Raw genomic sequence first — 143,018 nt, 5'->3', positions numbered from 1 at the left:
TGGGGAAAGGTGGGTGTGGTTATGTGGGTGGGTGTGAGGTTTGTAGAGGGCTGTGGGGTGTGTGGAGGGTGAGGGTGTGCAGGTGTGGGGTATGTAGAGGCATGGGGAGAGGGTTTGAGTGTATGTGCACATTTGGTGGGGTGTGCAGGCACCCCCTACCATTGCATACAGCTTCTGCCTGCTGCTCTGATGGGAGTGGGCAGAGCTTGGCCCCATGTGGAACACAGCAGGGGCAACCATGGGCCTGGCTGAATACAATTAATTAGTAAGCGCCTGCAAGCGGGCTGGATGAAATTGCCTGGTGGGCCGGATCCAACCTATGGACTATGTTTTGCCAACCCCTTGTGTACGCTCTTTTCATAAAGGCAGGTTCAAAGTCTTTTTCCCAGAAACTGTGACACCTGTGATGACCTAACTTCTGGACTCATGTGATATATAAGAATCTTCCCCTTTGTTTCAACAAAAAATATAATCTTTATGGCTTCACAGAAGAAACATGCTAGCTTACTCCTTAAAAGGATTTCATGACATCCCCGGGTGCTGTAGCACGGTGGTTGAGAACCACTACTTTAAACCTTGGAAAGTAGTAGATAAATAGAAAGAATCCAAAACTTGTTATGCAAAATGTGTTGACTTTAAACCACTCTCATGAATTTGAGGGGTGAAGAAGAATGAATTGGGCCAATCTCATGATGTTTCCAATGACTGAAGTTGCCAGTGAGGTGTCTGTGTAAATTTGGGGTGACTCTTCCAAGGTCAGGGAACCAGACCACCTGTTTCCATCCTAGAACTTTGCTTTGTCCACTCAAAATCTGGAAAGTTGCACTGATTATTATTATTATTATTTTTTTTTTTAAGCTAAGACTTTTGGGGAAGGATAGAAATCTTGGCCACACCTTCCATACCCCACTTAGTGCCAGCACTCCTGATGGATAGAAGCCATTATTGCCAGCTTTGCCTTCTCAAAGGATTTCTGTTGAAAGGGGTAACCAAACCATGTTCTCTTAACCAGCTTTAGGGCTGCTTGCCACACTGCAGAGATGAATCTGTGCCTGAACTGAGGAGTCTGACATCTAAAATCTTCTGGCCAATACGATTGTCTGCATCTCTTTATAGCCCATACTATTTTGTGCCACAGAGGCTATAAGCAGACCAAATGGCCAAACGAAATGAATAAGCTGTAGCACGACTGATTTTCTTCACTGGACAAAACAGATGTTGCTTGTGCTGTCCCAGAATTGGTCACCTGCCACTCCCAGGTGCAACGAACTTCAATAATACTTCAAAATTATTGATGCAACAAACTTCAATAATATTGACTTTTTTTGTGAAGTATCATTTTTGAACAGGGGCTGTTTATCAGAGATTTTCATATACAAATAATCTACTAGCTCAAATGATGAGTAAAATACATATGGATATGTGATGACCCTTTTAACCATCCCTAATGTGTAGAATGATAGAATCATAGGAAAACAGGGGTAAAGGGAACTCAAGAGATCATCTAGTCCAATCTCCAGATCAAGAGGGATTATTCCTGTCTAACCAATTCCAGCTAAGTGCCTGTCTAACTTGTTCTTAAAAACTTGCAAGGCTGGAGATTCCACAACCTTTTGAAGTAATCTATTCCAACATTTGACCACCCCATAATGAGGTGCAGGGCTTAAGGGCTGGAACCCAATTGCTGAGGGTAAGAGGATAATAGCCTACCTGCTAAAGAACACTGGCTCAGCTGACAGAGATGAAGGGCTGGGCTCAGAGGAAGTTAAAAGCTTCCAGGAAGAGAAAGTGGGAGAGGGGAGGAGGAGCCTGGTGCTTAGAGATAAGCACAGGGACTGTGTTGTTTCTCCAGGTCTGAAGGAAGACCAGTGGTTTGATTTTGTGTTTGTTCTTTGTACCTGCACTTGTTCTATTTGCTGGGGCAAGAAGCTTTCTGTATGGGTTATAAAAGGACTAGGAGTAAGAACTCACTGGTTTTATGAAGAAACTAGCTCTCCAGTCTGCCTAAGTAAGTGTCAACTTGCTCTATACCTTCATAGTGAGAAAGGTCTGCATGATACCCACTCTAAGTTTCCCTTGGTACAATTCCAAAATCATAACTTGTTCACCCTCTGCAGCCAAAGGGAATTATTTATCCCCATCCTCTTTATCTCTATCCTCCAAACCCCTCTACTGCTTATGCGTTCCTGAAGCTATCTGGCCTGCCCAGACTAGGTATGAGTTGTTCTGGTCCATGGCTTGTAAAGGTTGCAGGCCCCTGGTCTATAGACTTCTTTCTATAAGGCATTAACTTAGTAAAGCAAATGAATGATATCCTGAAGCAATTTACCATTTAGCTCTAGGGGAGTTTTTCAGTATTTATCAAAGAGAAATTTAATGTATGATTAGAACATTTCCCAAATCAAGCCCTCTGTCTCCTGAAGTTTAAAAAAAAAAAAAGAGAGAGAGACCGAAGCAAAGAACTGAATTGCTTTTAGTTTATTGGAAGAAGTTTAAAGTGAATTCTCAGATTATTGTCCATATTAGACATAAAAGCAGGAATTACAGATGATAAACACTTGGTCAAAGAATCAAAAAAACTGGAATGTAGTTGTAGGGATTTGGCATGGACGGAAGATTATTTTGTGTTCTTCGGAGTTGCAGATTGCTAGATTTGTGTCCCTTAACACACTTTCAGGATATTTACCTGCAAAGAGACAGGGCAGTGAATGCAGAGGGCTGAAGTCTCCTAAAATTATAGCAGAAGCACATAGGCACATATTCAACTGTAGTGAATCCTAGGAATCTGGTACAACAAGTTTGGAGCATAAGAGCAGGCTTAAATCTGTGTGTTAACCTGAGAGACTTCACCTGTGCATCAATGGATTCCGCTCAGCCAATTTCTTTTTTAAATGAGTCTCATTCAATTTGCAAAAAAGCTCTGAAAAGACCTTTCAGGGTCAGCCCGCCAGGGGCTGTCTTTTTTCTGTTATAAGAGACCACCTTCCTCTCTCTTTTGGTATTTCAACAGAGGAATTCTTAGGACCTGAAGCTGTTCTCACTTAGGCCTGATCTCAGCCACACCAAAGGAAGGCTTCAATTTGCTTTGGACTGAGCCATTTACTCCAAGGTAACTACTTTGATCTCATTAGACTTTCTAGATCTTAAATGCTGGAGGCTACAGGTGAGAGGGGGACAGTGAGGTGGGGTAAAAAACCCTTGGTCATACTCACTTCACTCCTCCTTCCAGCATCGAGTCTCTGCCATTGTGTAACACAGGAGACTAGGGAAGATGGACCTATCGTCTGACCAGTAAATGGCAATTCTTAAGTTCTTAATTTAGTAATGCCCAGTTTACACTGATATGATTTATTTAAGAAAAGAAAAAAATGGAAGGATTAAGGTGGGGGGGAAGTTACCATCAGTTCTTTCAAAGCATCTGAATGATCCTTGGAAATAGCAAGTGCACATTCCTTCAGTTCAAGACCAGCCTTCTCCATAGTCGGGTCGGTGACAAAAGGAGCAATTGCCTCCAGTAACTGGTCACGAGAGGCAAAAAGGAACTTGCTAATAACATCCACGAGGACTGGACAAGTCTCAGCTGTAGCTGCAACACAGACGCATAAAAAAGAGTTTAGTTGGATTCTGGTTTCATCATTTCATAGTTGTTAGGGCCTGGAAGGGACCTTGCAGATCATCAAGTCCAGCTGATTATGGTGAAATAATTCAAACCATTAAGGAAATAGTACAGTTTCTCCATTTGATTCTAGTATCCTGATAGCAATACCATTGTTGAAGTGGGGATGAGTTTCCCATTCTCACTGCTCGTGGCTTTTTTTCTTTAAAAACTACGAGCACAAAAATATGGCTAATTTGTTTTTCATCTGTTCTCATGCAGTCACAGTGCTTGTGTAGTAATGTCTTGTTATGTATGAGGTGTTGTAATATGGCCAGGATCTAGCTGTGGGTAGCATGTTGCCTGGCGATAACCCCAAGTCAAACTAAATTTTGAAATTCAAACTGGTCTCAGGTTTACGTTTTCCTCCAGAGACTTGGCATTTCTGAAGAAACCCAGTTCAGTTCCTAATTGGCTGGAGACTGCACCCTGGGCACAGCCACTAAGTTACTGTTACTGATTTAAGTAAGGGTCTCTTAAGGTACCCAAATGGGATCCTCCCATGCCAGTGCCATGTAAACAGAGTAAAAGGACTTTGCCTAGCTGTTCAGCTTTAATCTATCTTGCTCCATACCTGGCTAGCTCCCACAGTTTACCTCACAATTTTCCAGTCTAGTTAACTCTCTAATCAGTTTGCTTTTGGGCTTTGTAAATGTTTGCACCTCAGAATGAATTATGCCTAGAGAGTCAATTACATCTGAAATAGACTGCGGTGGAGACTCCTTAGAAAGATGTCCAGATCTACCACCCCCGTTCACCATAAAGTGGCAGTAGGGAGCAGTCTTAAAACCCTTGCTTCTACCATGGCGGTGTTAAGAGCCCCTTTAGACCTTGCAAACTTTACTTTGGGCTATATAGCCATCCCATGAACATGTGGTTCACTCTAAAAAATTCACTGCATTCTGCTGTATTCAGCCAAAGAACAAACAAAATGTGTATGGAAAGAACAATATAAGGAAGATGTCTGAGCATCTGCCTTTGGAAGGAACTGAATATTCTTGCTTCCTAAAAGAAGAGTCCTAGTTAATTTGTCCCTCTCTGGGGATTGATGTTGATTCAGCAGTTGTGAGTTTGTTAGAGCAAGGAATTTTAATGCAAAACAAGTAATTAACAGAAAATTACAGGTGAAGATTTAGATGGAAAAACTCCATTCATGTTCATAAATTGTGATTCTCAAAATGTAAGTTAGGTTGGTCAGAATGGGGATAAATTCTGCTCCCATGCATGCCTCTTCAAATGCATTTTAAGGTCTGGGAAATGCTGCCATCTTCTGCTGGTGTTACTGAGAGACGATTATGGCACATTTATTCTTAAAGGGAGAAAATCTCGGCTTTGCAGAGAATGTATAAAAGAAAACAATTTCTTAGAGAATTTCAATATGTCCCATTTTGAGAGCTTAACTGAAACTTAAGGCATAAAGACTTTTTGCCACCTTCCAACAAAGGACTGAATTTCACCAGCTTAGCTGTCAAATCTACAATAAAAAGACCTATTATGTGCATGTGGAAAAGTTAACTTTTGAATTTTGTGACTTGGATAATTTTAGACTTTGTACATTTCATAGTTTCTATGGGATGAAACAGAAAATGCTCAGGAAGACCTTGCTTTCTAAAGGCACTTAAATCAATTAATTAACACCAACAGTGCTTAAACAAGTTCTTACAGTTAAGAATGTGATTTAAGTATGTTCCTGAATTTAAGCATAAGTCACTATTACTTTCATTACAAGAAAGGTCTTGAAACACTGGCAGTGCATATATGGAAGAAAGACAGCTTATGATTTCTTTAAAATCACTGATACTATATAATAAGCAACATGCTCGTGTTGGGTAAGCCTTCTGTCTCTTGGGACTAATCCAGAGTTCACAAATGTCTATGGTCTTTTTATCAATCTTAATCAATTAGCTTCTGCTTCTATATAGATAGCACAGGATTCCTTCTACCAAATCACCCTGCTGTTCAATATTTAAATAGTTAACCACCTTTTGGAGGGGGATCTTGGTTTTAATTTACAAAGATGAATGTTTTGCTTACTAAACCTAATCCTAGAAACTTCAAAGAAACAGGAACCTAATCTCATTTCATATTCTGAGTTGCTCCAGTGGCCTCATTGGATTCACTCTGGTGTACCTGGTGCATTTTGAGTCTCCAGGCTGAATTTAATCCAGTCTTTTCAATGTAGGAGCTCAACTGTTTCCTGGAATGTCTATTATATATGTATGTCTATAGTAGATATATGACTTATATGTCTAATAAACTCTAATAAAAAATAATACTGATTTAAAACGGCTTGATACTTTGCTTTAAGCATGGCTAGGGTTTTGAGGCTTAATGGTAGAATTCTACTTGTACTGCTCATCTCTTACTTACCTGAAGTGTCCCATTAGCTTCAGAGAGTAATGAGTTTCAAAGTCTGTCTTGCAAGTATTACTCACCAGAGTAGCAGCAAAGTGCCAGGGTGACCAGCAGGACAAAAGTCAGCTTCATGGTGAGGATGGGTGATGGTTGTCTCTCAGGTCTCACAATGGAAGGGCCGATGGAGTCGTTTCAGAACACTGCTTGCACAGCTCCAATATATGTACAAGGCAGCCACATCATCTCCTCCCCAAAAAAGTCTGTGCCAGACCACAGGGTGACATTAGCACTAGAATAGAATTTAGGCTGTTTGCTCATGGCGTACAAAAAAGAAGAAATGCAAACACTGATCCTCTTCATTGTTAATGTTATTGTAGTGAAATAGTCCAAAGAGCTGAGTTATTTGCATAATCATAGAGTGTGTACACAGGAAATCTGGAAAATGGGAGAACATTGGCACATTGTCTCCATGATGGCAGCAGTTCTGATGGACTAGCCAACTTCAAATAATTAGTCAATTCTCACCTCTAGAGCAGTGCCTAGGCCAGGAGTCTGCAGGAGAACTTCTAACATTTACTTTGTTACAAAGAAAAAACATCCCCTACCAACTGGTATCCCTCTCTCCCAGTGGAGTCTATTTGCAGGGAAAGTGCATCTGTACACTGAACATACCTTTTAAGTTTTCAAAGAGAAAAGTGGTCATGGCCCAGTTGCAGTCTGCCTGGATTCTCATGCTTGGGCCTTAATGATTAGCCTGAGATCAGCAGAAATCTCATCAATACTGAACAGTATTGCTCCAAGAGCACAGCAGTAGTTCGGTGCAAGCTCATCCTACCAGTCAGTTTGATTAGGTTGCCTAAATTCTGACACCTTAGCCTTCTCTTTCCTGTATGTGTTTGCAGCTCTTCAGAGCTTCCTTTTCCTTGCAACCTTGACTCCATCATAGAGCTCTGGCATTCACTCCTCCACTTCTCTTTTTTCTTCCTAGAGCACTGCTTTCTCATCTGCCTTTTTTGGTGTGCGTCTGTCTGTCTTGAGGCATTCCTGTTGTTTCATTCTACCTGAAATACTTACTGTCTTTCTGTTTCAGAGATGTCTGTGAAGGAGAAGGGATTCTGCTTAATGACTTCACATCATGTCTCTCTGGCAGAACTGTGTATCTGACAAAATGACTGCTTTGAGGGGTACACTTCTGAAGCAGAAGCCTGAGTTAGCATTGTCCACCTGGTGTTTGCTGCTGCTGCACACCCAGACCACCATCTTTCCTGGAAGACGAGCATGATGGCTGGAGGCCTAGGCCAGGGGTTTTCAACCTTTTTTTTTTTTTAATCTGAGTGCCCTGGTGGCCAGATGCTGAGATGGGGGCGTGGGGGGTAGGTAGCGTGCGGCCAGATGTTGAGTGTGTGGAAGGGTAGCACATGACCGAATGCCAAGTGGAGTTGGGGGAGGATAGCACATGGCTGAACGCCAAGTGGGGAGCAGGTGGTGGTTGCACGTGTCTGGATACAGAGCAGAGAGGCAGGGACGGTGCATAGGCAGACAGGGATGGAGCACTACCATCTTCCAGGAGTAGGGCCAGGGCAGGGAAGCTTACTGGGCTGGGGTGAGGACAGCAGTGCTCCTCTTTGGAGTAGGGAAGCTCACTGGGTTGGTTTGTGGCAGTGGCTGTGTGTGAGCTTCCCTGCCCTGCAGAGGGGTACCACTGCCCTTGCCCTCACCCCAGCCCTGCTCCTGGGAGGTGACAGCACTCCATCCCAGCCTGCCCATGCATACCCCCAAGGACTGGTCCAACCCCCAGGGGTACATATACCCCCAGTTGACAACCCCATGTCTAGTAATTCGCAACCCCCATGACACATCACCATATGAGGGAAGTTGAGTGGACTCCAGTGGAACTGGAATAAGGAATGAGAATAAACTTGTTTAAGAGGCAAAGATGAAGAAATATGGAAATGACTCCAATTAGGACTTGTGCAAGTGTCAGAATTGCCAGTGATCATGGTTGTTCTGATGGAAATGTAAATATTACATGGTTAAAATCTCCAACCCAGATTTACTTTCTTTATCTGATATGACATTTTAGCTTTTATCTGAAAACACCTTTTGTTATCTTTCAATGGTTGAAATAAAAATAATTATGAAGGGATTATGTTTGGATCTAACTGAAGATGACATCATTATCCTTGGCTTTTAACTCGTACATCTGAGCAAGACTGATCCAGTTGACTTCCTTTGTAAATCCATGGGATTAGTCTCACTTTGCTTATGCAGGCAAATGCCTGAATTAGGACTTCATGGTGAAGGTCAAATACTAAAGCATGGATTATGTTCATTATAGGTCCTTGAAACTCCAGGATCTACAGCACCTATTACCATTATTAATTGCATACCACACATACCTTTCCTTGAGAAATCAGTCCTCCAAAATTGGGGCTCTTGTCTTAAGCAGGGAAGCGGATTATCTTCTCCACAATAGAAACATGGAGAAATAGAAGCTTGGAGACACTGTGCTGGGAAGTGGCTGCTGCTTCTGTCTCAGTAAGCAAGCAGTGGGAGTAAAGTCCAGTGTTAACTCTTTCACAGCCATTACTGAATTGGTAGTAGCTTTTGGATAAGCAGCCAAAAACTACCACCAAAGTCACATTGCCTATGAAAAAACCAGCACTCTCCCTCTCCCACATTGGGGTAAGTGTTTTAAGTGCAGAAGCTGTTTTCTTTGATGGGAAAGAAGCACTCTTGCAAAAATCATGCATGCCATGTAGCTGCCAAGTTGGCTGCCACTTGTGTCTGCTTGGTGAACTAAAGGGATAGAGTCTTGCGTTAACACTGTCACAGCCATATCTATTGGCTGAGTACTGTAACTTGTGCCTGAAGCAGCAAGTGTGCTGGTGGCAGTATCTTAATGAGACTTGTAATGTGAAAACAACACTTTATTTATAGGAACTTGTATAAAGAACAATTTACAGTAAAGAACTGACAGTCTTTCTACTGCTCTTTGCAAGGACCCTGTGATATAAAGTCCTCCTGGAGGCATAACGTGTCCACGAAGTGTGGCACTGCACAAGACAACCTGTCACACCAGGAAGTTCCTGATGCCACAATTCCTGGACAGTCTGTTCCCTAGGAGGATGTGCTCTGTCACACTGTTGGCCACAACAGTGGAAAAATATTTTTTATACACTTGTTTTCCAAGTGAAAAAAACTATGCAGAACTGAACTTCACCCTAGTGGTCAAACAAAGCCCAGGGGGCTGAGAGCCTCCATTGGGAGTTGCTTGGTGATGCTAAGGAGTAATATGGAAGCACAGAATATTGTGTGGTTCTTGGTCACCTGGACATAGTGACAGTTATAATTTAGAGATGCTCTGTAACAGGGGAATGAAGGTGTTGGGAAGGTTTGAAGGTAATGGTCCCTCAGAGAGCTGAGATCCAGGCAGTTAGTTAGGTGGAAGGACTACAGAAGCTGCAGAGAAACCCAAGTCTTCATGCCTAGACAAATCCAAAAACAGGAGTCAGGCAATTTAACAATTGTAATATAATGGTCACCCTCTTTCTCCCTGTTTTGTTTGGACTCTAATCAGCCAACTATCAAGGAAAAATGCTTTGAAGCTATATATTTAAATAGTACAAGAACTAAGCAAATTTGCCAGCAAGGTGTGCACTCCAGGAAATGCAGAGAAAAATCACTGCAACATCGCACTCAGCTTAACCAGCAACAGATCCTGCTTGGTGAAAGCTGCTTCCTCTGCCTGCGGTTGTGAGAAAACACTACTGCAGCTAAATATGTACTAGGACTTTCTGGAGTAGCTCATTTTATTTTGGGATGGAGTCTTTTTCTGTCATTTAGTTGTATAGCTTGCTTGTGGTATTGTTCTTAAAGCCTTTCTTTAAATCGGATGTTGTGTCAATTCTTGAGGCACTAGGTTTAAAAACCCACTTTCTATGTGCAACAGGGCAAAATACATGCTTCCCATTTTCCCACCCATTGATACTGTGGGACAAGGGGTGTTATGTTTTCCCAGGGCTTGAAGGGCCTGGTTTGATGCACCCTGGGAATTCCCATGCAGGAGTGGGACCCTCAGGCCCTAGAAGCACCTGTGGACTTCCCCTGCTTACCAAGATACCTCCCTAGGATCAACTTTCCCTGCTTACCCAGATGCTCCCCAGAGATTTTGGGGCTGTGTCTCAGTGAATTGGGAAAACTGGGCAGGTGCTTCTAGGGCTTGAGGGGCCTGATCCTGCATGGTAATTCCTGGGGTGTATAAGATCAGCCCCTCAAGCCCCCAGATTCCTATCAAGAGCAACTAGAGAGCATGGGCAGCTCCAGGCTGCCTGCACTCTCCTGCCACTGAGCAAATAAATGTCTGCTGTAGTAAAGCAACACTATTTAACATTACCTTTTGTTGCTGTGGTGCAATAAAGGGTAGAAACATCTCTTTGCTTGCCATTTGTGCCACCATAAAACTTGTTATGATGGCACAAATGTAACATCAGGGATGTCTGTTTCTGTCTACAGGGAGAAAGCCGCAAGCCAACCCGTTAGCTAGTGAGGGAAACTGAATGCCTGAAGAAGCTTGCTTACTGTTCCACAAATAAAGCTTGCTTTCTAGTTCTTCTCATGCACATGTATTGAACCTGGGGATCACTGCAATGGACTCAGTGGGAGAAGACACTCTCTTTATTCCCCAGTTGGATCCCTACAGATTTTATGTTTGATTCAGGTTCCAACATCTTTTTTTACCCTGGTGTAAATATGAAGGACTGTTGATAGGGCCATTCCATGGCTGGTCTTAGACTAGTGTATTTGAATGGGAGGATTTATTTCATAGATAGTATTTTGGCTTTTTTCTAGCAGGTGATGGCCTCTGTGATCTTTGCCACCTTGAGGAGCATTGTGCTGTAGTTAGGTCTCCACAGCAAAACTGAAGTATACTTTGGACATAAATAAGCTTTCCTGAGGTTGGGGAAGAGTCTAGCTGCTTTCTGTTGGAGTAAACTATCCCACATTGACCTCTGTGCTCCTGCAGTTAACATACAGCAGTGGGGATGCCAACCTTTTTAGCAGGTGCTACAAAGTACCCCCACACCTTCTCTAAATGCCACTTCAATCCCCTTCCCCTTACTGATCTACCACTCTGCTTTTTGCTTCCTTCTCTGTGCTCCCTGTCTGATCTGCTGCTTTGCTTTCTGCTTCTTGCTCTATCTGCTGCTGTGCTGCCTGTCCTCTCCTCAATCTGCCACATGCCACACAGAGGTTACCTGGGCTACAGGTACCCATGGCATCTTGGATAGAGGCAACATTGGCTGGGGTGACGAGGAACAATGGTAATAAGCTGATGGAGAACAGGTTTAGGTTAGAGATCAGAAGGCAATTTTTTATAGTTAGGGTGGCCAAAATCTGGAATCAGCTTCCTGGGGAAGTGGTCCTTGCCCCTACCTTGAACAAATTCAAGAGGAGGTTGGATGATCACCTGTCTGGGGTCTTGTGAACCAGCATTCATTCCTGCCCATGGCAGGGGGTCAGGCTAGATGATCTGTTCAGGTCTCTCCTGACCCTAGCCACTGTGAAATTACCCCCAGGGAGAACTACACCTTGACCCACACCTGTAGGGATCAGATTAGAAAATCTAAGGCAGAAGCTGAATACAAACTGGCAACATAAATCAAAGACAATAAAAAGTCCTTCTTTAGATATGTAGGAATCAGGGAAAAAATAAGGGAAATGTAGGAGCCCTGCAGAACACAATGGAACAGCTGACAACCGACACTCAGGAGAAGATCGAACTTCTAAATGAATACTTTGTGTTGGTATTCCACCAGACAAAGGACATTAACTTGCCAGAGAAAAAGCTGGATGAACAAGGTGGGGCTGATCACCCACCTATGATCAGCAAAGATCCTGTAAGTGAATACCTAGAGAGCCTGGATATCCACAAGTCAGCAGGACTCAATGAACTACACCCTAGAGTGCTAAAAGAACTAGCTGACATCATCACACAACCAACAATGAAACTATTTGAAAACTCATGGTGCTTGGGTGAGGTCCCAGAAGACTGGAAGAGGGCCAATGTGGGGCTTATCTTCCAGAAAGGAATTATAGGCCAATCAGTCTGACCCCAAAAATCCCTGGAAAAATGTATCAAAGAATCCATTATTGATAGGCTAACAGAAGGCAGTATTCTAAATGACAGCCAACATGGTTTTGCTGTAGGCAGGTCATGCCTGATCAACCTCATCACCTAGGATCAAGTAACTCACCACCTGGCTGTTAGTCAGGGCAGGAGCCACATTCCCACCACATTCCTCAAATACAGCTCTTCTGAGTAAAGGTCAATATTACTCAGAAGCTCATTTTGAGGCTTAATTCTGTCTACAAAAGGCTTTGAAATCCTCTGTATTTTGCATTTCTGGAGTGCATGTCAATGCTTTCCTTTATTCATTGAATCAGACCAGAAAACAATAGATATGAATTATACAGATAGTTTGTATACTTTTCTGCCTTTCAGAATTTTAATTCCTCACACTGCATACTACACAAGACAGATATTAAGATAAAATTCCTTCATTAGGAGTGTTAACGCTTCTAGCAACCTACATCATTCTTACCCCTCCTTGCAGTGGTGACAGCCTGGTCTGGAGCTGGGGCAAAGCCATGATCCCCTGCTTGTGTGCCCCTGCCTAGAGCATGTAGGCTACAGGTAGTGGCTCTGTCCTGGCTCCAGAGCAAGCTGCCCCCATCCCAAGTTCCCAGAGGCTCTGGAGCAGCCCCCTGTGCTGCTCTGCCATGCACGCTGCCAGCACGGCTGAGGTCTTCATAGCAATCCCAGCACGAGCTTTCCAGTGCGGGTGCAGCTGGGGTCTCCATGGAGACTGGCACAAGCCATGCAGGCAGGGTTGGCTGGGAAATGGAGTCCCTAGGCAACCAGATCTGGCTCATGGACCACACTTTGCCTGTCCCTGTCCTAAACAATGCATTGCCCATCCCACTATTGTGTATGTCAAGCAGCTACTTTCAGTGTTGACAGATACCAGCTCCATCTCACACTCATGTCTGTGCCCTGCACTTAGCATGCCTGGTCTTAGTGCCCTCTCACACCCATGTCTGAGCCCTGTACTGAGTGTGTCTGGTCTCAGCACCTTCTCATATCCATTGTCTGAGCCATTATAGCTGCAGGACAGTCCAGGATCCCACTGCTGAAACCTCCTAGCTCAGGTGGCTACTTGAATTTTCAAGTTGGCAAATACCAAGGTTATAATTGAGTACTTTGCACTTCCAGGGAAAAAAAAATCCCGCTTTATCTATCTAACCTCGCCCACACCCACCCACAACAAGGATGCATGGAGATAAGAAATTAGAGACTCTGGAGCTACACCTGGTGGACAAACTAAGTAACTCTCAACGATGACAGACCCTAAATCACGTTTGTGTGATAGACGTTACAAAACTAGTCCTGGGTCAGCTACATCTGATTCATCTAAACTATGTCCACTGAGCTTTAGTTATCGCAGAATTATTGGGCCCCTAAACAAGATTTAACCCCATGCACGTGTTTCATGGTACGGGTCGTAACACACTATTGGGTTGTAAAATGTAACATCTATCATAGCGTATAGTCAGGCAGCGCCCTGAACTACCTTTTTCTCAGGGCCCCAAACGCTTTCCTCCTGCATGGGCAGAGAGCAGGATTTGCCTCAGGGGCTTACCCTGTCTGTAAAAAAAATTATCTATAAGTAAAATGCCTCATGAACAAAAAATATTCTTTAGTTTATTGAAATAAGTTTAAGTGACTTGAATATATCATCATCAGTGGTTTCCAGATGATATACTTTAATGAGCCTGAATTTATGCACAGAAAATTCAGGTGCATTAATTGCATGTGTGGATGTGTCCACTCTGCCCTTTAAAGGAAATTTACTTGGTTTCACAGCAGGAAGACTTTATTGTGATCTTAAAATAAACTCAACTTTACTTTTCATCTTAATTAAACCACATTTAACAGCCCATATCAATGCAGCCCTACATGCTGCAAATGTTATAATACTTAAATTTATTTTCTTTTATGAAGATGAAATAAAAGGTTCTCTTAATATTTAAGGCATAATATTTTTACTGTTTAGATGTAAAGCCTTGCTAGTGAGATAAGCCATACTTACCAGAGTAACAGCAAAATGCCAGCGCAAGCAGCAGGAAGACAACTGTCACTCTCATGGTGGCGGTAGGTGTTTAGGACTCTGGTATACCACCGTCTCACAATGCCCAACCAATCTGCTTTGGAATCTAAGATGCAAAGCTGAAATATACATGCAAGATGTGCTCTTCCCACAGTATTATGAAAAAGGACATGTGACTTCATTCACATTAGAATCTAAGGCATATTTACTTCTTGAGTGAGAGGACATGTGGAAATGCCACCATATTTTTTCCATACTCTGTTCTGTTCCATTCTGTCATACTGCAACATACAATAATGGAAGTAAGAAAGGCAAAGATCCATGTATTGGCATTAAATAATTTGGTATGAAAAGTAGGTATAATTGATAAAAGTTAAAAGTTATAAAAGTCACAGCTTTTTGGGTGAATCCCTGGCCTGATCCAAAGGCCTGGAAATCAATGGCAAGCTTTCTATCATCTCCTGGCAACTTTGAACGAGTTACTGACTTAAATTGTAACCATTATCTCTTTTTTCAGCTTTAAGGGCATTTATAGACGTGCTCTGGGAGGCTGGGGATGGATGGGGAGGGAGGAAGGAAGGGAGGGGGTGCTTTAATTAGAGTGGCTCTGAGAGAGACTCCAAGAGCAGCTCTAATTAAAGCTCCCGAAGAGTCACATATATCAACATCCACGTACTGAAAAATGGTGGTGTCGGCACTTTAATTAAAGCTTGTCAAATGAGCTTTAGTTAAAACACCCCTGCTGCTATTTTTCAGTGTGGGGATGCTGATACACATGACAGTGGAGTCTGCTGGAGCACAGTACTTACCATGTTCCAGCAGACTTGATTAACCTGCTGTAATTACAGCACATTAGAGCAGCCTTACTGCATGTGTATAGGTACCCTAAGTGCCCACATTTATCAAGTTCAAATAGATAACAGAGATAACATATCTTTACCTTTAGCTTCCAGTGCTCCCACAGACTGAGTCAACTCTACATATTATAATGTATTTATTTAAAATTTTGGCTTAAATTATGAACAACTACCAAATAAACTGAAACACTCTCTCTTTCATATACATTCCACATAGTTCCTCAGTTCTGATTCTCTCTTTCTCATACTAGACATGATTGTTGATATCCTTAAACAGCAGAAAAGATAAGGGAGTTCTGATGGGATGCAGAATCCTAAGCATAAGGAGAGTAGGAATAAGAATAAAAAGGAATTTCCACATTGCATTTCTAATAGGAAATGTGTTTGATATGTTTAGGTCTGAAAATGTATTATCTTAGATTGAAAAACAGTGTTTTGATGAATCCATAGTTCTGTTGTGCAAATCAAAAGTGAGCATGTTTGGCTGAGGGTTCTGCAAGTGGGGATTGCCTACATGTGACCACAACTATTTTGGGACTGCTTTGTATGCATAAATAAAGCAAATCAGTGCTTGATCCCAAAAACTGGAAATTAAAACTGTTGGATCCACACCCATAGTGTGGCTGGATAGATTCTGAAATAGTCCCAAAATGCCCACTCAAAGATGACAACTTTGAAGACTGAGCAGCAGCTGGACAGATATATAGGATGTGTGTAGATGAAACGAGGGGCATGTGTGCATGACACTTTGAAGTAGGTTAATGCTTGTGCACTGCTTCAACGATGTTGGTGTTTGTATGCATCGGCAGCATATTGGGCATTAATTCCAGCCGCTGTAGCACACTCGGCAGCATAATGCGCAATGACTTTGGGGCACAGCAAACGAAAACACCTTGAAGGAGTTTTAGTTTGCTGCCTTACAGCTGCAGAGCAAACCACTGGGCTCTGTGTGGCTCCGGGGCTGTGCAGGCAGCCTGTGAAGACAGGCTCCACCAAAGCAAAAAAAAAAAAAAGCAGCAAGCCTGATTTTTTTTTTTTTTAACCCCTCTGGAGCCTGCCTGCCTGCCTGAGCTGCACAGGGACCCAGTCCTTCCCTCCCTGGCTGCGGTGCCCTCCAAGACCACCTGAGCCAGGTGCCCACAGGTGGGTGCCACCTGGGGGAGCGGGGCAGGTGCTGCTGCCGTGGAGAGAAGCACCAACCCTGCCGCAGCCCTGGGACCACTCCACCTGCTAGCAGCTCACCCTCCCCTCCCCACTACTGGAGAGGCAGGTAAGACATGGGTGTACATAACACGGGCAGTTACTTTGCCCTAAATTGAAGCGGTGTTTTTAAAAACCTACCGCTTCAATTTAGGGCCCCCATTTCTTCTACACATGCCCATAGACTCAGAATTATACAGGAAATGGGAAAAGTCAGGAGGTGAAGGGAGCAGATATCATCTAGATACAGCACAATCATTGAAAAGGGAAGTGCTATGCCATGATTTGAAAACTGTTGGACATTTGGGTTTGTGGAAACCTTAACAAGAAGCAAAGAAGAAAAATTAGCTGTAGGATGTAGAAAACCATTCACAAAATAGAATGCTTACCTTGTGAATGAGGGTGCCTCTCAGGGAGAACTGTAATAAATCTACATTTTGCAAGGGTTTTTGCTATGATTGGATTTTGACCTGTGATGCAGTCTGGCAACAAATGATCTGAAGTGTACACAGTTAGAACAAGATGTTAATTTTTGGCACAAAGTGTTCTTGTTCCATCTGAGAAAGAAACGCAGACAGTCTAGCTTCATACAAAATTAATAAATGACTTTTGTTTAATTCTATTATGTAAATGTTAATGTTACCTTACTAAACAGTAAAAATCAAGGATTAATCACAGACAATGGTTTTATGGTTTAGTAGAATCTCCCTCCTATCTCTGCTAGTGTTAACCTCTCTGTACTTCATAGGTAACAACATCCTTCCCTTTTGAATGGTCTTATGCTTTTACATATACTAGGTCATCTATTTCAGTGGTTTCCAACCTGTGGTCCGCAGATCCCTGGGGGTCTGCAGACTATGTCTAAGGGGTCTGTGAAAGATGACTATGATCAATCAAAAGTATATGAATACCCACAGTTAAAATTCAAAGTGGGCCACACATCCATTCAATTTTTTAGGGGTCCAAAAATGAAAAAAGGTTGAAAACCATGGACCTAGTTCAGCTTCCCTCCACTTGTTTAGTAGCTACCTCTGATCATTCCTCTTTACTCCACACTTTTACAACTCTCTTCTACTTCTTTAAGGGATTATTTTCATATGCATAGTGGAATTAAACAGAAGTTACTGATTTATATCTTCTAGCTCTGTTTCTTCTCCAGACCTAAGAAAAGGCACCAAGCTTTGTGCCCAAATGCTTCTCTAACATCTCTCCCAAGTGCCCACTTGGTCCAATAAAACATATATTTATAAAAAACCCACTTCCTTCTTGCATATTTTATGGACTATCGTGGCTATAACAACACTCCAACTCTACCACTCTTAAAAAGAAAGGAAGGAAAAACTGTGACAAGTAGCCCAGGTTCTTCATCTGGGTTTAGGAGTTTTGGAGAAGTACACATGGATCAAGAGAGAGCCTTTGAATCTAGATTGTTTTGGTATCATAATTTTTGCAAAACCACAAAACCCACACTAGTCCAACCACCTGCAATCTGATTGGAACCATTCATTTCAGCCAGAGGCAGTCAGCTGCCTACCCTTTCAGAATAGCATCCTAGGACTAAACTCAGCATATATAGAGAAATTTAGAAACATAGTATGCAGGAGAAAGGAATGGTCACATGGAGTCTGAAGTCAATAGAAATTATTCATAGGCTTAAATTTTAAGGTTGATCAGGGTCTGACTCTTTACCGAGTGGCTCCAGACTAGAAATGTTACCCCTGGAGTTCCCTACTGAAGTCAATGGCATGTGGAAATATCAGTGCCTCCAACAGCTCCTACAGGATTTAGAAGTTGCAAATGAGTTTAAATTGGTGAAAATAGCTTTGAAGGAAAAAAATACGATTCTAGGACTGACAATAAACATTTAGAGACATGGGACTGGGGAAAAAATATGCCTGCCAAAAGATGTTAATCCCTGGATTTAGAATTGGGGGTATGGGGTTTGTAGAGGGCTGTGGAGGTGTAGGTATGTGTGTATATGGGGTGTCAGGAAGGGTGTGGGTGTATGAGGTGTGGGGCGTGTGGGGGACTGTGTTCATGGGGATGTGTGGATATGTATGTGGGTGGATATGGGGTTTGTGGCAGGCTGTGGGTGTGTGGGAGCGTTGTGGGATGTGTGGAGGGGAGGGTGGCTGGAACGATGTGCATTGTGGGGGTAGGTGCATGTATATGGTGAGGGCAGGGTGTGGGACCCTCCTACAAACATGCCGTCTTCATACACATACCTCCCACTGTGCACAGCCCCTGCCACCAGCAGCAGCAGTAGCAGCAGGCTCTTGGAGGTACTCATGGCCCATGCCAGGTGGAGCAGTGGTGCACAGTCCCAGTGAGCCCCAGGACTGTATGTGGCTGAGCCGCCAGCTAGATCATGCAGGGCTCACATGCCCTAGCTTCACATTGCTGAGGGGATCCCCGCAAAATGAAGCTGGCAATGCAGGTCATGGGGCTCAGCCGGGGTGGCAGGGAGAGGGGAGGAGCTGGCCCAGTTGCATAGCATGGAGCTCCCCAGTGTTTCCCATGAGCTGTGTGTAGTAATGAGCAGGACCGGGCCATTGACTTCATTGCACTGGGCTGCCCCCAGAGGCATATGGCTCAGGCAGAGGACCCGGGAACTGCATGCAAGCCCTGAGTGATGAAGCCAGGTGGACCCCATGCCTTTGCTGGCCCAGGCTCCATGCTTCTGCCACCCCATTCTGGGTTCCCACCGGCCCTGGCCCTGGGTCACTAGTGCAGGGCTCATGTTGCCACCCACCTGAAGCTTCGCTCTGCCCACCACTGCCACCACTTCCCCCACCCCTTCCCTACCTTCCCGCTTGGCCCACCACCACCACTTCCCCCACCCTGCCTGCTGCCACCACCACTTCCCCTTGGCCAGCACCACTACTCTTCCTCTGCCTATCTCTTCCCTACCTGTGGGGCAGGGGTCAGAGCTGCCCTGCAGCAGAGGGTGGAAGTGCAACACATGCTGCCCCCATGGAAGTGACAGAGGCTCAGCCCCATGCAAACACAGAAGGGGCAGCCCAGGGCTGGGCTGGATATAGTAAGCACCTGTCCATGGGCCGGATGAAATCACCTGGTGGGCCAGATCCAGTCCAGGGGCCAAATTTTGCCCACTCCTACTCTAGATCTTTCTAATGAGTGTGGAGGATCAGGACCCTAGGATCACTCCACAACCTGTTTGCGTTTTTCCATATGAGATGTTTCCTTGTCTTAGGTGCTACTTGTGACAGGAACTGCAGGACTGTTTATGTCTTGGATGGGTAGCATAGGGCTATAGCAGTAGTGTACAGTCTGGCTGAGGGAGCCGGCAAGCCTTCTGTTAATTTCCACTGCACCAAGTGCATTGGATGAGGCAAGGAATGCTTTCCTTTTCTTTATGCTCTGGTGCAAGTGAAGTTGTCTTTTCCTGTCTCCTGACACATTCTTTCCTCATGGGGGGTGGGCACCTTTTGGAGTGTTGTCAGTGCTTGTTCAAAGGCTTGATGTTTCTAATTGAATAGCAGGAGACACAATGTTACTCTTCCAGAGAAAATCAAGATGAATTGCCTCTCCTTGGGTCACCAGGACATTATTACATCTGCACCCTAGAAACCAGGGTCTGTGTCTAATCTGAATGTTGTTTCTGTGTCTAGCTCAGCCCAATGTGCAAGGAACACAACTGCCTGGTATGGAACATTAAAACCCCAGGGAAAGTGATATTGCAGAACAGAGGATCTAGTATGGGTTGTTTGACTTGGCCTAAAACAAATGTAGCAACCCCCCTTTTTTATTTACTCCAGCATATACCACGAATTACTCAATTGAGTTCCTCTGGTCTTGCACAGGTGTAACCAAAAAGTGGCTCCAAGGTTCTATTCTTGCTGTTTTTTCTAGGTCACGTTAGCCTTTCTGTGCTCTCTGTAGGCCTGACAAGCAGCACTGTTACCACTGAAAAGGTTACCCCCAGCAAAGCAGTAACTCTTTGCCTTCAATTCAAAGACATAGGCTGCTTGCAGACATTATAAAAAACCAAAACAGTACTTTACTTTAAACTCGGCACATTCCCACACCAAGCTTGTGCATACCCAGGAGGGCAATGCCTTAGTTGGATCTGGCTTGCCTGACATCTGTAAAGATCAGGTGTTTTAGTGGGGCTTTTTTGGTACTTTTATCTAATAGCTGATTGAATCAGCTTTAGCTTAAAGTGCTGAAGTGCAATCTTTACAGAGGCTGCAGAGCCGGGTTGAAGTAACATGCTGCTTCTGCTGGTTCTAGCATGGTTTTTTCTTTCTTTTTTTTTGAGGGGGAGGGAGTTGTTATCTGCAAGCAGCCATGATAATTCAGTGTTTGGGAGCTGTGATCTTCTCTTGCTTGTAGGCAAGGTCACTCCACCGAGTTTACTAAAACACCTGATTTGCATTGAGGAAATGAGATGAAAATCAGGCCATCTGACTTAATTATTCATTTATATTAGCAGCTTTCCAAGGCATTCTAGTCAGAAGCCCATTGTGAGAGGTGCCAAATACAGAACAATTTGTTCTTGCTCTCATTGTCTACTTGTTTCAGGAAGTTTAGAGTCATCAGCTTGTTATGGAGAAGGACAGCTCCTTGAACAGCTTGTGTGGATGGGAACCAGTCTTGAATATCACTTCCAGTGGGCTCTGCTACCCTAGGTCAGGCTTATCTCCAATCTCTGGAACAGAAACCAGTTAAGAACGAAGAGCAAGGAGTTGGAGTGGAATATAGGTGACATAGACAAAGTGATGTGGGAGCAGGTGCAAAGAGCTGACCTACTACCTACTTAAAATCAGTAGTTTAACTAGGGTGGGGCGAGTGGGGCAACAGCTCCAGGCACCAACTATTGAGGAGGCACCAGAGCCAGAGCTGTCTCGGCAGCCAATCAGAGTGCTCTAGATAGACAGGACAGATGGTGGAGCGCTGCCATGACAATGGGGACTGAAGGGCTGGGGGTGTGGAGGGGGCCAGTTCCCTTTCCCATAGGCGACTGGTAGGGGATGCATGGGAGTACACATGCCCACCCAGATGGGGCTGGTGCCCCCCCTGACGGCTGACACTGATGCTGTCGGTAGGGCTAGTGTCCCACCTGAGAGGGCCACTGCCATCAGTGGCTTCTATGGGTGCCCCCTCCCCCCGATTCAGGAGGCACCAGTCACTCATGCCCCTTCCCCCACCTGCGTTGTGGGCCCGGCCCCATTGCCCTCCCCCCTTTCACTGCAATGGGTCTCTCCCCCCACTCCGGGGCTGGGCCCTTGTCCACCCTGCCGCCCACCACTTTGGGTCCAGGCCTACTCCCCCCTGCAGCTGCCGCTGTGTCCATGCCACCTTTGCCATGCACCTGTGGGACCAGTGGTGGCCACTGGCCCAACAGCAGTGGCAGGGGCAGGCCCAGTGCTGGTGGAGGCGAGCCCGGGCCTGGTGGGGTGACTGTGGGTGTTGACCCAGTGCAGCAGCCAAAGGCATGGGGTGGTGGCCGTGGAGTGGCGGCCATGACTACTGATAACCACCCCCTTCCCTCCCCTCCTCACCACCCCTCCTGCCGGCTCTTCTTGGGAGGCGAGGGCATGTGCTCTGTCCCTTCCATCCCCCTCTGCCTCCAAGGAGCGGGGTCTCTTTGTTGAAGAAATATCTTTGAAAGAGAAAAGATTCATCTCGGTGATGCCATGCCATGAGAGAAATGGGAATGTTGTCTGGTTAAGAACTTCAAGCCATATTTAGTTTCTTTCTCAAATAAGACACTTTGGATTTTATTTGAAAACACCTTTTTTTCTCTCTCTCTGTGGTGGAAAGAAAAGTCAGTATGAAAGGGTAACACTGGGATTTGATAGAGGGTGTCATCACTATCATTAACTCTTAGCTCATACATGCAGGCAAGTTTTAGGCAGTTAACCTCCTTTTGAAATCCATGTGTTTAGTTTTGCTTTACTTATCCAGGCAAATGCCTCTTGGTGTTTTGTTTAAATTAAAAATGTTGCCCAATGGGAGCAATACTTTCCATCTTTGATCTCACAGAAGCCCAGCTGTCTGGTCCTGTGGACTGGGAGGTGGTTTCTGGTGCTGGACCTTGCTGTGGAGAAGACTGAGCGCTCATTTTATATTTCAGTCAGCAATCTAGTGGCAGAAGTCTACCAAGAGGAAAGGGCTCCATCTTCAGTATCCCTTCACCTCGGCTTTATCACACTGGTCCAGAAGGTACAGTTACGAGCCCAGTGTTTGCTCCAGGAGTCTGGATGGTGCTGTGATCCCTAACCTTCCCCAAACTACACAGAACTGAACTCCACCCTAGTGGTCAAAGGGAGCCCAGGGGGCTGAGGGCCTTCATTGGGAATTGTTCCCTGATGCTGAGGAATATGGGAGCACAGGAAATTGTGTGGTTCTTGGTCACATGGGCTCAGCAGAACAAGACACTCTCCTTACTCCCCAGTTGGACCCCAGCAGATTTTATGTTTGATTCAGATTCCAACATCCCTTTTTACTGCAGTGTAAATCTACAGTAACAGTTAATGTCCATGTAATTTCCCTAGTCTTAGACTGGTGTATCTCAGCTGGAGGATTTGTTTTGCTGATGGTATTTTGACTTTTTTCTAGCAGATAGTGGCCTCTGTGTGATCTTTGCCAGCTTGAGGAGCATCCTTCTGAAAGTAAGTCCGTACAAGAAACAGCAGCATAGTGTAGACACCACTGAGATCACTTTAAACAAGCTTGCAAGGTGTGGGAGAGTCTAGCCCATACTAATCTCTGTGCTGCTGCAGCTAGACAACATCCTACTGTCTATCTCACATAAAGCTAGTTCTGATGTTACTCCACTGTCCCCAATGTAGGGATAATAATGTCATCTTTAATTTGAGCTTGTGCCAGAGTGCCTCAGTCCATTGCTTGGAACATGAGTCTCCTGATGGTCACAGTGAGATATATCCAGTTAAGTTCAGTGCAATTCCTCCTGATTTACTGAGAGGCAAATGAAAGTAAAATTAGGTTCATTGAGTTTCTTCTTGTTTCTACTTCCTAGCTGCCTGTAGATAGCAGAGCCTGTTTCTCAGAGAGAACGGGACTCTGGGCAGCTTAGCATGGGTCAGGATCAGAATTTCCGCCAAGCTCAAGTGAGCTCTGCTGCCATAGGTCAGCCTCAATTCCGGCTTCCAGAACTCATTAAAAATAGAAAATGTGTGTAACATGAATAAAAAGATATGGGAACCACTTCCAAGGTACAGCATGTGGCCAAGTTATCCAACTGCAGAGCCCTGTCACAACCTGCACTGTTACAAATCCTAATCCATGGGTAGCATCTGGTCCTTCCTGAGAATGCTAATCCCACTCCACTGAGCTGGCAGTGAAGCACCTGCCTGGATGAACAATGTTGGTATAAAATGTCACATGTGACTTTCTTCTTATCTCACTAACAAAAATGACAGCACTAAGGGTGCTTTATCCATAGGCTTACTTGAAAGCCCACTTTAGCCATTATGCGCTTTTCTTCTGGACTTCCAGGAGGTTTGGAGCCCACTCTGTGTGCTCCTTGCCTTGATTTAGGAAAAGGGCAAGGGGAGCCTCTGTGCTAAACAGTGAACGTGGAAAACTTTCCTTGTCCTAGATTAACTTGGAGTTCATTTATAGAAAAGAACGTCAGATGTGGGTTTGCCTCTTGTTGAGTCATTGGGAGCGATGACAAGAAGATAGAACTTGGTAAATCACGTAAGCAGCCTGCTGTTGAATTTGCTTTGGATAAAGCCCTAATAAAACAAAAAGACAAAGCATGATCACAGTGCAAATTAATAGTTCTGGAGCTGGGGGAGGAAATTAGCTACCAGACAATGCAGGAAATAGTCTTTACCTGAAGCAGTAGGGATGTTTGGGGGCAAAGTATAGGAAAGCTGCTTGCAAGAGGAATCACACTGAGGCCCTAATCCAAAACCTGTTGAAGTCACAGATAGTTTCTCTCAGCTTCCCTGGACAGTGGATTAGGTCCCTTGTTTGGAGCCCACCTAGTGAATTGTCTTTACAGTACCTGTACTTGAAATGTTGAAGTTCCATGTTGCCTAAACAAACAGAAATGCTCTTTTTTATGGCTCAAGCAAGACCCATGTGTAATGATCAGTAAGTTCCTTGAAGTGTCTGTGGTGTCTGTAATGAAGTGTCTGCAATGCCACAGATAATCCTATCTCTAATCGGAAATTCTTTCAAGTTCCCATAGGCACAGTTCTTAATCCATCTCTTCAATTTAGTAACATACTGATCTATATTTTCTCCTGTTCTTTGCTTGCACATAAAACTTCTGTGTTTTACAAGGGTCTCATTCCTTTTTTGCATGCAGTACTCCTCAAATGTGGAGAGTGTTACACTTAACTGTATATTTTGACCTTCTGCAAAGATACAGGTGTTAGAAACAGTCAGGACTTCCTCCCCCACAATATACAAGAGAGATAATTTGATTTTGTCATTATTCTTTTCTGCCACCGTGGTCATTAGGTACTACTCAAACCTTCGTCTGAACACCCTCCAGTTCTCTGCTATAGTGCCTGGCATCAGGAGGGCAAGTTGAGGTTGCAAAACTTCCATGACCAACTGTCCATTTACTAAGACTATATCTGCGCAGGAAGATCACTTGGGCTAGAAACAATCATTGCCAAATGAAACAGATCAGCTATGCTGGGATGTGTCCCAGCACAGTTGATCTGCTTCACTGGGCAAAACACACAGTGCCTGTTGTCCCATCTGTTGATGCTGTGAGGCAACGGGTGATGTTCTCCCAGGGCTTGAGGGGCTCTGTTCTGTGCACTCTGTGAATTCCCATGTAGGATTGGGCTCCTCAAGCCCTGGGAATGCTCGCTTGGCTCTCCCTGCTTACCAGTATGCAGCCCTGGAATCTCTGGGGTGCATCTTAATAAGCAGGGAAAGTTGGGGAAAGATGTTTCCAGCACTTAATGGGCCCACTCCTGCTTGGATTCAGATATCTGCTGATAAATAGATGCACAAATTGATTCCGCCTTAATTGTGGCCACAAATGTTGGGCATTTTTGGCGTGACAAGCGGTATGGATGTCTGTGTTTTGGTCTCTGTGTTGACAACATAAAAAAAAATTATGGAAGGTGAAAGGTGAGGTCTGTTTCCACCCTTGTCCTTCCATGTGGCTGTGTTGCTCCACTTGCTCTCAGTTTCCCACTTCTTTTTGAGTTTGGAACTCTTTCCAGTTCTTTCTCATTCACCACTTCTCACACCATGTAGTATTCATCAGGTTCAATTAAGACAATCAGGCATATGTAGGAACAACTAAACAAGTTTTATTATGGACCACTAGCCAAGCCTCTACAGTCCTTTAACTTCTCTGACCAACTACTCTAACTAGGGACCACCTCTAAATTCCCAGCTTCTGTAGCTTTTTAAGTTAGAGAGGGTCTCTAAATTATAACTATTATTACTATGCTGTGGTTACAGCATGGGTCAGCAGGTGTGTTAAGGATGGGAGTTATGTGGATCAAGTCAAGGGCAGCACCTGCTCTTTAAAAGCTGAGTTCCACAAGCAATCACAAGGCCATTGAAAAAATCTATGTTACCCAAAAATTGACCAATCTTACTGCAAATCAGGAAGAGTTTAACTGATATCTGATGGCCAGATCCTCTGATGATATCAATTATCTTAATTTTATGGACACTGCCCAATTTACACCAGTTCAATGCCTTGCCCAGTGTTCTCTTATGTGTAAATATGACTGAATGAGAGAAAAATCAGGCCTAGTTATTCTGCTTCCATCATGACATTATTACAGACAAAGGTCATGTCCCAGTAACTTAGAGTGCCATAGTTTGTTCTGTGTTCTTCATAATAAATTGAATGAGCTGAGTATCATAAGGGCTCCTGAGATGGGCATCTGCCCCCCTTGAACAAGGCATCCTCCAACCTGCTCCTTCTCCTCCTTAACACTTAATGCACAAGGATTGATTTATCACATAGCAGGAGTGCCTGGGAGCCCCACTACTGATTTTGCCAAAGGCTATAAAGAGAACCAACAGTGGTCTGGCCCCTGACCTACATGACTTCTCTCCATTGGAGCTGTCTTTTTAACTCCTGTCATTTGTTCCACGTGTTAGGATGCATATCTCTGATTTTCTCTTTCCTCTGGATAAATCCTTTCTTGTTTTTTCTAGGCCTGGCCAAGCTAAAATTACTCTAGAAGGGCTGGAGAGTCTCACATCACTTATAGGCTGACCATTGACAATAGGGACTGCCTGCTTCAAATGGATGTGCCAAAGCCTGAGAGATGGAGAGCCCTTGCAGTTCCTACTGGTCTGACTCTGAAGGCCTCTGGGGAGCTGACACTGAAGTCAGTTCCTGAGGAAAATGACAACAAATGGTAACAGGCAGACAAGTACTTTGGATAGATGTGTTATCTTTTATTAGACCAACTGAGTTGGTCTAATAAAAGATAACACATCTATCCAAAGAACCTTGCCTGCCTATGTCCTTAGATCAGCACAGCTACAACCAAAAACCTTGCAACAAATGGTAATGACATGTTAATGAAGATATAATGGGTAAAATACATATATCAGAGAAACACAGAGAAGACCATTGGAAAAAATTAGCCAACATAAGCATATAGCTGGTGCGGGGGAGGAGAGGGGATGTGGAAGGAGAACCCAGCTATAGAATATGGGCAAAGACCTGGACCTGTGTAATTCATAGATTTCATAGACATCAGGGCTGGAAGGGACCTCGGGAGATCATTGAGTCCAGCCCCCTGCCCAAAGGGCAGGAAGTCAGCTGGGGTCATAGGATCCCAGCAAGATAAGCATCCAATTTACTCTTGAAGGTGTTCAATGTAGGTGCTTGAACCACCTCCGATGGCAGCCTGTTCCAGACCTTGGGGGCTCGGACAGTAAAGAATTCTTCCTTATGTCCAGCCTGAAACGATCTTTCAGGAGTTTGTGACCGTTCGACCTAGTCATCCCTTGGGGCGCTCTGGTGAACAAACGTTCCCCCAGATCCTGGTGGTCACCCCTGATAAACTTGTAGGTGGCCATCAGATCACCCCTGAGCCTGCGCCTTTCCAGGCTAAAGAGTCCCATGGCTCTCAGCCTATCATCGTAAGATCTGTTTTCCTGTCCTCTGATCATGCACGTGGCTGTCCTGTGGACTCTCTTCTGGACTTATTCATGAAGACCTTAGGGTTAACAGCATGCAGAAGAAAGCTGTAGAAGCCACAACTAGAGTCATCCTGGCAAGATGTATCAGGATTTGATTTGGCAGCCCATGAAGGCACATTGTTCATTTATTTGCTGTTCTAGCAGCTGATGCTTTACATACCCAAACAACTGGTTGGGATAATAGAGAATAATCCAGCCAGTTTGGAATGTGAATGGCCCTAAGTGGTGAGATGAAGAAATCACTTGGCATATGGAACTGAAAGGTTACAGCTAGAAGTCAGTTTTAATTAGATGTTTGGCATTTATCCATAGGGATCTTGTTACTATGTTAAACATTATGGGATAGATCATGCCTAGCTATGGACCAGCATGCAAATGGGGAGCAGGACATAAGAACATCCTTGTACCACTGTACCATGAACATGGTTCAACAAAGGACTATAGGCATTGGGACCAGACTATTTGCAATATTTTGTAGAAGTGCACCGATACATTGGTCCAATATTGGATTGGCACTGAAAGAAAGAAAATTGACTATATTGGAAATTGGCCTAATGTGACCGATAATTTGGCCAATAAATGCCCATGCATGCGTGCAGCTGCAGCGCAGCATGCAGACAGCAAGAAGCACAGCCTGGGCTGCTTGGAGAGCTGCATCCAGCTGGTAAGTCTGTTGTGGTGGAAGGGGAGGGGGGAGGAATGGGCATGGGGGGCGCAGATCAATGCCCCCAATGGTGATGGAGCGAGTGGGGCCGGGGCAGGTGCTGCCCAACTGGGGCAAAGGGCGGGGTGTGGGATAAAGCCACTGCTTATCTGGGGGGTGCAGGGAAGTTGCGGTGGGCTGCAGCTGCAGGCTGGGGCCAAGGGCCACGAGAGGCTCTTCCTGGTATGTGTGGGGGGGGGGGCTGGGCCAGGCTGCACTTGGGGTAGGCAGTGGCAGAACTGGAAGGAGGGCTATTGGGGGGGCTGCAGTCATCCCAAATTATGCCATAACTCCCCCAAAGCCTCCCTCTCAGTGTCACCACTGCCCACCCTAAGTGCAGTGTGACCCAGCCCACCCTTCCAGGAAGAGCCCAATGTTGCCTGAGGCCCCAGCCCACGGCTGCAGCCTGCCCTGCCCCACCCTGCACAGATCCAGGGGCACCCCCCCCATGTCTTCCCAGAGAGTGCGCAGCAGTGAGAGTCACTCCTGATTTCCACGCCACCCGGACGAGACGTAGCTCCATCCCACGTCCTGCCCTCCTTCCCTGGCTGGGCAGCACATGCCCCAGTCCCAGCCCCACTCCCTCCCTCACCCTTGGGGGCATTGATATGCGCCCTCATGCCCCTTCCTTCCCCTTCCACTGCAACAGACATACCAGCTTTACGCAGCTGTATCAGAAATCAGATCGGTATTGGCCAATATGCCTCCTTAAAAACTGGATATCTGTATTGGCTCCCAAAATCTCTATCAGTGCACCCCTTATATTTTGTCTTCCACAGGCCTCAGCTAGTCTCAACATTGTTCCTAGAATCCTACCATAGACTGTAGAGCAGTGGCTGAGTTAGATGATCTCCCAACTCCTATCACATCAAAGCAACTGACTAGGGTTCTCCGTTCTGTTTTAAGATAAACAGACAATTTCCCCATTCTTTAGTCCAGAATCCTGGGTCACACCAAAACTGAACACAGCACTGCCAGAAAGATGAGAGGCTCTTACATGTATTTATACTTTTAAAAGCTTCAGGATCCTGGCCTGCTGCCCAGGGCAATATAAAGCAGCCTCAGAGCTGCTCTAAATTCCTACCTGGCTGCAAACAGCCACAAGTGGCTGTTCTGGCACGATATTAGCCTGCAGTCTTTGGATACCACCTCCTTGACCTGAGAAAAGGAGAACCAAGAGAGAGATGGCAGAGAACCACAACTTCATTTTTACAATAGCTGGTCATCACTGGGCATGTCCACATGTGTACTTTAATGCACAGTAGCCTATTCTACTGTGCATTAAAGTGACACATAAAAACTCGTGTTAACATGCTAATGTGCAGTAGAATAGGCTACTGAGCACTAAGCATCACCTAAAAAGTATGCGCTTGTACTACTGCACATTGACACAGCCTAATGCACATTTATTTAGTACCTCACATTGAAGGTATTAAATTTAATGCACATTAGGAAAATAACATTGATGCATGTGTAGACATGTCCACTGTCACACAAATTGAGTTCCCAAGGGACAGATCCAGTAGGTTCACTAGCTTTCAAAGTGCAAGTTGGTTTGTGCCCTTCACTGGGAAAAGGAAGTGCAGAAATAAGTCATCATTAGAGGTGGGCAGACATGATGGAAGTTAGATGTAGATTAGGCTTTGGCTGGGGTTTCCATCCGATGCCCCAGGCCCAGGTTCAGCACAGACAAAAATCTAACAAGCTGGTCCTATGAAATTTTTTAAATCTAAATAGCACCAATCTAATCAGATTGGCTTTTCTTACCAGATTTCTGGCATATCTGAACAGACCTAGACAAGGGGCTCCTCCCAGTTTTGGGTCCAAGCTGGAAAAAAGAACTAGACAGATTTGTGTGACTTCAGGAGTTCTGTTACTCTTCCAAAAATGCAGAAGAGGATTTAATTGCAGTTTCTACTAACCATCATCAGGCTCATGAACAATACATATTTTCTACTCTTCAAGAATTTCAATATAGAATTTTCTTAATATGACTGTTTTTAACTATGTTCACAGCCACATTTACAAAGATGTCTTCTGAAACTGCATCATCAAATTCTGTATTTATGAACGGTTATCCAAGTGAAGCTTACTGTGACAAGATGAAATTAGACTGTGGGCTGTCCCGCAAGCCTACCCAGGATGACAACTGGTTCTTTGCAAATGAAAATGAAGAGTTATTATAGAATAAACTTGCCAGCAGATAATTTTGGATTCAAGGAGCCATATTTGACTGTACTAATTTCTACCAGCAAAGGATCTGAACTTTGATTGGCATTCAACATAGAACCATAGTCTTAATCATACATTTCATGGGGAAAGAACAAGATGGCTTGGAAATTAGTCATATATTTCAAGTCTTTCTTACAAACTTTTCTTTGAAAGAATAATGTATTACAAATATTAGAGCAGAGCTAGAGTTATTCTGTCAAAATACTAGATTGAGACGATATTATAGTTTTCTTGTTAAACACTCAGAACACAGAGATCCTATTTGTCATAAAATGAGAAGTTATATTTTACTGTTTTTTCTAAACCTTGCAGTTTGAATCTGGAAATAGTAGAAGCCTTGAACCAGACCGTTGGCTGATGAAAATAGGTGTACATAGCTCAGCGGAGCTGTGCTGATTTACTCTAGCTGAGTGTCTGGTGCTTTATTCCATGTACCTTTTAAGATAGGCAAGAAGAAGGCCTATTCTCTCCAGGAACATAACTGAAGCTGGCGGTTAAAGCCAAGGGGTGACCAGGGCAGGAGCCCTAGTCACTGTCTTTACAGGGGGATGCAAAAACAGCTACCGTGCAGTCAATAGTATGGCAGCCAGCACTACCCTGTGTGCTGTCACTGCTCAAGATGCAGAGCCTTCCTGTTACACCTTTGGCCTTACAAGATGTCTCCTGAGGTTCTGATCCAGCTTAACCTAATGCTAATGTAAATTTGGGGTATGCTTGAATTTTGTGTTTTAAAGCCAGTCAACAGGATCAAGCAGGGCCAGTCCTGGGGGGGGTGAGGCCTGGGGCAAATAAGCCCGTGTGGGGCCCCTTAACATCACATGGGTCCCGTGGGACCCCTGCAAATGTAGGGCATGAGCTGGAGTCTCCCCCACACTCGGGCGGGGGTGTTTCTGCACTTCTTCCGCAGCATGGGGCAAAGCTACCAGCACCCAGCAGGCCCCGCAGAAGAGGCTATGGCCACTCTGCCCGGAGCAAATCAACCTGTGTGGAGCCCCCTTACCACCATGTGGGGCCTGTGGGACCTCCACAAAGGCAGGGAATGGGTTGGGGTCTCCCTCACACCCAAGGGTGGGGTCTCTGTGCTTCTTCTGCAGTGTGGGGCAAAGCTGCCAGCACCAGGCAGGCCCTGCAGGAGGAACCGCAGCCATTCCATCTGGCTCCCCAAAGCCCAGGGAGGTTGCCCCGATTCGCACTACCCTAGGGATGGCCCTGACCATGAGTATTTCCCATAGGGCTGCACAAGTGCAGGGAAGAGCAGATTTTGTCTCATTATTTGCAAAAGTAAAAAAGGAAAAGTAATAATTAAGTGTAGTGTGCTCCATACTTATTTTGTAAATATAAATGCTTCTTAATGGATGGGTTTTTCTCTTGGCAGTCCTGGCTCTAATCTTTTGTTTCGGCTTCTTTGTTGAACTGTAAATATTGTTTTGTAAGTGTTTCTAATATTTACCTTTGTCAGTTAGCAAATAATGGAAATGGAATTGCCTTAGGCAGTGTTTTAAGCCTTTGTTAGTAATGCCATAATATTGGCCTGGGATCAGATACAGGGAAAAAATTTGACATTTCAAGTGTGTAAGTAAATTGGATGAACCCAAAAAGAATTGGACTGAGTACAAGGTTTGCCTATAAGCCTGAGCTCTCACAAAATCCAGGTGGGTTCACTTTTGTTCTGGGAACCTGTGAGGAGAGCTCTCCTTATAGGTAAGCTTGGCAGAATTTGATTTATTTTGTAATAATTTTGATGAATAATATCAATGTTTATTTTTAAGCCTTTTTTTATTTTTATCAATTTACATTTTTGTGACTGAGCAAAATTAGGGGTGCAGGGAGCAGACAATGTATTAATGGCAGTATACTGTTAAAAGCTTTATAAAATCATGTCAAAATATAAACAGTAAATATCCATAAATCAATAAATCATACCTGCTTTAAATCAGTCTGTTCATTTGGTAGTACATTCATAAAAGAAGTGAAAAAAATAAAAATAAATTTTAGAAAATCTCAGGTCTTTTGTTACAGTTACTGGAATGTATAATTTGCTAGAACTAGCACACTAATCCAGATTTTGAAATTTTTCCAAATTTGAGTTCCCGGCTCCAATCACCTGTAGCTCCCTCGCCTGCTTTGTCACATCCTATTCCTTTGTTCCCAGTCCCCTGGGGCTTCTGAGAGCTGCAATCCAAAGTATAGTTAATACAGTTTTGTAGGACTGCTCCCTCATCATCACACACTCCATCAGCCATCATTTTTCTTACATCCCATTTCTAAAAATGTTGATTATTAACAATAGAAATATTTTTCCATCAGTCTGTGAGTTAGATGTTAAATCAACATTTTCGGATAAAAATTGAATCCTGCCAAACCTCCTTACAGGCTGAAGTCTCTTGCCTCCCCTGAAAGTGAGCCCCTCAGTCAGCCTTCTTTGTAGATGTCTACAGCAGCCTGACTTCAGCTTCTGTTCCTTCCGGGTGCCTAGGTTTTTTGAGAGATACCAAATTATGTTTCCAACAACACAGCGTTCAGAGAGAGCTATGGTACGTCTCAAAGCTTTTCAAATCCATGCCTGAGTGTTTTCTTTTTAGAAGGGACAGGCAGCCCAAAAGGGATTTTTGTGGGAGTAGTGCATTAGCAACCTGTTCACACAGTTCCTTTGGTGCTGAGTTATCTGTTCTGTAGAACCAAGCCCGCAGAGGTTATTCACCCTTGCTGAAACCTAGAGGAACTGCAAAGGAGAAACAAAACTTTATCAACCCCCAACTTGCCCTTATTTCATAGCTAACACTCTTGAATTTGCTTAAGACATTTAGTTACATTTTACAGATATTTTCTAGCACATTTTCACCTTCTGCCATTGCAGTGCCACTTCCATCTGTCTTGCTTTTGCCTATTATGGCAAAGTCCTATGGCTCTTCCTGGCCAGTTGAATGCAAAGCAGCCATATCCTTGGCCCAGCTTACAACCTCTCTTAGCTTTACCCACCATAAGGTGCTAGGAGCTGCCTTGCTCTGGGGCAGCAAGGAGACTGCAACTCTGGTGAGCACAATGAGGCACCATGGAGAAAGGTTTCTTATGCACCTGGAACCGGGCAGAGGGCAGCACAGATTGCAAAACTGATTTCGGATGTGCAGACATCAAAGGGACAAGGTATACCGGTAAAGAGAGGTCTGGCATGGACTGGCAAGAGGTCCCTTTTTCTTGTTTTCTCCCTGGAATATGGGAACAGGCAGCCAGGGCCACCCTTGAGGCAGGCTGGGCAAAGAGAAATACACTTATCAATATAAATCAGGATGGATGCCAGGTTACAGGGGACCTGGTTTTGAGGAGGCTTTGGGCTAGGATTCAGGAGGCTGAAGTTCCTTTCCCAGTTCTGCCACAGATCTTCTCTGTGACCTTGGGAAAAGGGCTGAAAGCCAGATTTTTATCAATATTTTAGGCACTGAAGTGTGATGGAAACCAAGATGCTGCCAAAGAAAATTAGCCTTTCTGGTTTGCATAGACTGATGCCAACCTCAACTTTACACCTCAGAGACTACCTCCGGAGATGGTATATTAAAGAAATGGGGTTATGCAATTTACATTTTTGCCTGCAGTGAAACTTCTTTTCTTGATCACCAGTGCATAATGGAGTTTATATTTGTGTGATTTGAATACTGCAGAGTTGTAAGAAGGTGTAAATTAAAATGACTCCTGGCTTGCTTTCACTGACACTGCCTTCTGTTCCTGTAAGGGGTAAATTTCTCTCCCTTAATCTTCCATTGTCCACCAGTATCTATGTGAAAGTCAGTCTAAAGGGAATCTAAGTAACTGTAAAGTACTTCATCCATCCTGAAAAATATGTCATATTGGGTCAGACCACAGGTCCGTCTAGCACAGTATCTTATGTCATTAACCAATGCCAAGGAGAGAATTTTTATGTAAGGCCTATACAGACTTATAGCATATGTGCATATATGATCTTGGCGGGGCCTTATGGGTAGCACGGCCTGTTGGGTATGTAGCCCCTCCCCTCAACTTACCTGCCACAACTTTGATATTAAGCTATCAAGAGAGCGGGTTTAGTGGAGATCTTCCTGGGAGGGCTTCCCAACAATGGCAGTACTCACAATTATTCAGCACGATGTTCCACGAGGCTCCACCTCCCTACACCCCGTCCACTCGCCAATCAGATAGATGATGGTGCGATGGTGGTTTTGACCCCACGGGCTTGCTCTCCACCTCCTTCAGGTTGGGGGGAACCCACGTCCGAGTGGGCTCAGTTGGCTCTTGTCCTTCTGACTTTGATGCCTTACCTTTCTCTCTCTATCTCTTTGATTTTTTTCCCTTTCTTTTCTTTTGTTTTCTTTAGAAGAAATATTCTCCTGAGGAGGAGAGGGATGTGGAGCCACCTCTTTTTCCCCAGCCTTCTACAGGGGCTCAAACACTGCCCCTTCTCTACCTCCTACAGGGAGCTCGAATGCTTCCCCTGGTCTGTCTTCCGCAGGGGACCAAAGTGTTCCCCCTGCTCTGCCTCTGGCAGGGAGCTCAGAGATTTCCCCTGCCCTGCTCGCCAGTGCTGCTCCAGCTGTGCTGCTCCTCTTCCCCAACGAAGCCTCAGCACATCTGATGTGCTGCCCACCTTCTCTCTCTTCCTCTGGCTCCCCCACTCTGCAGGGTCTGTCGGGGATTTTAAACTTCCGCTCGGCAGCTGGTATGACCGCCGTGATTGGTCCAGCTGTACCCCGCACAGGGAACCGCTGATTAAATAGCCGGCATGAGGCTGGCTCATGCGGCTGCGGTCCTGGTTCCTGTGGGCCGGCAGGAGGTAACTTTTCCCAGTGGGAGGTCTGTTTCGGGATTTTGGGACCTGTGGAGCTCACCTCTGCCCCTTTAAAAACCTGTGGGGACATGTCGCTGCCACAGCGTGTAACTGCCAGAGATCCAATTTGTGTGTGTGTGTATGTCTGACTGGAAGGATTAGTGGCAACATGGTGGGGCCATTCATGGCGGGGTAGCTCCTACAAAATATCACAACATTGCAACCTCCAGAGTAAGGCAAATTTAGGGCACCTCAAAACCCTAGCCCCCACTGCCTTGTGGGTACTTTTTGATTGGAAAAAGATTGATCTGTCAGGACATCACCCTGACAGAAACACACCCTTGATGAGGTGTTAGGCCAGGGGTGGGCCATTATTTGGGTTGGCTGGTGACTTAATGAGTTTTAAGTGTTTTTCTATCATTTGTTTAAGCCCCATTAAGCTATATGTTGTTGCTAAGAGCCTAATTAAAATAAAAAATGTAGTAAAGCCTAGTAAATTTAGCAAAGCCTTATAGAAGTGATGGTAGGCCCTGTGGCGTAGTTAAAATTAACCTTATCAAAAGAATGCAAGGCTTGTACTGCTATTGGTCAGTCTAAGGGCAGTTGAAGTAAAAAGAATCTGAATGGCTGTAAGTTATCAGCATAGCTCAGAAGTTTAAATTGGCTGGCACATCTGGAAATCATTTAGAAGGAAGATACAGCTCTGTGAAAGGAACTACAGATTAGCTGTTGGCCTGGATTGAGTGGGCCCGTGGATCTTGAGGAGACCAAGAACTTAATACCAGGGTCCTTCCCGGTACCCCTCAGACAGCACTGATCGGGGACACCAGACTTTGCTGAGCTTTGTGGAAAGAGAAACTTGTTGTATATCAGGCATCAGAGGGGACTGCCGATAACTTGCCAACACAAATTATTATAGTCTGTCATTATTTGTCTTAGTATACTACGCATAGTCGTGTTTTTGTTAAGTCAATAAACCTTTCTACCCTCTGACCACACTCTCAATCCTGAACCCTCCGCTGGTGGCTGGGACACCAGAGTAAGGCAAATTTAGGGCACCTTAAAACCCTAGCCCCCTGTGCCTTGTGGGTACTTTTTGATTGGAAAAAGATTGATCTGTCAGGACATCACCCTGAAAGAAACCCTTGATGAGGTGTTAGGCCAGGGGTGGGCCATTATCTGGGTTGGTGGGTGACTTAATGAGCTTTGGTGACCTGTTGAGGGCCATACTCCTCTCCCACCCTCTTTCTCTGTCTCTCCCTTCCCTCTCCCCACACTGTGACCAGTGTAGAAGCCTGAACCTGCCTGCAGCTTTCCCACACTCCAACTCCCCCACAGCCAGAGTCCACCTACCCAAAGCTGTAGCATGCCCTGCCACCCTGTGTACTACAGCTGTAGGCTGCAACCAGCATGGAAGCCTGAAACCGCCCTTAGCTGTAGCATGCCTCCCCTTCCCAATGCCCAGAGCCCCAACCTGGAAGCTGCCAGCCACATTTGAGCAGCTGTGGACATGGCTGGCACCTGCTGGGTCCAGACTCAGGGCAGGGCATGCAACAGCTGCAGGTGGGTTCATGCTTCCATTTCCACACAGGTGGAAGCCCTGGCCTCCTGGCACTATGTGGCTGCCAGAGGCAGAACCACTGCCCTCCTGTGGGCCAGATCCATTCACTTGGCAAGCACCTGCCCACAGGTCAGATCCAATCAATTGTCAGGCCAATTTCAGCCCATAGGCTGTATTTTGCCAATGCCTGCATTAAGGAGTCAGTAATAGCTTTAATCTGTTACTCTCTGGCAGAAGCTACAACCATCGAGGAACTGAACATCTGGATTTAGTCTAGCCTTCAAACTCTGTCTCAGTGGCCTAAAAGGGGGGTGAAGGGGGTGTGGTAGATCTAAGGCAGCCTCCACTCCTCCACACTTTTGCCTAGGCATATGCACTGAAGGTCTTGGTATGAGCTATACTGACCAAAATGATAAAGAAACTCACATGCTGGAATGTTTGGATTCTGACCCTGGGTTCAATTCAGACTCTGCTTTATAGAAAACAACACTACTAAACTATGAATTGGTTAGACTCAGAATTGGCATTGCTGCATTATCAGAAACTTGCTTCTCAGATACAGGTTCTAAGAGAATAATTGTACCTATTTTGGCATGAGAAGCCAGCAGGAAAAAGGAGAGAGCTTTGCTATTATAAACAGCTTACTATCTTCCTGTGAAGGCCCCATTGCTGTATCTATTCAATAGATGATGCTCAGAGTGCATACACTGAATGGCATCACATTGTTTTCGTGTCTATGCACCTACCTTTCAAGCTGGCGATGAAGATAAACATGTTTTCTACCAAAAACTTGAAGAAAAGATTGAGAAAACTCACAGAAATGAGACCGTTATAATACTAGGCAACTTCAATGCATGAATTGGGTGCAATTTTAGGAATTGACCTGGTATTCTGGGCAAACATGTGTAACCTTTCTGCTGGACACTGGTCAGCAGCAACAAGGGCCGTGTTCAATTTTGGGGTCTAGATGTATTTTACCTTGACTCAAACCCCCACCCAGACCACCTGGAAAATACTAAATGAATTAGTAGGGTGTCCCACATAAACAAAAACCCCTCCTCGCAAGCAATGTAAAGATAGAGAACAAATTTGTTACTGAAAACAAAGGCAAAGGAAACAAAAAACCCACTAAATACAATTTAAAACACCACCAACTACAAGGCACAGTTCATAGATTGCACCCTCTAGAGGAGGCTTCACCCATGCCCAGGTAGTCTGGGACTTGGGGCTGACCCAAAAGGCAGTTCTTGGGGCATGCACCCCTATACTTGCCCGTCAGCGGTGGGCTGGAAGAAGAGGCTTCACTGGAGAGTCCTTTGAGCTGCTCCTGGCATTTGCTGTGTCACAGAAACTGCTAGAGAGCATGGGTCCTTCTGTGGTGCAAGGGGCCCCTTGTTGCTCCCTGCGATACTGTAGGGCAATCCCTACTTTCATGTGGTGGCCTTGAGGGGATAACTGTGGCTCCAGATAATATGCCACACCCCTGAATTCCTAGCTCCAATCCTAGCTCTGTGGGGCAGAAACTGAAAAAAGAAAACTTTGAAGGAGAAGTCAGACCTACCTCACTGGGCCTGAACTGGGCAGCAAAAGCCAGCCAGGACTATATTGCACTGAGGCCTGAACATATAGCTGGGGGTCAGCCATGCAGGAAGGCTGAAACACCGTAGCTATTGGCAACATGTAGGTGGTGCACGCAGGTGCATGTGCACCCCCAGAGCGTGGTGGTGCATCCCTTGCAAAACGTGCCGCCAATACTGCCAGTAGCACAGATGGTCGCTGCTTGCCACCTCCCCTTCCCCCTGCCACTGACACCACCGCAGCTGCCTGTAGGAGCTCCCCACTCATCATTGCTATGCCCCTGCTGCCAACAGTGCCACTGCCTGTGGACAGTTGCCGTGCCCCACCCCCCAGCCTCCAGGGGCATGCGGCGTTCATGACCATAGCTGTAGAAACAGCAGAAAAAAAGGCTGCAGCCTGGACATCCTAGGGACAGACATTTAAAAAACCTGACCTGAATTGATTCAAGCTTTGCAAGTCAATCTAACCTGCAGAGAGTGAATCAGTGTCCAAGTGGATAGACCCTCCCCTTCCATTCAGGAAACGCAGGCACATGCCTGCAGTGGCTCAAGCCATAAGTCCAGGGGTGCTAAAGCAGTCCCCCCTTCCAAAGGAAAACTTAGCTGGGGGGGTGGCCAGGCCCTGGTAGGCTTGTCCCAGCAGCTCCCTGACACACAGGTGACTGCCGGGGGGGGGGGGGACATTCAGCACTGCTCAGGATGGGGCAGTTTTTTTGCTGTGCAGGCTGGCAGTGTATTGGGTGGAGGGCCACTAAGCCGCAGCACAGAAGTATAGGAGTGGATATGGGGCTTTTTGCCTGCCCCCGAGCCCGCCCACAAATTGTGGCGCCCCAGATTCAGAAGGCACCAGTCACCCCTGTCCTGACAGCTGGAAGTGATCCTGGCACACAGAGCTGTCTGGCCTCAGAGGAGAACTCTTCCCCCTCCTCCTTATCCCCCACTGCTGCTGGGCTGGGAAAGGGGCCCTGTCCAGTGCTGGGGGGCTCTCCTCCCTTCCCCTCCCCCCACCCTCACCATGAGGTGTGGAGGGGGGGTCTGTGAGGCTGTTCAGCCCCGGAGGGGGACTCTTCCCCCTGCTTTGCTGGGGGTGGGGAGGGGGGCTGTATGGGATACTGCCCAGCCCCAGCAAGGGACTCTTCCCCTCACCCCTCCCCCCAGGGCAGGGGAAGGTTCTGTTCCATGCTGGGGGAACTCTTCCAACTCTTTTTCCTCCCCCCAGAGGGGCAGCAGGAGTGTAGAGCGCAGGCTGCACTGTGGGGCTTCCCCTGCTGCAAGCACTGGAGCTGCAGGTGCAGGGAGCAGAGCCCTGGTGATAGGGCAGGCTCTGCTCCACCCTCACAGTGCTGGCTGGAGATGCACCCCACCAGGCACCTGTGTGGGGCAGAAGCACCTTGTCCTCCCCATCTGCTGCTCCTGCCAGGCAGTGGGAGCTGCATGCCATGGGGGGAGTATGTAGGGGGTCCCTACACCACCACCTTCCTTCACACTCTACATACCCACACCCTGGTCAGCTGAGCTTTGTGCTCCCACAGCCCTGGGGCCAGGCAGCATCGCATGGACTCCCCACTTCCTAGCCCCATGGCAGTGGAGAGGAGGAGGAGGAGTCACCATCCAGCACCACACACGGTCCCCCTCTACACCCTGGGAGGAGGAGGAAAAGTCCCCCCCCCCAGCATGGAACAGAACCCCCCTCCCCACCTTGTGAGACAACTGACTTGTATGCCCCATTAAGGTAAAGGGGGCAGGGACAAGGGTTAATTCTTCTCTAAATCCCTTCCCTGCAGCCAGGGTCTGCCAGCCCCAGGGGCCACCACTGCAGCCCCCTCTCCTCTGCTCCCCAGCAGACAGGCTGACCCCAGCTGCAGTGGGGGAAGAGAGGAAGGAGGGAAGAATTAACACCTCCCTGCCCACTTTGCCTTAATGGGGCCAGCACGACTGGTGTCTCCACTAGGGCCAGTCCCTGCTCGGGCTAGAGAGCAGAGGGGCAGGGTCAGCCCTGTGGGCGGAGCAGAGAGCCCTGCCCAGCCCAGAGAGCATGCTGGGATGCTGGGGGAGTCTGGTTTAACTTAAACCAAGAAAGGGTCTGGCATGAATGACTGGTGCTTCCCTGGACTGGGGAGCACCATGGTGGCAAGCAGGGACTGCCCACAGCCACTAGCAGCATTGTCAGCAGCAGGAGGGGTGGGGGAGTGGTGAGCAGCAGGCGGTGAGTGGGGACCACCCACAGCCACTGTCCGCATTGGCATCCTCAGCAAAAGGCGAGTGGAGACTGCCCACAGCCTCCAGTGGCACATCGGTGGCAAGGAGAGGACGGCGACTGCCTGCAGAAGCCAGCAATGCACTGACTGTCTGTTCTTTTACAGCTTTAAACCAGTTTCTGATCACTTAAACTGGCTTATGTATACTGTCTGTCCTTAACCCCAGTCTCAGCTATATGCCATGCTGAGACAACCTAATTACAAAACAGAGGGGGCCAGGTCCATGTAGCCTGTAACTGCCAGGACCCATTCCTGGGCAGCTTGCTTCAGTGATTAAAGCCCCCATGGTATTAACCCACTTAAGAAAAGAAAGATGAAATAGGCATCTCAGACTCCAAAACAGAATTCCTCTACTTCTATCTCAGGCTTTCCCTTCAAAAAGCATGGACCCCTGTCGTCGTGCCTTGGGTTTTTAAAATGTGAGAAAATGTCCAGGTTTTTGCTTTGCCTCTGTTTTCCTGGGCTGGCTGCTTGGGGCTGGGAGCAGTGGGCAAGGTGATTGGCTGTTGGGGGTCACATGGTCTGTGTGTAGCCCCAGCAAGCTGCTCCCAGGTAAGAGATAAAGATTGTGTGTGCACACGCACATGTGTGTGCGTGTGTGCGTGCGCATGTGTGCACGTGTGTGCGTGCACACATACGCTGCGTAGACAGCAGGGCTGGGGGGGGAAGGGGCTGCAGGTCAGGAACAAGGGGTAGTGGCAGGGCTGGGGAGGGGCAGGGAGCTGTGGGTCAGGAGTGAGGGGCACTGGCAGGGCCAGGGGGCTGTGGGTCAGGCACTGGCAGGGCCGGGGGCAGGAGCTATGGGTCAGTAGTGAGGGCCACTGGCAGGGCTGGGGTGTCAGGGCAGAGGCAGGGCCCAGGTATATCACTGCCCCCCCTCATCATATACCCTACGCCCACAGGTGTCCTTCTTTTTGGTACTGGAAATATGGTAACCCTAGGTGGAGAGTACTGCACATGGAATTGGTAATATGAATAAAAACGGCCAGCAACTGTTAGAATATTGTGCAAGTCAAGATCTACGTGTTACCTACATCTACTTTGCTGGGGGGAAAAAAAGAAAAAAATCACACACACAAAAAAAAAGATATAGTGGAAACATCCAAGGTCGTGGCACTGGTGTCAATTAGTTCTAGTACTGACTAGGCATAACTACCTGAAAGAAATCCTGCATACAAGTCTTATCACAGTGCTGACTGTGACTGACCATGTCTTAGTCTGCTGCAAAGTCAGAATCAGTGTCAAAAAGATCCACCATAGCAAAACTACCAGTCATCCTTGGGTAGACATCAGTTAAACTAAAGACAGAAAAATGCAGAAGCGACTATTCAGTAAAGAAGTTGTGAAAGCAAGTTTACTTAACAAGGCTTGTGAAAGCTTAAAAACTAACAGGTACAATGTTGCTTTAATAGCAGTTGGCAAAAAAATGCAAGCAAAATGCAGACTGGGTTGAAGAACACTGTGAAACCCTTCTACCACTGGTTGAGAACAAAAGGACAGTGCTAACCAACTATAAGAAATCTTTCAACACCATAACCATAACCCAATTGGTCCAGCTGAGAAGCAAACAGCTACACTGAAAGACTCTAAATGGAAATGTCATTACTGATAAAAACAACTTGAGTGTTGGATTAAATACTATGGAATTCTGTGCTCCAGTAAGACTAAAATCAAACACAAATAGCTCAAAGGATTATAGCAGTTCCAAATTATGATAGATTTGGGCAATAAGCCTACATTAGAAAAATTGCAGAAAGGCATTAAAACAATTCCTGGGAACAAGGCATCTGGCAATGACTGTTTGATTGCTGAAATCTACAAATGTGTCAATGACAAATTACTTTGCAGGCTTCATGAAGTTATACTGCTCTGCTGGAAAGAAGCAGTGCCACAAGATTTAAGAGATGCCCAGTTTGTACAATGATATGAAAACAAAGGGGATAGAAGTGACTGTGACAGTGATAGAGGTATCTCCCTATTGAACATCCTCAGAAAAATTCACTCGCATCTTGATCCCTAGGTTGCAATCTCTAGGTTACAGAATCCATCCTATGCTGGAGTACTGCATCCAATTCTGGGCTCCGCAATTCAAGAAGGATGTGGAGAAGCTTGAGAGAGTCCAGAGGAGAACCATGCACATGATCAGAGGGCAAGAGAATAGGCCTTATGAAGAGAGGCTGAGAGCCATGGGACTTCCAGTCTGGAAAAGTACAGACTCAGGGGGGACCTAGTGGCTGCTTATAAGTACATAAGGGGTGTAGATTAGGATCTGGGAGAATGTCTGTTCACCAGAGTGCCCCAAGGAAAACCAAGGACCAATGGTCATAAACTCCTCCAAGACCATTTCAGGCTGGACATAAGAAAAAATGTCTTTACTGTCCGAGCCCACAAGACCGGGAACAGATTCCCTCCAGAAGTGGTCCAGGCACCTACTCTGGACTCATTCAAGAAACGCTTGGATGCTTATCTTGCTGGGATCCTTTGACCCTAGCTGACTTCCTGCCCCTGGGGCAGAGGACTGGACTTGATGATCTTCGAGGTCCCTTCCAGCCCTAATGTCTATGAATTCTATGAAATCTAAATGCCAACGCGTAGCCCTCATTTGTCTGACAAGGTCTCTCAATGCAGTCAGCAGGCAGGGCCTTTTTACTGCTCTGAAGAAACAAACTTCTGAACATCGTTCACTCATTACATCAAGCTATGAAGGCAACTGTAGCGTATGAAAACAATCAAGTCATTCTCCCCTTGTACTCGGCCTTAGTGAGGCCACAGCTGGAGTACTGCGTCCAGTTTTGGGCTCCACAATTCAAAAAGGATGTGGAGAAGCTTGAGAGAGTCCAGAGGAGAGCCACGTGCATGATCAGAGGTCAGGAAAACAGATCTTACGATGACAGGCTGAGAGCCATGGGACTCTTTAGCCTGGAAAAGTGCAGGCTCAGGGGTGATCTGATGGCCACCTATAAGTTTATCAGGGGTGACCACCAGGATCTGGGGGAACGTCTGTTCACCAGAGCGCCCCATGGGATGACGAGGTCGAACGGTCACAAACTCCTGCAAGACCATTTCAGGCTGGACATAAGGAAGAATTTCTTTACTGTCCGAGCCCCCAAGGTCTGGAACAGTCTGCCATCGGAGGTGGTTCAAGCGCCTACATTGAACACCTTCAAGAGTAAATTGGATGCTTATCTTGCTGGGATCCTATGACCCCAGCTGACTTCCTGCCCTTTGGGCAGGGGGCTGGACTCGATGATCTCCCGAGGTCCCTTCCAGCCCTAATGTCTATGAAAATCTATGAAATGCTGACATCAGCAACAGGGTGAAACAGAGGTATGTCTTAGATCCTGTGCTTTTTAACATCTGCTTTTCATTCCTGCTTCTTCATGCATTCAAGAACAGCAATGATGGCATTTCTCTTAAACCCAGACTAAATGGAGACTTGTCCAACATTGCAAGGTTTAGAACAAAAGCCAAGGTAAAAGAACCGGTTCTGAGAGATTTCCTGTTTGATGTGGCCTGAGTTGCCCACAGTGAATCGTCCCTGCAAAATCTCTTGGGCAGATTTTCTGAGTCAGGCAAAAGCTTCAGAATGGCAATTAGTCTGAAGACTGTGATCATGTACCAAGGGGTGGAAGAACCAATATCTGACATCACTCTAAAGGATAAATCTCTTGGTATTGTTGGCAGTTTTTGCTACTGAACTAACAGAATCAGAAGAGCAGCTAAGAATGTCGGGCTACTACAGAAATGGGCATTGATTGAATAACAGTAAACGATCAGTAGAATGACCAGGGAGCTGGGTGGCGAGCAGCAACCATCCCCAGGCACCGCCAACAGTGTCGGCAGCAGCTCATCTCAGGGGGTGCACGTGCACCCGCGTGGACCCCCAATGAGTTGCCAGTGCTTTCTTTTTTCTCACTTTGCTGCCACCCTCTGGATCAAAACCACTTCATGTTGAGCTGCACCCAGTGCCAGATGTTCCCTCCAGACTGGATGGCATTCTACTTGCCCCTCCCAGCTTTCTACATTGATGTTGAATGACTTCATATCACCATAGAGGTTGACTTCACTTTCCAGAGCCATTTCACTGTACAAAATATTCTTGGGGATATGGTCTTCTCCCGTTCTCCTGACATGGATGATATATCACAACCTCCTCTTCTTGATAGTGGTTTCTAAGTGCATCAGTCCTGTGCACTCTAATACCTCTGTGTTTGGGATTCTGTCTTCCCCCTTTATTTTTTGGATCTTACACAGACATCTCATGTGGAAGCTATTCAGTCTCTTGATGTGCATAGCATATGTAGTCCATGTTTCTGAACCATAAAGCAGGGATGACAGCACACAAGTCTCATAGATTCTCATCGTCACCATTGCTGACACTGCTGGCGGTGTCAGCGGCAGGCAGTTGTCAATTGTTGCTGGCTGTCACCACTGCTGCAGGTGGTGTCTGCGGGTGGTTGTCAACTGCTGGCTGGCGCTTGCCACCCTCCCCTCCACCTTGCTGTTGACACTGCTGTGTCTGCCTGCAGGAGCTTCCCGCTCAACCTGCTGCCGCCACTGCCGCTGCCACATGCAGGAGCCCCATGCACCCTGCTGCCATGCCTCTGCCACCTGAGGGATCTCACTGTGTCCCCCATCCCAGCCTCAGGAGGCAAACAACGTTCACGGAAAGCAGCATGCTGTAAACTTGGAGTCCAACTCTGAAAATACACAAATCTGTGCAACTTGTAACAAGCAGTGTCGCTCTTGAATCGGGTTTGTTAGCCACAAATGGATTCATGAAGCACCTGACTAGACCTCTCAGTGTATAGCAAGATCCAGAGGATCAATGGTTTCCGATATATCCAGACTGATATATCTGCTTCCCCTCTTCCTTTACAGATTCTGGGCACAAGTGTGAATTCCTTTGAAATCTAGTTCACAGGGCCTTTCCCCTCACCTCTAAGACTGACCCAGTGATTATTAAATTAGCCAGAATACAAAGCCTATACTTTCCCACAAACTGGACAAAAAGTTTTGAGAAATGCAAAGCCAAACCAAACAATAGATGTCAACACAGATGAATGCTAAGTGCACTTATTAGCTGGAGTCAGCACCTTGCTAAAGTTCAGAGTGCACCAAGGAAGACTTCATCCACATGGGCTCAGTTCATCAGAAGGCTGTGATTTATGTATAAATAAGGTATTCACTTGTGGGATATAAGGGAGAAGGGAGTATAGTATGCAACCTGCTGCAGTCCACTGCTCAAATGACTATGGTCTAAATCCCAGAAGTCACTGTGGAACGGTGGGCCCTGGATTATGCAATGAGGGGCACCCATCTATTTCTTTCCCCTGTTCCAATTGGTCTGGGTCATGCCATAGGGCTATAAGTCTGTGTAAATCCAGTTAATGCTGGTGTTCAACTCAAAGGAACACCTTGCACATATTTAGGTCTTGTAGGCTCAGCCTTCTGGACAGCACATGGTGAGCAGTGGCTAAGATACCCAGAGACGTGTTACACCATTCATTTCTCAAAAAGCATCATGAACACAGGATAGAATAACAGTTTCAGCTCTATCCAGATCTCACACCATTTTGCTTCCACTGATTCCACTGGCATCCATCCTGATTTATATTGGTGGAAGACATGGGAGAATCAGGCCTGGTGTGCTTCAAAAATCTTCTTGAAGGTAGTGGTTTCCTCCAAGCATCTGAATATACCCAGTAGCCTCCCAGCCCAGAATGGAAGTAAGGACAATTCCTGCAGGGCTGCCGCAGTATGACTGACAGTGCAAGCAATGTTGCTCCTTGGATTCTTCAACTTTTTGCTTCTTGAAACAACTAATGTGGTGGACTCGCCAACAGAGCCCAGCATGTCAGCCTCGAGTAATCTCCAAAGTGATTGGTGGAGCATTTCCACCAATCTGATGACGGATTGAAAACTCGTAGTGTGTTTGGTGGAGCATTTTCAACAATCGGGAAGGGATGGAGAGGAGCCTGCCTGAGAGTCCAGCCCCAGCGCTGTACAACGCAGCACAAAGGGCTCAGGCTCTGGGAGCCTCTTGAGGCAGCATGGGTCTGCAACCACGGCAGGCAGCTGAGAGTGTGGTGCATGGAGCCAGGACCCTGGGAGCCATTCGAGGCAGCTCTGGTCCCAAACCCTGGCTTGAGGCCAGGACCCTGGTGCATTGGGACCCTGGCAGCTCAGGTCCTTCATTCCCGGCAAGCAGCCAGGCTTTCTCAGTGCACAGATGGTGCATTATCCAGGTTCTTTTATACATCAATATTAAGCTTTTGGGGTCACCGATGGCAGAACGGTGTGACACCTAGGGTGGTTTTGTGCGCGTCATAAACTATGGAACCCTAATTAGGAGTTCATAAGCTTTGTAATGTTTGGTTTTTGTTTTTAGAGAATGCTACACCATTATTTTTTGTCCAAGTACTACAATTAAAACCACAACCCATCCCACAAAGAATATGGTGGCCTGAAGGGTTAATTCCATTCATCACCCCTAAGTTCCTTTAAAGGGAAGTGGTATCTTAAGGTTTCTATTTCAGAATTAACTGAAAATAAGGGAAGTTTTATGCCTGGGACAACTACTAGAATTTCCAGATGCCCCACATGGCTGCAGCCACCCCCGCCCCCAATCGTCCTCACCCTCTCACATTGCTGAGAGCTGGATTTTTATTGTAACCCCAGGAGACATGTCTAGGAAGCAAAGGAAAGTAACAGCCTGAAAAAAAATAATGGGAAAGAGCATAAGCTGAAATGTGAAAGAGGACAGTAGGTGATATATGAAACCTAGATGCCTTCTTATGAGAGGTCGATGAATGGATTAGTAATACCTCAAAACCATTGCCAAGATTAGGATTGTTTTGCTAGATCAAAATATAGATCTGAGGTTTCTCTGAACTGTTATAATTCAAAGGAAAGCAGGAAGCTGCATAAAACAAAGATGACTAAGACAGCATTAGTAAATTTTATAATAACGCTTAATACTTATTGAGAAGCTAAGATCAAATGACTGCAAATAAAAGATATTATCTTAATTACAAATCACACAGTAACTTTATCCTAAGTCTATTTTCTCAGTCACACAATTAAAAAGAAAAATAATTACGTTTTGGGCACTGACACTGTTTCCCACTGGAAATGTCAATTTAACTTAAAATGGCCTTTTTAAGCAAAGTCTCCTCTACTGCTTCCTTCTGCCTTCATGGAGTTGGTGCTGGGGTCATGAAAAAAATCCTTGTCCATCCCTCATAAAAATCTTCCTGAACACAACACAGCTGATTGGCAAAGCCTGCACTGCTGTCTCAGCAGGTCCTCAGCTATGGAGTTGGACTGTAAGATCCTTATTTTCTGGACTGTGTTATGCAGGAAATCAGAGGCAACTGCTGTTAGGATCCTTCTGTCATAAAATCAAGAAAAGTTTTAAATACTTCTTTACAATTTTGCTAATGCTGCTCTCTACTTACCCTGCAGAACTCCACATCTTAGGGAAGGACATGGAACTGATGTCTTTGAGAGGCTCCTTAAAGTAGTGGTCAGTGAGTTCAGGTTATGTCGGGATCAAGTGCTCCACAGGCTGGCACCATTACAGGTAAGATCTGATGGTGATGTGGTACTGTTCACAATCTCTCTCGACTCAAGTGACAAGTGGCTTTTCTCTAGCTGTGCTGAAGGGGCTAACTTGCATCCTGATGTGGCTGAGTTCAAGCTCTGTGGTGCAGCCTGACAAGAACAGAAATACAGCATGACTACTGAGCACTCAACAAAAGACCATGTCCTATGACCAGCAGAGTACATGCTTTGCCTTCTAAACAGGTTATCTCCACCTAAGGAAGTACGGGCTGGATGAACGAACTGTCAAGTGGATAGAGAACTGGCTGGAACATCAGGCTCAGAGGGTAGTAATCAGTGGCTTGATGTCTAGTTGGCAGCTAGTCTCAAGTGGAGTGACCCAGGGGTCAGTCCTGGGGCTGGTTTTGTTCAATGTCTTGACCTGGAAGATGGCATAGAGTGTACCCTCAGCAAGTTTGCAGGTGACACCAAGCTGGAGGGAGTAGTAGATAGGATTCAGAGTGACCTAGATAAATTGGAGGATTGGGCCAAAAGAAATCCCATGATGTTCAACAAGGACAAGTGCAAAGACCTGCACTTAGCACAGAACAATCCCATGCACCAGTACAGGCTGGGGGCAGACTGGCTGGGCAGCAGCTCTGCAGAAGAGGACCTGGGGGTTACAGTGAACAGTAAGCTTAATGAGCCAGCAGTGCACCCTTCTTGCAAAACCTAACGGCATACTGGGCTGCATTGGTGGAGTATTGCCAGCAGGTCAAGGGATGTGATTATTCCCATCTATTCAGCACTGCTGAGACCACAACTGGAGTACTGTGTTCAGTTTTGGGCCTCCCTCTACAGAAGGATATGAACAAACTGGAGAGTCTAGCAGAGGGCAACAAAAATGTGTGAGGGGCTGGGACACATGACTTATGAGGAGAGGCTTAGGGAACTGGGCTTATTTAGTCTAGAGAAAAGAAGGCTATGGGGGGATTTGATAGCAGCCTTCAACTACCCAAAGGGAGTTTCCAAAGAGGATGGAGCTGGACTGTTCTCAGTGGTGGCAGATGACGGGACAAGGAGCAATGGTCTCAAGTTGCAGCAAGGGAAATTTAGTTTGGATATTTAGGAAGAATTTTCTCACTGGGAGGTTAGTAAAACACTAGAACAGGTTACCCAGAGAGGTGATGGAACCTCCCTCCTTGGAGATATTTAAGACCTGGATAGACAAAGCTTTGGCTGGGATGATGTAGCTGGGGCTGGTCCTGCTTTGAGCAGGGATTGGACTAGATGACCTCCTGAGGTCCCTTCCAGCCCTCATTTTCTATGATTCTGTGACTCAGCAGTACTGATACCTGCTTGTCTAGGCCTGGACTTTTGGCTCCGTGTCTGGTTTCCTTGGTCCTGCTTATTTGTTTCTCGTTTCTTGCATCTTGGGACTTGCTTCTGACTTCATTCTGGTTCCTGCCTGCCTGCTCCTCCAGATTTCAGTCCAGAGCCCCTTGTGCTTCTAGATTGCCTTGCCAGCTCCTCTGACCCCTTGTAACTCCAGGATCTGGTCCAAACTCCGGTTCTCTGAGCTAGCTTCTGGCTCGTGGTTTAGGAAGGTGATTGTCCCATGTTCTGGTCTCATACATCTGCAGCTGCCTGCTCCAGAGCCCCCAGTCTGGATCCCTACCCCCTGTTCCTGACCCCCCTTGGCCAGTGGTTCAACCCATGGTGACCACCTATGCCTCAGCAGCCTGATGCACTGGCTCCTGATCCCCTGGATCAGAGTTGTACTTGGAACTCTTGTTACCCACCCTTACCTTTTTCTGATCCTCTAGGTTGTGCCCCCTAGAGACAAGTCCTCACTGCCTACGTTCCGGTTGTGCTCCTGATTAGAGTAAATACATATCTTATCAGAATAGTACCTGATCCTCTCATAGTAGAGCAGTCACTTCAAATAATAAAGATTAGTGAAGGTAGAGAGCTACTTGGCACATGTACATGTGCAATTAATGCACTGTAAGCTTAGCGCACAGTAAAATACTGTAAGCTTTCCCTGGCAGGGTGTCTACACGATAGGTGGATTAATGCCTGGGTGGGGTGGGGTGGGGTGGCTCCCCACCACTGCACACACCCCCAGGGGAGGTGTGTGGGGACAACTGCCCCCAATCTATGCACAGGGCAGAGGCAAGCTGCCTGCTGTGGGCTGCAGCTCTGCACCCTGCTGCCTTTGCCCTGGGAGCCGCACTCGGGCTGTGCCGCATGTCCTCTGACTGCCCAGCAGGCAGCAAGAGGCACACATGGTATCACACAGGTCCTGGGGCAAAGGCAGCAGAATCTGCCTTTCCTAAAGCAGTTATTTTGTTCAGTTTTGTGTGTGGCAAAATTGAGTAATTAATTTCGACAGCACATATTGTGCTTTATTTATTAGTGCACTGTGTAAACATTTAACAGATTTATTTATTAATGCTTTTTGATACAATCATGTTTATAATGGGTGTGGGGGACCTCCAATTTTGTGTTTGCCCAGGGCCCCAATAAATGGTAATCTGCCTACACATGCACCCATAGGGAGCAAATTTGCTCCAGAGGGGAGCTGTTCAGTGCACAGCCACTCCAGCTTACTCCCACCCTAGTGTCCCATCCCTGCCTGCTATAGCAGGCAGAGGGATCTCTAAACTCCCCTGGATGCCAGCCCCAGGCTGGCAGGGAGCACTGGACTCAGGCCGTGGTCTCTAGAGGGTGGGGGAAGCTGTCTACTAATAGATTGGACTACTGTGCAGTAAAGCATCTCATGTACACACACCCACTGAATCCTAATCACATTGTGTCTAAGAAGCCTTTGCACAAGTTTTCCCCACAGGATATTCTTTAATACATCTCCTAATCTAGATTAAAAGGTAAAGTGTCTACTAGCTCCCTTTTGGGACCAGTTCTTCATTGTCATTAGTAGGAAATATTTCTGTGACATTAATCCCAAATTGTCTTAATATCATACTGCTACTTTGAGTTATAGCTCTGCAAATTCATAATTTTTATCTTCCTTTTTACTGGTTAGGGTTTAGATTTCTTCAGACTGGCTCACAGCAATAAGCAAGTTGAAAGCATGTGGGTAGCAAAGTAATGTGGGGAATAGCCACTGTGTGCTGATTGGTGGAAACCTGTGGCATACCCATGCATGAAAGCTTGTCAATCACACAGGGAAAAAAAAACGTAAAAACTTAAAAATAGCCAAAGAAGCTTAACACTTGGGAAGCAGGAGAAGCAAACAAAACCCAACTACCGTGATTGCAATTCGCAGTGCCATGACAATGCCTGGCCAGCCGAGTCATCGTGCATCATTTGGAAGGGCTACGCAAGGATACGTTTACAGGCTGTTTGGAGTTTTGGTATTGCTTAAGGTTCTCAAACGCTGACAGACTGCAAATCACCAAGTTAAAATGATACAACCTTAAGTACTACCAGCAATGTTTTGTCAGAAAGGAATTTTTTAAAAACTGTTAACACGTATCACTGACGGGATGTCTGCATACCACTGGTGGTACCCATACCACAGATTGGGAACCACTGCCTTAAGCATTGTTAACTGGATTTGAGACTACTCTAGTCTCACTGATCAGTTTATTCCATCCACACCACTCCTTAATCAAAATTAACTACAACACTAGGTAGATGCTGCTTACCAGAAATAAACTCTCTTCCCTCCCCCCACCATCAACTCTCCCTCTGATGCTGGCAGCCAGTTCTGTCCCCTCTCTTTTTCCCCTGTTCTGCTACCAGAAGATAGTGGAGGTCCATGGTATAGCCAGGTGGTCAAGCACCCAGCCCACCACTCTAAAAGTTGAGCTCCACTGACTTAGACTGTAAGCTGAAAAGAGTAGAAGAGTGAAAAAATCATTCTGAAATGGAGAATGAAGAAATTAAATCCTAAAGAGCACAACCAAAGGCAGTATAGTTGGCAGGGAGCGAGGGAGAGAAGCAGCAGGCTCTAAAAGACATATGGCACGAGCAGGTAAAGGCAAGGATGTCATGTGTAGCTAGGAAGGGTAGGTGGCATAAATGCACAGGGAGCCACCTCAACAAAAAATTAAACAGAAGGCAGGGTTGAGACTATCAGTGTCACTGTAGGCAGGTCAAACCCCGCAGGGGGGCCTGGGAGTATCTATCCAGTATGCAGCAGCTGTGAAATAAAATGAGAGTTGGGATGTAATGAGTTAGAAAACAACACTGTGCCAAGGCTATAATGCAGTTATTTTAGTCAGTGGGATGCCTTTGTCCAGACCACTTTGTCAGTTCATTTTGTAAAAGGGATTGCAAGACTGGAAGGGGTCCCAAGGTAGGTAAAGGAAGTCAATAGCATCAGAGGACGTTGAAAGATCAGTAACTAAAAGATGTGGTGGGGACATATGAAAACATAAATAGGAAGGCTGTCAGTTGGGTGCCTATACTTACCTTCTCTCTTACCAAAAGGATAATACTGCCCCCTTGTGCAACTGCTCCTTGCTCTAAACAGGCCAAGCCTCCTGTGGAAAAAAATAGTACATGATCATATAATTAAAGGCTGAGCCATAAGGCATAAGACCAAAGACAGGGGCTGAATTAAGAGTGCATGAGCAACAATTTCTTAACTTACATGTGTTTGAACTTCTGAATCTAAATATCTTTTGACAAGTTTTTTTTTTGTGGGGGAGGAGGGAGGTGTGCTACAACTCCCTAGGCCTTTTTTTTCCCTTTAAAAAAGGTAAAACCAAAACTCACTTTCACTCTGTTAAGTGTGAGAAGAGTTCCTGATCTATTTGTTAGGGGGATGGGGAATAGAATAGGGCAGGCAGGGAAATGTGGCCTTTCTACACTTCCACTACAGTGGATCTAGCAGAGCCCATATCTGGATGCTCCCAGAGTACTGAAAGGTAGAGATGCTGCTGGTTTGGAGGTGTAGGCCTTCCTCTTTCAAATGTTCACTTTTACCTGTTGTTTTGACAAGCTGTCATAGTTCTCCTGAAGAACCCTGGCCACATACAGGACAGGGAATTTTTAACAGGTTATAATTCAACTAAGCCCACCAGGAATAATATAATGGGGTAAAGAAAAGGCATTTCCTTAAGTTGGACGTTTCTTCCTTGCCACTTTCAAAGGGGTGCTGCAAACAGTGCAGGTGTTCAGGCCTTTACAAAGCTTGAAAGAATATTGCATCAAGGAAAATGTTTGGTAATTTGAATGTAAGTGTCACTGTCAGCTGCTTGGATAATACGCTGTCTGTTCCTGAGCATGCCAGGAACACTCTGTTTGAGGTTACAAGAAATTTCCCAAGTGGCTAAACTAGGCAAAACTTTTAATCTATCGAAGACATTACCCTTAATAGTATGTGATGTTGCCAAAGCAGTTAAGAGTTAAATTTATTGAAATGAGTAATTATTAATAAATAAACTTCAAAACAACTGAAAGATTTGTATTTACAAGTCAAAAAAAGCAGAAGAACTTCATAAATTGTTCCAGAAGTAGATGCAAGGTGTTTTAGTGATATCATCAACTATATAACTGGTCCAGTAAAAGATACCACAAAAAGCTGTTCCTTTTCTTACATTTCCTGGACTATCACAGCCACAACACTGCAACCCAACTCCCAGAAAAAAAGGTCGTTTTATTAGAAATGATCAAAATTCAGGGGCAGAGCTGATATTGAAACAGATGGAACAAAAAACAAACAAACAAAAAAACCCCAAAACAAACCCCCAAGATTAAGGCCTCTCAGAGGTTTTCATGACAAAGGTAATAAAGGCAGATTAAGTGGTTGGGCTTCCAAAAAAGACAAAGAAAATACTTAGGACTTACAGCAAATAGGGCAGCAATAAATAAAAGCAGAAATTCACACCTTTTAAAAATCTGCATACTTCACAAACCCTAACACATCAAGAATTAGGGAGTTCCCAACAGTGAACAAGTTTGAATTGAAAAGTTATGCAAGACAAAATCCCGGAAACCATTAAAATTCCTTCCTAATAACAAAGCCTTGGGCCCCAAAGGCTATCCAAATTAAGTTTATAAACTATATTCTCAAGAAATTGCCATCTTGAACAAGGTCAATAACCAATATTGGATTCCAGATCCTGCCCCCAACTTTCTATGATACAGTCATCACCCTTTTTTATAAAGGCAGGGGGGATGACTAACATGAAAGTTACAGGCTGATCTCTGTTAAATGCAAATTTCAAAATTCTATCAAAAACTACAGCCAACAAATAAACACTGCTAATTGAACCACGATAAATCCAGATCAAGTTGATTTATTCCTGACAAATTTGGATTGGAGAACATCAGAAGAAACAAATGATAATACACAAAACAAAGACCTCCAAAGAACAACAGCTAATTGTTTTCATTAGAAGCCAGGAAAGCATTTAGCAGGATTGAACTGCCTTTTCTATTAGTCTTTCAGTAAAAATGGGTTTTACTGGAAGTGTTATTTGAATTCTTTATAAATTATAGATTCCAATTAACAATAACCTCATTGAGCCTTTTTGGTTAAAGGGGACAGGGTTGTCCTCTCCACTGTTGTTCAATTACGCTCTTGAACCACTAGCTCAAAGTATCAGAGAACAAAGATAGGAAGTTATGCTGGCAGGAAGGAAGTTTAACACTGCATTATAAACAAATGATTTCTCTCTCTTTTTCTATAGACTATTATCTGCATATAATACAATCTAATGTATAATGCAACGTAATATCATCTCCATATAATACAGATCTGTTTTGCTGGGAGATATCTATCTATCTATAGCTCCCAGCCAAAGAGCTGTATCTGAAGATGTAAGAACTATCAAAGCATATGGCAACCTGCCAGTTATAAAATAAACCCTTATAAATCCTCTGTATTGATTTTTGCCCATATAAATAGTGATGAGGTCTCTAGAGAATATAATTCCATTTTAAACAGAACAAAGTAAAATAATTGGGGAACTAAAATTACAAGACTACAAGTCTTTAAAAAACAAACATGGTACCTCTCACTGAACAAGTTTAAAAAAAAAAAAGCAGAAATCTTGGCAAAAACTTCTAAGAAGTTGAATGAGTAAAATCAACACAGTGGAGAGGATGGACCTCCCTAAAATTTTATTTCCACATATACCACATACATATATACACACATAAACATACACACATATACATACACATAATGATCACCTTGCCCTATATTTTTAAAAGTTTCCAAAGAAAAAAGTTGTTGACAACTGTCTGGCAAACTTAAGTTAAGAATCAGTACAGAACAAATGCTGAAGAACAATAAAGGAAGGGACTCTGGCTGATTTAAAAAATATTTCACTGGATGACCACAGAACCATTGTAACGCAGTGTAATCCCTCACTAAACGGGGATTTTTCAGGCTGGGGACAGTTCAGGGAGATCGGGGAGGGGCGGGGCAGGTTAGACTGAGTTAAAAATAGCCATCCAATCTAATGCAAGTCAGGATGGGGGGGGTGGGGAGCGCTATAAGGGAGAGGATTGGGGGCAAGCAGGATCTGCAGGAACAATCCGGGTCCATAGGGAGACTGGCAGGGAACAGGCAGTATCTAGAGGGGATTGGTGGGGTCCAGGAGGGTTTGGCAGGATAAGGGGGGAAGGGGTGGTTGAAAAGGTTCCCCTTGTAATCTTACGCTATCCGTCCTGCTCCCCACCCCACATTTACTTCCATTGGTTCTGGCATTGGCAAATGTTGATAAGACCAGGACCAGGACCAGCTTGTGGGATGAGGTTTGAGAAGGGAAGCAGCAAGGGGCTGGGGACCTAAAAATAGCTAGGTGCTAGAGGGGTAGGTAGAAAAAGTGTAGTGCTGGGACTGGGGCCAGCGGCTAAGCTTTCCCAGACATGGGGCTACATTGGGAACTGTACAGAAGTTCGGGAAAGGGGTTGGCCATTTTTAGATCAATTTAATCTAGGACAGACTAAATCTCAGAGTGGGGTTAATTTAGATTAGTTAAGACATTTTTAGAGAAATCTAACCTTCCTGGAACATCTGTAACATTTGCACTTGGATCAAACTAACTGGGGATCTAAGTATAAGGTCCGAACCTGGGCAAATTAAGTTAGATCAGAAGGCAATTGTTAACACGGTCTAATCTTCCCTCATTCCTCCCAAATGTCTGCACCCCCGCCCCCAGGGGGTTAATATGGAAAGTAATGTATTTGCAATACCTGGCCTAAGCGCAGTGGTTCCAGATCAGTGGTTCTCAACCTTTTTATACTCAAGGCACCCTTTGTTAGACTCAAGATACATCTCAGAAATGCCAGGTTAGTTTTCACTCCCCACCCCACCTTTGATTCTTGCAAAGAATTCAGAAAGACCATGACTCTTTAATCATTTGAAATTTTTGCATATCTTGGGAATCACCTAATAGTGCTAACATAGCACAGCATTCCACCGCACCTTTGAAAGGATCACAAAGCAGCTCAGGGTGCTGTGGCTGGCCATTAGGTATAGCACTGTGGTTGAAAATCACTGTCTTAGATGATGTAAAGCTGGGTAATGCCAGAACTAGAAGATCATCCCTCTGTAAGGAACACCCTGTTTAACTATGCAAAAATCAGAAGGTTGCAAGATCACCAAGACATCTTATGCTTTGATTAAAAATCAAAAGCTTGTGAAAAATTTAGTCAGTATTGTAAAAGAATTGGAACAATCAAAAAAAGATATACGCTACTGTTACTTTTCAATAAAAACACAGGAAGTTCTCGACTTACGACGAACATCAATTACATTTATAAATTGACACCCCGTTTCGATGTGGGTTTTGTCTTTACAAGGGTCAATACTACATGCAGCTAGTAAGTGGCAGAAGGGGAGGGGGAAGGGAAGGGGCTTGGGGGGGGGGCAGATCAGCATCTCCCACGGTGAGGGAGGGACTAGAGCTGGGGCTAGGACAAGTGCTGCCCAGCTAGGGCCAGGTGGGTGTGGGGAGGCAGGGGGCAGCAACCTGCAGTTCCCACTGCTGCTCCCATTGCTGGTCTGGGAGGGCATTTGGGGGGAGGGGAGGGGGGAGAAAGAGTGTCCCCAGATCTGCACAGGGTTGGGCAGGCATGGCTGGGGCTGCACTTCAGGTAGGTGGCAGGGGCAGGCAATTATTTTGGGCGCAGGGCCACTTACTGAGGGTCAGGCAGCCAGGGGAAAATAAATATTTTAATTTTTTTTTTTTTTGAGGTTCTGCAGGCTGGATAGAATGGCTTGGCAGGCCACACCTGGGCCAGTGGTGGGAGCAGCAGGGGAAATAGTGCACAGCAGCAAGCCATGCCCCCTCCCCCCAATTCAGCCCCTGCTGGGCAGCACTTGCCCCAGCCCTGGTCCCTCCTTCACCGCAGTTGGGCGTTGATCTGCCCCCCACCATGCCCCTTTCACCACTTAGCAGCAGCACACAGTATTGACCAACATAAAGGAACCAATCCCCCATTTGTAACACTGTCCCTATGGAAAAATTGTTTCCAACTTACAACGTTTCAACTTAAGACAGTTTTCAGGAACCAATTGTGTCATAAGTCAGAGGACTGCCTGTATTTCTTTTGATGCAATGAACATAATATTGGAAAACATGTGCAACAAATTGTGATTAAAAGGCCACTCTTGATTTTTCTTCAGCTAAGGGTATTTATGCTTCAATTGAAATTACTTGTTCTCCAAAAGCTACATACATTAAAAACTTGGAAAGAGATTTAGGTACAGAACTCTCAGAAATGGAGATCAGAATAATGGATAAATTGATCAAAAATAAAAGATTAACAAAAAAATGGACAAACCCAAAACAGACAAACAATCTGTCACCTTTTCTTGGGCAACAAAAGAGACTTTACACATTGGGATCAAATGTATTGTTAAGAGCTGGAATAAAACTGTTCAGCTATGTACATGAGGTAAATTTACTTGTTGGTAATTTATCCTTTGAAAATGTCAGCCGTAGATTATCTCAGCAACAACATCCAAGAGCATAAAAATCCATGCAAGTCTCAATTATCCCTTAGGTCCTTCTGTATATTTGGGGAAAAATATTCATCCGAGACTCCTGAAGAAATGGAAAGGTAAGAAGCACGTGCCACTATGCAAAAGCAAAAATAACAGTTCCATATAATCTTTTTTTAATTTCCCCTATTTTCAGTGGTAGGAAACTAACAAACAGTACATCTCCAGGGAGGAATGAGGATTTATAGGTGAATACTACTATGAGTACAATTTGAGCCAACCGTTCACACCCCCAACGAAATAAAATTTCACACATACCATCACAAACAGTATCTTTACAGAAAGAAGTCTATGACAACAACACTAAAGCCACCTATGGATGCTTCCTACAGTTCAGTTATGTTCACACACTAAGGCTAGTGGGCTTAGATGGAATGGAGGATTTGACTAGTCATTGGGACCAAGTTTAGGATTTCCTACATGCAACACCAATGCATACTAAATAGCTTATCCTGCATCTCACCAACAACCTGGTGATATTTATGGCTATGAGGAGTGTTTGTTCCACAGGGCTTAGTACAGATGGCACATCATGATGACAAATATCAGACTAGAGATGCTGAGCATTTCACGAATACAAGATTTCAATATAATGACAAAAGGAGAGACGTGCCACAGTGAGTATTTGCTGTTCTTTTGCTCCCCTCTGCCACCCTCAATATTTTGTCTTCATTACAGAAAAAACATCCCATCAAGAACAGAGTGCAAAAGCCCCAGATTTTTATTCAGTGCTAAGCTCTAATTCATTAAAAGATTTACAGAGATTGAGTATTAGGGGTACAAAAAAAAAAAAAAAAAAAAAAAAAAAACCCAAACCTCAAAACAAAACATGTTTTCTTACACAGAAATAAAAATCAGATTAAAGCCACGGCTATTCCATAGGAAACGAACATTCTCCAGGATCAGTACTTTTTCAGGCTGTATGGCAGCAGGCCCAGCACATTTCTGGCACCTCCAAAAGGTGGGGAATTCCAGACAGCAGAACTGGTGCGCTTGAAGTATCGTGGCTTGCTCTTATAGAAAATGTCCTCCAGCTTCGGGCTGATGATGGTCCCAAAGAGTATGTCCGTATTGAGAGGGTTGTAGTATTGGTGGATGACAGCTTGACTAAGTTGAGACCCTGAAGAAGTAAACAGATTGAAATAATTAAACAGCAGTTCATTAAAAGACTTATAAGAATAAAAGTCTATTCTAAATGCTAACCATCCACTCTCCCTTCACCTCCATGACTGCAGCTCAAAAGGGAGGGAGCTCCAGGCCTTTGGCTTCTAGCATTGCTGAGGCCTCAGGCCATTGGCAAGAACTTAATGAAAGTAAAGGCTGTGAGTAGCAAACATTCTGCTTAGCCTTGGATCTGTAGGAAATCTGGTAAGGGGCTTTTCTCAGTTCTCTCTTGAAAGTGATATAGTTCTAGGAGTGTGCAAAATGGGCCATATTTGATTCGTTGATCCGGATCACCTGCCCCCCAATTCGATTTGGCCGAATCCAAATCTGAAGATTCAATGCTGATTTGGAGAATCAGTGATTTGGACATAGACACAGCTTTAAATGTTGTTTCTACATACCTCAAGGTACCAAGCACACATTTAAAGCTGTGTCTGTATCAGTATCACCAAGTCTTTCTGAATCAATTCGGAGGGTTCCGATTCAATTCAGAGAGATTAAAGGGTCTCCTGATTCAATTCAGATTTGAAGATTCAGCCATCAAATCAGGCCGAATCTCCACTGAATTGAATCAGGGACTGAAGCTTCACACGGCCCTATATAGTACTTCTCCTTTTGCAGCTGTCCCATGAGGTTATACAAAGTAACAGAATTAGACACTGATATGCCAGAATATGGGCCTGCCACAGATCATCTACAGGACTCAAGGGTTAATAGTTGCTTAGACACTCGGATTCTCTCTCCTGTTTGCAAACAGCACAGGACCTTTAGGAACAGTCAATGGCAAACAGATTTAGGTCCAAAACACAGGTTGCAGAAGTTACTTTAAAATTGTCCCTTTGCCTTTAACAGTGTCAGTAGTGACAATGCAGACTGCTGGTTAAAGGAAGGTTTCCCACCTACCTTAAAGACTCTAGAAACTGGCAAAGACCATTCCAGGTATAGCATTTGATCCACAAAACCCAAGGCTGGCTCCCTCAACAGGACAATGCCCACCTCTCTCACTTAAGAGGTACAGAAACCTGTTCCTAGTAGCAGCCTCACTGACAACCCTGAAAGGTCCAGGAAGATTTTCCAACTTTACAAAGGCAAATTTCAGAATAAATGTACTCATACCATTGGCCCAAGCAGGAATGGGCTTGCGAGGCTGGCTCTCATCATCTGTGGAGTCATCGCTGTTCAGATCCATCCCATAGTTGTTTGATGGATTGATCTTTGGGGGCTTGGGCCCTTTCAAGCCCTGGGGGGTCATCTGATAGGAGTTACAGAGAGAGGAATTCTAGAAATAGAAAAGAAACAGCCATAACATACAATAGCAGTGACACTGCGAAGTTATAATGAGCACAGGTAAGACCCAGGAGAGCCAAAACATTCCATTTTTTGTTCACTACCTATTATTTATGATAAAGAATAAGACCCACTGAAAACAACAAAGTTTTGGTCTAACTCAGATTTTATATTCCCGTCTCCGACCAAAGCATAAAGGCACCTAATCAATGTGGTAAGTGTCAAACTGACATGCTAACAATGCAAGTGTCTAATTTGAAAGCATCAACTCTATTCAGTACAGTAGGCTCAAATCACAAATTACTGTTCTACTCTAAACTATGGCAGTGACTTTATAGTATATCAAGAGACTATTTATGCTTTCAAATGCTCCACCATTAAGATTAATCAAGACTTCAACTTAATTGTGGTTAAGCTACCCATTACATAGGTAGTAGTCATGTTATAAGGTTTATGGTTTACTCCATTGAAGTGCTTAGCCTCAGGACTGAAAAACAGCTAGGTACTCACCTGAACTCAGTTTAAAGAAGAATCATTAACCGCAGGAACAAGCTGCATTAAACTTTCTACACCTTACTAAGAGGCACCTTGTTTTTCAGAGTGCCGTATGCCTTTACCAGCAGCCTCGAATATGACAGAATTGCTACTTAGTTTAATGCTGTTTGAGAAGCCTTGAAAGAAGGCTTTTGGTTGTATTCTGAAACTGTATGGTTAAAAATAAATTACAAAGCAGACAGAGAGACCTGAATTCCTGTGCACTTAAGTAGCCTATATACTTAACCAATACATAGATAACTGGACTTTGTTCCAGTGATGCTGACGGTATATTCTGCAGTTAAGTGAACTAGGTATTTATCTGATATGAATGTTAGCGGAGTATAGTGCATGTGTGATCATATAGATAACACTTATTCTAATTCTGATGGGAAAAACGAACTTTCATAACATACAAATAAGATGTTGCTTTAAATAAACCTGATTAAATTTGCCAACTTAGGCACAGAATGTACCCATCAGTCCTTTATTATAAATGAAGATGGAAAAGTAATATTTCATTTATCCCCAAATTATCATGCTCCAGGTTGCAAAACAGAAGACAAACCCAAGGTTATAGCCATATATACACACACATGTGGAAAATGGAATTTTGTCCTTCTATAAGATATTCCTTTCACTCTGAATGTTTAAATACTTGCTTGAAATTTCAACTTTCACATGTCAATTAAATGTTTGCATTTAAAGTTTTAAAATCTCCTGAAAAAAGATCCAGCCATTAATCTTTAATGTTTGCCTCAAATATTCTCCTTTATGATCAGCTCACAAGTAAATCATTTAATGAGAATTCAGCAACTAAGAGCTTGGAGTAGAAGTGTTTCAGCCACATAACATTATAATTCAGCAAAGATCTTGAGCCACCCTGCATATCCTGGTCCCATTGTGTGGCTATTTCTTTCATTTATTAAAGCTTTAAGTATTTTGCCTTCACCGAGATGATGTTCCTACTTTCTATGGTCTCATTCTTTCAAGAGACCCCATGCTCCCAGTAAAAGGCCATGATAAAACCAGTAATATATTGCCCTTGTAACACCTTTCTTTTCATAGATTTCATAGACATTAGGGCTGGAAGGGACCTTGGAAGGTCAAGTCCAGCCTTCTGCCCCAGGGGCAGGAAGTCAGCTGGGGTCATAGGATCCCAGCAAGAAAAACATCCAGGTTTCTCTTAAACATGTTCAAAGTAGGTGCTTGAACCATCTCCAGCAGCAGACTATTCCAGACCTTGGGAGCTCAGACAGTAAAGAAGTTCTTCCATATGTCCAGCCGGAAACAGTCTTGCAGGAGTTTATAACCTCATAGCCTTCTATAGGTAGATATGTGCTCAGGTACCAAGGTATAAAAGTCTAAGTAATCCCTATGTTAATGTGAGGGAACTGAAGAACAAAAGTTAAATGAATTGCCCCACACCACACACCAAGTCAGTGCTAGAACCAGGTACCTTTATTTAATCCAATATAACGACTACCCCACACCATCACTCCTCTAATGAAAATCTAGTAGAGACAGGACAGCAACCTCACTTCTCCCCAGGTATTCTGCCCAGGTTGCACCTTGCCAATAGTCCAAACCTCACCTCCACATCCACTGTTACATTCAGCTGTTTACTGCCAGCAGTAGCTTCTACCAACTTGGCTTTCTTCTCCTGCTCCTCTTGCAGTTTTCTTTTTTCTTGTTCTTGCTGTTCCAGCTCTGCTAGACGCTGCTCCTCCTGCTAACAATCCCAAATCACCAATGCATTAGGATTCTGTAATATGGTTTGACATATTGCAGTAGCAGATACTCTGCTATTCCAGTCAGAGAATGCTGAAGTCCCACACTCCATTTCCACCAGGCCCCTGATGGACAGATTGTGGATTGTCAACTCTACTCAAACTAGGGTTCATACTCCACATCAGGTAATTGGAATGAAAATGCCAACTTACCTAGCTGTAGCTGCTGCACTTCTTGAACACATGTCAAAAAGGAAGGTATATTTTCTAGCTGTGATTCATGGAACAAAAAAAGTGAAAATCCTAAGCTTGCTCTGGTATTTTCTGTGTTGCCCTGACCATCACATTTGCAATGCAAAGTTTGTAAAGGGCATAAATGTTATGAGAAATACATGAATGTTTAGATAAAAAGAATAAAGATGAGAAATGGTTCCAAAAAGAACCTGAAATTATTTGTTGATTGCTAGTATAGAAAGTATGGAGTCAAGAAGGGTTCCAGATAGCAATGTGAGGGCCTGAAAAAAGCCAGAAAAATTCAGAAAAAAAATTTCCTCCCCCACAAGCAGTTTGTTTGTCCCTGAAAAATTGGAAAAATTGAAAATTTTTGGAAAAATTAAAAAAACTCTCATGAAATAATTTTAGAATGATGAATAAAATGTTTAAAGACAAGGTATGCATATAGCGCTATCTGTTACTCCCCCAAAATGTTTTCTAATAACTCTGTAATAGGAAGACTTTTACGTCAGACTATCTACAGTATCAGATCACTATAATCCCTGTACACAGAGGACAAGCGGTACAGTACAATTCTCCAACACAAGAGCAAGATGCATTTCTGCCCCCACGGGGCACTGCCATTTTCACAAGAGAAGGAAGGAGAATTCAGTGTCTTCTTTGCTTGTGGACTTCCTCTATTGTTGACTTCTGATCTAGAGGTTGGTGGATCTGCTTCTGTCCTCCTGACTAGGCCTCAAAGGACTGGGATTGGACACTGGCAGCAGCATCCATTCACTCCCATAGAGATTAGAAACAAGGAGCTTATTGCCCTGCTTGGTCAAAGGCCTCAAGAGAGGAGACAGAGCAAGTCTAAAGGTTTTGGAGTTGGAAGGAACCTGCCTCCTCCTGGCCCTGTGACCTTGAGATCCACAGAAGTAGAGGCAGCGCAAAGGAGCTGAAAGTATACTTCTTTATTGAATGGTAAGAGTTTAAATTTCTCTGAATTCAGTACATTAAACTATATCTTAGCTGCATTAATATATTTTCATAACCTATGTAATTCATAATTGAATTCCTACTAATCTGATGTTTTGTGACAAATCACCCAACCTTAGCAATGAGGTGAGGCCTTCAGGGCAGGGAAGTTGTTCACAATTAACTCTGAGGAAGTCTCTTCTCCATCTATTACTAAATATGAACATGCTGTAGCTTAGTGTTTACACATACAAGCTGACCACTAAATTACATTTTTCTTTTTTTTTTCCCCCCTCAGCTAAATGGTGAGACCAACTTCTAGCACATGGAAGTATTTCCACACTGCAAGTTATTCTGAGAAAAAAAAAAGTGCTTTGCAAATATTGTCAAATGAAATATGCCTTTCCAAATAATACTAGGATGACCAAATAAACACATCCTTGTATGTAAAGAAGTGTCCTGCAGACATTAAAAAAATCCTTCATGGGTGTAAGTGAGGAGGAGGTAGACCATGATGATGAAAGTGCAAGTAGCTCTTTTCAACATTCTCGATCCAGAAGTCCTCCTACTGCTGCCGCTTCTTCTGTAACATCAGCATCATGAAGGTATGTCCAATAAACATCCTCAAGTAACCGAATACTGCAAGCAACTGTATACAAAAGACTCAATAGCTTCATTTGCTTTCTGTATACAAAAGATTCTCAACAGCTTTGACACCTGAAGATCAGGGAAAAATTAACCAAGCTCTTGCAAGAGCAATACATTCTTCTGGGACGCCGTTGTCAATAACTGAAAATGCATACTGGCAGGAAGCTTTTCAATTACTAAGACCATCATACCATTTGCCCAACAGACATTCTTTGAGCAAGCCTCTCAGAGTCAGAATACGAATGTGTAATGTAATTTGTGCAAGTAAAAATCAATGAAGCACTACTGTCTTGCAGTACTTACAGATGGATGGACAAATGTACAAGGAGAAGGAGTCTAACTTTGTAGTAACACCACTTCAACCAGTTTGTTTTTTTTTACAGAAGCACTGAAACAGGAGAGAACAGGCATACTTTACTGCAGAGTATATTAGTAATAAAATATGTGAAGTCCGACAGAAGAGTGGGAGTGGTTAAACATTTATTTGCTTTGCTGACTGATAATGCAAGTAAGATGAAAGCAGCATGGGAGATCATAATGAATAAATATCCACATATTACTGCAATAAGATGTGCATCCCATGGGCTAAACTTGTTTCTTAATGACATCGTGAAGTTGGACACTACAAAAGATCTATAGAAGAGCAAAATAAGTTATAAAACATGTAAAAGCTACTCATATTGTAGCTGCAGTCTTTAAGCAGCAGCAGGAAGAAAAGAATGCAAAGAATAAAATAGTGACACCCAAACTCTGTAGTAAAACTAGATGGGGTGGAGTGGTGCTCTCATTTGAAAGTTTACCAGAAAACAAAGAAGATCTTCAAAAACCAGTAATAATTGAGGATCTTAAAGTACCCAGAAGTGTAAGGAACACTGCCCTTGATGAGGATGTCTTCTGGATTCAGCTGCAGAACTCCCTGAAGACTGCTGAAGAAATTGGCTTTAGAATCACTGCATCTGAATCAGACAGTGCACTCTTGTCAGACATTCCTTTTCCAAATGGCCCAGATAGATTCTCAAAAACAGATGATTTTAAGTGCATCTCCACTTAAAAGAACAGAAGAAAGAAAAGTGAAAGACTATTAACAGATGGGAAGAATTTTGTTGCCAATCAATTGAGACTGCTACAGATCTCTTGGATCCAAGATTCAAAGGCAGAAATGTTAGTGATGAATGATAGCACTGCTACTGCATTTGACTGGATTACGAAACAAGCAACACACTTAGGACTTGATGTTGGAAAGGTACTTTCAAATGTTGCAGAATACAGAACATCTTCAGGTATTTGGTCCAGGAATGCAGTCTGGGACTCTGTCAAGCATATCTCTCCTGCAACACGGTGGCAAGACCTTTGCACAACACTGCCTCTGACTCCTCTTGATTCTCACTTGCTTCCGATTTCTCCATCTTCTGCAGCATGTGAAAGAAACTGCTCTATATTTGGAAACACTCGCACCAAATCAAGAAATAAACTAACGTGTGAAAGAGTAGAAAAGCTTGTCTCAATCCGGACAAACCTTCAGTTTTCAGAATTCCATGAAGTCGATACAAATGAAAGATCAGAAGAAGCAGAAACTGCTGATAGTGATAGCTCAGAAAATGAGACTGATTAGACAGTTTCATGTAGCAATTTTTTCCCCCATTTTTCTCAGCTCTTTTTGTAAAAATGAATGCTTTCTGTAGTCTCCTCCAGTGTCAAGGAGCTAAGTCAAGAATACATAGCTTTCTTAGTTTTACTATAATGTTGATGGTTTCTTCCATTTTCAAATTTAATTTTTGCCTGCTTCTCATAAGCTGGCGAAAGCTAAGAGATGCTAAGCTCCTTAGAGTTCAGAAGCTTGTAGCTCCAATTGTAACAAATATTAAAAATTTTTTAAAATCAATTAAATTAGTAAATTTGCAATTATTGTCTGACTAAACTATACTTTTAAATTGAATATACCAAACAAGATAATTTTAATGAGCAACCCAAGTTATACATAATACATTTTATGTTCTTAAAGTAGCAAAGTGAATTTAGATCTGTAAAGGGTGCTAAGAAAATAAATCTATTTCAATTTTTCCCAAAATTTCTGTTTTTTTCTAGAAAAGACCCAGAAAAACCCATTTTATTCCCCATGGCATCAAAATTCCCAGAAATTTTACATCTCTAGCTCCAGAGAGATACAAATTCAAGGTTACACCCCTGAAAAAATATCAAACAGGGGTCAGCAACATTTTTGGGCAGAGTGCCAAAAATACCTGGAACTTCAACTTGTAAGATGTTGGCGTGCCAGGAGCAGACAGCGAGGGAGCTGTGAGGGGTTCAATCCTTGTTGTAGCAACACAGCTCGAGCCCCTTCCCCAGAACGCACGTGCCAAGCAAAATGCCTATGCATGCCACACACTGGCATGTGTGCTGGGGGTTGCCTACTCATTCTACAAAAATATACTTCCCCAATTCCAGGAGCACCATAGCTCCACACTGATGCAGAGAAATCCCTTACCCGTTTTTTCTTTTCCTCCATCTCTTGTCGGAGCCGCTCCTTCTCCCTAGCTGCCATTAGTTCCTTCTGCTGGCGAAGGATTTTCTCTTTCTCTTGCCGCTCACGTTCCCTTGGAATCAAGAAACATATGAAAATAATAGTGTACAGAATGTCTCTCACCCATGGTGACTACCACTCACCCTTTTTCATTAAGGCTCTCATCAGCTACCCACAGTTTCCCATTAGTGGGCCCAGAACTTCTTCCTTTCTACTCATGAGTCTCCAGACCAGCATTGACTGAACACATGCAGTCCCTCACTTTTTTGCCAGAACCTTTCACTGCCACTCAACTCCTGGGTCATGGCAGAGGGTCATGGTATGTAGAGGAAGGTCATGTTTCACCTCTCTGCCTGGATCCTCTCCTGTTCCTTCTTCTTCTCAAGCTCTCTCTCTGCAGCCAGCTGCCTCTCCCTCTCTTGCTCTGCTTGTCTCTGTTCTGCGATCTTCCTCACTCGTTCTTGCTCCTCCTCCTTCCTTTTCTGCATTAGTTCCTTGTGTCGGCGCTCCTCCTCCTCCTGGTAAGCAAATCAAAGCACTTATCCACACAATACAAGGTAACGGGGATGGGGAGAACCCAGAAGCCAGCTGGCTTGACCCATCTCCTGGGAGCTTATCATTACAGCATTTACTCTGAAGCCTATAAAATATGAAATGCTGAAGCTTTCAATATACTTTGTCATCCCTTTCAGCAATCAACAATCACTGCTCAGCCCCCAGCTTGGTGACCTCAAAGAATAATACTGTGCACTGATGGCATGATCAGTGTTTACTGGACCATGTGTGCAACTGTAGTGGAGATTCTTTGTACATTAAGTGGCTTTGTATTTCCCCTTCCACCAGTGCCCAGATTCAGCAAATTGTAGGGATAGTGTTTTGAAGCTTTAAAAAAAAAAATCACTGATGTATCACTTATGTTTTCTCATTAAGGATAAGTAAAAGAAGTCTGTTTAAGGACTCAGGGTGAAATGGTTAGAAACCAAAGGAAAATTACAAACAGACCCATGGGCAGGGAACAGTGGGGTGGCACTGAGGAGTCTAGAAAGGAATAGTGAGGATTATGGGGAAAAAGAACCCATTCCTTTGCCCTCCAATAGCCTCATTGTTGTTCATTTTCTCCCTGTTAAATTCTCCAGGCCTCCCCCCAGCTACAGTAGGTGGTAATGATACTTTACTCAGGCATGCACCAATAGAGATTTTGGGGGCCAATACCGATAGCCAGTTTTTAAGGGGGCATATTGGACAATATCAATTTGATTTCTCATACAGCTGCATGCAGCTGGTAAGTCTGTTGTGGTGAAAGGGGAGGGAAGGGGCATGGAAGGGCAGATCAATGACCCCTGCAGTGAGGGAGCGGGGCAAGGGCAGACACTGTCCAGCCAGGGTGGGGAGGGGTGTGGGATGGAACTGCAGCTTGTCTGGGGAGCATGGGGGAGCAGAGGAGGGTGGCTCCCACTGTTGTGCGCACCCGGGAGGCACAGGGGAGAGAGGTGGGGGGGGGGGGAGGGGAGGGGAGGGGTGTGGTGTGCTTCTGGGTCTGCGCAGGGCAGGCTGGAGCCAAGGCTGTGCCAGCCTCTTCTTGGCAGGGCTCGGGGGCGCAGTGGCAGCACTGGGAGGGGGCTACAGTGGAGGGGGCTGCAGCCACCCCAAAATTTCACCATAGCTTCCCATCCCAGCACTGCTGCCACCCGCCCAGAGTGCAGCCCTGGCTCTTCCTGGCATGTGGCTGGAGGCAGAGCGTTGAGCCAGGGCTGCACTCCAGGCGGGTGATGCTAGGAAAGGGTTTGAGGTGGGGGAGGCAGCTATAGCAAAATTTGGGGTGGCTACAGTACCCCCCCCCCCCAAACAGCGCCCTCCCAGCACCACCACCGCCTGCTCCAAGCCCAGCCCCTACCAAGAAGAGCTCAGCACAGCCCCAGCCGGCTCAGACCCAGGGGCACATGCCCTCCCCCACCCCGGACAAACCATGGATCTGTCCCACAGCCACCCCACCCTGGTTGAGCAGCGCCTGCCCTATTCCTCCCCTCACCGTGAGGAGCATTGATCCACCCTCCCACATCCCCCTTCCCCGCCCGCCCCAACAGACTTACCAACCGCACACAGCTCTCTAAGCTGCTGTGCTGTGTTGCTTGCTGCCTGCGTGCTGAGCTGTGGCTGCATGCACAGGCATTTAATCAGCCGCACTGGGCCGATTTCCAATACACCCAATTTTCTTTATATCAGTATCAATCCAAAAAAAAAAAAAATCAGACCAATGTATCAGTGAACCTCTGATTCTAGTGATGGCTAAGGGACAGCGGAGTACTACTTCACTGCTACCCTGGCACATCTTTGCCCTTCCTGTACACCAGGTCCCAGCATAGCTCTCACCAGCTGCAGTGCTTTCAATTTTCGGGCATCCTCATCTTGCTTGCGCCGAGCTTCAGCTTCTTCCATTTTCTTGGCAGCTACTCTCTTCTTTATCTTCTCCTCTGCCAATCTCTCTTCCCGCACCTGAGCAACACAAATGTCCACACCTTACAGTATTAAATGGGACAGTTTCCCTTCTATGCATCATAACAGTATGCAGGAAATAAATCTTATTATGAGGCATGGTGGCCTCTCTACAGAGTCCAGAATCTGCCTGTTCCTTAGACCAGGACCGTCCAACTATGGGTCGTATGGGCCCACAAGGGGTTAAATTGTGGCCCCCGAGGGCTCCTGCAGACAGCTCCCTCTATGACTCCAGCTACAATAGCAGTTAGAGGCTCCAGGGGCAGAGCAGTGCAGGGAGTGGACAGCCGGACAGAGAGAAAGTGTAACAGGGGGTGGGAGGGGCATCGCTGATACAAAGTATAGCAGGGGTTCCCTGCACCCAGGTGTAGTGTAGCAGTAGACGGTAAGGTTCAGTCAAGCAGGGTTGCTGAGGCTGAAGCTGGCGCTAGGGCAATGAGCCAAAGCCAGTGTGTGGGGGTGAGGTAGAAGGTCCAATCTAATTGGTGTGGGGGCTGGGGCCAGAACTGATATGTGCAGGGCTAGGACCAGGGCCAGATCCAGCATGCATGGGCTGGGGCTGGTCCAACAGGGCCTGATCCAGCATGCATGGGGCTAGGGATGCAGCTAGGGTGGCAGGGCTGGTGTGCCCAATCCCCTGTGGGGCTGGGGCCACAGATGCACAGGACTGGGGACCAATCTGGTGTATGTCAAATTGGGCCCGCAGACTGGATAGGGCCTTCAGACCCGCCCTACAACACTCATCCAGCCTTAAGAGCTAAAAGTGGGGGCACCACTACCTTTTATCATAAATGGTTTGGCAGCAGTAACCTCTTCCTCTGGGTGTATATAATACAGCCCATTGGTACAACCATAGAAGACAGTCCAGAATCCAGCAGCATTTGGGACAGTTCACCAGCACGTATGCAGCATATTTCAGAACAGTCATAGCCATCGGCTCACAGCAGATTTTTATTTGCATGGCAGGAACAAAGCAGACCAAAAGCCAGATAGTCTGATTTCCATCTGGTTTAAATGGGTTTTTTAGCAGCAAAGCAACAAGTTATAGATAAGGAGACAAAGGAGGAAGACAGGCCCTGCAGACAATGCTGTCCTCACTTCAATTTTAACAGTGCAAGAACCTTAGGCACAAGGTGAAGCAGAAAGTGGGATAAGAAAGATGGCCTATTTCTGCCTGTTCTTTAGCATTAACCGGATTGGGAATCAACTTGTAATGAAGCCTAAGGTGCTAAATGTACCCCATTCTGCCTCATAATGCCAGCCAACAAGGGATTCTATCTGAGGTTAGCAATAATCGCCCAAAGGGTTCAAACCATTAGCTCTGAGGTTCCAATTGGACCTTTGATCTACTGAAACATTTGTACATTGGCTCTCTGAATTTGGGCAGCATCCTTCTGCCCTTTCCTTCCTCTAAGAAAAGACATAACCTATTAGAATGGAGTTCTCTCTATCCCTACTGCATGCTCTGCCTATTCCCCTGAGAAACCAGCATTCCCAAGAGACTCTGTAGCCAGGCATGGCCTTACCTTCTCAGTTTTCTCATCAACTTGAGCAAGTTTCTGCTCAATGCGCCGTTTCTTTTCCTCTTCTATCTGCTCTACACGTTCCCGAGCCTGGAGCACCTTGCGAAGACGTTCCTCCCGCTTCCTGTAGGACACAGTTCAGGTTCTAGTTTTATTACTGTAGTACCCAAAGACCATGACTTCATTGCTCTGCCTGCTTACAAACACGAGGGGCCTCATCCCAAAAGCTTACAATTTAAGCATAAGATAAGAGATGGCCAACAGATACAATTGGGAAAGTACAGGATTGAGAAGACAATACTGATAAGCATGCTGGAGAGTGATTTTACCATACCAACAATTTACTCATTGCCAAGTTTTTGCCAAGAGGGAGCTCCTCTCTTGCACAAAGGGCTGCACAACAGAATGCAAAATGATGCTTCTTTGAACATTTCAAAGGGTGATAGACCTGGTATCACAGGTCAAAGGCAGAAATTGACTTTTCAGTGCTCAAGAAATGGTTGGTAGAGTGAGGATAAACCTACAAAGGGCCTTAAGTAGCTAACATGTGATGCAACTGAGAAGGGATGGTCACTGTAAGAGTATATAAAGAAAGAGGATGAGTTCAAGGTGATGGGTTCAGAGAAAAAATGTGGCATCAGCACTTGGAACAGATATAAGCTGGGCCCAACTACAAGCATTTAGGCCAGAGAAAAGGATCTTGCAGTAATCAATATGGCAAGAGTTTTAGCAGATTGACTGGAAAGGCTGCACATTCAGTACATTCTGTAGAAAGAATACGCACAACTTACACATAGCCAGACCCAGTTAGAAGCAGTCTGAAGCCAAGCCAGAGAAGGAAAAGCAACTCACAATTTCATCTCCTCTAGGCGTCTTCTCTTTTCTTCTTCCAGCTTCTGTTTTCTTTGCTGCTCTGCATCCTGCTTTTTCCTCAAACTCTCTAGGCGCTGCCGCTCCTTCTCCTGAGGTAGACAGGATGCTCAGCTTACACCTGCCTGATGGGGCCTATTTCTGCCCCATGTTGTTTGGTAACATACCAGGAAACTGTCTGCCCATACACACAGACTGGGAAAGGAACATTTCTGAACACAGCACAAGCAGCTCTGTTCCACAGCCACCGTGGGCAGGTATAAATAGATATAATGGAAAAGGACAAGGGGACCAGTTTTAATTCTGCTGCCACCGTTTCTTGGAGTAGGAAAGGAGGTTTGGAAGTTGGTTCAGAAGCCTCATCCCAAAGTCCAAACAATACATTTCTGCAGTGTGTTCAGGCAGGCAAGGCTGTCAGCAGTTTGCTTTTCTGCTAAATACACTACAATAGGCCTAATATCACTAACTAGTGTTAGCATTAAGATACCAGAAAGCACAGAAGTAATTGGGAGACGAAAGAGGTGACACCTAAGGAAACCTTTGCTCGCATCAAACTCATAGATCCCCCATTGCCCTTGCTCTTCGTGCAGTTTCTCAATGCTTTGCAACATGGCCTGCATATCTCCAGCTGAGGCAGCCTGGAAAGGCTCTATCACAGCCCCACACAACAGACAGGAATTTTGTATTGATTTATCTCAAGCACAACCTACTTAACTCAGGCTAAATGGCAAATATAACAGCCAGACTGCCTCCAGGGCAGGGCATTAATGGTACTTCTACACAGCAGTGATTGAGTGGCTAGACTGCATAGTCAAACTAGAGTCAGATTTACCAGGCACAGATACTGGTAGCCGACTAAGCCATGTCAACATAAACGTCACTGAAGACTGCATCCCTACCTGAGAAGCAGGGGAAATACTCTAGATACTAACTAAGATTCTGTAACAGTGGAACAAGCTACCAGAGAAAAGAGAAGTAATATGGGTGATTCCGCCAGAGCGTTCTCATTGTTTTAGGGACAGTATATCTAGGGTGCCTGTATAAATTCCTGGCTTTACCCTGCTCTTCACTGGAAGGGTTAACCTTGTCTGCTCAGAAAAACTGTATTGTGCTAAATGACCACCTGACAAAGGTCCGGTCAACATTTATGGAGGTTCTTCTGGACAAACAGCCTGCACTAGGAAGCACTGACTTACACTTGTTGAACTCTATATCATCTGTAACTGTGACTAGAATGAAGTAGCAATGTACCCTGTTCCATGCAGTGGTAGCAGCAAAGGAACCAGGAGTCCCTTCCTTGCAATGATAACACCCCTACTAATTAAGGAAAGGCTTGTGCTGTCAATAGGAACACCAGTGAGGTTAAATTGCAGGTTGGATCCTTCACTACTGGGGAAAAGAGAAGCCTATTTTTGAGAGTACAGCAGGACCCACTAACAGGTGCAAGCCTGCAGACTTCTAGCACTCCATTAGCTGTTCCAGTGGTAAATTACTAGAAACAGGCTGCTGAATCTTGGCCATAGTACCTGAATTCCTGCCTTTTTAGAGCACAATTCTTCTAATTTCCCACCCCTCTGTTCTCTACTTGGACTTCAGTGGAGCTACTTGTATGGAATCATAGGGTTGGGAAGGCATCACAAGGGTCATCTAGTCCAACCCCCTGCACAAACACTCTTTCAGAATGACAGCAAATTGGCAGATTCCTACTGTCCTTTCAAAAGGTTGACTTCTCTTCTCCCACCAATTCAAAAAACATGGAAGTGTGCATTCATGTCAGTGGATGGATAAAAGAGGGCTCAGTGCCTGTTAGTAATGTGAGAAGTGAATCTATTATAAGTTTTGGTCCATTACATTAATGTAGTCATTACTTACAACAAAACTGCCCTGTGTAAACAGAATATAGGGAAATCAATAGTTACTCCTTTTGGAAATTACTGTATAATCCTAGAACCAGACCTCTCAGCTCAAACTCCTATCACTCCAGCAAAACTGCTGTGGGCAAGTGTAGGGGTCTGGAAGCGTAAGACTCTACATCATGGCAAGTGTCTTCCTGCATTAAGACCTTGATTTCTGGAAGGTATTTTATCTCACCCTTGCCAACTCCTAGTCACAACAATCAGATTGCATCGATTCTGACCACCATAGCTCCCAGGCTCTGAATTATTGATCCCATATTGACTCAACCATCAGGCCCTGTGTCTTATGACAAAAAGGGTATTCAATGACCTTTAGATTTTATGGTAAAACTGGAAGAAGTGTTTGAGCTCAACAGAGAACTGCTACTTCTCTGCATGGAAAAGCTTTAAGAGGAAAGTATGATATACAGAGTATCCTAAAAACACCTGTAAACTTGATCTACATTATTCATACCAGTGTTAAGAAATCCACACAGCCTCTGTATTCCCGTCAAATATAGTTCCTCCAACAATGACTGACACTCAGGATAGAATGCTACCACCCAGGCACAGACCCACAGAAACCTGGACTCCACTCTTGCTAAGTGACCAATTTAAGGATGTTTTAATTACTTAAGAGCCATCTTTCCACAACCCCCTCAAATTTTCTCCTTACTCCATTATCATTACACAGGAAGCTTATGCTTCAAATCTCTGTCATTAGCATTTTTAAACTCAGAAACCCTCTCAGCCCAACAGCTAGACCGGTTCTCCCTCACCCTTCCATCCAACAGACATAGGACTTCTCGCCTTACCTTGGGATCAGTTCGGAGTGGAGTGTTGTGTTTAATGAAAGATTTCACAATATTATTTCGCCCCACAGAGCTTGGTGTCATAAGCAGCTGGTTCTTTTGCACAGTGTGCAAAAAGGTCTTGAAAGGACGCACAACCTGTCAACAGTATGGCGAATCAGTCATAGTTTCATAGTTTCTAGGGTCAGAAGGGACCTGAGCAGATCATCGAGTCCGACCCGCTGCCATGGCAGGAAAAAGTACTGGGGTCAAACAACCCCAGCAAGGTGTACATCTAGCCTCCTCTTAAAGATCCCCAGGGAGGAGCCTGCACCACTTCTCTTGGAAATTGGTTCCAGGTCCTAGCCGCCCTGACCGTGAAGTAGCGCCTCCTGATGTCTAGCCTGAATCTACCCACTGCTACCTTGTGACAGTTATTCCTGGTCGCTCCTAGTAGTGCATGGGGGAACAGGGACTTCCCCAGTGCCTGCTGGTCCCCTTTGACTAGTCTGTAACAGGCAACTAGATCCCCCCACCTCAGCCTGTTCTTGTGGAGGCTGAACAGGTTCAGGTCCCATAGCCTCTCCTCGTAGGGCCTGCCCCGCTACCCCCTGATCATGTGAGTGGTCCTCCTCTGGACCCTCTCCATGTTGTCCATATCCTTCTTAAAGTGCGGCGCCCAGAACTGGACGCAGTACTCCAGTTGCGGCCAGACCAGTGCTGCATAGAGGGGGAGGATCACCTCCTTGGACCTGCTTGAGATGCATCTGTGGATGCATGACAAGGTACAGTTGGCCTTCCTGACTGCATCCCCGCACTGCCGGCCCATGTTCATCTTGGCATCAATGACGACTCCAAGATCCTTTTCTGCCTCTGTACTCACAAGAAGGGAGTTCCCCAACCTGTAGGTATGGTGCTGGTTGTTCCTCCCCAGGTGCATCACTTTGTACTTATAGGTGTTGAATCTCGTCCTATTCTCATCCGCCCACCCCTGTAATCTGTCTAGGTCTGATTGCAGCCTATTCCTCCCTTCTAGCGTGCCCACATCCCCCCACATCTTAGTATCATCAGCAAATTTAAACAGGGTGCTTTTTACTCCCTCGTCCAAGTCACTGATGAAGATGTTGAACAGCGCAGGCCCGAGGACCTGACAGAACAGGGAAGGGAACATATGCTGGGGATGAGACATTGCTTTACCTTGCTTGCTGGGCAGGGAGGAGATGGAGTCTTTTTTCTGGGAGGGGAGAGCCCACCTTCTGCTGCCTGCTGCCCATCATACAGCTGATCCACAGCTTTCTTGTAACTTGGTTTTCTCCTGCAAAAGTTAATTCAGTCCCCATTATTCAGTCACACTATACTGGAACTCCCTTTTCCTGATCTCAGGTGTGCACAATCCATCTCATTCACCCATATGCTACTATCCCATTCCCCAAAACCTTCAGTGTAGAAGCTAATACAGACTAACAATCTGCCAAATCCTTAATTTCCACTCAAAGAACAAGGTCAGCCAAGGAGATAGCGAGAACTACTTCTTAGACAGAACACCCATCTTGAAAGCTTTCCTTCCTTTCTCATACCCTTGTGTGACAAGGTATTTAGCAGAATTCACAGGATTTGCTGGAAGTTGACAGGGCTGCACCAAAAGCGCTTCTGCTATAGCCTTGAACTTGCGAAGTCTAGGCTTTCAACTGTGTGCCTTAGCACCTGCACAACCCCAGCCCCCATCTTGAAAGCTGGAGCTTCCTCTCCATGCCACATATTGGTGAAAGACAGAGCCATTGGGAGACAGAAGCAACTGGGACAGAAACCCAAGCAGCTACGAAGTGGGATACTGATGAAAATGCACAGCCTCAAACTATTCTGTCTCATGGATTTTAAAGCCATTTTATTTTGTGGCTTTTCATATTGTGGCTGGTTTAATGACCTGGTTGACAAGTTCTCATAATACCATGCTACGAAGCATAGAGAAAAAGAGAATTTAATATAGCCAGATTGAGGTTTTCAGCTTCCATCAAAACCATAAAATGTTGAACAAAAAAAATTGACCCAGACAGCCAACCTATTCCCATTGTTTTCATGATACTTCAAGAACATACCTCACACTCTGGGGAGGTTCCAGGGTCTCACCACTCCCATTTGAATTGCTCTCTGAAGAGAAATGCCTACAGTTAGTCCAAGGTAAAAAGTTCCCTTCAACAGAAATCTGAAGGCAGACTAAGTTTAGCAGCTCAGCCTATTGAGTAAATAGTAAGTCACAAGAAGTGTTGCCCGGCAGGTGCCAGGAGCCACACACAAAAAGAGACTTTCATTCTAAACACAAGAAACAATATCATATAGCTTTCAAACAACATGGACACTTTGGGCATATGTTAAGAGACAAAATATTGTAAAACTATGCAGCCAACAGTGCATTAACAGTACTATATAAAATGCTGTAGCCTTTTGCTCACAAACCTGCTGAGATAAACTACCTAAGTCTGTAGGAGGTTTCAGCCCCTCCAGCTCTGCCCATGAGATAACAGGACCCACCCGCCCAGCTTCTTTAGAGGAAAACACAATTTCCAAATGCTTCCTGAATGGAGAAAAACAACGTGCCATGATGCCAGAAAACAAATGATAAAAAGAAAAAATTAAAAATGCCCTCCCCCTCCAAACCAGATGACTGCTGGTTGCAACCTTGCTGGAGATCTGATTGGTCTCTTGAACTCACCAGTAGGTGTGAAAGCAATTAAAACAACCCTCAATTAGACTTCCCATCAAGTCCATGACAGACTCCTTTTCTCCTCTGCTTCTCAGATAGCAACACATCTCTGAAAATTACCTTTGCTACTCTCCTCCTGCTGCTGCTGAGATGCAAGGTTGCTGATTGCTATTTTTTTGGCATTCCGAGTACGAAGGGACATCCTGGGGCCCTGAGGATCCTGCAGCAGGAAAGACAAGCAGGTCTCAATATGAGTGCCACACAAATAAATAAGGACTTTATGCTCATTTCAAAGTATACTGTATCCTTCTACTAAAGGCAAAGGGCATGGAAAGAAAGCACTTATGCTTTGAGGATCCCAGGGGATGGATGGGTGACCTATGTCTATGGGCATTTCCACTTTTCTCTTTTCCCTCTCCTCAACACAAATTCAATAAATTTAAATAGCATGCCATTAAGGAAAGTTTGCAGTATGCTTGCCCAACTTGGGATGGCTATGTGGAATGAAAAAAATCCATGCTTTTGGATTCCCAGGGCCTAGGGAGACATGACAAAAGGGCCACCATCAAGAGTGTGAGGACACAGCTGATTGTTAGAAACTGAGCTTTTATGAGAGCAAGAGAACTCATGGATGAAAAAGTGCCAAAAAATTTTTAAAAGGTGCAGTAGAATTCTGGCTGCAGTTACTGGGGAGTGGGGGGAAGAGGCCGGAAGAGAGAGAAACAATGAAGTGTGGGATACTTGGATGACTGGGCAGACTCATGTCACAGAAAACCTGGTGACCACAAGTAACACTATATCAGTGCACTGCCAATTGGTTCAAAAGAGCATTTGATTCTCCAAGTACATTTCTGAACCGTTTTGGGTGGCTTTCAACTGGCTTAACAGGCTTGCATGTCTGTCCTTTTCAGATTTAAAATGCATTTAAATCAAGTTAAATGTTACAGATGTCCAAGGTCACTAAGAGGGCATTTGCTATTTCAGACATCTAATTCCATGGTAGGAGGTTGTAAAGAACATGGAAGAGACCTGCTCTTGTTAGCATGACATTTACTTCCACAAGATTGCCATGGTGCTGCTTCCTAAATTAGTGCAGTTTACTCAGGCCTAGTCTATGCTACAAAGTTCTGCTGGCAAAACTGAACAAGTCTAAGCTCAAACCTGCTCTCAGGCAGCAGAATCCTCCCCTTGGATGGTAGTTACAACCCTACAACCCTTCTCCTGAGTGCAAGAAAGCTGCTGGATGACAGCAGAAATCAACAGAAGGCCTGTATAGATGTTCCTGGGCCTTAGACCAGTTCAAGTAGCCAATGCCTTTCAAAGGTGCCTTTCACGTTCCGCCAGTACAACAGCTGCAGTGGAAGTGCACAGAACAACCGTGGAACATAAGTGTCTGCACCCTGGCAGTTCGGAGGTGGCAGTTACTGCAGACTAGCCTTGGCCCCTCTGGTTTTACACATCTACAGCAGGGCTGTCCAACTGGTGGCCCATGAGGGGTTGGTTTGCAGCCCTGGAGCTCCCATGAGTCATTGCTTCCCTCATTGCTCTGCCTGTAGTAGCAGCTGGAGGCTCTAGAACCCCCCTCTATCCTCTGGCTTCTGCTTCCTGAGCCAAGGGACAGGACAGGGTAGAGTGGTGTGGCACAGCCTGAGGTGTGGGAGCCTGCAGCCACATGGCACAGTCCAGCAGAGAACCCACAGCCAGAGAGCTGAAGGTAGCTGCATGTACAATGCAGTGAGAAGAGAAGCACCCACCCACCCAGGGACAGGTGGCTTGTGCTGGTGAACCTTGCGGCCTTTGCTGCTGCAGCCTGCAGGGGGTGCAGCCCCAGCTGCTGAGAAGCTGAACAGTCTTGATCTACAGAAAAGCAGACAGTGGCTTTGGATGACATTAAATCAACCAACAATATTAATGTTATGTGCAACATTGCCTTTGAAGGTCATCCATCAGCAGGCTGGCTGGTAATCTTGGGATGAGGTAGTGATAGAAATAAAGCAAAATTAAGCAAAGGATTTGGAGAGTGTTAAAACTTTAGTCCTGAGTTAGGAAAATGTGGCAGGTTTATAGAATCAAAGAAATGTAGGGCTGGAAGGGACCTCCAGAGGTTATCTACTCCAAGCCCCAGCCTGAGGCAGGATCACCCCCTACCCAAACCATCCTATATAAATCCACTGTCTAACCTATTAGCAAGGCTCCAGTCAACCCTGACAATCTAATTTGCCACAGGTAAAGCAGGGGGACCACAGTGACCAAAGTCCTGTGCTATAAAGATCATTCAAAACCACTTGACATCCAAGGAAGAGGGCCACAGCCCCACTACAAATAATAAAAAGCAAAAAACTCCGCAGCCATACCAATGCCCTCCTCCCAAATTGGCTGAGGGCATGCATGGGCATTTATCGGCGAAATTATCAGCCACTTCAGGCCAATTTCCAATACATCCAATTTTCTTTGATATCAGACCTCTATTGGTGCACCTCTACTTTTAGCCAAGAAGACTCAGCAACAGAAAGGGCGAGAGAAGATAGAGGGGAGGAGGGAGAGAAGTTAGAGTTTTCAGTCTTCCCTGAACAACCTAAAGAAGTTAAATGGTCCATTAATACAAGAGTTTTTAAGGTCTGCAGCCTGTAGAAGGCACACACAGGGGAGCATAACATATATACCTGCTGTAAAGTACAACAGACTATTCTTTCTCCTACTGACCTCCACCTCTTTCTTCAATCATTGATTTGAGGCAAATTGACTCTTGGCTAACACAAAATGCATAGCTATCTGAATAAGTTTGTGCAAATACTCTTCCAGATAGTAGGCACACTAGCCCCAACCCATCCTCCCAGAGCATAACACTGCCTTGAGAGTCTAACGGTACTGAACAGCACTGCACAGAACCATGTGACAACTGAAGAAAGAATAAGCAATTGTGGAACAAGTGCCTCCACAATCTTGGGCTTTTCCTCATGAGACTAACTGAAAGAAATGTGAGTTGTAGCGCTAGGTGTTTCAGCATATGTGACATTTAGTTTTCTCCAACTGCCTTACATACACAAAACTTTCGTTTCTGTTGAAACCAGGTGAGATATAACCAGGTATTTTGGAGCACCTTGGGCAGATCCCTGATGCAAGATAATTACTGTGACTGGACTTTAAAGTGGTGACATGCCTTCTTTAAGTGCTGCTTTTTTAATACACCGATTAATCTTGGCTATGAATATTTCCTATACTTAACTCTAACTTTATTCAACCCATATTAGGTACCACTCAACAAGGGGGTAGGTGGGTGAGAAAAGGGTTTTCATAATTCACCTCTATTTACACAACGTTATCCCTTCCCAGATCTTACCTGCTTTGAGGTGCTAGGTTCCTGCACAGACCTGGAAGGAAGGAGTACACACTTAATAACAAGCATTACTAGTTCCTTCAAAGCTACACACAGGCAAATGTATTTTACAGCAACACATCCATTCAAGAAACCCTCCTGCCAGGAAATGAATTGCTTTTCTTTTGCAGTCTCATCTGCACTGTGCCTAATAAAGTCTTTTCTCCTTAGACCAGGGACGGGCAATTATTTTGGGCAGAGGGCCACTTATCGAGTTTCAGCAAGCCATCAAGGACCACATGATAGGTAGTTCAGGGCAGATTAATATTAATTTTCTAAATTTTTAGGGGTCCCACAGGCTGGATAGAATGGCCCGGTGGGCCGCATCTGGCCCACCCCTGCCTTAAAACTATTCTGAACCTTCCAAACTGCCATTACGTTTAACCACTTTAGAACTCTCTCCTTTCACAAATTCAAGATAAAAATGTTTCAGGTAAGAGAACCATGAAGGAGTTCCTTCCCAATAGACTAAGCCTGAGGTGTCAAAAAATGGGACCATGAATTTTGGCATGGGGTGAACAGGGGTGGGGCTCACCCCCACAATCCGGGGCACAATGCCCTGCTGGGGGCATGTGTCAGAAGCAGGGGGTGAGTGACAACCATATCAACCCACCCTGGCTTTCTGCCACCACTTGCCCTACCACCATAGCCTAGATATGCAACAAGCCCTGTGGTCCAAATATAGTCTGGGGAATAAATAAGTTTGACAATCCTGGACTACAGGCTATAAGTCACATTCTGTCCACCCAAGTCTTCACATGATTTTGACTCCCAATACTTGGACAGTCCTGCAATACGGAAACGGATCAGTCAGAAAACGGATCTGATTAGCTGAGATCCAAGACCCAACTTCTCTTTGAGACTTCTGAACAAGAGATACTCCAGGAATTTTTCTAGCTGTATTTGTACAGTATGGGAACTTAGATGGTAGAACTTACTTTGAGTTTCTTCTGAAAGAGCATTATTAAAGAACAGTAAGTCTCTTCCAGGGTTTATGTCATACTTTCTCACTAAGGTAGGCTTACAAAGCACACTACCCACACTCAAAGGCAACCTTTCAGGTGAGCATCTCCTGGGCTTTGCTAGAAGAACAGGCTCTTAACCATTTCTATAGTTCTTTTGGTTCTCTTGCAAGCAATACATACATTAATTGAACGTTGTTCCCCATAGTACAGGGCATATTTCAAGCCCACTTGAAGTGAAGGGAGACATCTTGTCCTCAACTTCCAATACTGGTTTGAAATTCTGGGCATGGCCAAAGGCAGCAAAAAACCTCAAAAGCTGTAATGAAATGCTTAGAAACCTATTGTGCTAAAATCTTGTTTCAGTCCAGATTAAAAATCAGTATTAAAAAGGTACTTAACTGTTGAATACAGAGATAGGGAGACTAATTCTGTGGTTTCTCCAGCAAGTAAATAATGATGGAATCATTCTTGAAAATGAGTTATGCTTTCACTCTATGCAGGACTGCAGAAATTTCTGCACACCTCCCACCTGTCCAAAAAGGTTCTAGAGCCACACGGAGGCAATATTAAACATCATAAGGAATTCACAAGTCTTCATGCTCAAAATTGAAGAGCAACTGGGAATAAGACCTCCAGTACAGGCCCACATTTTTTTACCTCTGGATGAGAAAAGTCTCTCTACATTAACCTCATTATCCACTTTCCCTATTCAAGTATTTTACTGCTTATAAAACTGTTGCTAGTTTTGCAGCAATGCTGACTTAACAGTGGTTACTTGGAATCTCTACTAAGTTCCTCCACATGCTCACTGCCAATTTATGACTTTTTGGGTAACTCCCACTGAATACACTTCTCTCACAGTAACATTTAGCAAGTGAAACAGTAACCCTTAAAGGAACCTTTCATAAAGTAGTCTCACCCATTTTTGATTGTTTTTTCTTCATCTACAAGCGTCACTATGGAGCTGTAACCTGAAGGAAGAGAAAAAGCAAAAAACAAAGTTCAAGTGAAAAATCTCATCTAGCAAATGAAGCTCAGAACCCGGGACCTCCATGTTCATTCTTCACCTTTCTCTATTCCACCTGCATGGAATTGCTGCAGGATTCAGTTAAGTTTGCTACTACTTATTACGTAATAGAAATACATAATACATAAAGAGCTCTTCAAAGAACTTGACTCCCCTTACTTCACCAAGAAAGAATAAGCTCTCCATATCACTAAGAAGTCCCTAGCTCCTTAACCAGACACCCCAATTTATACTATGGAGATATATATACACATAGAGATGGGACAAGATTGCAGTAAAAGGTCATTCAGTTCCTCTCTTCTAACTTGGGGTGCATTTTTGTCACGCTTTAAGGACACTGAGGGCCAGTCAATTCTTTCTCCCAGTTATTTACCCAAATCAAATCTCTCTAGTACGCTTTGCTTTCCAAAACGGTAAAAGCAGACATAACTGGCTTTATATTAGCTCAAAAAAATAACATCCCATGTACTTGCAACAAGACAGTTACATCCCCACTTATTTTGCAAGGCCATGTCCTACCTGAAATGAATTTAAAATAATTTCAGATAAGCTTGAACCATTAATCACTAACAAAGGACTCAAACTTTATGTACTCAAGGAAGTTGAACTACTGTTACAAAAAACTGTCAGCAAAGTATTCCAAAGAGCAGCAACAGCCACTATCCAAACTGACTTAACAAAACTTTTTCAACAGTGCTTCTTCAAACTCCACTGCAGAGAACGCTGCCAGGATTGGCTAGTTCGCTTTTGTTTAGGAAGTGCTTTGGGCAGTATCGCAGGACAGCTTTACACAAAAGTCACCAGTACAAAGCAGGGGCTGGCAACTTACCGTCCCAGGTTGGGGCCCCTCCCAAAGCTCATGTCCTTGCACTTCTCTCATTGCAGGTAACCAACCCCCTTCAGCAAGTGAAAGGAGACAGTGCAACAGGGCGGACTGTAGAGGGGATGGGTAACATGGCACATCTGCATGCTGCTCCCTTCCCAGGCCAAGTTAGACCTTCCCAGGCTGGATTCAAAACCCTGTTTAGTTCTGGCCCAGGGACCAGAGGTTGCCATCCCCAGGTGTGGAGAGTCTCCGTCTCTAGCACAGTTCTCAAACAGCTCAGCTGCTGTGCAACTGCATATTAAACTATGTGCAAATACTTCCAATCTGTTTTTTCATAGGTAACTCTTCAAGAACTGCTTGTCTGTATGTTAAAAATAAATAAATAAATAAATATACCTTGGTTAAAATGCTACGCATCAACACAACTGGAAGGCTGTTAGTGTAATAGCTTTCCTCCTTTGTAACGGGCCTGAGTTCCCTCTGTTTAGGTTACAAAACTTCCCCACAGCATTTACATTTCAGAAGTCATCTTACTAGGACACCTTTCTTTACTTTTTGGATTTCATTCATGCCTGGCACAGTAGAGAAATGCTGCTTTTTGGTTGTTTGCGCTAAGATAGTGTTGTTTCCTTCCTATCACCACAGCAATGGGATATTTAAACCTAGTTTTCCTTCCCCCTCGAGATAGAAACCTGTTGCCACTGCAAGTTAAAATAAGAAACTCGTTACCACTTTTAATTAGGTTTTGAAAATTCTGACCCTGGCTCCCCTTTTGAAAACAGGGAAGCTCCAGAATCAGTAGTCCACAGCACCCTTTACACGGCTGCTAAGAGGAATCAGCTTCACTGACTTCCTGTGTGACGTTAAATTGGGCAACAGAAAGAAATACTTAACTGTAGTAGGCCACATGGGCACAGCGCAAAGCAAAGTGGTTTGGTAAACCTTAGAAACTTACAGTTCACATTGTTGAAGGCTTGAGATGACTTCCGAACTTTCTTCTTAGAATTACTGATAGATTTCCGGATCATGCTTTCCCTTTTGCTGGCTAACGAGTACTTCTCTGCCAATGATGTTCTGTGGGTGAGGGAAGTCTTACCCATCAGACTACGGCGCACAGAGCGTCGGCTTGATCGGGAGCCTGTAGGAGTCCCTGCATTGTCTTTTAAATCCTGGGAAAGCTCCTTTCCTGGAGTCTGTTTATCCTGTGGTCCCAGAGCACAGCCATCAGCCTCCTCAGGCTCCTCATTTACAGTGGCTTTGGTAGTGAGCGTATTTGCTATTTTCAGCTTAGATGCACCCCGGCTTCCTCTTACCCCATTTGCTTCTGGGGTCTGAGAGACCACAAGCACAGAGGCTTCAAGGACTGGCTGGTTTTCTACCATTCCATTTTTTTGGGGAGACTCATCACTTGAGCCCAGGCAGATGATTCTGGAGACCTCATCCGCTGTCTCTGGCACGTTCCCCTGTAGATGTAACTCAGCGCTACTGCGATCATTGACGCTGATCTCTACAAAGGGGATTCTCTCCTCTATTGCCTTGATAGCTAGTTTCTTGGGAAATGCCTCAGAGCATTTAGCACCTGCTGTAGCCTCAGATCTTGTTACTTCTTGATGTAGGGAGGCCTCTTCCACTGCAGCACAGATTTTTCCCAGGTCGTCTTTGTTTTGGAGTTTTTGGGAATATCGCTTAGAAGATCGTGGCTTAATACTACTATTCCTCCTCCTGGACAACCTAGTGATAGAAATAGTGTATCAGACTGAAGCCTAATTCAGAAAACCTACAGACCAGATTCATATCTATAACCTACAGGTAGATTCTATAACACAGAATGTGTTCATTTATATTTGTAGGTTAGAGAGAGTGTTGTCTGATCAATAAGGCAAAAGAAGCTTTCAGTGGATTATTTTTTCTTTAAGCAGATATTTGTGTAAAATGGCAATCTGATTCTGAAAAGCCCATGTGTTGGTAACAGTGGGTGCAGCTACACAAGTAATTAACTCAGAGCAATAAACTCTGGCACAATTCACCTCAGAGAAAACTACTCTTGAATGCAGCGTTTAGACATGCGCCTGGCACCACAGCATTTTGAGCCAGGGAGAAGCAGCTCCATGCTGGCAGGGGTCCAGGTGGTCAGCCCCAGGCTTGAGGGCAGCGGTGTTGAGCAGCTGCACTGTAGCACCCTTGTTCCCAGCCAGCTCATCACAGTCAAACATGCATTGCAGCTCATTTAACTACTCTGCTGTAGGACAGTACTGTCCTGGACAGTATTATCCTATGGCAGAGTTTGTTAATTTACTGCACCCTAATACCAGTGCATGTGCAGACTGTGATGCTTTATTATGGAGCTAATTAGTCAACTCGACAGGAAAGTGCATGTGTAGATGCACCCCCCCCATAAGTGGCCAAAAGCACTTTAGAAGACAAAGGGGAGAGGACATAGAATAGGAAGAAACAGAAGTGGGAGGGGTGGAGTGATCTACAAGGATAATTTTTAGTTGAGGCAGATAGCTTAGGTAAGACAATCATTGTAGGCTTCACATTCTTCACACACAGAGTTGTATACCATGGGGGAGGAGGAAAGAGAAAAAAGCAATACTGGGATGAAACCAAGTGATATAAATGTCAAGGATTTACATCACAGATTTTTATCTGTGGCTTTTATGCAGATGGACAAGAGTCAAATTTAAACCAAACCTTCAGGAAACATTCCAATATTTGTAAAACGTTGTCTGTCAAATTAGAGGAATGAACGAACCCGTGACAGATGCATGGAAATTATGGTGGAGTATGTGAGCAGCTGAAGCAAGATCCTGTTTGCACAAGAGATTTCAATAATTAAAGCAAGTTGCTTTCCACAGATCATGGGGTTTTTTTTCCAAGTTAAGGAACCACAGCATGCTAGATTTCCCCTATATAAACTCCTGCAGCCCTCTGCATCCGACACTGTGATACGTGACAAGTGGTGTATATGTGAGACTGAAGCTTCCAAATCACAGAATCCAATTCTCAGGACCTCTGCTGGGAGAGAAATAGGATAGTACACAAGCAGTCGAGGAAATTCTTGGAGTGTGTTTGCAATAAACTTTCTGTTACAGCTAACAGAGAGGTAACAAGGGAGGAAGCTCTTCTCAGCTTGCTGCTCACAAACAGGGAGGTATTGGCTGACAATGTGAAGGTGGAAGAAAAGTTGGGTGACAATGACCATGGAATCAGAGTTCAAGATCCTAAGGAGAGCAGCAGAAGATGATACTAGACTCTTTAAAAAAAAAAAAAGAAAGAAAAAAGGAGACTTTAGCAAACTCAGTGAACTGAAGGGCAGGATCCCTTGGTAGGGAAGTCTGATGGGAAAAGGAGTCCAGAATAGCTCAATATACTTTAATGAGATCATATTAAGATCACAGGAGCAACCTATGCCAAAATAACAAAAGAATGGGAAGTGCAACAGAAGACTGGTTGCCAATCTCTTCAGTAAGTTGAAACTCTAAGAGGAATCTCACAAAAACGGGATATTTGGTCATATTACTAGGGAAAAGCATAAGAGTATTACATGAGCATTCAGGGAGAAGATTAAAAAGGCCAAGGCACAATTTGAGATGCAACTGGCAAGGGACATAAGAAACAACAGAGAGATTCTACAAGCATGTCAAGAGTAAGAGGAGGACCACAGAAACCATAGGCCCCTTACTAAATGCAGAAGGCAATCTAGTTACAGATGATGCAGAGAGAAGCATTTCATTTTTTCACTTCAGTCTTCACAAGTAGGGGCAGCTACCAGATGATGAATGCAGTTGGCAGCAAAGATAAGGAAGGAGTCAAACAGCCTAGCATCATGGTATAGCAGGTTAGGGATTACTGAGAGAAGTTAGATGCTTTTAAGTTGACAGGGCTGGATGGGTTCTGAAGGAACTGGGTGAAGTAATTTCAAAGCTACTGGCTATCTTCTTTGAGAACCTGTGGGGCTGGGATGATTGGAAAAGGGCAAATATAACACCCATTTTTTGAAAAAGAAGGAGGATCCAGGAAATAACTAGTATTAGGTCAGCCTGACCTTAGTACCTGGAAAAATTATGGAGCAGGTCCTCAAGGAATCTATTGTGAAGCACTTAAGGAGAACAAGGTGATCAGAAACAGCCAGCCTCGATTCAAACAGACCATGTCTTGCCTAACCAACCTGATTTCCTTCTTTGATGAAGTGCTGTGGGTAGTGGGGAAAGCAGTGGATGTGTTATGCCTTGGACTTTAGCAAAGCTCTTGCCAGTCTCCCACAATGTAGTCATTAACAAGCTAAAGAAATGCAGACTAGATTGAGTCCTGTCAGATGATCCAACCAGTTTTGTATCCATCAAGCTCAGTAAGCAGTCCTTCATGACTCAACATCCAATTATGAAGAAACATCAAGAGCAGTTCCCCAGGGGTCTGCCCTACATCCAATATTGTTTAATATCTTTGTTGTGATTCAGACAATGGGATCAAGTGTACACTTCGCAAATTTACAGTAACATCAAGCTGGGTGGAGTTGCGGATGCTATAATGCGTAGGGGTGGGATCCAGAATTACCTGGATAGAGTGGGAAAATGGTTTGCAATCAATCAGATGAGATTAAACAAGACAAGTGTGAAGTCCTGCATTTAGGACAAAATAATTTCACACACAAATGTAGATTATGGAACTGGCTAGGCTGCAGTAATGCAGAGAAGGATCTGGGGGTTACAGTGCATGTGGCCATACAGAGCATGTGGTCAAGTGAAATATAACCCAATGGTGTGTTCTTTTTGCAAAAAGGCCAACAGTATACAGGGTTGTATTAAGAGGAGTGCCACCTACAAATCAAGGGAAATAATTCTTCTACTGTATTCAGTACTGCTGAGGCTTAATCTGGAGTACTGGGTCCAGTTTTGGGTCACACACTTCAAGGATATGAGCTGTTTGTAAAGAGTCCAAAAAGAGTAACAAAAATTATTAGAGGTCTAATTTATGAGAAAAGGCTGAAAGAACTAGGGTTTTTTAGCCTGGAGAAAAAAAGAGAAGACTGAGAGGAGATTTGATAACAGTTTTCAAGTACCTGAAAGGCAACTATAATGAAGATAAAGACAGCCTTTTCTCTGTGACCACAGGGAACAGGGCTAGGAGCAATGGACTCAAGTCACATCAGAGGAAATTTAGGTTTGAGATTAGAAGGAGCTTTCTGACTAGGAGGGTTGCCAAGCATTGGAACTGGCTATCTAGAGAAAGTGGCAAATCTCCCCTGGAAATTTTCAAGAGCAGATTGAAAGATATTTGGCTGGCATGGTCTAGAGTCAAGTATGATTCTGCCTTAAGCAGAAGGTAGAACTAGATGACCTTATCAGGTCCCTTCCATCCCTATTTTCCTAGGATCCTGTGGACTTCTAATACCGTTAGAGTTTCAGCACACTAAGCCAGCATCCAAAATGGTTTCTTTACAGTACAATGCTGTATAGAGAGAGCAGCTTTTAAAGGTGAGTCTTTAGCATTTACTAGGCTGATACGCAGCATTAGGAGTGATAAAGTCACCTGACAGAGGCAGAGACTGACGCATGGGAAAGGTCCTACAGTTTCAGGAATGTGGGACTCTATTTAATTCCATAGCTGAAAAGGGCACACTTTGCCAAAGATCTGTCTCTCCTGTGGACAGCCTAAACCAGTGATTCTTAACCAAGGTCCCATGAGATTCTTGCAAGGGTGTGACAATGCCTGGCCCCCATGCCAGGAGGTAAGTGATCACTCCTTTTTCCCTGAAACAGGCACCCCAGCATTCCACAGGCAAGCAGTGTCCACAGCTGCTTTATCCCCTGTGCTCCCAGCACTTTGTTGTAGTGCATGCACAAGTGCATGGGAAGCCATGGAGCTGCAGAGCTGCACTTTTTGGCCTGGCCTGTCCCCCCAGCATCCTCCACTCCTCTCACCTGCTTTAGGAGTATGAGAAGTGCTGTGGGTGCATGTGCCTCTGGCTGTTTGTGTTCAAGCTTCTGGAGAAGCAGCACTTGCCTTCTCAGATACAGAGCAGGCACTGGGAGGGGGCAAATGGTGGAAAAAACAGGGCACAGAGGGTAAGGGGCTGCCTCCCCACACTCACTTGGCATGAGCTAGAATCTAGCTCAGTGGTTTGCAGCCAGTGTGCCTTGAGGCTAAAAAGCTTGAGAACCACTAGCCTACACACACATGGAAAGACACAAAGATTCTAAAAGAGTGGTAGTAACTGCTTAATTCCTTCACCCATCACCTAATATAACATTTCTTCTATGCAGTACGTGCTTAAACAGCAAAATGTACAGATTATATTAAAACCATCCTCCCTCTTAGAGGGATTTCTTCTCAAGTTTTCCACTTAAGGCTTGAAAAGCAACAACTTTTTAATGCAAAAACTCAGATAAGATCCCAATCAAAAATAGGATTAATATCTTCAAATATAAAGTATTCCAGGGACATTCCTACCTTTTCCTGGTTGGATCTTCATTCTCATCCTGAACAAGAGAAATACGCTTCTTCCTGCGACGATTTTTCTGTGATGGAGTTTTTGGCATCAACTCTGGTTCATCATTACAGTCACTGCTTAACAAATGAAAAAGCAAAAGTAGTAACATTACCTGGGCACTTTACTTGCTTTTTATGCCACCCTGTCTCTGAAAGGCAGCTTTCCAACTCATGAGAAGATAAATACAATGTCATGGGAGACCACAAGGCTCACCTCTGCTAGGGCTGCAGAGGAGATAGTAAGGAAACTGAGGTGCCAGTAGTCTCACAAAGCATGTGCATATGGTCTTATTCAGTTGGGGCTTTAAATTTCAGAGGATAAACAAAAACCTCCTGTACTACATCAGTACTAGTCAGAATACAGGTCTCAAGTCACCAAGAAGCTTTAAAATTCTCACCTAGAGCGCTTTAGAGAAAGTGTCTTTTTTCCTGCAAGCACCAAGTCCTGCAGTTATGAATAATGAAATGTATATGCTAGCTATGTCTATCAGTTGTGGTAAAATAACAATAGGTTTTCTCTTTTGAAATGAAGGGCTTTTGACACATCCTTCAGCTGTGTGCATCCTGTGCTTAAAGCTGGCTGTTCACTTGGCACCAGAAAGCATGACTGGATCAGAGTCAAATCTCAGCCTGACTGACCTACCCTTGGCATGTTTGTTATCAATCCCTGCCCCTCACTTCCACCCGTCATTGTGAGTTGCCCCAGGAACTCTGATGAAAGCCCTGACTAGCAACAGGCCAGGGGATAATACCTAGTTCTTTTCCTTGGAGGCATTAACAGCTGACTTGCTCTGTGCTCAGTACAGACACATGTATGATTAGTACTGTTATTATAGGAAATACCTGCACTTTCTCAGTGACTTCCTCCCAGGGATGTCACTGTACTTGGCAAGCATTTGCAAATGCATCCTCAGGGCACTGAAAAAGTGAACAGTAACATGGGGGAGGGGGTGTTGTTGCACTTCCTATTCTTTTGTTCCTTCAGGATATTGCTCCTGAGCCTTTTTTGCAGGACCACAAGGGAGAGAACAAGCTACGTGCTTGGTAGGGTCGAGCTCTTCAGGGCACATCCTGCCTTGAGCAACCCTGGCTGATGCACAAGAGAATAAGAGGCACAGGCTCACACAGAACCAGTTAGCACCCCCAATTTCAGTCTCCTTGGCCCGGCTGGAACCATCCCTTCACGCGCTCTACTTGGGGCCCCTCAGGGTATGCGTTTTATACCCAGGACCCCTCACACGCGTCCTGAGAAACCAGCTCCTCTGTCCTCAGCAGTCTCGCGCTACCTTGGGGGGCTCGGTCCGCGCTCCCCCCGCAAAAAGGAGGCAGCGGACCCCGAAGGCCGGAAAGGCGGCAACCGCGGCCACCCCAGCCAGGGCCTCCCGCCGGCCAGAGCTGGAGAAGGCCCAGGTGGTGGTTGGACGTACGTGGCCGCCCCGCTGCCCCCACGGCTGCGCCAGACGACGGCTGGGAGAAGGGGCCACCCCGCACCTGCCGAACATGCGGGCCGCCTCGTCGCGGATCTCGGCCAGCCACAGCAGGTCCGTCTCATCCACATCGCGCAGGAACTCGGCCAGCCGCCGGCTGCAGGTTTCCACGAGATGCGCCGTGCCCGCCATGGCCGCGCCGCCTGCAATGGCCCGAGCCGCCAACGGTCGGAGCGCGCCCGGCGCTGCCTCGAACATGACCCCCCCCGGCTGCCAGCCCCACCGGCGCCCGCCTAAATTTTTTGAATCGAGCTCATCTCCCTGCCGCGCTCATTGGGCCAGCGCGCGCTTACGTCACAAAGGAAAGGGGCGGGGAGTGAGGGAAAGGAGGGGGCGGAAAAAAAAATAAAAAAGCAAGAGCCCAGCTACACAACAGGCCCTGCTGGCCAGCGAACTCTATTGTCCCTGGAGGACTGAGCCTGGGAGGAGCTTCCGCAGGGCAGTTAGGAGGAGAAAGAGGAGGGACCAAACCAAGGCCAGGTGAGAGCTAATAGGCGGGGCAGCTAGACAGAGCCGCGTCGCCTCCGTAGCCTGTAGCTAAACGGGTAACATTTGATGGACAAGAGCGCTAGCCAATGGGCGGGCCGCTCCTCTACAGCGCTCTCTGATTGGCGCAACGTCAGATAACCTCGAGGGGGGAAGCCAGGCATTGGCTCTTGCTTTTTGCGCCGGGCACTGCTGTGGGTATGGCAGATGGTTCCGGTTAGGAGGGTGCCTATCTAGCTGCTGTCTCTATGGTTGTTGAGGGCACTCCACCAAGGGTGGGGCCTGGGAGGGAGTCTCTGTGTGGCGCGGGCGGGGCTTGGTGCCCCTGCCTGTGCCCTGGCCGGGGACGTCCCTCACCTGCGGCAGGGGTGGGGCGGGACGCCTGGGTCCCCTGGCTGCCCTGCCTCCCTGCAGGGCTGGGGAACCCCAGCAGGGCTCCTGCGTCCCAGCACCCCTGGGTGTGGGAAGGAGCTGGCACCTGGGCTCCTGCTGCTAAAGCAGGGCAGTGGGTGCTGATGGGAGAGCTAGACTGGGTGGGTCTGATGCCCACTCCTGCTGCCTGTGGGGCGTCTTCCCTGCGTCTTCCATCCCCTCTCTAGCTTGGGGATAGCCCTCTGTCTCCCAAAGGGATCGTGGGGACACAGCTGCCTCCCTGAGGCTCAGTGGTGCCCTGTGAAAGGTGCCTTGCCTAACGATCGCCTCTTTTCTACTTGCCTGCCCGTTGTAGGTAGAGCCATGGTGGAAACGGTGGGTCCCACCAACCTGCTGGACTTCTGCAGCCAGAAGCTGTCGGAGTTCCTGGGCAATGCTGAGCACAAGCATTTGGCGTGGCTGCGGGAAATCGAGGAGGAGGCTATGAAGATGTTTGATAGGTTGGTCCACCTGACTGGCAGAAGAGGGCAACTCAACCCTGTGATCTTTCTGATTCCAGAGGCTGGAGTCTGTTTCTCATAAAAATTACTCATTTCTTGAGTTCTTCCTTTGTTGGGCAGGATTTGACAGAAGAATTAATTCCCACCCAGTGGAGAGTTAGTTTGGAGTCTCAGATTCTAGATCTGAAAAAAGTGCCTGGCAGTGCTGCCTTAGTTAGTACAATAGCATTTCCTTTACCTCCTTAGTAGCTCTTTTTGTCTGTATTTTGGGCAGCTTGCTTCAGTCTAGCGTAGGCCAGAATGTCTGTGTTGCTGCTGTCTTGGCACAGGCCCTACCTTATTGTGCCATAAACTCGCCGTACAGGGCCAGATTAACTCTTTAGTGGGCCCTAGGCAAACAAACTCATGGGCCCCCAGCTGAGATGAAATTTTCATGTTAAAAAAGTAACTCAGTAAGTATAATATGTAAAATAAGTACAGCTGGGCCCTTTCTTCACATAAGACCCTCGGCATGATTAATTTTCCTCTGTCTCCACACGAGGCAAATAGGATGATTGTCAGGCAGCAGATCAAACATTCTGTCTTCTGCCTTTTATTTGTGCAACAGCAACTTCAGTGCTGAGCCTGAACTGATGCCCAAAACACCATCGCAGAAGAAACGGAGGAGGAAGAAAAGCTCCTTTTCTCTGAGGGAGGAGAACAAAGAATTGTCCAGAAAAAGGTAAGTGGTTCCCCAGTCAATGTAGATATGCCACATGGCAAATAACTTTAAAGAACCAAACAAAGGAGGGGAAAAAGTTTTGCCAGGTAGAAAAAAAAAGCCCAAATCAACAAGTACAGTATACATTCAAACTTTAAATCATTAGTCTGCTTAGTGCAGGGGTGGGCAAACTGAGGCCCGCAGGCTGGATGCAGCCCACCAGGCCATTCTATCTGGCCTGCAGGGCCACTGAAAAATTTAGAAAGTTAATATTTATCCCTGGCTGCCTGTCATGCGGCCCTCTCTGGCTTGTCAAAACTCAGTAAGCGGCCCTCTGCCCAAAATAATTGCCTGCCCCTGGCTTAGTGGGACGTGGTCAGGCCAAAATTGGTTCAAACTATGTTTTGTAAAAGTTTGTTTTTGGCAAAATATGAAGCTAGTAACTCTTTCCATAGCTATTTAAAGTGTTTGTATGTTTGTTTTTGTTTTTGTTTATTTTTTAAATTGTCACCGTTACAAACAAAACCTCTAGTGCATGAAAACCTGAAAGTGATTATTAGTTGCTTCTATAAGTTAAAATGAAGCTGATTTTTGTCTCTCCGTTGTCTTAACTGAGAGATACATAAAGCCTTCATAGGACACGAGCAGCAAAATTTGAAACTGGATTTTTAATTTAAATGCTTTTTTGGCTTTTCTTTTATAAATATATTCAATAGATTTGAACCGAATTTAAGGGAAGTGTCTTATGTTCTTAGCATGCAGAATAGCTTTTCCCCACACTTTTCTCATCTTATTAAGAACTAACATTTTTTCTTCTCTCCTAATTATTGTTAAGCAAAAGATACATTGTTACCATATTTCATGATGTACAAGTTGAGTTTTGAAGCCCAATTTTGGCCTCTGAAAATGCAACTTTGACTTCTACACTGTACCACCTTCCCTTGCAAGTGGCATGGCCCAGGCAGTGCCTCTTGCAGGGTATGGGGCTGCACCAGCCAAGTGTGGAACTCAGCGCTGGTTGCAGGGAACAGGGGTAAGGCTGGGCTTGGGGCTCAGCTGCATGGTCCCATCCCCTGTGAGCAGCACTGCCTGGGCCACACCAGTACTGCTTGCAGGGAATGGGGCCACACCAGCTGAGCGCTGAGCCCAGTGCCACTTGCAGGGGATGAGGCTCTGCCAGCTGAGTGCTGAGCCCAGACCCTTCCACTGCAAGTGGTGCTGCTGAGCGCTGAGCCCAGCCCATCTGCTACAAGTGGCATCAGGCTCGGTGCTCAGCAGCACTGCTCACAGCAGATGGGGCCAGGCTTAGTGCTCATCTGGTATAGCCCCATCCCCTGTGAGCCTGCACTGTTTGTAGGGGATGGGGCTGTGCCAGCTGAGCACTGAGTCCTGACATCACTCTCACAGGGGATGGAACAGTGCTGGGCTCAGTGCTCAGCAGCACTGCTTGCAGTGGATGGAGCCAGCTCTCAGTGCTCAGCTGGCATGGGCAGGCAGTGGTGCTTGCAATGGATGGAGCCGTGCCAGCTGAGCGCCGAGCTCGGCCTCGACTTGCACACCATGCCTATGAAAATCGTAACTTTCCTAACTTAAAACTGAAACCCCAGGGCGGGCAATTATTTAGGGCAGAGGGCTGGTTACTGAATTTTGGTAAGCTATTGAGGGCTGTGTGACAGGCAGCCAGAGGCAGATAAATATTAATTTTCTAAATTATTTTAGGGGCCCTGTGTGCCAGATAGAATGGCCTAGCGGGCCACATGTGGCTCGTGGGGCTCATTTTGTCCACCCCTGAGTTAACCTGTACACAGTGTTGACCTATACCACATGAAATACGGTAACTTAAAACATTAATCATCTGTCAAACTTCTTATGCTGTGCTGCCACGTGCACAAAATTGTCTTTTTATTGTTACTCTTGTATAATTTATCAGTATCTCCTACTAATTGCTGTGGTCCATCATGCAGAGCAGCCTGGATGAAGGCACTTTAAAACAGGAAAGTAAAACAACAAAGTTAGGATGCATGGGGAAATGAGGGTGATGATCATAATACAGTATCTGAAACCTATTTGTCAGACCCCTTCTTCACTTCCATTTTTACATTTTTAACTTTTTTCACGCTGCGTAGCCTTCATATTCCCACCTTCATATTCCGATATAAAATCCTGTCAGATTAATTTATTGTTATCCTCCAAATCTGTCCTTAAACTAAACTATCTTTGCTACTGTGTCTAGTAAAGCAAAATCAGCAATTAATAAATAGGCCACTGGTATTCTGAGCCCACAACCTATCACAGTGACTTGAGTTGTCTCATTGGTTCTCTGTTTTCTTGCATCTCTCGTAGGGTGAGTGATCACTGACTCTGTCTTTATGCCTCCTGGCTTACCTGCTCCCTCTGAATTCTTTACCAGCTCTTCTCTCTCAGTGCTTAAGCCTGGAGCTCTCCCATGCAACTTTGCAAAGTGCTTGTCTCCTCAGTTCAGAGTTATTTGAGCTCAACTCTGCGAAGCCCATGAATGTTAATCTGCCAGTGGGGGCTGTTTCTCATGGTGTCCACTGTTTAAAAATGTTCCTCACTCAGAGGTCTCATTTTTAGCCTATATAGCATAGAGGAAGCTATCTGCTCCTGCCAGTAGGGATCAATTTGTGATTGTACCTGAACTGTTGTGAATAGCAGCCTAGTTGCAAAGATAAGAGCCTGCTCAGAAGCTGTTTGGTAATTGTGGTGTAAAAACTCTTGGGGATGAGAAGGAATGATTTGAATTAAAATAAGGTTGAAACTAGACACAAGGGGAAACAGTAGAATGGCAGGAATAGTAATGGTGTGGGTGGGAGGGTTAGCTGCGGTGGGGGCATTGGAGAAACTCAAGGAAAGCTGAAAGCAAGGGTGGCTTGTTGCTATCTGAATGTTGACAAGCTCTTTAATTAGATTGCTTGCCACAGCGTGACACCAATTGGATCAACTACCTGGATGGAGAAAATGCATAGAAGTGTGATATTTTATTTTCCTTCTATGAATTTACCTGCATCCAATTTTTTTTTTCAAAACTCTCCTTTTTGGGGAGGGAGGGAGGGGGAGTTCAGTTCCTGAATGCCCAAACTGAGATGCCTGAAGTTTATTTTTGAATATCAGACCCCTTAAAAGTATCTTGCATTAGGTTATACAACAGTTGAGCACCCCAAAATCACCAATCACATAAGAAAATAAGTGTGAGGGTATTATCCTGCGCTTTGTGATCTCTATATGAGAGATGCCATCGTGTGTCATTTGATGCTTTTCAATATGTTCAAACTACTGTCTGCACAGAAGCATCCTTGTGCAACAAGGTATTGGGTTTTTTTTTCCCTCAGGTGTTCTCTTGCTCTCCCTCCTTGCTTTCCATTGGACTTGGCCCTGGTTTAAGTGAAGGGGAGCGAGCTGCAGATGCTTCCCCACTCTAGCAGACCTTATTCATCAGAAAGCTAACCCCCTCCTGCAAACTTCTGTCAGTGCACATAAAACACTTTAACACATTTAGCTATCTCTGTTCTTATTACTCCCCTATAGTCGGTGTTGCCTCTTCAAACCCTTGCACATTGCAGCATCATTTAGGACTCTGTTTTTCCAATCTCAACTCATTTAGCTTTAAGCCCTTTCTCATAGGCTGTGCTTCCTGTTACTCTTACACTTATTTGTCAGCTTTCCAGTGAGTCCCAACAGAGATCTTTCTGGATCCAAATTGTGTCTTCCTGGAACTAGTCCTAAAGAAATGATGATGCCATAAGGAAGCTGAGTTTTTAAATGGGGGGTGGGGAGGAGGGGGAGGAGCTAGGGGGCAGGGGAAGGGCCTTCAGGTTATTTTTACACACTAATGTATGTTCCTGTTCAACAATTTTATCTAGAATGTCACTATGGATGCATGTTTTAAAAACCTGGCTTATGATCATGTGTAATGCTGCTCTGAGTGTTGTACTCTAGGTGGTCTAGAAAAGTCCTGCATCATTTTCATTTTAAAAATGTTTGTTTCAAGGTTATCAAGAAGGAGAAGTAGTCTCAAGTTAACATCTTCAAAGCAACCTTTACAAAGGCTCCGAAGTAAAGAGGGTCTGGAAAACTCAACTGATGTAAGGGAAGGAGTATCAACCCCCTGTAGCACAGCAAAGCTCTCAGCCTATGCTGAAGCAAAGCTTCCTGTGCCATCAGACTCAGTGGCTGTGATGCAGCGAGCAGAAGGGCAGATTCCCTTGACAGAAATCATCCCCAATAATCTCCTTGGGCAAGAATTGCGTGTGAAAGGAGAGAGACTTGAAACTGCAAGTAGCACGCTGGGGGCCATCTCAAAGGACTGGTCTCCCAAGAAGACTGGTGTTACTGAACTGCCCCCTATATCTGCAGGCCCTATCTTAGTTATTCCTGACCCATCAGAAGCAAATGGGGCTGAAGAAGCTGAAGTTGTATCCAGCTTAAGAATAGCAAAGACGTCCACTCCCAAAGGCAGTGGAAATGGAGAGGCTACAGCTGAGCAGAGGCCACCTCCTCAGGACCTAGAAAAGGAGTTTTATCAGGACTTGAAAGACTGCACAGGGATCTCCCCAAGCTCCAAACTGAGCCGTCGCTCAGGGCACCGAAGCTTGATGAGGAGGTCCCGCAAGAGCCGCAGGACCTCATTGGCAGAGAAATATTCGCTGGCTGGCAAGAGAGAGAACACGATCCGTAAATCTATCAGCAGGGCTATTTCAAAGAAGAAAGCAGCTCAGGAGTCATCCTCAGCCTCCAGCAGAGTGAGTTGTAAGTGCCCAAGTTCTGAGAGACTGGTCAGTATGTCTGGTCGAATCTTCCCTACTTAACAGTCCAGCAGTGACTTGATACCATGGGCTGAGGGAATAGATTCCCCCAGGGCTACTTGGGCAGGAAGGGGATATTTGAGATTCCTAAATCATACCCTGGAAGGCTGTAACCCAGTATAACAGGGGGCTAACTACAATTCAACTCTCCTAGTCTCTGCAGCTGTACTTGCTTGGGTATCAGGCCTTACTGCCCACACCTTTTTCGGGGGTAGGAATGTAATTGCATGATGTTCAAAGTCTTGGATCATGCCTTGGGCAAAAGCTCCCTGTTACCAAATGGTGAGTTTCTTGTCTAGTCTGATTTGAGTCAACTTCTACTAGTGCTCTTCCCCTTTGGAGGATGCAGTGAAGTTGCAGTGTCCAAGAAGGGTCTGTAGAGCAAAATATTGTTTTGTTCAGAGCTAAGGCATTCAGAGAAATAGATGCATCTGTTCCTTACCATGATTGTAGATGACCTATCTCACACCCCTCTTCCCACTTCCCTTTCACTCTGTGCAGACACTTGTCCCAAGTACAGTACATTTCCATGCAGGCCGTCTACACGTGTTGGACATGCATGTGTTGGACACTCTGTGCTTTGCACAGCCAAAGCCCTTTGTTTAGACTGCCTGCCTGGATGTACTGAAATTGCCCGCCAAGCTGTGCCTTCAGCACAGTATAGGGATCAGTGTCAAGTATTCATAGATTCATAGATGCTAGGGTCGGAAGGGACCTCAATAGATCATCGAGTCCGACCCCCTGCATAAGCAGGAAAGAGTGCTGGGCCTACATTACCCCAGCTAGATACACATCTAGCCTTCGCTTGAAGACCCCCAGGGTAGGGGAGAGCACCACCTCCCTTGGGAGCCCGTTCCAGACCTTGGCCACTCGAACTGTGAAGAAGTTCCTCCTAATATCCAATCTAAATCTGCTCTCTTCTAGCTTGTGGCCATTATTTCTTGTAACCCCCAGGGGGGCCTTGGTGAATAAATACTCACCAATTCCCTTCTGCGCCCCCCTGATGAACTTATAGGCAGCCACCAGGTCGCCTCTCAACCTTCTCTTGCGGAGGCTGAAAAGGTCCAGTTTCTCTCGTCTCTCCTTGTAGGGCTTGGCCTGCAGGCCCTTAACCATACGAGTGGCCCTTCTCTGGACCCTCTCCAGATTATCCGCATCCTTCGTGAAGTGCGGCGCCCAGAATTGCACGCAGTACTCCAGCTGCGGTCTGACCAGCGCCCGATAGAGGGGAAGTATCACCTCCTTGGACCTATTTGTCATGCATCTGCTGATGCACGATAAAGTGCCATTGGCTTTTCTGATGGTTTCGTCACACTGCCGACTCATGTTCATCTTGGAGTCCACTAGGACTCCAAGATCCCTTTCCACTTTCGTGCCACCCAGCAGGTCATTTCCTAGGCTGTAGGTGTGCTGGACATTTTTCCTCCCTAGATGCAGCACTTTGCATTTCTCCTTGTTGAACTGCATTCTGTTGTTTTCTGCCCACTTGTCTAACCTGTCCAGGTCTGCTTGCAGCTGCTCTCTGCCCTCCGGCGTGTCCACTTTGCCCCATAGCTTAGTGTCATCTGCAAACTTGGACAGAGTACATTTCACTCCCTCATCCAAGTCGCTGATGAAGACATTAAAGAGTATCGGTCCAAGGACCGAGCCCTGCGGGACCCCACTGCCCACACCCTTCCAGGTCGAAACCGACCCATCCACCACGACTCTCTGGGTGCGACCCTCCAGCCAATTCTCCACCCACCGGACTGTGCAGTCATCCAAGTCACAGCCCCTTAACTTGTTCACCAGTATGGGGTGGGATACCGTATCAAAGGCCTTCCTGAAGTCCAAGTATACGACATCCACCCCTCCTCCTGCGTCGAGGCGTTTTGTAACCTGGTCATAAAAAGAGACTAGATTGGTCAGGCACGATCTGCCTGCCACGAACCCATGCTGGTTTCCTCTCAGCATAACTTGCCCTGCCGGGCTCTCACAAATGTGAGCCTTGATAATTTTTTCAAAGACTTTGCCAAGGATGGAGGTGAGACTAACTGGCCTATAGTTGCCCGGGTCCTCCTTCCTCCCCTTCTTGAAAATGGGAACCACATTGGCCCTTTTCCAGTCCTCCGGGACTTGACCCGTGCGCCACGAGCGTTCAAATATTCCCGCCAGTGGCTCTGTAATGATGTCGGCCAGTGCCTTCAGTACCCTCGGATGGAGCTCATCCGGGCCTGCCAACTTAAAGGCATCCGGTTCTTCCAAGTGACCCTGCACCACCTCAGGGTCCACGCATGGAAGTCTGGTGCCTTGCTGCTGCCTCCCTACACTCCCAGTGAGAGACTTGTCATGCCTCTCGCTTAGGAACACTGAGGCGAAGAACTCGTTGAGGAGTTCAGCCTTGTCCCCTCTGTCCGTCACCAATTGTTTCTGCCCATTTAGCAGAGGTCCTATTCCTCCCTGGGCCTTCCTTTTACTCCCTATATATCTAAAAAACAATTTCTTATTGTCTTTTACTTGGGTTGCCATCCTCAGCTCCATGGTAGCTTTGGCCTGTCTAACTGCCTCCCTACAAGCATGAGCAGAAGAGGTATATTCCTCTTTGATGATCTCTCCCTGTTTCCACTTTTTATGTGCTCCCCTTTTGGCCCTTAGTCTGCCCTGGATTTCTCTGGTCAGCCAGGGAAGCCTCCTGGCCCCTTTCCCTCTTTTTACCTCTCACGGGGATCGTCTCGCTTTGTGCTCGAAGGATAGTTTCCTTAAGGCACAGCCACCCTTCTTGGGCTCCCATCATTTCAAAACTACTACTCTGTAGTGCGTCCTTCACTAATCGCCTGAGTTCACTGAAATCAGCTTTCCTAAAGTCCAGCACGTTCACCCTACTAGTTACCTTACCCACTTTTTGACCATGTATAGAATCTTAACTATTAAAGGTTGTCTTAAATGCCCACCCCTCCCCTCGCTGCTATAGTGGGAAGGTACCAGCAGGGGAGTAAGCAGTGGGGAGGAACAAGTGGCCTGACACCTGTCTTCCACCACTTGTTCCTCCTTGTCACCTGCCCCTCTCCATGTCAATGCATGCCTTGGCACCTGCCCCATCCCCTATAGCCTCTGTTCCCCTATAGCCTCTGTTCCCCACACACGCCCTTCCTCTTTACAGTTGGTTGCAGCTCTGGCCCAGCCATGAAGTAGCAGTTTTAGTGGCAGCAGCTGTGGCACCGTAGTGCCACAGCTGCTGTTGCATGACCGAACTGGGGCTGGTATTACCATGTACTCCGTGCCCTGGGCCAGAATGGAGCCAGAGCTGTGACTGCTGGTAAGTTTGGGGGTGGGAGGGTAGAGGGGTGGCAGAAGGGGCAGGGCATCAGCTACAGTTCCAAGCCCAGGTCAGGACCAGCATCAGAGCCGTAGTACCAGCCTGCAGCCTCCCCTTCTTCCACCCCTCCCCACCTACCACTGTCTTTTACTTGACTCCAAGATGAGGGGCTTTTTTCCATTTACTGAATGAGGAAAAAACCTCATCTTGGATTTGAGTAAATATGGCATTTACTTTTGTTTGCCTAATGAAGGCAGCACAAAGATTCCATGACACTGCAAAATCCTGGATCTGCTTCTGTCTGCAAGGGGGGTATGCAGGAGCAGTAATAGGAACTGCAGAGGTAGCTATACCTCTTTGCTCCCAGCCTTCCTTCTTTCTTCCCCACACGGGTTGGGCAGACTGCCGCAGGAGCAGCAGTTGGAACTTCTTAAATTGCCAGAACAGATAAAAATTCTATTCCCCCCCGCTCCCTTTGCCCGCCTGTTGTTGCCACTGTCCCAAGGACAAGGAGAACTCCAGTGCCACTTCTACCCATCCCTAGCTGGGCTGTGTTGGGGGGGAGGCTCACTCTGGAATAGCAGAGGTGGTAACTGGGTTCCCCCTCTCCATGCCTGTTCCTAAGCTAACAGGGAGCACCTGGAGGGACCAGGCAGGAGAGGGGAGACCTGTTTGCTGCCATCACTGTCCCAGGCTGAGCCTGGGCCCTGAGCAGATGGCAGGAGGGCTCTGAAGTTTCCCTCCTGCCCATGGATCAGTGGGACAGTGGCAATGACAGGCAGGGGACAGGGTGGGTAGGAGGTGTGTTTCTGAGGATGGAGGGGGTGGGTTCTTACTCGCTTGGGGGACTTAAAGTCCCTGGCTGCTGCTGCTGTGACATGGTCAAAAAGGAGGTGCGTTAGTGCCACTGCACCCCCTCTGGATCCACCCTCGCATGCAGACAATTTTAGTGTTATGACAACCAACTCAACTCTTTAAAGTCTCCCCAGCGTATGTATGAGTGAGTGGAAATATATCTGAAGTCATATGTGACCCCACAGTCACATATATTGTGATAGACAGCAAAAACACCAGTTCTGAAGTTTCAAATAGCTGTCATCAACCTTTAGTCTATGAAGTTAATAATAGAACATCACATTTGCAGCCAGAACATAAGTGTACAGTTATTAAAAATACAAAGGCATGCCTGTTTCTATAATTAACGAGAGATGCTAAACACTAACTGAAACTCATTATGGCTTTGATTTGTAAAGTGGTCAGTGATGGTTCTGTGATAAAGGCTTGAGTACATTAGCCACATTTTTCAGTTACTTGAGCTCCACTGGAAAGCCTGGGAGGTACTGAAGTAGTTTGTGGGTGTGTATGCTGCTGCTTTAGTTCATTGCCTTATATAGCAATGTCTACCAAGCTAGATTGGGGTGTTTAGAGCTGTTGTGGAAGTTTGATTATTAGAAATGCTGAGTGTTCAGGATCCAAGTTTCACTGCACAGAAATGGCTGCCCTTGGGATGACTCAGGCAGTCAAATGAGGTAACATGTTGTTTCATCATTATTCCTCCAGGCCATAGCTCTATAGATGTGTTCATGGAAGATGACCCAACCAACAGTATCAGGTGAGGCTACTCTGTCAAGTAGGGAGGCATCATGCAAAATTTTGCAGGAAACTTTGCAGGCCTCTCTGCACACTATGGTATAGAGCCAGTATTGATTTTAGGAATTGAAAAATGGTTGGATAGCATGCCAGAGACAGGGTAGGTTTGCATCTTATGGATAACATGTGCCTGGCTTTGATATTTAATCCCTTTGTGGTGTTTGATTTATAGGCTTGTTTTATGTTATGATTGCAACACTACCCTTGTTTTTCAGAGGCATTTCATATCCATTTTCACTCTTTAATATATGCCAGGCTAGTTGGAGAGGCTGATGGATTGTTTTTCATTTAGTGCAGAGCATGGCAACACATTGCAGGCATGGGAAGTGAAACCTGTGTTAACAACTCCTCCCCCATGCACTGATTGGCTATATATGAAGTTGTCCTGGATTTATTGGGTTCCATGCACCTACCTGGATCCCCAGTGCCCTGTGAACCCCCTCCTTCCCTTTCCACCTTATAACTGGAGGCCTGTGCAATATCCTACCTATTGACCTGAGCAGTGCAGCTGAAGCTTCCTAGAAGGGGCAACAGGCCATTAGTATGTACCACAGCAGCCTGATGGGAGTTTCCACAATTCATGAGTTTACCTTATCTAGCCCATTCAAAAAGTTCTGCCCCTGAGTCTCTGAATTAAATGCATTCTGCCTGAAAACTGCAGGACTGAGGTCAGGACTGCAGCACTGAGGCACAGGAAAACTGCTTCTTTGTTAATCTCCCATCTGTTACCAGAGTGGACCTCATCCTCATTACGCTTGTTAATTGGCCTGTTAACTGCTCTCTGGTTTTGGTCTCCTGTAACTTGCTCTTCCAAATTACCTCAAGCATTATTTCAGTGCTGCTTCTGAAGGACCTGATGGTATCTTGTCCAAATGTTTCCTCTCTTTCTCTCCCTGCAGGCCTGGACTGGGATTGAATGCTGAATATGATAAGGTAAGACTATGGGGTGGCTGGCTTGTGTCAGGTGCACAGTAGCTAAACTGTACAGCTCCTTAGTTAGCATCTGTCTCTGCTGAACTGTTGTTGATGGGGCTGTGTGGGATTATTCTTGCAGCTGTCTAATGCTAAACATTCCAGAGAAATATAGAAGCCTGTGTTCCTGTTTGATAGTCCAGTGAGCCAGCTGTTTCATTTTTTCACTCTAGGACTTCCCTATATAATATATTTACTTAAATTTAAGACAACCTTGAATGTAAGATGATCCTCAATTAGGGATGCACCAAGAGAGAGTTTTTTTGGGCTGATACCAGTGGCCAATTTTTAGTGAGCCATCTTGGCTGATGCCAATCTGATTTCCAATATGCGGCCTGGCAGCTTGGAGAGCAGCATCCAGATAGTAAGTTTGTTGTGTGTCCATACATATATATTCTAATATTATAAAAGCCTTTGTCTTTCTGTCTGTCTGTAACACTTTATTTGCACTCTGATTGGTTTCAGACAACTGGTCAGAGTGTTCCAAGAATGTTCTAGACAGGAGGCAGCGGCGTGGTGGACCACCACCATGACGGAGTGGAGAGGCGAGGCCAGCACTGCTAGCCTCGTCCCCCACCCTCCCAGTCCTGCTCTCTGTAGGGGGTGATGGCTGAGGGGGACAGCAGGGCAAGCTTCCCCCACCCCCATTCCTGGGAAACGGCGGTGGTATGAGGTGGTGGTGCTCTGTCACCTGTGTCTCGTCCTCTACTCCCCCCCAGTCATTTTTGGTGGGCAGTTGGCTTGTGTGCGTTTGTGTGCACATGTATGTTGTGATCAGAGAATTTTGGATTTTTTTTTTTTTAACAGAAAACCAGGCTCCCTGATGATCTCTTAGCCTGCTGTATTCTTTAATTTCTGTTTATTTCCTGAGGGCAGGATTCTTGCTGAAATGAAGAGGGACTCTGTTTCTGTATCTGGGGCCACCTCTAGACATGCACAATGTAATCTAAAATCTGATTTACATAGTCACGCCTCCTGTCATGCCATATGTGAATGGCAGGGAGCGTGATTGTAGGATTACGCATTAGATCCTATTGCACCTTATTGCTGATGCAGAGGGAGCACAATCCTGGGATCCCTCTATACTAGCAAACAGCAAGCCCTTGAGGCTTGCTTCTTGCTAGTATAGGGGGATCCCAGGATCCCTCTACTGGGGGGTTGGACTTGAAGATCTACAAGGTCCCTTCTGACCCTACTTCTATGATTCTACTTCTACTTCTATGAGGCTGGCAGCCCCCTTGGCTGAGGGGGCTCCTAGCCATGGGGGGCACCCCGTTCATTCCTGATGGCTGGGAGACGCTGCTGCAGCAAGCTCCCTACACCAGGGTGCATGAAACCCCTGGGATGGGGAGGTTGCCACAGTAGCGATTTTTTTTCCTACTCTGGTGGTTTCCCAAACCCCCTGGGGTTGAGAGACAGTAGCCACTACCTGTGGCTACCAGGACCCAGCTGGTTCCTGGTATTAGGAGGTATACTGTAGGAACCAGCATCTGCCACTCTGACTACTCATCCCAGCCAAGGCTTTGTCTAGCTGGGTCTTAAGTCTCCAAGGATAGAGATTCCACCACCTCTCTGGATAAACTGTTCCAGTGCTTTATCATTTATGATAATTAGGGAAGAATATATGCATGCTCAGACATGCAGGGATGAAGTCAGGAAGGCCAACGTGCAATTGGAGCTGCAGCTAGCAAGGGATGTGAAGGGTAACAAGAAGGGTTTCTACAAGTATGTTGGTAGCAAGAGGAGGATCAGAGAGCACAAGTCCCTTACTGAATGAGGGAGGCAATCTTGTGACAGAGGATGCAGAAAAGGCTGAAGTGCTCAATGCCTTTTTGCTTCAGTGTTCACAGGCAAGGTCAGCTCCCAGATTACTGCATTGGGCAGCAGTTTGGGGAAAAGGTGAGCAGCCTTTAGTGCTGAAAGAACAGGTTAAGGACTACTTAGAAAAGCTGGACGTGTACAAGTCCATGGGGCCAGATGGGATGCACCTGAGGGTGCTGAGGGACTTGGCTGAAACAATTGCAGAGCCACTGGCCATCATCTATGAAAACTCATGGTGATCATGAGAGGTCCCAGATGATTGGAAAAGGGCAAACATAGTGTCCATATTTAAGAAAATAAATATTTAGATGGTACTGGCTCCTACCCTGGGGGTCTTTAAGACAAGGCTTGACAATCACCTTGCTGGGGTTGTTTGACCCCAGTACTCTTTCCTGCCATGGCAGGGAGTCAGACTTGATGATCTGCTCGGGTCCCTTCCGACCCTACTAACTATGAAAGGAGAAAAGGAGGGTCCAGGGAAGTACAGCCCAATCAGCCTCATCCCAGTCCCTGGAAAAATCATGGAGCAGGTCCTCAAGGAATACATTTCTAAGCACCCTGAGGAAAAGAAAGTGATTAGGAACAGTCAGCATGGATTCACCAAGAGCAAGTTATGCTTGGCCAACCTGATTGCCTTCTATGATGAGATGACTGGCTGTTTGGATGTGGGGAGACTGGTTGGTGGGTATGGTGTACCTTGATTTCTAGTAAGGCATTTGATGCGGTCTCCCACAACATTCTTGTAGGCAAACTAAGAAAGTGTGGGCTGGATGAATGGACTGTAAGGTGGATAGAAAACTGGCTGGAGCATCAGGCTCAGAGTAGTAATTAATGGACTGATGTCTAGTTGGCCACCAGTATCAAGTGGAGTGCCCCAGGGGTTGGTCTTGTGACTGGTTTTGTTCAATGTCTTCGTTGACGACCTAGAAGATGGCATGGTGCACCCTCAGCAAGTCTGCAGATTTCACCAAGCTTGGGAGAGTAGTAGATACATTGAAGGGTATGGCTAGGCTTGAGTGACCTAGACAAATTGAAGGATTGGGCCAAAAAGAATCTCATGTAGTTCAACAAAGACAAATGCAAAGTCCTCCACTTAGAATGGAACAGTGCCATGCACCGGTATAGGCTGGAGGCTGACTGGCTGGGCAGCAGCTCTGCAAAAGAGGACCTGGGAGTTACAGTGGACAATAAGTTGAATGAGCCAACAGTGTGCCCTTGTTACCAAGAAGGCTAATGGCAACCTGAGCTGCTTTGGTAGGTGTGTTGACAGTAGGTCAAGGGAAGTAATTATTCCCCTCTATTCAGCACTGGTGAGGTCACATCTGGAGTACTCTGTTCAGTTTCAGACCCCCTACTATAGAAAGGATGTTGGCAAATTAGAGAGAGTTCAGCAGAGGGTGACAGAAATGGTGAGGGGGTTGGGGGATATGACTTATGAGGAAAGACTGGGGAACTGGGCTTATTTAGTCTAGAGAAGAGGAAACTGAGAGGACTTACTAGCAGCCTTTGACTACCTGAAGGGTGGTTGCAAAGAAGATGGAGCTGGACTGTTCTCAGTGGTGGCAGATGACAGAACAAGGAACAATGATCTCAAGTTGCAGCAAGGGAGGTTTAGCTTGGATATTAGGAAGAATTTTCTCACTGGGAGGGTAGTAGAACACTGGAACAGGTTACCCAGAGAGGTGGTGGGATCTCCATCCTTGGAGGTTTTTAAGGCCTGGGTAGACAAAGCTTTGGCTGGGATGAGGTAGTTGGGGATGGTCCTGCTTTGAGCAGGAGATTGAACTAGATGACCTCCTGAGGTCCCTTCCAACCCTACCTTTCTACGACTTAATACCCTTGTTAGTTTTGCTTGATATCTAACCTAAACTTCCCTTACAGCAACTTGAGACCACTGCTCCTTGTTCTGTCATCTGCTGTCACTGAGAACAGTCTAGCTCCATCTTCTTTGGAACCACTCTTCAGGTACTTGAAAGCTATTATTAAATCTGCCATCAGTGACCACATCTACACATGCACGTTAGTGTGCAGTAGCCTATTTTACTACACATTAAAGTGGCACTTAGAAAACCATGCTATTACGTGAAAATAGGCTTCTGCCTGTGAAGCACCACCTAAAAAGCGTGTGCTTGCACTACTGCACATTAGGGCAGCATAGTGAGCATTAATTTAGTACCTCACATTGGTAGGTACTAAATCTAATGCACATTAAGTACCTGTATGCATGTGATAGATGCACATGTAGACATGCTCAGTCTTCTCTTCTGCAGACTAAATAAACCTAGCCCACTCAGCCTCTCCTCAGCAGTCATATCCACCAGCCCCCTAACTATTTTCATTTCCCTCTGCTGGACTCTCCAATTTGTCAACTTCCTTTCTGCAGTGTGGAACCCAAAACTGAACATCCAAAAAAGGTGGATCCCATCTCTTCCTAGAAATCTTTCTTCTTGGAACGATATCCCATGGTTGAAGAAGCCAAGGTCCTGCTGGTGATGCACCATCTGAGCAACTGTGAATTGTTCTTTAGGATGCATCTGCTCCTGTGCTGGTCCTTCTGCTTGACTGGAAGGATCTAGGAGAACACCTGAGTCCCTGTTCCCTTCACCTTTGTATTCAGAACCCTGTAGTCACTTGATCCTCTTAGGGTCACCCCTGGTAGTGCCCACATTGAGTGAACAGCATGGGGTAGTAGTCAGAGGGCTGAATGAGTCTTGGTAATCCTTCCATGACATCTTGGATCCTGTGTCTGGGCAAGCAGCTGACCTCCCTAGACAATAGGTCAGGTTGGCAAACATGTCTCCAACCACCACAACCCATTGCTTCCTCTTAGTGGCAGTGGTCTCGATCCTCCCAACCTTGGGGATGTCTGTTCTGGCCTCTTTCACCAATAGACCATTCTCCTCCTCCTCTGTTGCTAGGGCTCCATATCTGTTGTATAGCGCACGTGGAGATGAAGATTTCTGCTTGCTACCCGAGGTCAGTCTTCCAGCTTCTACCTTCCAGGAGTCCAAAACTTCCTTTTTTGTGCTGCCTCTGGCAGTTCTTCCTCTGCAGTTCCAGAGGTCTCCAGTACTGAATTGATGAAGTCCTCATGGGAGAGGATGCTCTGGAGCCTTTCCACCTCCTCCTTTAGCTTTTTGGCTTGTTCCCTGAGGAACACCACAGGGAAGCACCGCTCACATTGCAGGCACTCTCTCACCTGGCTGTCACTATAAGGAACCTGCATGCTGTAGTCTGCCTGGACAGACACTTCACAGGTGCAGGCAAAAGAAGAGCTAGCAGTAGCTCTGGCATTGCGGCATCCTCTAGCCATTTTTCTGGGTTTCTTAATTTGCCTTGCACTCTCACTTCATGCTTTTCTGTACAGAGGAATCATGTAGCTTGAACATACAGTTGTCCTTAAGGTGTCATGGAGAGGGATTTCTACTGAGCCTCAATGCCTATCTGATCCCTCTGCAGCTGGCTGTGCATTTGTGGAGGAATCCTTCCCTGTTGGGCCTGTCTGTTCCATGAGCAGGCATCGGGTAGATTAAATAGTGAGTGTGCTTTGGCTTGTGCATATTCCCAGCAGCCATTATCACGGAAACGGAACTTTCTCTGGCTTGTTAGCTGCACAGCAAAGCAAATGTGGAGTAACAGGCTTTGCCTCCTTTCCAGAATAGAGTATTTGTTTCAGCCCTAGTTTTGTGGAAAAGTTTTGCCAAAACTTGTTTCCTTCTCCTACAGACTCCTGAAAACCAGCAGAAACTCTTCTTTACTGCAAATGAAAGTGTACTAAGTAGCAGTCCTGTTGCAGTGCAGTCGCCTCGGCCAAAGAACCCCTTTTGGGAAGAGCAACAGGGAGGGAACAGTGAAGGTAAATGCTACTGTTTGCATCGAGCTTTGGTAACTGGGAAGTGAGGGACTGGTGGAGAGGAGGTGAGCAGGTAGTCATTTGCCAAAATGTGACAGTTGGGCCTTCATGAAAGGTCCAGCATGCAACTTCCAAACAAGATGGCTTTTGTACAGTTGCTAACAAGCCTTCAATCTGAAGAACTGGCATGAGAACTTAATAGAAAACATCGTATTTTAAAGCTTCAGTTTTGCTTCAGTGTCTAGTTGAATATTTGACTTGTCAGTTTTGCTCTAAAACACTAACAACATCTTGTTTGAAACCAGTTGAGGAGCGGATACAGTCACTCCTCCCTCCTACCTCTCTATTTTGGAGTGAGGAGCTATGAGGTATAGATTTTCCTCTACTGGAAATGTGTAATTGTATAGGAGTTGGTGGTTGGAGAATAACGTTGTACTTCTTTTCTGAGGAATGGAGTGCCCAGAGTTCCCTTCATGAAGTAGATGGCATGTTGGTTTCTAAGATACCACAAGATCCATACTTTTTGTGACGTATAGAAACAAAACTGTTAATGTAGCCACATGGTGTTTCCACTTATCTACTGAAAGGTTGCACACAACCCTAGCTTTTAGGAGTTGCCATCTCTATGCTGCCAAGGCTTGATATGAATGAGCAATGAAGGCAAGAGCCCCTGACACCAGGCTTATGCTGCAGGACAGCTTTCAGTGGAACTAATGATAGATTTCTTTACAGAGAGCTGCTCAAATAAGACTGAAAAACCCCAGAGCAACAAAAGCAAGGAACAGTTCCAGAGTGCCAAGCCCCAGGAGGAGTCCCCACAGATACGGTATATTACCTTCCTTGCCCTGGAGTGCATAGGAGCATAGGAATGTATTAATGGTGATCTGGAATGTATTACAAGTTCTCTCTAACAACTTGGTTGAAAGCAGCTCTGCCTTCATCTTGTAGTTTCAAAAACTCTCTTTGGTGAAATCTCCCAGCATTTAGGTCGTTGTCAACCATTGTCAGATTTTTAAAAAACGGGACCTCTTGACAGACCTCATGGCCAAGTGAGATGGGCACAGACACAGCTACAACCAGCTTTGACTTGGCAAGTTGCTTAGCTGCCTTGTCAAATTCCCATTTGATAGGGGTGATGATGACAGAAGGTTGCAGGTATTTGTGTTCATAACCTCCAAGTCATCAGAAGCCAAGGTAAGTCCTTGGCCACAGGGTAAGCCCTGCACCTTCACTGAGTGCCACTCTGATCCCCTTCCCCTGCTTGCTGTGTTCCCTGCTCCCTCCACAATCTGACATTTACCACATGCACAGACTGCCCAAGTCTCTTGCATCATGGATTGCTGACTACCCCTGCTCTAAGTGATGCTCAGCAGTGTGTGAAGGATGGCCATAAGCAATTTCATAGAGTACTGCTAAAAGCTGTTATCTTAGAAAGCATCTGGACAATCTGGTTTGCATCCTCAGCTGCTGATGCCACCCTTGTCTGAGAAGAAAGGGCAACCAAAGCCAATTCATAAAGAACACAGTGCAGCGGTGATGGTGCACAGGGAGAAAGGGTCATGAGGTGAACTCGTGCCTGCTGCAGAAGCCAAGCAATGTATTTCCTGTAGTGTATCAGTGCAAATAATACACCCTGTACTAACTCCTCCAGAACACACAGTTATAAGCACGCAGTGGATAACCTGCATGATGAGCAGCAGCACATGGATGGTGACTTCTCACCTTCAAATGACAAGATTACACATTCTCCTATTCTTTCTTCCTCCACAGCTAGCAAGGTAAGTGCCATGGCTCCATGTGAGCCTTACTTGTTTCTCTTCCCTATCAGCTGCTGATGTTCCCCTTTGCTGTCCTCTTAGGTCATCGGTCCATTGAAAAGCTTCCTACAGACAGTGCAGAAGAACCAGCTGCTCACAACCCCAGAGTCTGTAGGGCGCAATAGTGTCATGAAAAACCTTGTCAGACGCAATACTCCCACCCGACCTGATCCCAAGGTGATGAGAAGAGGCCCATTCTATCAGGGATAGGTGTGGGGGAAAGCAGCACCTGTGTGTGAGGGTGGTGGGCAGGGTCATCTGCATGGAAAAGCTGCCTTAAACTACTATACTAATTAAGCTGTTTTAAGAAACAAACAGTGTAAAGAATCGAGCCTAAGAACCTTTGCATTGTAATGTGCTAGTTTGGACCAAACATGCTATTTTTTCAGTGCTTGTTTTTTGATAGAGAAGTAAAAAAACTGTGGGCCATAGAAGCTGAGTTCATCTTTCCTCTAGGGTGAGGCATCCTGTAAATCAGTACCCTGTTCTGCGTAAATGTTTTGTGTAGGTAGGATCAGGACAAGAAACACGTACAGGGGTGGCTTGCCAGTCTCTCTCCTCAGTATGGAAACTGACAGCCAAAAGGATTTCTAAAGTCATGGCTTCAACTAAAAATCCCTCTGGCAACCTGTTCCTACCTAGTCCTTTGTTAAGATAGTTTGCTTTGTTAGTAGTTACTCTAGGGGCTGGGGCTGTTTACATGGTGGTCAGGAGAGTTTGTGTAGGGTAGTGAAATTGGGATCTATCTGCATATTTGCAAATAGGCAGATATTTTATAAGTAATTCTGTGGCGGCCACTTCCACAAGTGCACTTCCAGTGTACCCACTAAGAGTAATGAATTTGGCCTTGTGGCTCGCTCTGCCCTAGTATGCTAACCTTGGCATGCCTGGAGACCGACTTGGGATCTCGCCCTCTGATTTCTTGAAGCTTTCCTAAACAGGTAAAACAATTGTAGCTCCTCTCACTATTCAGTCAAAAAAAAATCATGTTTCCCAAACCCCAGGAATGTGGGTAGCCTGTCCCTCTCTCTTCTTCAGAGGGAATTGGGTTCATGCACTTCATAAGATGTTGGACGGGGTGAAAGGAACGGTGCAAGATCTGGTTCTGACCCCCATGATTTAGCACGATTGCTGTAATTGGCTGATGATGGGACTAGTTAAGCCAAAAGGATGTGTATCTAGACTTTTTCCAAAGGTAATGATTTTTCTTTTTCCCTGTTCTGCTTTTATAGGGGGATTTTGTTGTAAGTACTGATACTTTTCAAACATGGGGTCTGTGGGCTTACAATGGGCACTTTTTTTACCTCACAAATGGCATTGGTAGCTCTCTGACTCTGGCACTGACACACATGCAGAACTAATATTTCCTCAGAAGTGTAGTCTGACAAATGACAGGCTTCACCATAGCAGTGTCCTGGACAGCTTCTGTAGGATTTCCAAACAAGGTGATGGGTAGGACAGGGCAACCCAAGTAAATACATGTAGTGTAACCAAGGTAAGTGCATAGCTTTGTTTGGCCTCTGCTATGCATTTGACTTGAAACCAGCGTAAACTATTCTTATTAGGGTAAAAAACAGGCAGCCCTAAGTGTTTTGTACCTACATAGAGGTTCATTACTTTACTTTATCAGAGCAAACTTGAAAACGATATGTCAGTTTCATAAATTATGCAGTTTAGTGCACAGTAACATTGTGAAGTAGGCAGTGGAGCCACAGGCTCTCCTATATGCTTACCCAGTCTGCAGAGAACAGATGTTTTCCTGTTGCTTATTATAACAAGAAATTGAGGCTAGTGTTGCATTTATGCAGATAAGGGAATTATGCACTTATTCAACATGGAGTATGCTATACCTAAAAGTAAAGGAATGAAATAGGACCGTTGAAATTACACACTGAATAGCACTGAAGGGTGACATGAACAGTGATATCTTGTGTAAAATAGTCTCCCAAGGAAGTTATAGAAACGTGTGTTTGTGTGGTTCTGAAACTAGGTTGGTCGGTCCTAGGAATACAGGCTGCTTACAGATGAGGGGGAAACAAACAAAAAAAACCCTATACTTTCCATTTTGGTGTGCTCCCACACCAAGCACAGTGCATGCCCAGAAAAGACATTGCGTTAGTTTGTTCCAGCTTACCCAGCATCTGTATAGATTGGGCGCTTCAGTGGAGCTTTTTGGCACTTCTTATGTAAGTGCCAAAAAGCCCCACCGAAGCACCTGATCTATGCAGATGCTGGAAACCTGGATCAATCTGATGCGCTTCCTCTTCCGGTAAGGTGTTGGGTTGTTTGGGGGAGAGGGGAGGTTGTTTTGTTTTTGTTGGGTTTTTTGGGTGGGAGGGGAGGGTTGTGTTTTTGGGCAGGGGGGTGTTTTCTTGTTTTCATGTCTGTAAGCAGCCATAATATCAAGAACACTTCCACTTTGGCCACTGTAGAATGAAGTAGATGATAAAAAGTAGAGGTTGAAAGCTCCCTTTAAGTCTTAATAATTTCACCTGAAACCAGCGTAAGTATGAAATCTTCACACTATGGGAGTCTTAGTATTGATATTGACTTTGTCTGTTTTCTGTGCTCTAGGCTGATAAGAGCTCAATTTTAAGAACTTTTAGCACCCCAGCACCTTATCGCAGGATGTCATCCATCTTCTTGGAGGGTGGAGACATAGGGGACCTTCAAGGATAAAGCCTTTCTCTATGCAACCACCTCTTTCTTTCTGTCACCTGTTGGTAGCATTAGGTGCCTTGTGGTGAATACTGCTGCACAATCACAGGTGTCTTTCTGTGTGACTGTATCATCTACAGTAACTATTACTGCTTGGATCTGGGGACTAAGGTGAGAGCTGCTCCTGAAAAATAGAATAGTTGAATTAGTGCTGCATTAAAATTGCACGACCATTCTTGAATGCATTCATCCCACCCAAGTGAATGGGAGAAATGTCATTCCCCTGGTGGGTTATCCCAGGCTGTCCATTCTAATGTAGCCTGGGAAATGAATAAGGTTCAACCCTCACGTACAATTGGAATTGCCCATCCACCTCAGGAGAAGGAACGGCAGCGGCTGGAGAGTCTGAGGAAGAAGGAGGAGGCTGAGCTACAGAGAAAACAGAAGGTGGAGGAGGAGAAGAGACGGCGATTGGAAGAAATGAAACTGTAAGTAGCTGTCCCTTGAGTTTCTTCTTCAATAAGTAAGCTCAGAATGGCTTCAAGGCCTTGCCTAAACAAGTGACTTGTCCGCATCACTTTTTCTGGTAACTAATCACTGCTACAGAGACTACAGAGCAAGCTAGTGCTAGAGATGAACAAAGTGGCTAATTAGGATATAGGGCATTTAGACCAGTCTTTACCAAATGTGGGCCAAGCCATGCAAGTCAAGATGGCTTACACTACATTTGAGAGCTTGGTGGGTCAGCCACTGAAACAGTAGCTGTAAGGTGGGCCAGTCCTTGGTGCAGAGAAAGCTAATTGTGGCCCCACACATCCCATAGGAAGCGTGAGGAGCGTCTGAGAAAGGCACTGCTGGCACGGGAGCGAGTGGAACAGATGGAGGAGGAGAAGAAAAAGAGGAGGGAACAGAAACTCTTTCATACTGATGAGAAGGTAAAAAAGGCTTGGCTGGGAAATGGACCTGTTGGCAGCCAGACAATGGTCAGTGAATCTGACTATAATGAAACGGGGTTGCTTTACTGAGTTTAAAAACATGTTAAGTGTGTTAAGTCCAAAAAGTGATCTCAGTGACCTTATTCATTCATGGTTCCCACAGATAACAAAAAAGAGACATCTCTGTATTAAAGGGTATGGACCCATGTTCATTTGCAACTGTTTCTAAAGAGGAGCTGTTTTCTAATTGTTCTGTGTGGATGAGGTGAGAATTGATTCAAATGCAGCAAAACCTCTCTATCTTTAACTTCCCCTTTAGGAAATGGCTCCAACTGTACATGTATCCCCACTGCTGCCTTCTCCCTGCCCCTCCTCCCCCTGTTGCTTTTTGATTTGTAATACTTTGTACTTTTAAGCCTGCAACATTCCTGGTTATTTGCTTCCTGCACTTCATTCATTCTAGTACAAGTAAGTTATTCCAGGGTGGTGGTGGTATCTTGCTCCTAGGGGCAGACATTCAAAAACCCTGAGGTCTGAATTGATTCAGTCATTACAAGTTAGTCTAGACGTTCACTTTTGATTCAGAAAATGCAGGCACATGCCTGCAGTGGCTCAGGCTAGAAGCTGGTGGGGGGGACACTAGAGCGAGTCCTCCCTTTACTTCCACAGTACTAAGTGGGGGGGGGGGGGGGGGGGGGGGGGGGGGCAGGTGGCCAGGCCCTGGCAGGACACTATGATTAGGGAAGGGTTTAAACTCCCACTCTGACCTGCACAGTCTCCAGCTGGAGTGTGCCTGCAGGGGAAGGGGGAATCAGCCCTCTCCAGGTTTTTCTCCTTGCTTACTGCTCAAGGGGTGGGAATGTTGCCAGACCTTGGTCCCTGGCTAGCACTCTGAGGTAAAGGGGACGTGGAGGTAGGGAGGAGTGCTTGTGTGGACTGCATGCATCTGTTGATGATGCTGAGCTTTTTGATCTCCCTTTCCCTGCTTCTTCATACTATCTGCAGCAGACTAACCGGCACTGCATTCATTGCAAACTAGGTCATTTATTACACCTCTCTCTGTCTCCACACTGAGTCAACAAGGAGCTTATTAGAACACACAGTTTATCAGCCCATCAAGAAAACAAAGCCCCTTTCTCATTAGTTCAAGTTCTTCTTAAACAGCTTTTTGCAAAGCAGTTTTAAGGAAGGACAGCAGTAGCCTGGACTACTACCTATGCAATGGTGGGAGGGACGTGTCACCCCTTGCATTTCACCCCATGCTCCTCATTGATGTGGGCATGAATGACACGACTCGGAACAATCCCGGCTGGGGTCATGAGTGACGATAGGGCTGTGGGGCCTGAGCTCAAAAGGTCAGGGGGCGCAGGTAGCTTTTTTTTCCTTGATCCTCCCAGTCGTGGGTCATGGGCATTGGAGGGAACAGTGTATCAAAGAGGTTAAAAAAAGACTCCAGCGATGGTGCTATCGTGAGGGGCTCGGCTTCTTCAACAGTCCGCACTTCAGGGAGAGAGGCAGCACCTTGTTGGGAAGGGATGACCTCCACCTTGCCCTGAAAGGGAACAAGCTCTTCTCGGCCAGAATGGCTGACCTACTTAACAGGGCGTTAAAGTAGGATTGCTGGGGGGTGGGAGGTCAACTACCAGTTCAAGCCCAAGTCACGTCAACCATAGTATTAATGTGTTAGGCAGCCCAAGGAAAGGTCATGTTCCAGTGTGCAGGGAAGCCCAGCGCTTCCTATGACAGGCTTATCTGCCTGTACACAAACGCCAGGCGTTTGGGAAACAAGCAAGAGGAACTGGCCCTTCTGAGCGACAAAGATTACGATCTCGTAGGGAAAATGGAGACGTGGTGGGACTCCACCTCCGACTGGTGAATAGGCACAGAAGGCTATACCTCGTACAGGAGAGATTTATGTTGGGGAAAAAGGGTGGGGGTGTAGCTCTCTATAAGAACAAGCAGTACACTTTTTCCTTCAAACTGAGTTTAGCAACCAATGAGGGCGTCTTGAGACCCTCTTGGTTAAAATATGGGGAGAGCATGAGGAAGGGGTTATAACTGTAGGAGTCTATTACAGATCTCCCAACCAAGAGGAAGAGCTGGATCTTGAATTCAATAGGAAACTAGCTGAGGCTGCATGCTTCTGATGCATGGTTGTCATGGGTTACTTCAACCTCCCTGACATCTCATGGGAAGAGCTCATGGCCAAATCTAACCGGTTGTGTAGCATGGGCGACTGGTGCTGCCTTAGTTCCCCCTGTGACTGATCTCGCAGGGGTCTCCCAATCCTTGCAGCTGCTGAGAGCTGAGAGGATCCCAAAATGTATCTGATGCCCCCGACCACTACCCCATGTTCCTCATCCATGTAGCTGCAATCCCAGCTGGGTCATGGCTGACTGCAGGACTTTAGGAACAGAGCTTAAAGGGGAGGGAGTACAGGTGCTTTTCTCTGTGATTCTTCCCATTACAGGTCATGGGCATAGGAGGAAGACTAGGTCCAACAGTCACAAAGTTCTGGAAGACCATTTTAGGCTCGACATAAGGAAAAACGTCTTTATTCTCTGAGTCCCTAGGGCCTGGAATAGACTCTTTTCCCCGCCCCTGAGGTGGTGCAGGCACCTACTCTGGATTCCTTTAAGAAACACTTGGAAGCCTATCTTGCTGGGATTATTTGACTCCCTACTGACTGCCTGCCCTTGGGGCAGGGGCCTGGACCCAATGATCTTGCGAGGCCCCTCCCAGCCCTTATGTCTATAAAACTAAAAAGAGAAGCCTACTCCAGATGGAAAATGGGAGTCATCACCAAAGAGGACTACACAGCACTAGCTGGCACATGTAGACCAGAAGAGCCAAGGCAGAAACCAAACTCAGGCTAGCTGTGGGAATCAAGGACAACAAAAACTCCTTCAGATGTGGGAAGTCAGAGAGAAAACAAAGGCAACATTGGACCCCTGCTAAATGAAATGGGGCAGCTGATGCCTGATGCTCAGGAAAAGGCCCATCTCCTAAGTGATTACTTTGCATCGGTCTTCCACCTGCCCAAGGGGGTCACTCTGTCAAACAGGACACCGTGCATCCAGGGTGCAGGAAGTGGGCCCACAATTAACATGGATCACGTGAGAGAATACCTCGAGAGGCTCAGCATCCATAAATCTGCAGGCCCGGATGGAATACATTCAAGAGTCCTAAAGGAGCTGGCAGACATCCTATAGCATACCCTGTGGTGAAGACAGTTGAGAATTTGTGGTCCTGGAGAGAGGTACTGGAAGACTGGAAAAGAGCCAACATAGTCTCTTCAAGAAAAGAAGGAAGGAAGATTCAGAGAATTTACAGGCCAGTCAGTCTGACATTCATCCCTGGAAAGATCCTGAAGAAAATCATCAAAAGTTTCATAAGCAACAGGCTAACGGAAAGCAACCTTCTGACTGCCAGCCAACATGGCTTCATTGCTGGAGGGTCTTGCCTGACCAACCTCATCTCCTATGACCATGTGATACACATTGCCCGGATGAGGGAGACTAGGTTGATGTTGTGTATCTGGATTTCAGGAAAGCCTTTGACTTAGTCTCCCGTGATGTCCTCATGGTCAAGCTGGGGAACTGCAGCCTTGACTGTCTCGTGGTCCAATGGCTGGGGAACTGGCTCTGGGGTGGACCCAAAGAATAATAGTTAACAGGAGCAAATCAACATGGTGCAAGGTGACCAGTGGTGTCCCTCAGGGCTCAGTACTTTTCAACATCTTCATTAATGATCTGGATTCAGGCATCAGATGCAGACTGACAAAGTTTGCAGACAACACTAAACTATGGGGAAAGGTGGTCACACTGGACAGGCTGGGGGTACAGGCTGACCTGGACAGGCTTGCAAGGTGGGCAGACCAAAACCTGATGGTATTCAATGTAGAGAAGTGCAGGGTGCTCCACCTTGGGAGGAAAAACCAGCGTCGTACTTACAGGCTCGGCAGTGCTATGCTCCATAGCACCAAGACCGAAAGAGACTTGGTCTTGATTTACCACAAGATGAACATGAGCTACCAGTGCAATGCCATAGCTGGCAAAGCAAACCAGACTGGCCTGCATCCACTGATGCATCTCAAGCAAAACCAGAGATGTGATCATCACTCTTTACTCGGTCTTAATGAGGCTGCAGCTAGGGTACTGCGTCCAGTTTTGGGCCCCCCACTTCAGGAGGGATTTGCATAAGCTTGAGAGAGTCCAGAGGAGAGCCACCTGCATAATCAAAGGCCAAACAAGCCTTATGAGGAGAGGCTGAGGGACATAGGACTCTTCAGTCTGGAGAAGAAGGCTTAGGGGGGACTTGGAGGCAGCCTATAAGTATATAAGGGGGGTGCACCAGGATCTGGGAGAACAGTTGTTCACCAGGGCTTCCTAAGGGATAACAAGGTCTAACATCCACAAACTTCTGGAAGGCCCATTTTTTAGACTGGCCATGAGGAAAAACTTTTTACTGTCCATGTGTCCAGGGTTTGGAACAGACTCCCCACAGAGGTGGTGCGAGCACCTGTTCTAGACTCATTCAAAAATATTTGGATGCTTATCTTGCTGGGATCATTTGACCCCAGCAGACTTCCTGCCTATGGCTGGACTTGATCTCACAAGGTCCTTTCCAGCCCTAATATCTATGAAGCCAGTCTGATACTATGTTCGACCAGGTTTATCTCAAATTGGTTTTGGTCATTTTGAAACTGGTTTATGTACACTGAACATCTGTTCTGTTTACAAGTTTAAACCAGTTTCTGATCACTTAAACCAGTTTGTGACCCTAGCCCTACTGGTTTTCTCCAGCACTAAGCCTGCCAAGTGGTGTCATTCACAGTTTGTGCCATCCTAAAGCGTGAGCATTACTCATAGCCCAGTTTAGTTGGCAAGATTGTTGTTTTTAGCAAGCAACAGTTTTTAGTGGGAAGAGCTAAGAGTGAATGACAGGCACCTTATCAGTTGCCTATTATGTATACTGTTTCTCTGAGGATCACTGTTAGAGTCTACTTTGTCTGACATGAAAACAGCATCTGATGAAGTGATCTCAGCATCATAAAAGCTCTTGTTATACATCTTTGATTTTAGTTAGTCTGTAGACAGCAATTGTACCCTGTCTTCTGCCTGATTAAGTCTGTCTGCCTTCAGACTACTTTGACAACTACCTCTCTTTTCCTGAAAACAAAAACAATGGACAACACTGCAAAATTGATTTAATTATTTTATGTAGCAAGGAAATTGCTGCAGGTGCTGCCACCCTTTATCATAATGTCAGCAAATGCTCCAAGGTTAGGGTGTGGAGTGATTTGGGCTCTCTTGATAGCCTGCCAAAGTCCAAGGGTCAAGCTTAGTAATTCTGTCTTACTCTGGAAAAAGGATGACTGAGCCACCCATTTCCTTCATCCTTTGAACTGATGAAGGATCCGCAAGAGGAGACTGAGGGGATGGATCTTGTGGCTGCCTACAACCTTATCAGGGGCCACCGGCAGGGACTCAGGGAAAGTCTGTTCACCAGGACCCCCCTTGGAGTCACCAGGAACAATGGCCACAAGGTGAGGGAGGATAGGTTTAGGTTAGATATTAGGAAGAACTACTTCATGGTAAGGGTGGCCAGAGCCTGGAATAGGCTTCCCAGAAAGGTGGTGCTCTCACCTTTCCTGGAGATCTTCAAGAGGAGACTGGATAGGCACCTGGATGGGGTCTTATGACCCCTGCCACTCCCAGTGCTCCTTCCTGCCCATGGCAGGGGGTCGGACTAGATGATCTGTCTAGGTCCCTTCCGACTCGGTGATTCTATGAAGGAACAAACCTGATGGGGTGCATGCTCTGGAGTGATTCTAGTGGATGGGCCTTTGGTGAATATTGAAGGACCAGTCCTTAAGAGATCTGCAAAAATGAGCTGTCAGGAGGCAAATACTGTTCCCATATCCTTAATAACCAAACACTTTCTCACAACCCTCATTCATTCTTCTTTTATTACAAAGTCAAGGAGTTCAGGCAAAGGAACCTTGTATTTGGGCTCTTGTCAGTAACCATATTCTCTTCCTACTGCACTTCTTTCAGTTGGTATATGACTGTAACTGAGGCAAAACGGAAGCCAGGCATTTCCATAGGATTCACCTTGTCCTGATGAAGGTTACGTACCAAGGGGACAGCCTATATATAGCTTCTTTCTGAGAATTGCACAGTAATTTTTACGGTTGGCCATAGTGATGGGCTTGTCTTCATGTAAATTTTGACTTGTTGCACTGGATGCTGTCTGACTTTAAAATGTATGTGCCCTCCTCTGGGGCTTTCAGAAAAGGGCAGTCTTGTCCCCATGGGACCTGACTCCCAAAATGATTCTGATTCTTCTCTATGGGATAAGTGTGTTAAGAATGTCACAAGTGAGGTTGGGCAAGGCTCAGATCTGGTACGTGATTCTCAGGTGCGAGAAGAGAAGGTGGTAGAAGAAAAGACTAAGAAAAAACTAGGGAAGAAGACTGGAGAAGCTGAAGCCCGAAAGCAGAAAGTGCTGCAGATGGTGAGAGCAAGCTCAGGTCTCATAGAGACGATGACAGAATGGGATATTGGAGGGACAATGCCTGTGGGACAATGAGGGAGGGAATGAGATATTGGAGGGCCTGTGCATTGCACAGTGTCACAGAAGAGAGAGCTAAAGAATTTCTGGAGACGGGGGTACTCATTGCTACGTGTTGTCTTTGCTGTCATTTTGAGACGCAAGGATGCCCCATTAGATACAGGAGCATGCAGAAGTCTGCATAACTGAGGTTCAAGACATCAAAGATAATGTTGGTGAGTCAGACTAGGTAGCAGTATGGCCAAGGAATGACTTTGGCTTTGATTTGCTTTTGGTAACCTGAATTATACCCTCTCCCTGACTGTTTTAGAACAAGGGTGGCCAACCTGCAGTACAGGTGCCACAAGTGACGTGAGCAACCTCTCTGCAACATGGCAGATTGAGGAGGGCACAGACGGCACAATGGCAGATACTGCTCAGCTTCCTGCTCCCTGCGCTAAGTTGGGTAAAGGAAAAAGATAGAAGTGGTAGTCAGGGAGAGTGTGGGTCTAACTTGTTGCACATCTGCCAAAGAGATTGGCCCCCACTAGTTCAGAAGACGCTAATCTTTATTTTCTTCCTAGGAGGAAGATGAGCATAAGCAGCTGGAGCTCTTGCAAAAAAGAGCAGAGGATGAACAGAGAGAAAAAGGAAAGAAGGTCTTGGAGCTGAAGAAACTAGTTGAACAACGACAGGTGGAACAAGCAGAGGAGAGGTGAGACCTAATCTATTGTCATGTCCTTGAGAATGAGGAAGATGGAGCAACCCAGTGATAGGCCTGGCAAGGCAATAAATGTAAATGGAACCTGTCAAAAATAGGAAACGAGTGAACAACGGCTGTTGTGCATGGTTCTGGATGTAGAAGGCACGAATCTGAGCATGCTGGAAGGGGAGAATGACAGTGTGTTTCCTGTTTGACGGTCATCTTTGTGTTTTTTCTCAGGGATTGCATAGAACAAGGGAAGGCCCTTCATGCACAGATGGAGCTGACAGTGCTTGCAGAGGAAGAGGAAGAAAACCAAAGGAAGGTGAGGAACGCTGAGACGTGTCTTGCTGTGAACTTTCCTACTCGACACCATCTCTTGTGAGTTATACTTCAAAGTGCAAGGCAGCAGTGAGGCATGACAGGTCACCCCCAATTCACCAAGTGGCTGGATTGGAATCTAAAAAATAACTGCTTAGTGAAGAGAATCTCTCCTCTTCACTGTAGCATCCCGTGGTGCTGAGAGAGATGATGAACAGGAGATTATTCTCCATGGATCATTTGATTTTTGAACAGGACTGAATGCAGGGAGACTTAGTTGTAACTTCTTCACAGGAGGAAAAGAGCCCACAAGAGTTGGAACAACAGCAGTTGCAGGAGAAGAAAATCAAGCAACCAGGATCGATTGTCATTGCTTCCACTAAGTTCCTAAACACAGTGATGAAGGTGAGTGGTTTCTTTAGAACCCAGTGAAATGAATCTGAGAAAATAAAAGGGGAATAGAAGCCCAGCAGACACTCAGCCCTAGTCCCACAGAGGCCTTCCTTTGAAGAAGAACAAGACACACAGATGGTAGGGATAATAAAAGGACCCCAAAAGTAATTTGAGGGCTATAAGAATGCCTTGCAGGGAAGCAAGAAGGGAGGGAGAGAGAGAGTGCTAGATTTGTTAGACTTTTCAAAAAGAAAATTGACTACTGACTTAATCAGTGAGTTATAAACAGCTGTGGAGAGAGAATATTGGGTACTAAATGATTTTTTTTTTTTTTTTTTTTTTTTTTTAATCTTGTGGAAAAAGACATAAGAATTAAAGGCTGAAGCCAAATAGATTAAATCAGGCAGAGCGGTTTAACAGTATGGGGATTAACCAATAGAATATAGTCCCAAGAAGTTATAGATTATCCATCTCTTCTCTTTTAAATCAAGACCAGAGTTCTTTCCAGGGATACCTTGGTCACGAACCAAGATAGTGGACTTAATACATACATAACTAGGTGAAGTTTTAATAACCTCTAATCTGAAGGAGATAAAACTAGATAATCTGATGGTCCCTCAGGCCTTAAACTCTATAGCTTTCCTAGATGAATAAATAGAAAAAACTGGGAACACTTGAAAATAGTTAATGGGCATCTATACACGTACTCTGGAGGGAGGGGGTGTGTTTTTTAATTACCATGGCTTGGGAGCCATTCTAATTAAAAGGCCCACATTATCTCTGTGTTGAGCATCCCATGTTTCCAAATCATAGTAAGGGTGTTTGTTGAACAAGCTGTAGTTCATTGGTGATGCGTAGGGAGTGCATGCGGGCACACATGTACCCCCTGAGATTGGTACACCCCCTGTGATTTGACTGCAGCTGATGCTGCCATCAGTGCCTGCAGGCAGTTGCCGGTTTTGCCACTGGCGGCTGCTGCTGCTGCTGCCGGCAATGTCTGTGGGTGGTCACTGACCACCAGTCGGAGCTCGCTATTTCCCCCTAACCCCCCGCCACCTGCATTGCTGCAACCGCCTGTGGAAGCTCCCCACTCTCTGCTGGCTGTGGGTGGTCGCCATGCCTCCCCCCCCAGCTTCCGGGAGCATGTGTCCTTCATGCTTTAGTTAAAGTGCCCTCACCGCCACTTGGAAATCTGGGGACATTGATTAGAAGGCTCCAGCAGACTGTTTATTTAATTGAGTCTGTTCTGACTCATTCTAATCGGAACATGTCAGAGAACTTGTAAAAGTGCCCAACGTACAGTAGTTGCAAACAAGTGCTAGTTTCAAACAAGACCCCTTGATGGCGCCAGATCATGAAGGAACTTGGCAGCTAGCGGTGCAGTGCTTGAGACTCTTCCATGGTGAGCCTCAGGAACCACAACCATTGGGGTTTCAACCCCAAGACGTGTTTTGCAACTGTCAGATATTATGTGATCACTTGGCCTTTTTACAATCCACCAGATCCTGCATGTGCCACTAAACACTTACTACTATAATTTTATTTTCCTCCCCTGCTTCTTGCTTCATTCTTTTCCACAAGCACTCATGGTTTTTAAATCCAAACCGTAAGCAGCAGTTGAAGGAAAGCAATGCCCTTTCGTAGGGTAAAAGTGAGAGACTTGAGTGGTACTTGCCCTGGAAAGGTCATCATACCTGGAAAATGTTTGCGTCTCACCTCCAATGATGCTTGCAAGAAGGGATAGGTTAGAAGAGGCAAGTATGCATGATTACTTCAAATATGCCTGTGCTGTGGACTGTCTACTTTCCATAGAGGGTTTTTTTTTTCTTATTTTACTGTGCAAGTTCTATATAGTTGAAATTTGTTTTCTAACAGTCCCACCCAAAACCACAATGGAGTCCTAACCTTGAGTAGAGTGCCTTTGGGGATGTGTAGACTAAACAGGGGCCTAAATTGAAGCAATGGGTGTTTAAACCTACCGCTTCAATTTAGGGTAAAGTAAACCCCCATGTCATGCGTACACCCCACCTTTCTAGAAGTAGGGAGGGGAGGGCGAGCTGCTGGCAGGCAGAGCAGTCCCTGGGCTGCAGACAGGGCTGATGCTTCCCTCTGCGGCAGCAGTGCCCTCCCTTCCACCCCCCGGTGGCACCTGGCTTGGGTGGTCCCAGGGGGCACTGCAGCTATGGAAGGAACTACCAGGTTCCCACATAGCTTAGGCAGGCGGGGGAGGGGGAGGAAATCGGGATTGCTGCTTTTTTTGGGTGGAGCCTGTCTTCCCAAGCTGCTGCCAGGCTACCTGCAGGGCTTCCTACAGAGCCTGGTGCTTCGCTCTGCAGCTGTAGGGGCAGCAAGCTAAAACTTCTCAGAGTTTTAGTTTGCTGTGCCCCAAGTCATTTAAAGCGCATTACACCACTAAATTTCCTACGGCGGCTGAAATTAATGCACAGTATACCACAAGGTGTTCAAACACCAACACCATTAAAGCCATTAAAGCACTGCAAAAGCATTTAGCCCACTTTAAAGTGTAGTGCACACACACCCCTCGTTTCGTCTACACGCAGCCTTAGTTGTGGTCTGACATCTTATGGAGGCCCAAGGAAATGCTATAAGTACACATTGAAGGAATACCTCAACAAAACAGATGCTGACATCAAGAGCTGGGAGGAGCTGGCTGCTAAGTGACTCCAGTGGTGCCGCAACCTCAGTCAAGCAGCAGCTGGCTTTGAGGTAAAGCATTTTGCCCTTGAAGCAGAGAAGAGAGAGCCAAGGAAGGAAAAAGACAAATCCTAGCCTTCAGCCTACACCCTGTGGAAAGACCTGCAATTTCTGCAGACGGATCTGTGGCTCAAGGATTAGACTCTTAAGTCTCCTCAAGATGTACCAGTGAGCTGTGTTAGGGCTTGAATTGAGGAATTGTCAATACTGATGACTGAGATGCCTCGGGTGTTACACATGAATGCACAGAGCCTGGGAAATGAGCAGGAAGAACTGGAAGTCCTCACAGTGTCACAACTTTGTGACTGGAATAACAGAGCCCTGGTGAGAACACGCATGACTAGATTTCATAGATTTCATAGATTTCATAGACATTAGGGCTGGAAGGGACCTCGGGAGATCGAGTCCAGCCCCCTGCCCAAAGGGCAGGAAGTCAGCTGGGGTCATAGGATCCCAGCAAGATAAGCATCCAATTTACTCTTGAAGGTGTTCAATGTAGGTGCTTGAACCACCTCCGCTGGCAGACTGTTCCAGACCTTGAGGGCTCGGACAGTAAAGAAATTCTTCCTTCTGTCCAGCCTGAAACGGTCTTGCAGGAGTTTGTGACCGTTCGACCTCGTCATCCCTTGGGGCGCTCTGGTGAACAAACGTTCCCCCAGATCCTGGTGGTCACCCCTGATAAACTTGTAGGTGGCCATCAGATCACCCCTGAGCCTGCGCTTTTCCAGGCTAAAGAGTCCCATGGCTCTCAGCCTGTCATCGTAAGATCTGTTTTCCTGACCTCTGATCATGCGCGTGGCTCTCCTCTGGACTCTCTCAAGCTTCTCCACATCCTTTTTGAATTGTGGAGCCCAAAACTGGACTCAGTACTCCAGCTGCGGCCTCACCAAGGCCGAGTACAAGGGGAGAATGACGTCCCGGGATTTGCTCGAGAAGCATCTATGGATGCAAGCCAGCATTTTGGTCACTTTACTAGCCGCAGCATCGCATTGCAGGCTCATGTTCATCTTGTGGTCAATGATGACCCCCAAGTCTCTTTCTTCTGTAGTGCTATCCAACGTAGCACTGCCAAGCCTATAAGGATGCTGCAGGTTTTTCCTCCCAAGGTGGAGAACCTTGCATTTATCGGTGTTAAACACCATGAGGTTCTCGTCTGCCCATTTGCTGAGCTTGTCCAGGTCAGCCTGGATCACCTGCCTATCTTCTGGCATGGATGCTTTGCCCCAAAGTTTGGTGTCATCGGCGAACTTGGCCAGTCCACTCCTGACTCCGATGTCCACATCATTAATGAAGATGTTGAACAGTATGGGTCCCAGGACAGAGCCTTGAGGGACCCCACTGGTCACAGGGCACCATGATGAGTGACTGCCATCAATCACAACCCTCTGGGTCCGACCACGAAGCCAATTTCCCAGCCAGTGGAGTGGTATCATGGATGGATACAAACTATTCAGGAAGGAAAGGGAGGAGAGAATAGAAGGAGTTGCGCTGTATGTAAAAGAGCTCCAATATAAAACTGGACGTAGTCCTCTTTAAAAGTCTCTGGGTTAAGGTTAGAGGAGAGAGCAACAAGGGTGATTGTTTTGGTGGGTGTCTGCTATAGACCACCAGAACAGGAGGATGAGATGGATAAGACTTTTTTTCAGACAACTAATGAAAGTTTCTAGATCATAGGTTCTCATGGGGGACTTCAATCACTGTGACATCTGCTGGGAGGGCAGTACAACTGTGAGAGGCAATCCAGGAAACTTTTGGAGAGTGTTAGAGACAAGTTCTTGGTGCAAGTATTGGAAAGGTCAACTAGGGGCCATGTTCTTCTTGATCTGCTGCTCACATACAGGGAAGAATGGGTGGGGATTGTAGTAGTGGATGGCAACTTGAGCAGCAGCAACCATGAGATGACTGAGTTCAGGATCCTGAGAAAAGGAAGAAAGGAGAGCAGCCAAGTATGGACCCTGGATTTCTGAAAAAGCATGCTTTGACTCCCTCAGGGAACTGATGGGCAGGTTCCCCTGGCAGAGTAGTTTAAGTGGGGAAAGCAGTACAGGACAGCGGCTTGTATTTTAAAGACACCTTACTAAAGGCACAGGAACAAACCATCCTGATGCGCAGGAAGACTAGCAAATGTGGCAGGTGACAAGCTAGTCTTAGCAGCAAACTCTTCAGTGACCTTAAACACAAAAAGAAAGCTTACAAGAAGAGGAAGCTTGGACAGATGAATAGGGAGGAGTATAAGAATATTGCTCGGGCATGCAGGTAGCAAATTGGGAAAGCCAAAGTGCAACTGGAGTTGCAGCTAGCAAGGGACGTGAAGGGTAACAATAAGGGTTTCTATGTTAGCAACAAAAGGAAGGTCAAAGAAAGTGTGGGTCCCTTACTGGATGTGGGGAAGGCAGCCTAGTGAAAAACGAAGAAGAAAAGGCTGAAGTGCACAGTGCCTTTCTTACCTTGCTCTTCACAGGCAAGGTCAGTTCCCAGATTACTGCACCTGGCAGCACAATTTGAGGAGGTGAGCAGTCCTCGGTGGTGAAAGAACAAGTAGGGGACTCTTTTTAGAAAAGATGAACATGAACAAGTCCATGGGGCTGGATACGGTGCATCAGAGAGTGGCTAATGTGATTGTAGAGCTGCTGACCATTATCTTTGAAAACTCTTGGTGATTTGAAGGAGGTCTCAGACAATTGGAAAAGGGCAAATATAGTATATATCTTTAAGAAGGGGAAGGAGGAGGATCCAGGGAATTACAGATGACAGAACAAGGAGCAGTAGTCTCAAGTTGCAGTAACAGAAGTTTAGGTTGAATATTAGGAAGAAAACTCTCTCGCTAGAACCGTGGTGAAGCACCGAAATGTGTTACCTAGGGAGGTTGTGGAATCACTATCCTTGGAGGCTTTAAGGCCTGGCTCATCAAAGCCCTCACTAGAATAATCTGGTTGGGTATGGTTCCCCGTTGAACAGGACATTTTAACTAGCTGACCTCCTGTGATCCCTTCCAACCCTAAATTTTCTATGTTTTTGTGAACTAAGAGCTGGAGATCTAATACTCATGTTTGAGTATGGAGAGCCTTTTGTAAAGTCTCATCTTCAAAAACTAAGCTAGCTTGGAATTTAAGATCATTTAAGAGTAGTAGTGCAAGGTATTGAATTAACCCATCTCAGAGGCAGTCAGGTTTGTAGGTGCCACTGCTAGGACAATCATCTTTGCACCTTTCAACTGCCCTGCAACTACAGAGGAAATTATTCATAGCAACTTCAGAAAATCATAAAGCTCCACTGCTTTACTTTACAGTTTCATGTGAGAGTACAGAAAGCTACTCTGTGCCAGAAAGAACATCTTTGTGAAATGACACAACACTTCCTTTTGCAAGGGATAAGTAGACTGCTTTGGCACTGACAGTGTGGGGGGGAAAAAAACATGGCAAAAGGAGAGTTTAGGAACTGAAGGCTGACTTCTCTTATTAATGAAACAGTTTGCTGTGAAGTAGTATTTTAAGTTATGGAACTGCTGTACACAATATCATTTGCTTCATTTATCTGAGTCATAACTAGTGACAGATATTTGCTGTCCTATAATTACCCTGAAAAAAAAATCCAGCTGAGTATAGAGACTCATTATCTTCTTAATAAGGTGTCAGCATATATACAGCTCATTAAATGCTGACATCAGTAAAGTTATTCTCAAGGCAGGAAAAAAGCACTGCATTTTTCCTCTTGGAGAGATAAGTCTACTCCGTCCCTTCAGGGCTGCTACAGGAATGGCTGTACTTTCAAGTCATAGAATCATAGAAAATTAGGGTTGGAAGGGACCTCAGGAGGTTATCTAGTCTAGCCCCTGTTCAAAGCAGAACTGTTCCCAACTAGATCACCCCAGCTTTGTTGAGCTGGGCCTTAAAAACCTCCAAGGATAGAGATTCCACAGTCTCTCAAGATAACCCATTCCATTGCTTCACCACCTGCCTAGTGAGAGTTTTTCCTAATATCCAACCTAAACTTCCCTTGCTGCAATTTGAAACCATTGCTCCTTAGTCTGTTATCTGCCACCACTGAGAACAACCTAACTCCATCCCCTATGGAACCCGCCTTCAGGTAGTTAAAGGCTGCTGTCAAATCCCTCCTCAGTCTTCTCTTTTGCAGATTAAATAATCCTAGTTCCCTCAGCTTCTCCTCGGAAGTCATGTTCCCCAGCCCCCTAACCATTCTTGTTGCCATCAGCTGGACTGTCTCTGACTTGTACACATCCTTTCTATAGTGAGGAGCCCCAAAACTAGACACAGTGCTCCAGATGTGGACTCACCCATGCTGAATAGAGGGGAAGAATTACTTCCCTCCATCTGCTGGCAATGCTTCTACTAATGCAGCTCAGTATGCTTTTGGCTTACTTGACAACAAAGGCACACCATTGACTCATATCCAGCTTATTGTCCACTGTAACCCCATGATCCTTTTCTGCAGAAAGAGCTGCTGTTTAACCAGTTTGTCCCAAGCCTGTACTGGTGCATGGGATTGATCGATCCTAAGTGCAGGATTTTGTACTTTGTCTTTGTTGAACCTCATAAGATTTCTTGTGGCCCAATTCTCCAATTTGTCTAAGTCCCTCTGAATCCTAGCCCTACTCTCCAGTACACCTACTGCTCTCCCTAGCTTGGCATCATCTGCAAACTTGCTGAGGGAGCACTCCATCCCATCTTCCAGATAGTTAATGAAGATGGGGGGGGAAAAAAAAAAAAACCAGCTCCAGGACTGACCCCTGAGACACTCCAATTGATACGAGCTGACAACTAGACTTTGAGCCATTGATCACTACCCACTGATCCCGACGATCCAGCCAGCATTCTCTGTACCTTACAACCCATTCACCCAACCCATGCATCCTCAGCTTCCTTGCAAGAATGCTGTAGGAAACTGTACCAGAAGCCTTGCTAAAGTCAAGCTACGTTGCAACCACTGCTTTCCTCACATCCACAGGGCCAGTCTTCTTGTAGTAAGCAATCCGGTTGGTCAGGCATGACTTGCCCTTGGTGAATCTATGCTGATTGTTCCCGAGCACTTTCTTCTCCTCCAAGTGTTTAGAAATGGATTCCTTGAGGACCTGCTTCTTGATTTTTCTGGGGACTGAGGTGAGGCTGACTGGTCTGTAGTTCTCTGGATCCTCCTTCTTCACTTTCTTAAAGCTGTGTACTATATTTGCTCTTTTCCTGTTGTCTGGGACCTCCTCTGATCACAAAGAGTTTTCAAAGCTAATGGTCAGCACCTCTACAATCGTCAGCCACTCTTGGATGTGCTGTATCCAGCCCCATGGACTTGTTCACATCCAGCTTTTTCTAAATAGTTCTTAACCTGTTTTTTGCCACAAAGGGCTGCTTATGTCTTCAAACTGTGCTGCCAGGTGCGGTAATCTAGGAACTGACCTTGCCTGTGAAGACCAAAGTAAGAAAGGCATTGAGTACTTCAGCCTTTTCCTCATTCCATATCATTAGGTTGCCTCCCTGCATTCAGTAAGGGACCCACACTTTCCCTGACCTTTCTTTTGTAGCTAATGTACTTGTAGAAACCCTTATTGTTAACCTTCATGTCCCTTGCTAGCTGCAACTCCAGTTGCACTTTGGTTTTCCTGATTTCCTCCCTGCATGTCTGAGCAATACTCCTCCCTAGTCATCTGTCCAGGCTTCCACTTCTTGTAAGCTTTCTTTTTGTGTTTAAGGTCACTGAAGAGTTTTCTGCTAAGCCAAGCTGGTTGCCTGCTACACTTGGGAGTCTTCGTGCACATCAGAATGGTTTGTTCCTGTACCCTCAGTAAGGTTTCTTTAAAAGTTCTTGGACTTGGGACTGAACTGGCTGGTGTTGTGCCACATGTGTTACCCTAAAGTGAACAGAGCTGAACTATGGAAAACAAGTAGCGACACATCATGTCAAGTGTAATTCATTGGCCTACCCATCATAATTGAAAGCATATTAGTAATTTGCAGGTCACACCCAGTGTTGCATTAACAGTAATGATGTTTAGGCATTAATCAATCAACACCAGTAATTTTTGAATATACAGTGTAAATCTGCTATTCCTACAACTTTGGGAAGTTTCCCCAATAAACAAACAATAGTTAAAACCCATTACTAATTTCTGTCAATCTAACTTGTCCCATCGCCACCTTCAGAGAGAAGTACCAGGATAATATAACTTACATTTGTGTGGTTTCAGACCTCTGCCTCCAGCTCTTGCCAAGGGCCAGCTAAGGGCCCAAAAGAATCCAAGTTCCCCAAGGTAAATCCAAATAATTATGGGATGGATCTGAACAGCGATGACTCCACAGATGATGAGAGCCAGCCCCGTAAGCCCATTCCCACCTGGGCCAATGGTAAGTACTAACTTTGTTATACTGGTAGTACAGTTTTATCTTTGAATGCAGGAGACTCCAGGTATGTCTCACTTAGACTTTGGGCTTCCTTCCTAGTTCAGGAGAGTGCATGGGACATCACTGCTGTGTGGTGCTGGAGGAGCTACAGTCTTTTAAGTGCTGTTAGTTTGATACTACTACAAAATCCTCTGCCACCTTGTCTTAAGATAAAGGTCTACAGTATCCAAAAAGAGAAGGTTTGAATCATCATAGGCTAGTTGCTAGAAGGGGAAAAGTCCTTGGGATACCTGTAATGTGAAGAGTGTTTTAGATTGCAGTTCAGTGTGAGGATGGCTATAGATTTTGCATAAAAAGGGATCAAGTGCTTTCCAGATTGAAGGGATTTAGTACTGAACATGCCCACACTAAGCCTAGAAGGAGGAGGATTGCTCCTAGCCTTTTTGGCTTCATATGATAGCTTGCGATTACAGTCTCTTAGGACCTCTGTAATTTAAGTAGCAAATTTAAGTAACTGACCTGTTGCCTATAAATCTGCTCACATAACTTGGTGGTTATTTTCCCAGGGTCTCAGCTTAATCAAGCTGTTACATACCAGTACTACAACCCTCCAAATACTGACTTGCTCTTCGGAGTTATTGCAAGCCCCAAACTGGAGGACATTTTCTACAAGAACAAGCCACGGTACTTCAAACGCACAAGTTCTGCTGTCTGGCATTCTCCACCCCTTCCTGGTACCAAACCCGCTTTTGGCCTGTCCTACAGCTTCAAAAACTGAGGATGAGGAAAATGTCCATCACGCTGCAGTTTGGCACTTCAGTCTGTCATCTTTTTCAGGTTTTTTCTAATACTGAGATTTTTCTAATACTGAAAACTTCAATTACTTTGGATAGTTGCGTTTTTATAGATAAAGACTTTAAATAAAATGTTCTAGTTTAGTAAATAAGCAGGACCATTCTTCCTGTCTGGAACTGTGCTCTAAGGGGAAGGACACAGGCTTACTGATAAAAACAACCCTACACGTTCTTAATAATGTGACTGCTTTTTTGGTTCTTTTTTGTACCCTATCCCCTTTCATGTTTCATGTGTTGCTGCCAGATTCTGCTAGTCTTCTCTAACTAGTTTACTTTGAGAGACATTTGTAGAACCAACAACCATGGGAAGCGCAGCCATCAAAGGAAGAGCTGATACCTTTGTCACAGTTTGTGTCTTTGAGCTATCTGAATCATCCAAATAACTTTACCTAGGATTTTTATGTGGAGGAGAATCTCTTTTTTAAAAGAGTGTGACTTGCTATGCCAGTGTGGCATGTGCTGTACGTTCACTTTTCTACACAGTGTGGTCTCTGTTACTTTGATCTGAAATTTGATTTTTGTCTTGGTCCAAACAGAACTTTCTATCCTGTTTCATGTGCTTGAATAAACTTATCACCATTCTGACTTTTTTTTTTTTTTTTTTTAAATATCTAAATCCACTTCCAGATGTTTCTTTGCTGGACATGCTTCTGAGTTCAGTGCAGTCATCCCAGACAGGAGAAATGTCTCCTGCAGAAGCCATGCACTGAACAAATGACATCTACAGATGTGTTTATTTACTGCCTCTTAGTTGTATACCAAAAGGAGATGGTCCAGCTATGTCGAGTCAGACTGGAAAGGAAGATTCTGTACAGTCCTTTAAGGATTTTGATTTTGCTCACTGCTCTTTTCAGCTAATAGTCTACCTTGACGTCTCCTTTTGTCAGCTGTGCACTGGCTGAACCTAGTTCTCTAGACAACTTGCCCAGGAAGCTGTGGCTGAAGAGGCTGTATAGTCGGATGGTGTAAAAGAGCAGAACTGTGTTCTTCTGAATATACCTGAGCTTTCAAAAGCCTTACACTGTAGATCTCTGCATCTCTTCACTGGCAGTTGCTCTGCAACACAGTTCTGTGTCCACTAGCTTCTACAGCTGCTGTGCCCAGGAGGAGAAAAGGCTGTTTCCAACAGATTATTTTGTTTGAGGTTTTTGTACGATTCCCTTAGGTCTATTCCTGACATTGTTGAAGCTGTTCTTGGGAATTGGACATGGAGTAACTGTCCCTTTTGTATAATTTCTTCCATGTTTAAGTCAAAGCAGGTGAAAATGAAATAGTTTGGAACAGTTCATGCCTGAGAAGCACTCCTATCTCTGCAAGCATCCTCCCTCAATCATGTTTCAGTCAGCCCCTGTGCTGGGGTGAGGTAACTTAAGTAGAGTTGGAAACTGTCAAGCTGAATTTTTGTATGTGCTTTGGAAGCTTTTCAGGCTGTCAGCTTGGATTTGAGCTAGGTGAATAGCAGAGCCAGAAGGAAAGGAAGGGCTTTACTGATTAGTATTGCTTTCTTGTTACAGAGGTACATTGACATGTGGATCAGAGGCACACTTCTTCACCAGCTTTCTGAGAGGACTGGTTGTGCTCTTCATTGACTCACCCTTTGACAGGTGAATTTGCTTGTTGGTGCTGACCCACTTGCTGACTTGCATAGTCAAGAACTAGACCATGGAGCTCTGCCTCACAGGCTGTGGTTTGACTTGGGAGGGGAGAAGCTGGGAGTAACCTCATGCTGCAGCCAGACTGGGAAACTAAATTTTTAAATGAAAGACGTGCTTAACCCAATTCTCCCAGGGTCATGGAAGTAAAATTAGAACAAGTTCTGACCTGCACTGACCACACCTGCTGAAGTGGGTTAATATCCTTAAACACTTCCCCAAGCACCCACTGCTTCTGTTAGCAATAGCTTTCTTAGCTTTGCTTAAACCTGGCCTTACACTAAGGAAACGGCAATAATGGAAACAGTTGTAACTTCTACTTTAAAATGAGCAACAGTTGAGGTCTGTGTTCATTTACCTTCCCTTGCATCCACAGGATTCAGGGCTGCTTTAAATTAGCCCCCTTAACCGGGAGATGGGAGGGTGGGCACCTGGTATCACTTCGTCTATACTAGTGATCCTGCCATTTTAGCCAAATAAGTGATAGTGATCATTTCCTGCAGTTCACAGCTAAGGTTACAGAGCTCTTCAGGCATGAGGGAGCTGTCAACTCTAGGCAGGGGAACTCAAAACTTCTTTTCTCTCTTCTCATGTAGAGCTGCTGTTACTGGTAAATGCATGTAATGAAGGACCTGTGGTACAATGGGCCTTGGCAGGAAGGAGCCTCATGGTGGAGGTGCCATGGAGCCAGCAGGGGTCACAAGCTGTACATCCACAATATAAGGATGAGAGTGATAGTGCAAAATACTGTCAAATGCACAAACTAAACTGAATTCAGCCACACCTAAAGATAATTAGACTTATCTTGTGGGCTTGTCTACATAGGAAAGTCAGTGTGGAGTAAACTAGGGTGTGCATTTAAAATGTAATCGTTATCCTGCACTAACACTATGTAGGGCAACTCATTTTGCAGAGAGCATCTGTATAATCTTTTTTGATTAAGCTAAAATGCAGAAAGTCACTCTTAGCCTGGAATCCGAGTAATCGCATAGGGAGTTATGGTGGAATAGATATTCCATTTTAAATTCTGATAAGCCTTAGTTACAGGAAGTACTCAGTTTTTGGACAGCCATTTTTAGGACAACTTTTTTTCTTTCTTTCTTTGCTTCCCCAGAAGCTATCCCATTAACAGGTTGGAAGCAAAATAGCAAATTAAGTGCGATGAGCATAGTGAGCTTTTACCTAAAATGGGGGAAGCTTTCCTTTCATTTCTTGCCCTGATGAACCTTCTCCAGGTCCCTGTTATTGTTCTACATCTGATTTAAAAGCCCCAGAACTCCCCCCGCCCCCTTCCAAAATCAAACTCTTCTTACCCATAGAAGTTCACTGTGACATAATGAGTCGTAGGGGGAAGCTGGCTGAGGAAGTGAGTGTGAAGAAGGTTGTTCAGATATTGACCTTAAAAGTACAAGCTGATCTCTCCCACCCCAGATTTATGACTGTTTCCTGTCCTGTTCAACTTGAGACATTTGCACATTTCTAAATAGCTGCACAATACATGGCATGGAAAAATAAGTGCGAGAGAGGGTCCACTATCGTAACATTTAGCAAAATCAGCTTTCTTTGTCCTGCCAAGTCAAGTAGCTGGATGGGGACTGGATGTACCTTGCATAGATATGGTGCTGCCTCCCAAATCTGTACTCAACATCCAACTCAGCAGCCTCCAGCAAAGAATAGTGGTCCCCTGACTACCTTCATTACCAGCAAACTCCAGTGTGCTGGAAGGGACCTCACACACTCATTGGGTCCAGCCCCCTGCACTTGGGCAGGAAAGACTGCTGGGTTTGATAGATATGTGACAAGGTTCTTGGCTGAAAAAAGCACTTGAGATTGATGGTGGCCTGTAGTGTTCTAGCTACCTGTGTTTGGAGGTTCTAGGTCAGGGATGGGCAAAATACACACTGCGAGCTGATTAGCACAGTGTGCCAATTAATTGTATTTGGCCCATGGCTCACCCTACCACCTCCTTTCCCTTCCACACACACACTATACAAGAGTAAGGCTTTATTTTGGGGTATTATGTAATCACATCTATACACATTACTGGAAAAAAAAAAACATTAATCGGGACAACAATTATTTTTTGGAAGTAAAATTAAAATACATTATAGTAGATATTTGATTTTTAGTATATGATACGTTTTTAACTGTAATTTGTTAAAATGAATATCTTCTAAAAGATTGTGTGCATAGCCTTCAACAGCTCACCAAAACTTCTTAAGTGGCCTGTCAGCTGAGATTATTGCCTTAATGTAGGTGAAGAATAGGAACAAAAAGCCTCATGTATAGGCTGGGCTTTTCATGCTCAGCTAAACAGTGGCCACATTTGTCCATCCTGCCAGTCATACAGTTGCTTGTGACTTCTAGTGCATAGTGTGAGGTCTAGTGATTTTTGCATAATCATGATGAGAGTCTCTGCTCATTCTAGAAGACTGAGTCACTCCCTCCCAACTTTATTTCAGTTGCCCAACTAGCGCCTCCTGACTTGTGAAACATTTTTTACAAATGGACAAATAGTGCTTTGTAAGAGCAAACCTTTCTTACAATAGCCATTTCCTCATACAGGCGATTTAAGATTCTAGGTTAGGGTAATCATTAATGATATTCAGAGTTCTGTGTAAGCATCTTCAGTGTCACATGGAGTGAGACAGGAACTCAAGAGGTGGCTAAGGCAATCTGTACCTCTTCACCAACCTGAGTCAGGAGAAAGCTGTTCAATCACAATTTCTGTTTTTGGTAGCTAACAAGGAAACTATCATTTCAGTCCAGTTCTTCGGGGATAGATCTAGGTATCTCAAAAAATATAACAGCAGGCATGAGTTGACACGCTGATCAGTAAATCCCTGAGGAACCGGAGAGAGGCGAGCTGTAGGATGAACTTCCATTATCTGTGCTATTCCTGCTGTAGAATAAACACTTAGTCATTCTAATGCACAATTGTTTGCTGTATGCTGCCTCTCTCGTAAGTGGTTTCTTCCGTTGTGAGAGGATTGTCCAAAGCCAGGGCAGATGGGTGGTTGTCTAATTTCACTGTGGATATTTCCATTGATGGGGGGTTCTTCACATTTCCTAAGCTGGTTTTTAATTTTCAACGTGTTTTCCTTGTCACTACTGCTCTTTATTATATGCCCAATTTCAGTGATCAATTTAGAATAAGATGCTTCCGTTTCTTTTTGAACATGCCTTGTATGAGAAGAATAGAAGAGGTTAAAATACAGTAGACCCCCATTTTACATGTATTTGACTTACCCATGTCTCGCATTTATGTGAATTAATATTAACACCGAAACAGAAAAATACACCCCAAGATGCGTGTCATTCGCACATATACACAAACGCCTTGTGAGATGTGCAGACTGAGTCAAATGGAGTTACGCACAGCTTGGGTTTCCCAGCAGGAGTCTGGGGGCTCGCTCAGTCTCAGTGTCACCATTGTGGCAGCAGCATTCATTAAGTGTTCAAGATGAGTGCTTCTAGTAGTGATTCTACAAGTGCTTCCGCCTCTACAAGGAAAAGAAAAACTATAACTTTGGAAGAAAAACTTGAAGTTGTAAAGAGCTATGAAAGAGGTGAGAAGACAAAGGAAATTAGGTGTGCTACAGGGCTCAGTGAGTCAACTCTCTGTACAATTAGGGACAATCAGAGAAAATTAAGGAGTCCTGTAAGAGTGCTACATATTTATCTACTGCCCTTGTTTCATTAACAAGGTTGGCTATCATGGAGAAAATGGAATGCATGTTGACAACATGGATTGAGCACCAGAATCAAGAACATGTGCTGTTTTCGACTCAGGTGATTCAAACAAAGGCATGCAGCATTTATAAAGTGTTAAAACATGATGATCCGGAAGCCAAGCCATTTAATGCAAGTGCGAGATGGTTTGATAGATTTAAAGCATGGCATGGATGTCATAATCTCAAACTGATGGGGGAAGCAGCAGCTGCTGACAAAAGTGCTGCAGATAAATTTCCTTCAATCCTACAGGCTGCCATTGAGGAAGGAAGCTATGATCCGAGGCAAGTTTTCAACTTGGATGAAACCAGACTCTTCTGGAAATGGATTCTGAGTCGAACATTTATCTCGGTCAAGGAGAAAACCTCCCCAGGGTTCATGGCCAAGAAGGATCGCAGCACACTGCTGCTTGGAGCGAACACAGCTGGCGACTTCAAGCTCAAACCGTTCGTGGTTTACCACACTGAAAACCCTCAGGCACATAAAGTTTATGCAAAAGGACATCTGCCTGTTTATTGGAGAGCCAACCAGGAAGGGGTTACTGGATCATTGTTTGAAGGTTAGTTTTCCAGTCTGCTGCATTTGAAATTGAGGGCTTATTGTGATAGGCAAGATCTGCCTTTCAAAATTCTACTGCTTCTTGATAATGCTCCAGGACACCCCACGAGCCTTGGCAACCTCAGTGAGAACATTAAGGTGCTGTTCTTGCCATGGAATACAACATCACGTATCCAGCCCATGGATCAGGCTGTTATTCAAGCTTTCAAGAGCTATTATCTACAGAGGGCCTTCAAGAAACTTATCAATGAGACAGAGTCAAAGGAAAAGACAAATGTCAAAGAATTTTGAAAGAAATTAAACATCAAGAGGGCCATAGACATCATCAGAGACGCCTGGAATAATGTTATGCAGCAGTGCCTTAATGGTGTCTGAAAAAACATCTGGCCTGCTGTTGTGAATGATTCACGAGGCTTTGCTGCTGACAGATTTATCAGTGATGCAAGGCATGAGATTGTTGAAATGGCTGAGAGTGTGAGCTTTGAGCAGGTCGTAGAATCACAGAAACACTGAGTCGGAAGGGACCTAGACAGATCATCTAGTCCGACCCCCTGCCGTGGGCAGGAAGGAGCACTGGGAGTGGCAGGGATCATAAGACCCCAGCCAGGTGCCTATCCAGTCTCCTCTTGAAGACCTCCAGGGAAGGTGAGAGCACCACCTGTCTGGGAAGCCTATTCCAGGCTCTGGCCACCCTTACCATGAAGTAGTTCTTCCTCATATCTAACCTAAACCTATCCTCCCTCACCTTGTGGCCATTGTTCCTGGTGACTCCAAGGGGGGTCCTGGTGAACAGACTTTCCCCGAGTCCCTGCTGGTGGCCCCTGATAAAGTTGTAAGCAGCCACAAGATCCCCCCTCAGTCTCCTCTTGCGGAGACTGAAGAGATTTCAGGTCCCTCAGCCTCTCATAGGGCTGGCCATGGAGGCCCCCAACCATACGCGTGGCCTCCTCTGGACCCTCTCCCGGTTCTCCATGTCCCTCTTGAAGTGCGGCGCCCAGAACTGAATGCAGTACTCCAGTTGCGGCCTGACCAGTGCCGCATAGAGGGGGAGCAAGACCTCTCTGGCCCTGTTAGTGATGCCCCTGTTGATGCATGACAGGGTGTGGTTGGCTCTGCCTGCTTCATCATATTCATCCTGGAGTCAATCCTGACTCCAAGATCCCTCTCTGCCTCTGTGCTGCTGAGAGTGTCAGCCCCTAACCTATAATCAACCAGGAAAATGTGGCTGAGCTTTTTGATTCCCATAGGGAGGAACTCCCAAACAAGGACTTTCTTGAGCTGGAAGAGCCCATGGAAAAAATAAAAGGCCCTCCCCCCAAGTTCTCATGATGAAAGGCATGGCTGATGCATTCAAACTTTTGGATGGTTACCTAGCCTCCTTTTGATGAAAACGACCCCAATCATGAAAGAAGTACTAAGGTTGCCTGGCTGATGAAGAATGCAAATGCCTGCTACATGGAGCTTTACAGGGAGAAGCAGCGCTGCTCGGTGCAGTCTTCCTTGCAAAAGTTCTTCAGGAAGCGGGACAGCACTACCTTGACTCAAACAACTGACTCTCAGCCCTCCACTTCTGGGGAAGAGCCAGCCACTTCTGGGGGAGAGAGATCACCGCCATCTTTTGATTTGTTCGACCTGGATGAAGATTCATCTCATTGATTGAAGATTGTTGTACAGTATGCCCATTTTGTTGTTTTTGTGTGCATTTCTTAAAATGTAACTGGATAAGTATGTTTACAATATGTTTTTGTAACATAATAAATAAAGTATTAGTTGAAAGTTTTATTTTGGTACCTTTGGTATCATAAATGTGAAGTCTAAGGAATGCAACCCCTCACTTTTCTATTATTTCCTATGGGAAAATTCACCTCAAGTCACGCGAATTTGATTATACATGAGGTTTCTCAGAAACACAATATACACGTAAATCGGGAGTCTACTGTAGCTAAAGCAACATGCTGAATGCCTAACTGTCATGAGATGGTGATTAAGTACATGCATCACTCCTATGAAGCAGGACCACTGCCTCCTGCTTCCTTTCTGTTTGCTCTGTTCCACATTCATTTTGAAAACATCCTAAACATTCACCCAGAGGTGTCCTTGATGAAATGGAAGTGTAAGTAAAGCAGCTGAAGACGAGCAGCAGGACCCCTAACCCTTCAATAACTATATTAGATTCTGAAAGTTTTTACCAAAATGCTATTTTAGCTTTATAAAAAAAAGAAAAGGCAAAGATGGAGGAAAGACCACAGCCCTGCTGCCCTTTACAAACTTCAAGGGTATGCAAAAAGTAAGGAAGAAGGTTTTCTCTTGAGGAACTGGAAACTTACTTAACTGTTCTTGGCCTTAGTCATAGTTGTTTGCATTATCTTTACATTGACATGAAACCCACTGCTGTTTAAGCTCGCACATAACCATAAGAATGAAGCAGTGACAAGAAGATCAAAGTTCTTAGCCCAGACGGAAAAGCTGACATGCCAGACCAGACCTGTAAGTAGGCTGGTTACCATCTGGGAGATCAGAAGACCGCAGGAGCCCCTCTGACAACAAAAGCCATTACATGGAAGCCAAAAAGATGATGCTCCTATATTACCAGACTTAATATTAGAGTTTAGGAAGTGGCACTGAATTAATGAATGTTTGAACAAGAATAGTCCATTCTCTGAAGAGAGCATTTATTGAGCACAGCAATTTTCAAGTTCAAGCACATGACAAAGAACAACAGAAAAACCTGGCCTATGCTAAGACACAGCCCAGTAAAACACAGCGATAGCACACACAACTTAGCCCAACTTAAAATGCAAAGTAATAAGCCCAAAAAAGACAACAATTTTTTTTTTTAAGAAACTTTTCATGTTCCCAGCCAAATCAAGTCCAAATCCGTGAGTCAGTCCAGAGCCATACATGGGACTACAACCAGCAAACATCCTCCACCCCCACCAGGGGCTTCAGATGTTTCCAACACCTTTTGGTGAGCATCCTATGTACAGGGCCAAGCCTGAAAACCTTGCACAGGTCTTATGTAATCCTGAAGGCAGTGTCTCCTTTCAACCAAGTATTTAGAAAAGTCTTTCTGGGGGATCCACAGGTCATATTAGGTGATGAGGAGAACCCACAGGCCTCATCTTTGCCTGGGTTTTTATAGGTGAATCTGCATTTCCTGCTCCCCCTTGGGTGCCTTGACTGTACCATGCTTTCCACATCCCTCACGTATCACACACCCTTCATGACTCTCATGTATTCAGTGTCTCTGTCTCTTCTCAGGTGTTCCCTTTATAGGTTCTGGTTTGAAAGTAAATGTAGTTGTCTGCTTTATGTCACCAGCCTGTTTAAGCAGTCTAGTGATCCTCCCCTTCTACCTCAGGTCTGTCATGTAGCTTCAGCTGACACTTGTGATGACTGTGCCAGGTCTTTGCCAACAGCTGTGGCACTTATTTTGGAAATATTGTATTGCTTGCTATAGGTGCTTGCAATGGCTAGGTCTGGGCTTGGTCCAACATCTGGTGGAGTTTATTGGCTATGATGGGCTTTGGATCAGACCCCAAATATTTATATTAAACTGCCCTTTTGCCCATGTACTGCCTGATCAAAGCCAGGCTGAGGCCACTATAACCTGTGGGTTTTGGAGCAGGTCACAGAGCCAACGTGGCTTGCATATGTGGCTCTTTCATCAACAGAGATGGTGACACTCACGTAGGTGAGCCCTACCTTCCCTTCACAGACACGTCCCCCAGAAGAAAATAAAT

The 143,018-nt window shown here is 45.4% G+C and overlaps 3 protein-coding genes across 15 annotated transcripts; 1 reads left to right on the top strand and 2 right to left on the bottom strand.

Annotated features, from left to right (window-relative positions):
• Positions 1-2,557: 2,557 nt before the first annotated feature.
• On the bottom strand, positions 2,558-6,175 carry LOC149871319 (secretoglobin family 1D member 2-like). Its single transcript, XM_090034914.1, has 3 exons — positions 6,091-6,175; positions 3,399-3,586; positions 2,558-2,686 (listed from the first exon to the last, which is right to left on the bottom strand). Exons 1-3 carry the CDS (start codon positions 6,140-6,142, stop codon positions 2,663-2,665), a joined length of 264 nt encoding a protein of 87 aa, XP_089891040.1. The 5' UTR covers positions 6,143-6,175; the 3' UTR covers positions 2,558-2,662.
• Positions 6,176-57,874: 51,699 nt separating this feature from the next.
• On the bottom strand, positions 57,875-91,883 carry INCENP (inner centromere protein). Of its 4 annotated transcripts, none has more exons than XM_090032307.1 (17): positions 91,565-91,883; positions 90,035-90,151; positions 84,537-85,312; positions 82,648-82,699; positions 80,728-80,758; positions 77,508-77,607; positions 76,783-76,834; positions 75,884-76,001; positions 74,711-74,845; positions 71,983-72,092; positions 71,134-71,254; positions 69,485-69,607; positions 67,460-67,632; positions 67,079-67,187; positions 62,619-62,753; positions 60,320-60,482; positions 57,875-59,159 (listed from the first exon to the last, which is right to left on the bottom strand). In XM_090032307.1, the coding sequence occupies exons 1-17, from the start codon at positions 91,756-91,758 to the stop codon at positions 58,942-58,944; spliced, it is 2,727 nt and encodes a 908-aa protein (XP_089888433.1). In that variant the 5' UTR covers positions 91,759-91,883; the 3' UTR covers positions 57,875-58,941. The 4 variants fall into 4 exon arrangements, with proteins under 4 accessions (XP_089888433.1, XP_089888431.1, XP_089888432.1 ...); XM_090032305.1 differs by having other exon boundaries at positions 62,619-62,756; positions 91,565-91,876; XM_090032306.1 differs by having other exon boundaries at positions 62,619-62,756; positions 90,035-90,148; positions 91,565-91,872.
• Positions 91,884-91,903: 20 nt separating this feature from the next.
• On the top strand, positions 91,904-141,055 carry LOC149871317 (inner centromere protein-like). 10 transcript variants are annotated; one of them, XR_016440202.1, is made up of 20 exons: positions 92,333-92,579; positions 92,774-92,918; positions 93,526-93,639; positions 97,628-98,385; positions 103,297-103,348; positions 104,286-104,319; positions 109,906-110,035; positions 110,765-110,858; positions 111,684-111,810; positions 111,892-112,026; positions 114,886-114,995; positions 115,331-115,442; positions 121,866-121,961; positions 122,582-122,712; positions 122,941-123,025; positions 123,316-123,426; positions 132,326-132,482; positions 133,046-134,937; positions 138,693-138,777; positions 138,970-141,055. XR_016440202.1 is itself a non-coding variant. In XM_090032312.1 (18 exons), the coding sequence occupies exons 2-18, from the start codon at positions 92,782-92,784 to the stop codon at positions 133,255-133,257; spliced, it is 2,595 nt and encodes an 864-aa protein (XP_089888438.1). In that variant the 5' UTR covers positions 91,904-92,040; positions 92,774-92,781; the 3' UTR covers positions 133,258-141,055. The 10 variants fall into 10 exon arrangements, 4 of the variants coding, with proteins under 4 accessions (XP_089888438.1, XP_089888437.1, XP_089888436.1 ...); XR_016440203.1 differs by lacking the exon at positions 138,693-138,777; XR_016440199.1 differs by having other exon boundaries at positions 138,693-141,055.
• The last annotated feature ends 1,963 nt before the right edge of the window (positions 141,056-143,018 follow it).

This window comes from Crocodylus siamensis, chromosome 2 (genome assembly GCF_052110815.1).
Source record: "Crocodylus siamensis isolate JL-2025a chromosome 2, ASM5211081v1, whole genome shotgun sequence".
NCBI lineage: Eukaryota > Metazoa > Chordata > Crocodylia > Crocodylidae > Crocodylus > Crocodylus siamensis.
This window is presented reverse-complemented; position numbering and strand designations above follow the sequence as displayed.

What these genes read in the sequence shown, in the direction of transcription:
- INCENP (XM_090032305.1), bottom strand. Translation starts at nt 91,758, where the DNA reads ATGTTCGAGGCAGCGCCGGGCGCGCTCCGACCGTTGGCGGCTCGGGCC. An exon ending in GAACCTCCCCAGAGTGTGAG is followed by an intron (nt 76,002 to 76,782) that starts GTATGTTCTTGA and finishes TAACTTTTGCAG; the next exon opens with GAGAAAACCAAGTTACAAGA. An exon ending in ATGTAACAGTGGATGTGGAG is followed by an intron (nt 60,483 to 62,618) that starts GTGAGGTTTGGA and finishes TTCTATTTCTAG; the next exon opens with AATTCCTCTCTCTGTAACTC.
- LOC149871319 (XM_090034914.1), bottom strand. Translation starts at nt 6,142, where the DNA reads ATGAAGCTGACTTTTGTCCTGCTGGTCACCCTGGCACTTTGCTGCTAC. An exon ending in GGCACTTTGCTGCTACTCTG is followed by an intron (nt 3,587 to 6,090) that starts GTGAGTAATACT and finishes TCTGTGTTGCAG; the next exon opens with CTACAGCTGAGACTTGTCCA. An exon ending in ATGCTTTGAAAGAACTGATG is followed by an intron (nt 2,687 to 3,398) that starts GTAACTTCCCCC and finishes GTCTCTTTGCAG; the next exon opens with GTAAATATCCTGAAAGTGTG.
- LOC149871317 (XM_090032312.1), top strand. Translation starts at nt 92,782, where the DNA reads ATGGTGGAAACGGTGGGTCCCACCAACCTGCTGGACTTCTGCAGCCAG. An exon ending in GACCCAACCAACAGTATCAG is followed by an intron (nt 103,349 to 104,285) that starts GTGAGGCTACTC and finishes CTCTCCCTGCAG; the next exon opens with GCCTGGACTGGGATTGAATG. An exon ending in TGAATGCTGAATATGATAAG is followed by an intron (nt 104,320 to 109,905) that starts GTAAGACTATGG and finishes CTTCTCCTACAG; the next exon opens with ACTCCTGAAAACCAGCAGAA.